Genomic DNA, 135077 nt, shown 5'->3' with positions numbered 1-135077 from the left:
GGGGAGGGGGAGGGGGGGAGGGATGGATTGGGAGTTTGGGATTAGCAGATGCAGACTATTATATATAGGATGGATAAACAACAAGGTCCTACTGTACAGCACAGGGAACTATATTCAATATCCTGTGATAAACCATAATGGAAAAGAATATGAAAAAGAATGTATATATGTATAACTGAATCACTGTGTTGTACAGTAGAAATTAATACATTATAAATCAACTATACGTCAATAAAATATAAAAAATTTTAAAGACTTAAAATGGCATAAAGATCTGATTACAATGCAATTGACAAAGAAATTTGGTTATTTCTGTGACATACATTTTAAGGTAATAACTAGAATTATGACTGATAATATTATACTAAGACATATCAGATTTTTAGGATTTCCATATAATTTCTAGAATATCTATATGAATGACATTTACCCACACAATATAACCTAAGAAGGTTTATCACCACTTACTTGACAATGTTTCTCAGTAATTTAACATACCAAATAAACATAATCAGTTTAATATCTCTTTGGGATGTTTCAGGGGCCCTCAAAAGCATCCCAAGTTAGCTAGAGGTCAAAAGAACTTCACTTAGAATTCGACATGGGGAATTTTATCAAGGATATCAAAAGGTTTTAAAACACTTAGTCAAATAGGCTCACAGGTCACTGTGAAACAATACTTATTCACTCAACCAAAGTGACAATAAAAGATTTTAACGGCAAATACAGAAAGTTAAAACAGATTACTTAAAAGGTAAAGAGGGCTTTCCTGGTGGCGCAGTGGTTGAGACTCCGCCTGCCGATGCAGGAAACACGGGCTCGTGCCCTGGTCCAGGAAGATCCCACATGCCGCGGAGCGGCTGGGCCTGTGAGCCATGGCCGCTGAGCCTGCGCGTCCAGAGCCTGTGCTCCGCAACGGGAGAGGCCACAACGGTGAGAGGCCCGCGTACCGCAAAAAAAGAAAAAGGTAAAGAAACTTTACAATTTGTTATCAAAAGCAGATCAATATTCCAAGAAAACTGTGTTCTCTTAAAACGGAAAGAAAAACAAATTCTAGTTTTGCTGAATCACTTTGCTGTACACCTGAAACTAACACAACATTTTATCAATAAATCAACTATACTTCAATTTTTAAAAAATTGTTTTATACCACCTTACTTTTTTTCTTTTTTATTTGATGCATCGGGTCTTAGTTGTGGTATGCGGATCTTTGTTGCAGCGTGCGGGCTTCTCTCTAGCTGTGGCATACGGGTTTTCTCTCTCTAGTTGTGGCGTGCGGGCTCCAGGGAGCATGGGCTCCGTAGTTTGCAGCAGGCGGGCTCTCTAGTTGAGGTGCCCAGACTCAGTAGTTGTGGCACGCAGGCTTAGTTGCCCCATGACATGTGGGATCTTAGTTCCCCAACCAGGGATCGAATCCTCATCCCCTGCATTGGAAGGCAGATTCTTTACCACTGGACCACCAGGGAAGTCCCTATATCAGCTTACTTTTAATATAAAAATCTATTTACTCAAATAAATTTAATTCTAATCTTAGCAAGTCCTAACCATGCACAAAATTCTTTTTTCAGCGTTCGGCCAACTAAAAAATGTCACTCGCGGGGGGCTTCCCTGGTGGCACAGTGGTTAAGAATCCGCCTGCCAACATAGGGGACACGGGTTCGAGCCCTGGTCTGGGAAGATCCCACATGCCGCAGAGCAACTAAGCCCGTGCGCCACAACTACTGAGCCTGTGCTCTAGAGCCCACGAGCTACAACTACTGAGCCCATGTGCCACAACTACTGAAGCCCGTGTGCCTAGAGCCCGTGCTCCACAACAAGTCACCGCAATAAGAAGCCTGCGTACCACAACGAAGAGTAGCCCCTGCTCACTGCAACTAGAGAAAGCCTGTGTGCAGCAACGAAGGCCCAATGCAGTCAAAAATAAATAAATAAATTTATTATTTTTTTAAATGTCACTCGCCATCTGGTTCTACAAGAATTAAGTCACTACAGTCACTGACCTTCAACACACCCTGAAAGTAATTCAGGGTCAAGATCAGGAATAAGGCACTCTGTGCTCTGGGAAAAGTAGCAAAACAGGCCTTCAGATAGATGTTTTCAGGAAAAAAATTTATGAACCCCAATTCTTGCGTCTTCCCATTCTTAGAAAAGCACTAAAACCATTAACTAAGATACCTGTTCCTCATGAACAGCAACAACCTTCTACCAAGATGTGTGCCTGACTGCATGGACCCTTCTCCAAATCACATATATACTGATATCCCCACCTACCCTTTGGAGCAGTTCCTCAGAGCTGGGAGGCTATCTCCCGGGCTGCAGTCCTCAGTAAGTCTCCAAATAAAACTGAAACACAGTTCTCACATTGTGGGGTTTTATTTCAGTCAACAGTTTCTTTCCTACAAACCTTTTATAACTTCCTTTTTTTTTTTTTTTTTTTTTTGGTACGTGGGCCTCTCACTGTTGTGGCCTCTCCCGTTGTGGAGCACAGGCTCCGGACGCACAGGCTCAGTGGCCATGGCTCACGGGCCTAGCCGCTCCGCGGCATGTGGGATCTTCCCGGACCGGAGCACGAACCTGTGACCCCTGCATCGGCAGGCGGACTCTCAAGCACTGCGCCACCAGGGAAGCCCTATAACTTACTTTTTTACCTTCAGATTTTGTTCTGTGCTTTCCCCTTCTTTCTATGTCCCCAGGATAAAATTACTTTCTTTTCCCTTAAGAAAATGTATTTCCACTCCTTATACCTTTTTTTCCTTACAAAGATGTCTTCCTTATTAATTTTAGTAGTTTTAATTATATATATTAACTAGAATTCTTAACCTTTAAAAACCGTAATTTCTAGTCTAAACTAAGAAGTAAACAATTATGAACTTTCTTAATAAATTTATTTTTTTTAATTTTTATTTATTTTTGGCTGTGTTGGGTCTTCGTTGCTGTGCGCGGGCTTTTCTCTAGCTGTGGCGAGTGGGGGCTACTCTTCATTGTGGTGCGCGGGCTTCTCATTGTGGCAGCTTCTCTTGTTGTGGAGCACGGGCTCTAGGCACGTGGGCTTCAGTAGTTGTAGTGCACGGGCTCAGCAGTTGTGGCTCGTGGACTCTAGAGCGCAGGCTTAGTAGTTGTGGCGCATGGGCTTAGTTGCTCCACAGCATGTGGGATCTTCCCGGGCCAGGGCTCGAACCCGTGTCCTCTGCATTGGCAGGCGGATTCTTAACCACTGTGCCACCAGGGAAGCCCTATAAATACTATTTATGATTTCTAAAAACATGTACTTTTGTTAGAAAAATTTTGTGTGACACCAAACATTTTTATTAATAGTCCTAAATATCCTTAGTTTTTCTGTAAAAGGAAGTCTTTGTTCAGTAATTAATGTTTCAGTATCTTATTTGCGAATGACCTAGATATTTAATAAACTTCTGTCACTTAACTTAGCAAAATTCTATGGTTTCAACTTACCAAAAATCTGGAGAAACCATTTTTAAGCAGACATATCATAAAACATATTACTTTAAAGAGTTCACCTAAAAGCTCTTACCCCATTTATATCTCTTTATTTGTTCTCAACAGTTATATTTAGATTACCCAAAAAAACTTCATGAGACAAAGTCAGTCATCTTCCCAAGCTATTTTTATTTTTGCTAATAAATTTTGTAATGGAGATAATATGATCTTATTTGACTTTTAGTAGACCTGGGTGTAATAAACCTAAGAAATGTCTGTATTAAGTAAGCTAAGAAACTTAAACTTTAATGTCAAATATTAATTTGAGTATTTCCTAGATCACATGAACTTGAGATTCATTTGGGTTAGTTTCTATTGCACTTTAGAAATAATTTTTTTTTTTTTCGGTACGTGGGCCGCTCACTGTTGTGGCCTCTCCCGTTGCGGAGCACAGGCTCCGGACGCGCAGGCTCAGTGGCCATGGCTCACAGGCCCAGCCGCTCCACAGCATGTGGGATCTTCCCGGACCGGGGCACGAACCCGTGTCCCCTGCATCGGCAGGCGGACTCTCAACCACTGCGCCACCAGGGAATCCCTCTGCCCTATGATTATCGGGAGTACCTTGCTTAAATTTAGTGTGACTCCCAGATATAACTATAATTTGAGTCCTTGTATTAATTAATTGCATAAGGGTTTGTGAATTAGTGCAGTACAGCAGATGGTAAAGTTAAGTTAAAAACCATGTTGTAGAGGCCTGAGAGCCAAGCAGCACCCCTTCATCTTTTCTGTTGTACAAATTCTTTTAGAATATTTCAGATTTCCAATTGGGTCAAATTGTGGACCTTTGTTTTATTTTTCCTTCTTTTCCTCCCTCTCTTCCTTCCCTATTCTGTTTTCTTCACCACTGGATATGCTTCGGTGGAGGGGGGTGAGCTGTCTACCCTGGTATTTATAAATTTTTTCCTCCAGAGAGCCTCACATTAGTGCCATCAGAGCTAGGGACCTCTCCCGTGAGAGTTGTAGGGTTTAAAGACCTCGGGATTAAATTGGCTTTGCTGTGCTACAGGGATGCCATGGGTGTTTTCCCCTAGAGCCCCAAGAGCCAGAATCTTACCTTAGAGGCGGGTCAGTAGCAGCAGCAGAGGTACTGAAGAGTCCTGATGAGCCCTCTGGTGTTAAGAGTGTAGATTCAGCCTGCCACCTAAGGGCTGCCATTCCCCTTCTCACCTCGGTTTTCCTTTCTCTTTTTAAGGAACTGTTCTTTCAGGAGTGACCGGCCAATGGAGCCAGCTCTTGCCCAGAGTATACCCGACCCCCCCATACCCTGTACTTTGAGGCCAAACAAGCACCACACTCAACAGATTCACTCTAAACACATGGATAGGTTCCCACCAAGACATCGACCCAGGTCCACTTTAAGAAGGGCCCCAATCCCGTACTTGCTCCCAAACAACAAGAAATTACCTGAATCCAGAACTGGTGGGGTCAATAATACAACACAGGGCAGCACAGCTCACAGCACGAGCTCCCCGACACCCAGCAGCCCACGGCACCGGCCACCATCAGACAGCAGAGCAGGTGAGCGAATCAGAGCAGGAGAAGACAGACCCACGGGTGGTGGCCATGTGTGGATGCACTGTCCCCCCCACACACACACACACCAAGGGGGAAGAAAAAGGCTTATGAATCACATAATTGAGGTCTCAGGGAAGGGGCAGCCTCTCAAGAAGCACTGAAATGGCTTCAGAAAGCAAGGAAAGGAGCCTGGCCTGAGTGTTCACTGCAGTTAGGGCTGGGGCAATAGTTCCTGCACTGGCAGGGCTTGTGTGGCTGGAACCTCCTGCTCTAAAGGAGAGACCACTCAGGCTTCCTCATCAGTTTGCCCAGGTGGCGGCACAAGGGGAAGGGAAGGGAGGCTTAAGCTAGGGGCTGTCAAACATCAAAAAAAAAACACCACCAAAAAAAAACCAACAACGACCTACTGTATAGCACAAGGAACTCTACCCAACATTCTGTGCTAACCTATATGAAAAAAGAATCTAAAAAAGAATGAATATAGGTTTAACTGAATCACTTTGCTGTACACCTGAAACTAACACATTGTAAATCAACTGTACTCCAATAAAATTAAAATTTTTTTTTTGAGGTACGCGGGCCTCTCACTGTTGTGGTCTCTCCCATTGCGGAGCACAGGCTCCGGAAGCGCAGGCTCAGCGGCCATGGCTCACGGGCCCAGCCGCTCCGTGGCATGTGGAATCTTCCCAGGCCGGGGCACGAACCCGTGTCCCCTGCATCGGCAGGCGGACTCTCAACCACTGCGCCACCAGGGAAGCCCTAAAATATTTTTAAAATAATAAAAGAATAAGATTTAACAATTCAAAATATATACAAAAACTTTTTTTCAAAATGGGAACGACTCGTCATTACAAGGACAAAGGTGGGTCAAAAGACATGCGTTTGCAACTGTCTCTTTTCATATAAAGAAACACTAACAGGATGCTCAAGAAATGATCGACACTGGTTATTTGGGGGTGGCTGAAGCAAGAGCACTGGAGGGACCAGGATTTTCCGGTGATGAGTCTACTTCAGACCTTCTTATCTTTCAGATTTTTGCTAACCTTCTATGCATTTTTTCTTAAGATTTTTGTTTTGATGGGGACCATCTTAAAAGTGTTTATTGAATTTGTTACAATATTGCTTCTGTTTTGGTTTTTTGGCCACAAGGCATGTGGGATCTTAGCTCGCTGACCAGGGATTGAACCTGCACCCCCTGCACTGGAAGACGAAGTCTTAACCACTGAACAGCCAGGGAAGTCCCCATGCAATTTTTTTTTTTTTTTTTTTTTTTTTGCGGTACGCGGGCCTCTCACTGTTGTGGCCTCTCCCGTTGCGGAGTACAGGCTCCGGACGTGCAGGCTCAACGGCCATGGCTCACGGGTTAAAATAAACTGAGTAATTTATAGAAACCATCTTACCATTAAATAGTTTTTATTTATCTTGCTTTTTAAATTTGATTTTAACTTAATTTAATCTTAACTCTTCCACATAGGAAAACATCCAAAGATTTAATCCTTTACACACTAACAGTTATAAAACTGCAAATCATACAAAATGTTCATGAAATAAAATTTATATTTTAATGCAGGACAAGAAAATTTAAACATATTCTCTCTGCCCATTTGGGCCACTCCCCCCCCCTTTTATGTGCAGTGTGCCTCTACGTTCTACATTAACCAGATCTCCTCAAAGACAGGAATGCCTGCTTGACCATAAAGAACAATTTTCTTCTGATTCCAGTAAGGATATGCCTTAAAAGATAACATTCCTCTCAGTCCTATAAGGGGTCACGCTGACCCATCACCTTGTGCATGCAGATCTGGACTATGTAAAATGTCAATATGTCACTTTGATGTATACTTCTTTGCCTCAAAAACGTAGATAACTGTGCTTTGACTTCTAATAGGCTGAACAGTCCTCTGAGCTTTCTGAAAGATTGTCTCCTGCATATGAATCCTTGGGTTGGCTTGAATAAAATTCTCTATTTCTTTCTTAGATTAAGTATTGATTAATTTTTCACCAACATTTGCTTGGTGTATTACACCAAGCAGGATATCAAAGACATCCACCAGGGGATACCTCGAGTCTACTCCAAACTGGCACCTGGTACCAGCCTGGACCCTTTGAGCCCCGCCAGCTTCTCAGTACTCCTCAGGTGCTCCGGCGAGTTCTGATATCCAGATCTCATTCCTTTAAGTGACAGTCCTAAAATTTTATTTGAGCTGTTTTTACTTGAGACTTGGTATCTTAAGGGGCACTGGTGCATTTTCATAGGTAGGGGTCTAGGGCAGCAGTCCCCAACCTTTTTGGCACCAGGGGCCGGTTTCGTGGAAGACAATTTTTCTGTGGATGGTGGGGGAGATAGTTTGGGGATGATTCAAGCACATTACATTTATTGTGCAGTTTATTTCTATTACTATTACATTGTAACATGTAATGAAATAATTATACAAGTCACCGTAACGCGGACAGGAGGCGGAGCTCAGGCAGTAATGTGAGCGATGGGGAGTGGCTGTAAATACAGATGGAGCTTCAGCTCGCTCGCTCGCTCGCTGGCCCGCCGCTCACCTCCTGCTGTGCGGCCCGGTTCCTAACAGGCCACGGACAGGTACCGGTTCATGACCTGGGGGTTGGGGACCCCTGATCTAGGGGGATCAGGGTAGCAGACACAGGGAAACACAGGTGGCTAGTTTTTGTTAGTTTGGTTAAATTGAAACAACAAACTGATATACGGTTTGAAGAAACTGCTAGTGAAATGAAAGACTGAATTCCTCAGCTCTGAGGAAAAGGGACACTTTCTCCCTCTGGCCAGAAGGTATCCTCAGGCGTCTGAGAACCTAGGGGAAGTGCCTTGAGTATTAATCCTCATGACATGCAGGGGTCCCACAGGGAACCCCTCTACAACCATTAAATAAATTTTGCTTATCCGGGGGACGCAGGATATAAAGGCGGATCGCCTAGTGCTCTAAGCACCTGTGGCAGTTTTAGACTGTTGGAGGGAGAAACCAAGACATGTAAGAGCTGAACCGAGTCAAGGGTAACGCTTTGGGGAGCTGGACTTAGAAGCAGCACACATTTGATTCATCACACTGTCCTCACAGAGTTGTTCAGATCATATCTGAATTAGGCTACCAAATCAAGAATGGGGAACCATGCCTCAAAGGCCAAAGAGCTCCTTGACAGACAGCCACCCGTGGGAACCCCAGATACGTTCATGTATAACACCTATGGAAGTGACACTTGCAAGTATTTAACTAAGCGGCAAGGTCTGACCAGCGATAACTTCTCCCTGAGATGGCCCAAATGGGGCACTTTTGATTTACCTAAACTGGTTTATCTGTGCACTCAATTAGAAAAAGCTAACTATAAGATCAAACAGCCAGAATGGGAGGCATATTTTAATTGGTACCTAGAAACCTCAAAATGAGGGAATGATAGAATGGCTTCATTACAAGACACAAACCAAAAATTACTAGAAACAGCAGCTAAATTAGAAAAGACCACAGCAGCCATTGCTTCTCCTCCTTTCCCTCCTTCCCTTTCAGATTCTTTGTATCCTCTTCTTTCTGAGTTCCTCTGTCCTGACCTCCCTACTCTTCCACCTCCAATTTCAAAGGAAGAGCCTATTGAGTCTAACAAAAAGGATAAAGACAGCCTTAAAATAAGTGCCCGCTTTAAGGAGAAACCCACAGATAGAGGGGAACCTGCTCTTATCCATATCCCTTAGACTAGGACAGAACATAACTAAGGAATTTCCAGATCCTTTATAAGATCCTTTGCTTGGGGGGCTTCCCTGGTGGCACAGTGGTTGAGAATCTGCCTGCTAATGCAGGGGACACGGGTTCGAGCCCTGGTCTGGGAAGATCCCATATGCCGCGGAGCATCTAGGCCCGTGAGCCACAACTACTGAGCCTGCGCGTCTGGAGCCTGTGCTCCGCAACAAGAGAGGCCGAGATAGTGAGAGGCCCGCGCAGCGCGATGAAGAGTGGCCCCCACTTGCCACAACTAGAGAAAGCCCTCGCACAGAAACGAAGACCCAACACAGCCAAAAATAAATAAATAAATATTTTTAAAAAAGATCCTTTGCTTGGGTTTTGCTACAGAATTTGATCTTACAGTAAGAACTTACAAGCCTGAATATTCAAACTTGTACCAGCTTGTACATTTACTAGTCTCTGAAAGTAAAGCAAAAGAATGGCTTCAAGAAATAAACTGGAAAATGCCTGTGGAAGGTCTTCATAAACATGAGGTGACAGATCACCAGAAATGTAGAGAAATTACCCACAATCTGTATCAGGCTACTACGAAAATCTTCCCAAAGAAAATAGGTTGGGCAAAAATCCATCAATGCAAAGGTCAAGAGACACTATTATTTCAAAAGATTTGAAAAGACATTTCAAACAACACTCTGGCATGACTCCAGAGAGTTTTCTGGACCATGAGAATGATCCAGTACTACATTCTATTTTTTTTTTTAAGAAGGATTAGATGAAGAATTGGCGTGACTGTTTAAAAGATATGAACTTTATTGGGCTACTCTGCATTCTAATGCGCTTGTCACCGTTGGTGACAAACTCTCCAAAACCTTACAGAAATGAGAAAAAGAAAGCTGCCAAGGTTATGAACAGCAGTTCAGTGGTCCCCTGAAACCACCTGGACCAAATTTCAGTCAGTTTTGAAAAAAACCGCACCCGTTTTTATTGCCAAAACCTGGGCATTTTAAAAGAAACTGCCACAGGTTTAGATTAGATTTAGAACACGGTAAGATTAATAAGGAACAGGGCTGCTCTAAGGATTATGAGAGGGCATTCCCCCTCCTCCTCACAAACACCTTAGGGGAAACTGAAATAACAATCGGAAGGGAGACTTCTAAGGCCCTTGCAGACACGGGGGGCTACCTTATCCATTCTCAACCCTACCCTCGTTCATTGCCCTCTCTCCCCAGAGTAAGCAGTCAATTCAAATGACAGGTGTTTCCAGTTTACCTGTGCGAGTTTTAAAATCAGAAACCGTAACTTTTCAGTTAGGAACTAATCACAGGAAGACAGGTGTTCCTTTTGGTGAAATGTGCTCCAACTCATTTGATAGGATGAGACCTTTTAGAGGCATATAATGCCCACATTGCCTGAAGGGCAAGATGATTTTAGAGTTAGTAAACTTAGACGCAGACCAGAACATAATTACCGAGAAACTGATGGTTGCAAAAACAAAAGTTCAGACAGATAAGTGGAAATTAACGATTCACTGTTCCAAGTACCTGAGGAATTATGCTCATCCTCCAGACATAGGGAAAATCAAGTCAGCCACTCCCATTAACATAACTACTGACAGGGCTTCCCTGGTGGCGCAGTGGTTGGGAGTCCGCCTGCCGATGCAGGGAACACGGGTTCGTGCCCCGGTCCGGGAAGATCCCACATGCCGCAGAGCGGCTGGGCCCGTGAGCCATGGCCACTGAGCCTGCGCGTCCGGAGCCTGTGCTCCGCAACGGGAGAGACCACAACAGGGAGAGGCCCGCGTACCGCAAAAAAATTAAGTGATTATTGATAATTCCAAGCCTCTGCGCAGTATTTGACAGTACCCATTTAGACCAGAGGCATTCCTGTTATTCAGGAATTCCTTGAGAACGGACTTACGATTCCTCGTACCAGTCCTCTCAATACCCCCATTTTGTTGGTAAGAAAGCCAAATGTAAAAGGCTGAAGGTTTTTCAGGACCTGAGAGCTATAAATAACACCGTGATCCCTCGCCACTCTGTAGTTCCTAATCCTCACGCCCTGCTCTCAGCCATCCAGAAGACACCTATTATTTTTCAGTAATAGACCTATGCAGTGTGTTATTTAATACTGGAAAAGGAAAGCCAAGACCTTTTGCCTTTACATGGGGAGATCGTCAGTATACCTGGACTGTTATGCCACAATCCTATACTAAAAGCCCTACTTATTTTTCTCAAACACTTAAAGCTGATTTGGCTGATGTACCCTTTCCTAACGACTGTTTTAATTCAATATGTAAACGATTTGCTTTTGTGGTCTAGAGCTGGACAGAGACGCTGTTCATCTGTTACAGCAGGTAGCCTCTACGGGGCATAAGGTGTCCAAAGAAGAACTGCTAACTGACCCTGAAAGAATCAAGGGAATCCCTGGCTTTCTTGCTTCCCAGAACAAAGAAACAGCTGAGACAATTTCTAGGTCTGACCGGATATTGTACGAATTGGGTATTTAATTTTTCCTTCATGGCCCAATCCCTCTATGTGTTACTTAAGTCTAACTGACCAGACCCAACTGAATGCACAACAGAAGAAAACGTGATAGATTCCTTAAGATCTGCATTGACGTAGGCTTTGGAATTAGGCCATCCGAATCAAAAGTTACCATTTTTTTCGGTTTGTGCATGAAGACAAAGGAAACGCCCTAGGTGTGTTAACTCAGAGGCATGGTGACAGGCATCAAGCCACAGGATATCACAGTCAGCAGCTAGATTCAGCGGTGAAAGGGCTCCCACCCTTCATGAGGGCTCTTTCAACGACAGCCCTCTTGTGCAAAGCTAGGGAAGAACTCATAATGGGGTCTCCTTTGACTACCCATGTTCCACACTCAGTTGAAATGCTTTTGAATTCTCAACACGCTCAGTACCATGCTGTGAGTCAACTCTCCTCTTACAAGGTATTGTTGCTTTCTTCACCTACTATTACTTTGGCTCAATGTAGTTATCTTAACCCTGCAACTTTACGTCCAGCAACCCAGGAATGATAATGACCATGGCTGCTTTAGGCTAACATTATCTTCTTATGCCTAGGAATGACTTACAAGAAATTCCTGTTGATAATGCTAACCTAATTTGGTTTACAGATGGATTTTACTTAACGGATGTAAAGGGACATTACCTAGCTAGATATGCAGTAATATCCACTGTGGACATAACTGAAAGCTCTTATTTACCAGATGCAAAGTTGGCACAACAAGCTGAATTAATTGCTCTAACCAGAGCTTGCCAGCTAGCTTAGGATCAAGCAGCAAATATTTATACTGATAGCTACTATGCTTTAGGAGTATCTCATGATTTTGGAATGCTCTGGAAGTGAAGGGGATTTCTTACTTCCTCAGGCCAACCCATAAAGAATGGGAAGATACTGTCATAATTATTAGACTCTATACAATCACCCAAACAATTGGCAATTATTAAAATACCTGGACATTTCAAATTTCGTTCAATAAAGGCAAAAGGGAATTAATTCACTGACATAGCAGCTAAATGAGGTACTTTAAGTTCTATTTCTGTCCAACTTCAAGGATGTCTGCTGCTCAAACCCAATGTAACTGTTAAGAAACAACTTCTACAGACTCAAAAATCAGTACCAGAAGACGAGAAACAAAAACGGAAAAAGAAAGGAGGATTCTTTGATCCCACCTCACAAATATGGTTCGGACCAAATAAGAGACCTATAGTGCCTACAGGGGCTCAGTTACCCTTACTCCAGCATGTGCATTCCCTGACCCATTTGGCTCCTGAAAAAATAATTTTATGGCGGAACATAAAATTATTCCACGCCTAGAGGCCATGCTCCACAACAAGAGAAGTCACCACAATGAGAAGCCCGCTCACTGCAACCAAGAGTAGCCCCCGCTAGCGGCAACTAGAGAAGGCCCGCGCACAGCAACGAAGACCCAATGCAGCCAAAAATAAATTAATTAATTTTAAAAAAACACTAAGTGGGATCCTCTTACATGGCCAATTAGTAACACCTGTTCTGAACCCAGCCATAAATATTCATTTTCACTAGATGTTACTCAGTCCCAACCAGAACAACGTGCTAGAGTTAAACCTAAAAATGTAACTACCCATCTCTTTGGTGGTGTTATCCCCCAGTTAGGGGATGGATTTATTTGCCAATCCCAGGATACGGCCACATAAATATGAGGGCCCCTCTTTGCTGGGAGCAAGCCAAGTATACCAAAGATAATCAACCTAACGGCATTCATTCATTCATTCACCCTAATTTAGGGTGAATACCACCTGAAAATTATCAACATACTATAACTTTAAGAACCAGTAATTCAGGGGGGAGGAGAAGGGGGGATGAATTGGGAGACTGGGATTGATATATACACACTATCAATACTACGTATAAAATAGATAACTAATGAGAACCTACTGTACAGCACAGGGAACTCTACTCAGTACTCTGTGGTGACCTAAATGGGAAGGAAATCTAAAAAAGAGGGGATATATGTATACGTATAGCTGATTCACTTTGCTGTATAGTATAAACTAATACAATATTGTAAAGCAACTATACTCCAATAAAAATTAATTTAAAAAAAAAGAACCAGTGATTTGGGACTTCCCTGGTGGTCCAGCAGTTGGGACTCCGAGCTTCCACTGCAAGGGGCGCAGGTTCGATCCCTGGTCGGGAACTAAGATCCTGCATGTTGCATGGCGTGGCCAAAAAAAAAACAGTGGTTGGTTTGGAACTGACTGGTTCAGACAGCCTAGAATATATTGGGTGGCTCCTAATGAAACCCAGTGGATCTGTGGAACAAATTTATGGTCTTGGCTTCCCCCAGGTTGGCTAGAGAAATGCATAATTGGTTTCCCTTGGGCCCAGGGTCAACTACAGGTAACCTTGGAAACAGCCCCTGCCAATCTGCCTTTAATGTGAGCACGCTGGATTCAATCAGTTTTCCATTGGTATGATCACTTGGCTGAGATATTTGTTCCTTCACTTGGAGAAGAAAATGTTATTACTTATTACATAAAGGCTTTAACAAAATTTACCCAGCAAGCCTTGAATAATAGTAATCAAGCTATTAGTGTGCTCAATTCAGAAGTTTCCACGATGAAAAAAGTCCTACAGAATCGTATGCCTCTCAATATTTTAACTGCTTCCAAATGGGAAACTTGTGCTATAATACATCCTGAATGTTGTGTTTTTATACCTGACGAGTTTTCTAACATAACCCATCTTATAATACATATGAAGAATCAAATTTCTGCTCTGAATGATCCGCTTCCCAGTTTAGGGGAAATACTAGGAAATGGTTTGGTTCTGGAGGATCTTGGCTTAAATCTTTACTGATGACATTGTTACTCCTATTGGCGATTTTGATTACCGTTTGTGTAACTTAGAAAGTGATTGTTGCTTGCCTTTTGTGCTGTGTTATCACCTACTCCTACTAAGATAATGATATCTAAACAACTTGAAACTACTGATCACATCTTTAGGTCTCTATAAAATAATGGACGTGCAACAATGCACATGCATGATAAAATAGCCCAAGTCCTCCTGGACAACTTTTCAGTGTGACACAACCAGGGAGGGGAAGTGCTGACAGGACAGATTAGCCATGAAAGTTTCCCAAGAGGAACTTAAAACCACAGGACTTCCCATAGGGAAGATCTCAGAGGGAGGGCACAAGGATTTCATGTAATGTAGTTCCACGTGGTTACTCTCAGCTTTCTCTCATGTAAAATATCCACAGACAAGAAATAAATCTTTTAAAAAGCTGTCCTTGTCTCTGTGGTAAAATGATAATTAAAACGCTGCATCTATGGGACTTCCCTGGTGGTGCAGTGGTTAGGAATTCACCTGCCAATGCAGGGGACACGGGTTTGATCCCCGGTCCAGGAAGATCCCACGTGCTGCAGAGCAACTAAGCCCGTGCGCCACAACTACTGAAGCCCGCGCACTCTAGGGCCCATGTGCCGCAACTACTGAAGACCACGCGCCTAGAGTCCAGCTCCGAAAACTGGACTCCAGAAAACTCAGGAGAAAACGGGACTGGGGACCCCTCTCCCAGACCTCAGCTCCTCCCACGCACGAACCACGAAGGCTGAGTCAGGATTGTCCCTTGTTGACCACCCTCGTGGTCACCGCACAATCTGGGGCAAACGACGGGCTGTGGGCGCAGAGCTGCCCAGAAAGGCTCCGGTCCTGGAACCGAAGATGCCGCCCGCAGTGACGGGACCAGACGCCCGGGGTCCCGACTGCCGGCCCCGCCTCCAGGCTGCGAGCCAGAGGAGACTGAGGTCTGAGCTGCGCCGGAGGCGGACTCGGCTCCGCAAACTCTGGGGTTGACCGACGGGAAGCCCAGGTTCCGCCAGGGCCAGTTTCGTCCAGCTCTTGTCTCTGGACGCCCAGTCTCTCGCACTCACCATTTCCCGGCTTCCGGCGTCCCCCGGAGTCGCCACTACGGCTTCCATGGAGGCTCCCGCGTCTGGTGAAGGTAACAACGCGACAGGCGGCACGGCAGAGCCACACGGAGCCCTCCGGGGTAAAGCAGACGCCAAGCCATAACATGCACGATCTGAGAGAGTAAGAACGTCCACGCCGTTTACGGAGCGTCGCACCACCCACCTTCCCCAGCGGCGTCCCTGATTGGACAGTTCTTAAGGCTCCGCCCCTACGTGCCGAAGTATCTGTGGGCTTGTTTGTTGCCACCAGAGATATTGGTATTTAACCAGAACTGGTCCTGGACCCCTGGTCGGACACTGCAGCTCCTTCTCAAAGCGAGAAACAAGTGTGCACAGGGACTTCAGTGTCAGTTTCCAGATGGAGAAACGCCCTTGGCCAGGGCAAGAGGAGCCCCCAGGCCAGGTAGACTAGAACAGGAGCACCTGATAGCCTACCAGAGTCAGGGTCTTGGGATAATGCTTCGAGGCCATTCATGGAACTGTGACCCCTGTTTACAAGCACACTTAAAATTTACCTGACGAGGGACTTCCCTCGTGGCGCACTGGTTAAGAATCCGCCTGCCAGTGCAGGGGACACGGTTTCCATCCCTGGTCCAGGAAGATCCCACATGCTGCGGAGCAACTAAGCCCATGCACTACAAGTACCTAAGCTCTAGAGTCCATGCGCCACAACTACCAAGCCTGTGCACCACAATACTGAAGCCCGCACACCTAGAGCCGGAGCTCCGCAACAAGAGAAGCCACCGCAATGAGAAGCCCGCGCACCGCAATGAAGGGTAGCCCCTGATTGCTGCAACTAGAGAAAACCCACACGCAGCGACGAAGACCCAAAGCATCCAAAAATAAATAAATTAAAAAAAAAATAGTCAAGAAAGTTTGTTTTTTTAAATTACCTGACCATATGTAATAGAGTCTGGCTCCATTTGCATCCTTGACTGTTGACAGCGCTGAGGCATCCACTCATTCCTTCCCCACTCCCACACATTTGTTACTTTAAAGATCCCGAGGTCTCGAGAGAAGGTGGCTCTGGTGGGAAGTTTGAATACACAGCCCTAGCCTGAGCATAGGGACTCCTCTCAGACCAACCACAAGCTATGAGATGTGCTCAATAAAACTTTCAAGAGTACATTTTACACTGGAAGGAAATGTGTATCTGTTTTTTAGTGTTTCTCTAGAGAACCTTGAAATGCAAACAGGTATAATATCCATAAGGCAATCGAATTCTTATTTTTACTGATATAAAAACATAAATAAATAAAAGGTTATTTAAATTGGGATGTAGCTGGAAACTTTTTTTTTTAATTCATGTTTGGCTGTGTGGGGTCTTAGTTGCAGCGGGCTCTCTAGTTGAGGCGCCTGGGCTTAGTTGCCCCATGGCATGTGGATCTTAGTTCCCCAACGAGGAATCAAACCCATGTCCCCTGCAATGGAAGGCAGATTCTTAACCACTGGACCACCAGGGAAGTCCCCTGGAAAGTCTTAATATGCTTAGCAGATTGGATCAAAACTAATGCATGAATGCATTTGTTTATTTATTTATACAGCTTTACTGAGATATAATACACATATTATACAATGGACTCCCTTAAAGTGTAAATTCAATGGTTTCAGGGGAATTCCCTGGGGGTCCAGTGGTTATGACTCGTGGCTTTTACTGAGGTGGGTCAGGGTTCAATCCCTGGTCAGGGAACTAAGATCCCGCAAGCCACATGGCGCACCAAAAAAAACAGAAACAAAAAAACACCCTGTGGTTTCAGTATATTCACAGATATATGCAATCATCACCACAGTCAATTTTAGAACATTTTCATCACCTCAAAAGAAATTCCTCTCCCCTTTAGCTATCAGTTTCCTAACTTCCCATCTTCCTCCTCCAAGCCCCAGCCCTAGGCAATTGCTAATCTATCAATACTTTCTGTTTCTGTAGATTTCCCTATTCTGGACTTTCATGTGAATGGAATTATATAATATGCGGTCTATGGGATCAACTTAAGTCACTTAGCATAATTTTTAAGGGACATCCATGCTGTAGCATGTATCAATAACTGATTCTTTTTTTAAATTTTATTATGGTAAAATACACCTGTAATATTTAGTCTTAAGCATTTTAAGTATACACTTCAGTGATACGAAGTACATTTACACTGCTGTGCAGCCATCACCACCTATCCATGTACAGACCTCTTCATCTTGCAAAACTGAAATTCTGTATCCATTAACCAGCAACTCCCCATTTCCCTCTTCCTCCACCTCTGGCAATCCCCATTCTACCTTTTGTCTTTATGATTTTGACTACTCTAAGTACTGCATACAAGTGAAGTCACACAGTATTTGTTCTTTTGTTACTGGCTTATTTCATCTTGAGCATGATATCCTCAAGGTTGATGCACGGTGTAGCATATGTCAGAATTTCCTTACTTGTTAAAGGCTTACTAATAAGGAAGGACTTAACTGCTGTCATTTTGCTAATTGGTTTGTTTTGTTTTTTTATTTTAACATCTTTATTGGAGTATAACTGCTTTACAATGGTGTGTTAGTTTCTGCTTTATAACAAAGTGAATCAATTATACACTGCTATTTGTTTTTTATATGCCTTATAGGTTTCCCGTGCCACATTTACTGCATTACTCTCTTCTTTGTGTTTGTTTGTTTTGTTTTGTTTTGGTAGTGAAATCTCATTGGTAGTTCCTCTCTCATTGCCTTTTGTGTATATTCTATAGCTATTTTCATTGTAGTTACCGTAGAGATTACGTTTAAAATCCTAAAGTTATGGGAATTCCCTGGTGGTCCAGTGGTTAGGGCTCAGCACTTTCACTGCCAGGCCCGGGTTCAATCCCTGGTTGAGGAACTAAGACCCCACAAGCTGTGCAGTGTGGACAAAAAAAAAAAAGTTCTTTGAAATCCGGAAGTTATAATAACACTCTAATTTGAATTTATACCAGTTTAATAACGTACAAACACTCTTATCCTTTACATTTCCATCCCCAATCCTTTCAGTTGTTGATGTCCCAAAATTATATCTTTATACATTTTGTGTCTAAAAACATAAACTAATAATTTTTAAAACTCATTAGTTTCTTAGATTATGTAGAAACTAACACGTGGAGTTACAAACCAAAGCTACAATAACATTAGCTTTAATTTTTTTTCAAAAAAATTATTTATTCATGGTTTCACCAGCTATTTGCTAAAAACAAAAGTTAATCTCAGTGAATTCTCCTTGTTGTTTATTGAACTACTCCCCTCTAGATGTCTTATGTCTACCAGATATATTAACCCCCTTCTCTAGACACTGCCAGGTATATATCAAAACGTTATTACTATTCAATTATTTATTTTTGTGTTCTTCATGCAGGTCAACTCCCTAGTTTATTTTATTTTATTATTTTTTAAAATAAATTTATTTATGTATTTATTTTTGGCTGTGCTGGGTCTTAGTTGCTGGCTTTCTTTAGTTGCAGCAAGTGGGGGCTACTCTTCGTCTGGTGTGCGGGCTTCTCATTGCAGTGGCTTTTCTTGTTGTGGAGCCCAAGCTCTAGGCACATGATCTTCAGTAGTTGTGGCACATGGGCTCAGTAGTTGTGGTACATGGGCTTAGTTGCTCTGTGGCATGTGGGATCTTCCCAGACCCGTGCCTTCTGCATTGGCAGGCGGATTCTTAACCCCTGCGCCACCAGGGAAGTCCCTTAACTCCCTACTCTAACTCATCGTCATATTAAGCAGGTAACAATACAGCTTCCTTCTCCCAGGGTTAAATTGTAGCCTTGAGACATTTTGGTCACCTTAACTAGATTGAGGCACTCTAGTCTTTATTAAACATAAGAGATGACTTGCTGGTTTTGCAAAAGGCTTTCTGAGTGTCTCATTAATATCCCTCTCAGATACTAACTGAAAGGCAGCTTGGTGGGGAAGCTTCCACCCCTATGCCCAAGAGATCTGAATGTCTCATGATGAGGAAAAGTATTTTAAAATCAAAACACACAAACGCAGTTTCTCATTCTGCCCATCTGGATGGCACCAAAGGTTTGCATTTCTGTCAAGCTCCCATATGATGCTGATGCTGCTGATATAAGCACCACATTCTAAGAACCACTGCTCTAGTCTAAAGGTTAAAAGTAATTAAATATGATCATCTACCAGTGCTGTAAGGATTTAAAGGAAATACTATATATTAAAGTGCTTGATAATCTTAAACATGCAACTTTTTAAATGTTGGTTGTTACTACTCATTTGTTATGTGAATCTCAAGGTGAATAATTATATTAATCTTTGTTGAGGTTTCAAGAGAAAAATATAAAGAAAGGATGGAATATAAGTCTGATTAGTTTAAATGTTAACTTCACTGACTTCACAAATTTCCTAATGATCATCTAGGTTTTTGCTAATGACTGTTGTTGATTCTTACTAGAGCTTCCAGAAAGACTGTGTAATCATATATTTAACTCAGTGACAAGGTTGTATCAGAAAGCTCACTCGTTGAAATATAACCTAATAAAATCAATGTAAAATGGATAGGTTCAGCCATCTATAAGATGGCACGTTAATTTTTTAATGTATTAGTCTCATAAATCATGTAGAAAATAAAAAGTGGATTTACAAAGTGTTGTTACAATAATACCAGCTTTTATCATTGTCCCTGTATTTACGTTTACTGAGATCCTTATTTCTTCATATGGCTTTAAGTTATGCTCTCGTGTCCTTTCATTTCAACCTGTAGGACTCCTTTTAGCATTTCTTGCAGGGCAGGTCTAGTAATAATAAAGTCCCTCCACTTTTGTTTATCTGAGAATGTCAATCTCTCCCTCACGTTTGAAAGACAGTTTTGCTGGGTATAGGATTCTCGGTTGACAAGTTTTTTTCTTTTAGCACTTTGAGTATATCAGCCCACTGACTCCTGGCCATAGTTTCTAATGAGAATCTGCTGATTATCTCATTGATGATCCCTTGTATATGATGTGTTGCTTTTCTCTTGCTGCTTTCAACATCCTTGCTTTCTCTTTGGCTTTTGACCATTGGATTATGTGTCTTAATGTGGGTCTCTTTGAGTTCATCCTACTTGGAGTTAATTGAGCTTCTTGGATGTTTATATACACAGGTTTCATCAAATTTGGGAAGTTTTCAATTATTTCATTATTTCTTCAAATATTCTCTGCCCCTTTTTCTTTCACTTTTCCTTTTCTGGGTCTTCCAAAATGTGTACATTTGTCCACTTGATAGTTTTGCACAAGTTCCTTCCACTCTGTTTACTTTGCTTTAATCTTTATTCTTACCCTTCTTCAGCCTCAATAATTTCCAACGTCCTATCCTACAACCCTGCTGAACTTGATGAAAAAACATTCTAGGGCTTCCCTGGTGGCGCAGTGGTTAAGAATCCACCTGCCAATGCAGGGAACATGGGTTCGAGCCCTGGTCTGGGAAGATCCCACATGCCGTGGAGCAACTAAGCCCGTGCACCACAACTACTGAGCCTGCGCTCTAGAGCCTGTGAGCCACAACTGCTGAGCTCATGTGCCACAACTACTGAAGCCCACGTGCCTAGAGCCCATGCTCCACAACAAGAAAAGCCACAGCAGTGAGAAGCCCACACACCACAATGAAGAGTAGCCCCTGCTTGCCGCAACTAGAGAAATCTCACACGCAGCAACGAAGACCCAACACAGCCAAAAAATAATTAATTAATTATTTTTAAAAACCATTCTAGTAGGGTTTTTTAGTGGATTCCTTAGGGTTTTATTTATACAATACATGTTATCTGTGTGTAGAGATAGGGTCACTTCTTACTATCCAATCTAGATGCATTTTACTTCCTTCCTTAATTGTTCTGGCTAAAACCTCTAGTACATCATTGAACAGAAGTGGCAAGAATAGACATCCTTATTTCACTTTTGATATTTGAAGGGAAAGCATCCAGTCTTTCACCATTAAATATAATGTTATGGGCTTCCCTGGTGGCGCAGTGGTTGAGGGTCCGCCTGCTGATGCAGGGGACGCGGGTTCGTGCCACGGAGCGGCTGGGCCCGTGAGCCGTGGCCGCTGGGCCTGTGCGTCCGGAGCCAGCCTGTGCTCCGCAACGGGAGAGGCCACAACAGTAAGAGGACCGCGTACCGCAAAAAAAAAAAAAAAAAAAAAAACAACTACATAGGGACTTCCCTAGTGATGCAGTGGTTAAGAATCCGCCTGCCAATGCAGGGGACATGGGTTAGAGCCCTAGTCCCGGAAGAACCCACATGCTGCAGAGAAGCGAAGCCCGTGAACCACAACTACTGAGCCTGAGCTCTAGAGCCCACGAGCCACAACTACTGAAGCCCACGTGCCTAGAGTCCATGCTCCACAGCAAGAGAAGCCAACACGAAGAGAAGCCCGTGCACTGCAACGAAGCGTAGCCCCCACTCGCCACAACTAGAGAAAGCCTGCGTGCAGCAATGAAGACTCAACGCAGCCAAAAATAAATAAATAAATTTTTAAATAAATAAGTAAAAACAGCCATGTAGAACGGGAGAAAATATTTACAAATGAAGCAACTGACAAGGGATTAATCTCCAAAATATACAAACAGCTCATGCGGCTCAATATCAAAGAAACGAACAACACAATCAAAAAAACGGAGTGAAGACCTAAACAGACATTTCTCCAAAGAAGATATACAGATAGCCAAAAAGCACATGAAAAGATGTTCAATACCACTAATTATTAGAGAAATGCAAATGAAAACTATCAATACAATGAGGTATCAGCTCACACCAGTGAGAACGGCCATCATCAAAAAATCTACAAACAATAAATGCTGGAGAGGGTGTGGAGAAAAGGGAACCCTCCTACACTGTTGGTGGGAATGTAAATTTGTACAACCATTACACTGTTGGTGGGAATGTATATTTGTACAATCATTATGGAGAACAGTATGGAAGTTCCTTAAAAAACAAAAATAGAGTTACCATATCATCCTGCAATCCCACTCCTGGGCATATACCCAGAGAAAGCTGTAATTCAAAAAGATACATGCACCCCAATGTTCACTGCTGCGCTGTTTACGATAGCTAGGACATGGAAGCAACCTAAATGTCCATCAACAGGTGAATGGATAAAGATATGGTACATATATACAATGAAATATTACTCAGCCACAAAAAAGAACGAAGTAATGTCATTTGCAGCAACGTGGATGGATCTAGAGATCGTCATACTGAGTGAAATAAGTCAGACAAAGACAAATATGATATCACTTATATGTGGAATCTAAAAAAATGGTACAAATGAACTTATTTACAAAACAGAAATAGAGTCACAGATGTAGAAAACAAACTTATGGTTACCAGGGGGAAGGCAGGGGGAGGGATAAGTTGGGAGATTGGGATTGCCATATACACACGACTACATATAAAATAGATAACTAATAAGGACCTACTGTATAGGACAGGGAACTCTTCTCAGTACTCTGTAATGACCTATATGGGAAAAGAATCTAAAAAAGAGTGGATATATTGGGTTGGCCAAAAGGTCCATTTGTGGTTTTTTCCCATAAGATGGCTCTAGTAGCACTTAGTTTTCTTTAACTTCATTAGAAACAATTTTGTTAGATGGTATGTGACAGCTATCATATTAGCGTGCATTAAAAAAAAAGACATCAAAGTTGGTGAATTTTTGTGTAGCCATTTTAATATTGAAGATGGAAGGATAAAAGCAACATTTTCGGCATATTATGCTTTATTATTTCAAGAAAGGTAAAAACGCAACCGAAACGCAAAAAACGATTTGTGTAGTATATAGAGAAGGTGCTGTGACTGATTGAACGTGTCAAAAGTGGTTTGCGAAGTTTCGTGCTGGAGATTTCTCGCTGGATGTTGCTCCACAGTCGGGTAGACCAGATGAAGTTGATAGTGATCAAATTGAGACATTAACTGAGAACAATCAACATTATACCATGCGGGAGATAGCCGACATACTCAAAATATACAAATCAAGCATTGAAAATCATTTGCACCAGCTTGGTTATGTTAATCACTTTGATGTTTGGGTTCCACATAAGTTAAGCCAAAAACACCTTCTTGACCGTATTTCTGCATGCGATTCTCTACTTTAAAGTAATGAGGACTTCCCTGGTGGTGCAGTGGTTAAGAATCCACCTGCCACTGTGAGGGGACATGAGTTCAATCCCTGGTCTGGGAAGATCCCACATGTCGCGGAGCAACTAAGCCCGTGCGCCACAACTACTGAGCCTGCGCTCTAGAGCCCGTGTGCCACAACTACTGAAGCCCGCGCGCCTAGAGCCCGGGCTCCAAAACAAGAGAAGCCACCGCAATGAGAAGCCCGTGCACCGAAACAAAGAGTAGCCCCCGCTCGCCGCAACTAGAGAAAGCCCGCGCACAGCAACGAAGACCCAACGCAGCCAAAAATAAATAAATATAATTAATTAGTTTTTTTTAAAAAGTAATGAAAATGTTCCGTTTTTAAAACAAATTGTGACAGGCAGTGAAAAGTGGATACTGTAAAATAACGTGGAACGGAAGAGATCGTGGGGCAAGCGAAATGAACCACCACCAACCACACCAAAGGCCGGTCTTCATCCAAAGAAGGTGATGTTGTGTATATGGTGAGATTGGAAGGGAGTTCTCTATTATGAGCTCTTTCCAGAAAAAGCAAATGATTAATTGCAACAACTACTGCTCCCAGTTAGACCAACTGAAAGCAGCACTCGACAAAAAGCATCTGGAATTAGTCAACAGAAAACGCATCATCTTCCATCAGGATAACGCAAGACCACATGTATCCTTGACGACCAGGCAAAAACCGTTACAGCTTGGCTGGGAAGTTCTGATCATCCACCGTACTCATCAGACATTGCACCTTTGGATTTCCATTTATTTCGGTCTTTACAAACTTCTCTTAATGGAATAAAATTCGATTCCCTGGAAGACTGTAAAAGGCACCTGGAACAGTTCTTTGCTCAAAAAGATAAAACGTTTTGGGAAGATGGAATTATGAAGTTGCCTGAAAAATAGCAGAAGGTAGTGGAACAAAAGGGTGAATATGTTGTTCAATAAAGTTCTTGGTTGAAAATGAAAAGTGTCTTTTATTTTTACTTAAAAACCTAAGGCACTTTTTGGCCAACCCAATATATATATGTATAACATTCACTTTGCTGTACACCTAAAAGTAACACAACACTTTAAATCAACTATACTCCAATAAAAATTTTTCTAAAAAACAAACAGCAATGTATACAGGGTAATTGTAATTGAGAAAAAGCACACACACAGAAGTCTCATGCTCCAGAGTCTGATCCAGTTTAATTCCTGCCCCTTTGTAGAGGTAGTTTTGGGGCAAGCGTTTGAGGTTTGTTTTGATCCCACGAGGGCTTTCCTTATCTCTTTCCCTAGTTCTCTGGTAAACTAGCTGACCTGTTTCCTTTATTGTTCTCATTAAGCTACTAGCCTCCTCTTCATTGCTTACAACCAAAATCTCCATTGTTTTTGAGAATACCCTCAGTCTTGAACTTTCACATATGTCTCAAATAGTTAGCTACCTTAGAGTTTGGAGCTATCTCTTCTTAGGAATTGCCTCTATGAGCAAAATCTTTGAGCCACAGCTCTGGAATTGTGGGTGAGGACATTGACCTGCATCTCTCTGAGTTACGCTTTGCTTTATGAGCAGGACATTGGTGTGGTTGGCAGCCTCTCATCTTCCTAGCTTTCCTCTCATAGCATAGAACCTCCACCCTATGAACAAGCTAGGGCAAGGGCAATTGGGGTTGTATTCTCAACATGGCATGCCTGAGGTAGAGTCTCTATCAATGGCAGCCAGGTGGAAAAGATGAGCCTCTGAATTTCTTGCTTCACTCACCTGGAAGGAGCCTCCGCAACACGTTGCTGGAAGGGATAAGAAATGCTGTTGGACTGCCCCTCCCAGAGAGATACCACAGTCCTCCACCGAGCAGAGGGTAGAAGAAGACTTGTGCTTTGGCTTGGCTGCCCCTGCCTGGAGTGGAGTTTCTATCACACTGAACTGGGAGGGGCAGAGAGCAAGTTGTGGTTCAGATGCCCTAGACTCTCACTTAGTAGATTTTATTGAATCAATGTTTCTTCATTTGTAGTATGCCATTATGACACTCCTAGAGACTTTAAATAACTGGGTTTTAAAAAATAATTTATACCACTTATACTCATTTTTCTAGAAAGAGCGTCCATTGAGCTCCTCCTGCTGCCATTTCTGGAATAGCATTGTTTCTTTTGATGCTACGGTGAATGGAATTTTCTTAATTTGTTTTGGATTTCTCACTGCTAATATATAGCAATGCACTGGATTCTTGTATATTGATCTTGCATTCTATGACCTTGCTATTAGTTCTAGTAGTCTTTTTTTTCCTTTTTGATTCAACAGGAATTTCTACAAATAAGATCATGTCATCTGCAAATAAATATAGTTTTACTTTTTTCTTTCCAATCTTTATGCCTTTTTCTTTCTTGTCCTGAATTAAGTTAGGTATTCTAGGACAAATTTCTAATAGAAGTGGTGAAAGGGGACATGTGCTCTATTTCCAGTTTGAGGGAGAATGCATTCAGCCTTACACCACTAGGTAAAATGTTACCTGTAGGTTTTCCATATGTTTCATCAGATTGAGGTTGTTTCCTTCTATATATAATTTGATGAGAATTTTTATCATGAATGCATGTTGGTTTTTTCTCACGTTTTTTCTGCATATGGAGAGATTATCCCATGCTTTTTCTTAAGCTTTTTAATATTGTGCCTTACACTGATTTTCAGATGTAAAGTCCACCCTTCCATTTTTTAATACTATGCTTCATTATAGTATACAAACCTTTTGTGTATTTGCTGTATTTCATTTCCAAATATTTTGTTAAAAGTTTTTATATTTGTGTCATTCATCTGGTGGTTGTTTTTTTGTTTTCTCACAGTCTACCCAAACCCAATACTGTTCCAGCGTTGTTGTTGGGTTTTTTTCAGCTTTATTTAAGTATAGTTGACAAATAAAATTGTAAAATATTTAAAATGTACAGTTGACCCTTGAACAACACATGTTTGAACTGCGTGGGTCCACTTACAGATTTTTTTCAATAAATATAGTACCTGTATTTTCATTTTACATATCTTTAAGTGTGGGGAAAAGTTTGTGTTCAATTAGAGATCAGAATGTGTGGAATCAAAAGAACTAGGTTTTGAGTCCTGATTCTGTCCAATTCTATCCTGTTTCAGCTTCCTGTCCTTGGGTGAGTCATTTATCAATTCCTTTGTTTTTGAGGCAGAGATAGCAGTACGTGGATTTTTTACTGCATTGGGGGTTGGGGCCCCTAACCACCGTGTTGTTCAAGGGTCAACTGTACATCATGGTGATTTGACACAAGTATACAATGTGAAAGGATTCCTGCCATTTTTTTTTCCTTGTGATGTCTTTGTCTAGCTTTGATAAAATAATTTATGATGCAGTTCCTCCTCTTTTATTGGCGGTTTTTTTGGTATTATTTCTTCTTTGAATGTATGTTAGAATTCCAGGAGTGAAGCTATCTGGTCCATGGCTTTTCTTTGTGGGAAGATTTTGAACTACAAATTCAATTTCTTTTCTTGATATAGGCCTATTCAGATTTTCTGTCACTATTTCTACTTGAGTCTAGGTGTGTGTATTGCTAGGAATTGTCCATTTCAAATAAATTATTCAATATGTTGGCATAATATAGTTCATATGATTCCCTTATAGCTTTTAAAATCTCAGGTATGTGTGTAGTGATGGCTTTTTTTTTTTTTTCCTTTTTTGGTAATTTGTGTATTCTGTTTTTCTTGGTTGGCCCTGCTTTGATTTTATCCATTTTCCTGATTTGTCAGAGAACAAACTTTCGGTTTTATTAATTTTTCTCTATTGGTTTTCTGGCTTTCTAGTTCATTGATTTCTGCTTTTTCTTAATATTTATTTTTTTCCTTTGATTTGATATGCTTTTCCTTTTCTAGCTTCCTGAAGTTGGAACTTAGTGATTTTAGATCTTCTTTTCTAATGTATTTAAAACTATAAATTTGACCCTAAAACTTCTTTGTGTGTATTCCATAAACTTTGATGTTCTATGTTTGTATTTATTTACTTTGAGATATTTTTACAATTTTTCTTCTGATTACTTCGATTTTTTCAAACTTCTTTTTTGTGATTTGAATTATGTGATTCCTTCTAGGATCCAAGGCAATTTTTTACGGTTAAATTCTTGAATTCCTATATAGTTAACATCTTTTCCCATTAAAATGACTTAGTATCCATTCATATTAGTAAAAACTTATATCTTTTTTTTTTTTTTTTTTAAACTTATATCTTGCTTTCATTGATACCCTGCAGCCAAAGATCACTAAGCACACAGTTGTAGTGGAACAGAGTTGAGTTACTGACTCATTGTAATGATGGAAACCACACGCCATGAGGAACCATGATGCATCTCAGTATAGGGTGACTTACTGTATGATTTGAAGCTTGCACTGGATGTTTGGGGGGGAAGTTCAGGAATCAGAGCTTTGGATTAATAGTATCAGGAAATAAATATAATTCTATGATTGGAATCATTTCTGGAATCATTCTTATCCAGAAAGCAGAAAGAATGGAATGGGGCTTAAAGGAGATCAAGAAGCAACCGTCAGTCATCTGTGGCAGAATACTGAGAGATTTGGTCATTTTTGTGGTTTGGATAATTTTCTTATATAATCCAGGTACAGACATAGAGTGGCCTCGGATTAGTCTTGTTGCATCACAGTCAGCAAGTAAACCTGTGTGATGCTGATTGTCTGTAAAATAGTTTATGTTCAGGAATTCCCTGGTGATCCAGTGTTTAGGACTCCATGCTTTCACTGCCAACGGCGCGGGTTCAATCCCTGGACAGGGAACTAAGATCCTGCAAGCCGTGTGGCATGGCCAAAATAATAATCATAATCATTTATGTTCAACAGTAGAACAACACAGCCTTGCTGTGAGTGCCAGGCCAGCAGCTAGACACACCAAGGCCTATCTGGGACTATCCGTTCAGCTACCACTTTGCAGAGTGTGATTACTCTCTATGAGATACCATTTCCAATGTTTTATGGAAGTGAACTCAGTACACATAGATTAATTCAGTAAACCCTCAGCAAATTCTATAAAGTAGATTTTTTTTCATATCTTTATAAAACAGAAGTGAGGCAATAAATTTCAGTAAACTTCCAGAGGTCACAAAAGCTAGTAAATGACAAAAGATTGAATTCAAACCCATACCATTTGATCATTTGGCTCAGAGATCGTGCTTTTTTTTTGGCCATGCAGCTTACGGAATCCTGGTTCCCTGACCGGGGATCAAACCCGTGCCCCCTGCAGTGGAAGCACAGAGTCTTAACCACTGGACGGCCAGGCAAGTCCCTCAGAGTTCATGCTCTTAATGCAGCTCTAATTTAGGCGCATCTTCTCTGTGCCAGGTGTTCTAAGTCAGAAGTTGGCAAAATTTTTCTGCAAAAGAGCCAGAGAGTAAATTTTCTCATCTTGGCAGTCTATATGGTCTCTGTCACAACTACTCAATTTTGCCTTTGTTCCCCTAATAGGCAACTATAAATATAATGTAAACACACCTGTGAACAAATATATGTGTTCCAATTAAATTTGACATACAAATACTGGTGGAGGGCTAGATTTGGCATGTGGGTCACATGGGATGCTGACCCTTGCTATAGTCTATAAACTAATTGTACTCAAAAGTAACCAAAGCACCCTAGGGTTTTGGTGTAGAGGCATGAAAGAGGAGGTCTAAGTGTCTTCTTCCTCCTGCTTGAGATCAATGTGTTGTCTGTCTCCGTGAATAAGACACAGGACAAAGAAAGTAACAAAATATTATGCACAGAATGATGTCAGCAAAAAGGTGGGCTAGAAAGCTCCAAGTTCTTGCTCCCCCACAGAAATATTGGCAGGGGGAGCAGGAACTGTCTGGGCCAACTTTGCAAAGCTCTGGAAAACAATCAAAGGTTTAGAGCAACCAAGTGAATGCCCAATCAAGAAAAAAACATCTTCACAAATGAACCTATCTACAAAACAGAAACAGACTCACAGACATAGAGAACAGACTTGTGGTTTGCTGAGGGGGAGAGGGGTGGGGGAAGGATGGAGTGGGAGTTTGGGGTTAGTAGATGCAAACTATTACATATAGAATGGATAAACAACAAGGTTCTACTGTATAGCACAGCGAACTATACCCAATCTCCTGGGATAAACCATAATGGAAAAGAATATTTTTTTTAAAAAGAATGTATATATGTGTTAAAAAAATAAATGAAAAAGAAAAGAAAGAAAGAAAGAAGAGGCCATCTTCAAATAGTAGGAACATTTTATGCCTCTTTTATTCATCCTTTCCTGACCCTCTCCCTGGCATGGTGGTGCCCGTAGTATGGAAGCAATGGCAGCCTGGTTCCCAGTTCCCTCCCTGGAACCCAAAGGAGCAGAGCAGACCTTAACTGCAAATTATTATGCAACTCTGCTCTAACCTGTCTGGAGGACCCCTGAAGGACTGACACAGGCACTTGTCTCTGTTTCACCTAACTAGGAACCCCAGTGGGAAAAGCAGCCTGAATGGCTTATAAAGGTGACCACAGACCTGCAGATGACTGGGGCAAGAGAATGTGGGTAGAGACATACGACATACCATCTGAGGCCTGAGAAGATGGAGTGAAACTCTTCAGGAAATTAGGACATTTAAAAGCAGCTGTGGGGCTTCCCTCGTGGCACAGTGGTTAAGAATCCACCTGCTAAGGTGGGGAACACAGGTTCAAGCCCTGGTCCAGGAAGATCCCACATGCTGCGGAGCAACTAAGCCCCTTGCACCACAACTACTGAGCCTGCGCTCTACAGCCCGCGAGCCACAACTACTGAAGCCCACGCACCTAGAGCCCGTGCTCTGCAACAAGAGAAGCCACCACAATGAGAAGCCCGCTCAACGCAACGAAAACCCAACACAGCCAAAAAATAAAAACAAATAAATAAATAAATTTATAAAAAAATAAATGAAAGCAGCTGTGGGCGGGGTGGTAGGGATAAATTGGGAGACTGGGACTGACATATACACACTACTATATATAAAATAGATAACTAATAAAGACCTACTGCATAACACAGGGAACTCTACTCAATACTCTGTAACGACCTATAAGGGAAAAGAATCTAAAACAGAGTGGATATTGGGCTTCCCTGGTGGCGCAGTGGTTGAGAATCTGCCTGCTAATGCAGGGGACACCGGTTCGAGCCCTGGTCTGGGAGGATCCCACATGCCGCGGAGCAACTAGGCCCGTGAGCCGCAACTACTGAGCCTGCGCATCCGGAGCCTGTGCTCCGCAACAAGAGAGGCCGCGATAGTGAGAGGCCCGCGCACCATGATGAAGAGTGGCCCCCGCTTGCCACAACTAGAGAAAGCCCTCGCACAGAAACGAAGACCCAACACAGCAAAAGTAAATAAATAAATAAACTCCTACCCCCAACATCTAATAAATAAATAAGAGTGGATATATGTATATGTATAACTGATTCACTTTGTTGTACAGCAGAAACTGACATATTATAAATCAACTATGCTCCGGGACTTCCCTGGCAGTCCAGTGGTTGAGACTCCACACTTCTACTGCAGGGGTCATGGGTTCGATCCCTGGTTGGGGAACTAAGATCCCACCTGCTGCGCGGTGTGGCAAAAAGTAATAAATAAATAAAGTAAATCAACCATACGCCAATAAAAAATTAATTTAAAAAAAAGCAGCGATGTACAGGGGAATTTAGAAGGCCATGTGCACACCCAGACAAGATGCACACTCTGAAAAAAGCTAAGACCTCAAAGTTCTCACCCCAGGTTCAGAGCAAGTCCAGCTAAGTGTTGAACGAGTGGCCCAGAGCAGATCCAAACTGCAAAGACCAGGAGTGCTCCTGACAGTCATGAAATACTGTCAAATGATCATACTAAGGGAGGTAAGTCAGACAGAGAAAGACAAATACAATATGCTATCACTTACATGTGGAATCTAAAAAAAAAAAAGTACAAATGAACTTATTTGCAAAACAAATAGACTCACTGATATAGAAAACAAACTTATGGGTACCAAAGGGGAAAGCAGGAGAAGGGATAAACTAGGAGTTTGGGATTGACATATACACACTACCATATACAAAATAGATAAACAACAAGGACCTACTGTATAGCACAGGGAACTATATTCAATATCTTGTAATGACCTATAACAAAAAAGAATCTGAAAAAGAATATATATATATATATGTGTATATCTGAATCCCTTTTCTGTACACTTGAAACTAACACAACATTGTAAATCAACTATACTTCAATTTTTAAAAATAAAAATTTTAAATAAATTAAAAAAATTTTTTTTAATTTTAAAAAAGAAACACTGTCAAAACATTAAACACAAGCTAAAGAAACACAGACTTCAGTAATCACAGACAAGGAATGGTGTTTGCAACAATAGTCTGGAAAAGTCTCAAAACAGGCTACTGCAGATTCCTACAATTAAAAAAAAAACAAAACTACAAACCCTAGGTAAGGGAAAGAATTTAACTTCCAGAGTTATCACATTAAAACAGTCAAATCGGCACTTCCCTGGTGGCTCAGTGGTTAACAATCCGCCTGCCAATGCAGGGGACATGGGTTCGAGCCCTGGTCCAGGAAGATCCTACATGCCGCAGAGCAACTAAGCCCGCGAGCCACAACTACTGAGCCCCCGTGCCACAACTACTGAAGCCTGAGCACCTAGAGCCTGTGCTCTGCAACAAGAGAAGCCACCACAGTGAGAAGCCCGCACACCACAACGAAGAGTAGCCCCCACTTGCCATAACTAGAGAAAGCCCGCGTGCAGCAACAAAGACCCAATGCAGCCAAAAATAAATAAATAAATAAATTTTAAAAAATAAAATAAGTCAAATCCCCAATTTTTAACAACAAAAGAAAGAGGACATGCAAAGAAACCAAAAAACATGGCCCACTCAAGGAAACAAAATAAATTGACAGAAACTGTCCCTGAAGAAGTCAAGACATCAGACTTACTAGACAAAGAGTTTTTTTTTAACAGAGGAAAGAAAAACGATGGAGAAAATCAATGACACCAAGTTTGGTTCTTTCAAAAGATCAACAAAACTGACAAACATTTAGCTAGATTGAGAGACGATGCAGACTACTAAAATTAAAAAATGGAAGAGGGAATGTTACTACTTATCGTACATTAAAAGGATTACAAGAGAATATCACGAATAATTTTACACAAGTAAATTGGGTAATTTAGATGAAATGGACAAATTCCTAGAAGTACACTATACACCAAAACTGAATCATGAAGAAATAGAAAAACTGAATAGACTTACAACTAGTAAGGAGAACAAATCATTAATCAAAAATCTCCCAACATAGAAAAGACCAGGACGAGATGGTTTGACTGGTAAATTCTAGCAAACATTTAAAGAAGAATTAACACCAATACTTCTCAAATTCTTCAAAAGAAATTTAGGAGAGAATACTTCCTAACTTATTCACTGAGGCCAGCATTGCCCAGATTCCAAAGTCAGATAAAGACACCACAAGAAAAGAAAACTACAGACTGATATCTCTGATGAATATTGATTCAAAAATCCTCAAAAAAATTAGCAAACCAGGGACTGGTAGCACAGTGGTTAAGAATCTGCCTGCCAATGCAGGGCACATGGGTTCCATCCCTGGTCTGGGAAGATCCCACAAGCTGTGGAACAACTAAGCCCGTGAGCCACAACTACTGAGCCTTCATGCCACAACTACTGAAGCCCATGCACCTAGAGCCCATGGTCTGCAACAAGAGAAGCCACCGCAATGAGAAGCCTGCACACCTGAAACTAACACATTTTAAATCAACTATACTCCAATAAAAATTAATAAAATAAAATAAAAATTTGGTAAGGCATATTTGTCAAGGCTCCATATGTGACTACAGCCAGGCCCAGGCATGCTCTTCAGGTGTCCCTCACCAGCCCACACTGGTGACCCCTTCTTGAGGGGAACTTGGAAACATTTTCAAGGGACGAATATGACAACTGGGGCTATGTGAGCCCACGACCAAGACAGGGATGCTCTCTCCAGACTCCAGGTCCAGCCAGGGCTGGTCACAGCCTGGGTGGGGGAACTTAGAAATGTTTTGGGGGACACCTCCAAGTACCAGGCCTGATCTGGGCTGTGGACAGGACCCGGGCATCCTCCCACAGCAGCTGGAGGGCCTCTCTGGCTGGTTCACTGGTGACTACAGAGAGACTTAGAAAATGTTTCAGGTGGTGGATTCAGCGAACAGGACCCACATGTGACTGTAGTTCTCCTGGTATAGGGACCTGACCTGGGGCCTTCCTCCCCTCAGGAAACATTTTCAGGAGGTACAGGTGGTGACTGGGTCCCACTGAGGACAGCTGACTCCAAGAGCAACCTCCTCAGGCCTCGCTTGCAGCCCCCTAAGGATTCAGCCATCTGAGGAAGACAGAAACTTTTTGGAGATTGGGATTGACATATATACACTAATATGCATAAAATAGATAACTAATGAGAACCTGCTGTGTAGCACAGGGGACTCTACTTAATGCTCTGTGGTAACCTAAATGGGAAGGAAGTCCAAAAAAGAGGGGATATATGTATACATATAGCTGATTCACTTCGTTGTACAGCAGAAATTAACACAACATTGTAAAGTAACTATACCCCAATAAAAAAGAAAAAAAAAAGAAACTCTTTGGAAGGCCTACATGGGAATGAAGCCCCGACGGCATCTAACTGGAACCTCCTTCACCTGCCAGGGCCAGTACCACACCCTCACCCCAGGCAGAATTGGAACCAATTCCAGCAGCTACTTCAGATGACCAAGCATCTCCTGGGGACCCTGTCCATGATACCTACCCCTGCACCCCACTGGTTGGCCTGGGATGGTCCCTGCCACTGGAGGGAGGCTTGCAAAGGTTCGGGGACGGGGGGAGTGTCCAAGAACAGGCCCCCAGTGTAACTGCAGTTGGACATTGGGTGCCCTCTCTCGGCCTCCCTGTCCCCTCTTCAGAAGGGAAAATTTTCTGGACGCACATCATGCAACAGTGCACCGCGCGATCCTGGCCCCAAGAGGGGGACCTAGAAAAATTCTCAGGAGGCCCTCCAGACAAGCGGGCACGAGGTGGGAATGCAGCCGAGTCCGGGGCTCCCTACCCAGGTCACCTGCAACACCTCGTCAGTCCTCGCTGGTGGAGGGGACTTCCATGCGCCAGCCATGCAGTTCCCAGATGCCCCTCTCCTTTATACAGCAGAGACAACCTCAGAGGAGCCCGTGTTCGGAGGCAGAGAGTGTCGTATCCCAGAAGACGGCGCTGCCGGCCTTACGGAACTCGCCCTTGGGCTCGGCAGTCGGATCCCACTTCAGTGGAGCTCCGGGGACTATATTTTTTTTAAAAAAAAAGGCCACCAGGTGGCGCCCGACAACCAGCGCGACCTGGACGGACCTGGACTCCTAGACACCACCTCTCCTGGGTCTCACTCAAACAGTGTACCTCAGCTCAGCATCCGGGGTTGGCCTGGTGAGCCCGGGACACCGTCCACGGAACTCCCTGGACGACCGGGGCTAATCTCAGCCTCGAAAGGGGGACTTAGCCATTTTTTAGGAGGCACCCCCAATGACCCGGCCCCACTTGGGACTGTGGCGGGACTGGGGACTGTAACGGGGCTGGGGGCTGTGACTCAGCCTTCTCCACAAGCCTCCAGGGCCATCTCAGTTCAGTCTCCCCCTCCCAAGAGGGCTTAAAAATATTTTGGGGGGGGCTTCCCTGGTGGCGCAGTGGTTGAGAGTCCGCCTTCCGCCTGCCGATGCAGGGGACACAGGTTCGTGCCCCGGTCCGGGAAGATCCCACATGTCGCGGAGCGGCTGGGCCCGTGAGCCATGGCCGTTGAGCCTGCGCATCTGGAGCCTGTGCTCCGCAACGGGAGAGGCCACAACAGTGAGAGGCCTGCGTACCGCAAAAAAAAAAAAAAAAAAAAAAAAAAAATATATATATATATATATATATATATATATATATTTGGGGGAAGCACATCTGGTGACCCATCCCCACGTGGGATTTCCCCCAAGCCCTGGACAACCTTGGAAGTGGTCCTTTACCCTCCTGGTCACTGCCTCTCTGCAGAGGAGGAGTTAAAAACATTTTCCAGAAGCATAGGTGATGAATAGGGCCCACCTGTGACTATGGCTAGGCCCAGAACATCCTCCCTGGGGCCTCCCTGGATGGCTAGGACCAGTTGTCTCCTCCAAAGAGAGATTTAGAAAAATGAAGGGGGGGAGAAGCGCATCCACCAACTGGACCACACAGGTGTCTGCAGGTAGAAGTGGGGAGCCCTCTAAGCACAGACCACTGGCCCTCATCCAGAGGGGGACTTGGAAACTCTTTTGAGAGGCACGATGCCAACACATGACCACAGTCATGTCTGGGTACCTGCCCCCTTGGCTGACTTCCTGGCTCCAACTAGTTCCCACCAACAAAGGGGGAACCTCTGAAAATGGGACCCTTAAGCAGGACCATATAGCAGGCCTCTAGCCGCCCCCCTCAGCCTCCATGGCTGGCACAGCTGGTCCAGTATTCTAAAGGGGACTTATGTTTTTAGGGATTGTCTCCAGTGACCAGGCCTTAAGTGGGTCATTGGGTGCACCTGGGACACCCTCCCTGGTTGGCCCAGGCACATCCTCAATCCAGGCCCCAGACAGGCCATGGGCATTCCCACCCAGCCTGGGTTGGCCCTAGCCTAGTGAAGAGGACATAGAGATCTTTTCAGAAGGTGATCTTAAAAGTTGGCACCCAAGCAGGACCACTATGGGCCAGTGTGCCCTGACCCAGCCTCTCTGCCAGCCTGGACCTGTGCCCCTGCTCAGGACAGGAGAATGCAATGATCTGGGCACAACAGAATGACAGCCAGGCCATGGTCACACTCCCCAGGACACACTGGTCCATCCAGTCCTGTCTATACCACCAGAGGGGACTAGACATGTTTTCAGTCATGCCACACAAGACCACTGGCATGCTAAGGTCCCCACACAGAACTCCCTGACTATCCCGGAGCCTGTCCACACTGGATCAGGACTTAGAAATGTATTAGGGGCATGTTTCTGCCAACAGGGACCCACACTGGATAGTAAGTGGGTTGCCATGCCCTCGGGCCTCCATGTCCGGCCCAGACCAGTCCTCCCCTCCACAAAAGGTCACATAAACTTTTCAGAAGGGGCTCTCAATGACCATGACCAAAGAGTGATAGCACCTGAGCCCGTGGCACTCACAATGGGCCAGTTGGTCCAGCCCAGGTCATTGCCTCTTTGAATGGGGATGTGGGTGTGTTTTCAGGAGGCACCACCAGGTGCCATGGGTCCGATACCAGGACCTGTGCAGAACCACAGGCTGGCTCAGGCACCCACCCTGAGTCTTTCTGGCTAGGCTGTGCCTGTGTCCACTACCAAGGACACCTTAGAGAGGTTTACAGGATGCATCGGTGATTGGGCTCCATGCACAACTGAGGGAGGACCCGGGGCAACCTCCATGGGTCTCCTGGGATAATGCCCTGGATTTGGATACATTTTCAGAAGGCACATGGATGACCGGACACGAGATGCCACTCCTGGGGCACACTGCCTGGCCCAGCCTGATCCCTACCACCAGAGGAATATTTACAAGCAGTTTTGGTGGGCACTTCCTACGACAGGACCCGATGCAGGACAGCAGGCAGCCCTGGGGCACATGCCCCAGACTATCCTAGTCAGCTCTGCTGCCTTTCCCTTCTGGAATAAAATTTTTAAAAGTCTGGGGATGGTAGTTCCCTGGTGGTGCAGTGGTTAGGACTTGGCACATTCACTGCCCTGGCCCCGGGTTCAGTCCCTGGTCAGGAGAACTAAAATCCTGTAAGCCACACAGCATGGGTGATTGGACCCCATGCAGGATGGCAAATAGACTACGGTGCCCTCCTTGGGCCTCTCTGGTCTATCTCTCTAGGGGGAGACTTAGAAAACTTTTCAGGAGGCACATCTGCCACCTAGACCCCATCTGTGTTCTGCCCGGGGGTTGTGTCCAAGCCAGCCCAGGCTCATGCCTGTTCTCCCACCAAGGGGGATGTAGAAATATTTTCTGGAGGCACATCTGAGAATCAGGGGCCCGAGCATCCAAACACTGTTCTCTACATGGCCTACAGGTGGGCTTGACATGCCCTCCCAGACTTCAGACGCCTTCAAGGGAACCACACAAGACTGTATCAACTGGAGGGCAAGTTACTTCCTTTCAACTCTAAATCTCAGGTTTCATCCCAAGGTCTCCTTTCTCTGTAACAGACTCCAGAACACACCAGAACCAGGGTATACCAGCCTCTCTACCTGTCTCCTGGGAGGCCCAAAGCTCCAGCCCACCTGTCCAAGGCCCCACTTTGGGATCTGCCTCTAAGTCTTCCTCCACCCCAAGACATCCCAGATTCCCCACCTTCAGGGCCCCAAAGTAGAGTATGGGAGGCCCTGGGGTATGTCTTGCTTCCAGGACCCAGGACAAGCCAGCACAAGCCTGCCCTTAGTGGCTTCTCAAAACAGCTGTGTCAGGGACTTCCCTGGCGGTCCAGTGGTTAGGACCCGGCGCTTTCACTACCGTGGCCCCGGGTTCAATCCCTGGTCTGGGAACTAAGATCTCACAAGCCGCAGGGCACGGCAAAAAACAAAACAAAACAAAACAAAAATACAGCTGTGTCACAGCCCTAGTGGACGGAGGAGTGAAGCAGGAGTGGAGGACAGAGTGGTAGGTGAGGTGGGGTGTGAATCGTGTAGACTCTGGCGAGAGGATTCAAACCAGCAAGTGGTCTTCCTGCAAGGCCTTGGGTCAAGGGTTTGCTGACCTTTCTGGGTCATAAATTCCACCGCCTTCAAAAAAAAAAACAAAAAACCCACGCTCAGTTACACCTTGACCTGAGTCTTTTCTTGGTAGTGGCATTTTAATGGCTTTCCTTGGTGGTAGCAGCAGCAGCAATAAGAGAAGGGGGAGAGTTTGCCCTGCCCCTGGAGGACCCGGCTCAGGCTCTGGGGGAATCTTGCCTCCACCAGGTCTAGCTGTCCTCTTCCCATTGGACTGAGGCCAAGAAGGTACGGATTTCCATGGGCTGTAGCGTGATGGTGGTGGAGAGCAGCCGGAAAGGAGAAGGATGGGGTGTGGGGCCTGGAGGTGGAGGGGAGAAGGAGTGAGGGACGTAGACTTCCTTTGCCTTAACACCCATATGCCACCCCACACCACTCCTGTGCTCCCTGTCCTGAACACAGACATACCACCTTAAATCCATCCCCAGGGCCTCACTCACAGACCCTTCAACTGCTTCCCAGGGCCTAGATACCACCCCCAGATCCCCAAATCCCTCCCCAGTGTCTGGTCACCATCCTCACACCCACAAGCCCCACCCCAAGGACCGTCAAGCCAACGCCTGCCTCTGGAACTAGACACCGACGGAGATTCTCAAATCTTGTTCTTGGGGCTGCACTCCATTCTCAAACCCTCAAGAACTACCACTAATTTGCTGGACCCACCTCAGTCCCTTAAACCCCTAACCTAGCTCTGAACACCGACCGACTCAGGCCCTCGAGCTCTATACCTGGACCTGGTCAACATCCCCACACCTCCCACCCGGCCCCCAGCTCCGGGCAGGCCCCCACCCGTGTTTGGTGTCCACTGGAGCCTGGAGGCGTGGGCCTGGAGCTGGTTGGCCGCCAGCGTGGTCTCCCGCAGGTCGGTGATGGTGAAGGCGGAGAACAGGTCCTGCGGGCAGTGGATGGGCCGGGCTGTGTTGGGACAAAGCTGGGGTTTCCCCTCCCGCCTCTCTCCCGTCTCCTTCCCACCTCTGCCCTCCTCACCGTCAAGTCCAAGGTCACCGGCGAGCTCAGGTTGCGGCCCGAGTCCTCCCCTACGGCGAACTGGTGCTCTAAGCGCAGCAGCAGCGTCTCCGGTCCCCAGCGGGCTAATGTTAGTAGATGCACGGAAGGCGGCAGCTCTCGGCGCAGCCCCGAAAACTGCGGGAAAGTGGCGCGGGGCTAAGCCACGAGGGGCGGGACTGAATGGCGGTCAGGAGGCGGAGACCCGGCGTGGAGGGACTGGCCTTGGCCGCGGTGAGGGGGCGGGGCTTACCAGGGAGTGGCGGGGCTAACCCAGGACTGAGCCAATGAGGGAACGGGGCGGTGTCAGGTTGGGGGCACAAAGGATTTGGTCTGAGACTGAGTTAGGACGGGGAGGAAGAGTGGAGAGACCCGGCTGGAGGAGGTGAGTAGACGAGAGGGCCGGGCTGAGGCTGCCGGGGTGACGGGGCTGACCTAAGGGGACTGGACTAGCATACGTCCTCCCCAGGACGGGTAGGGGCAGGCGAGGTGGGTCCCAGTTAAGCCTAGGTAAATCCGCCCTCAACCCCGCCCCTTCCCCGCAGGCTTCCTTCGGGTCCTCTTTCTGCCGGCCCCACCGCCCCTCACCTGCGTGCGAGGGGCGACCTCGAGGCGGTAGGGGGAGCCGCCACCTCGGGCCAGCACCACCTGTGGGGCCAGGACCTCCTTCTCCGCCTGTAACCGGTGCCCGGCGGCCGCGGTCCGGGCCTTGTCCAGCAGCACGAGGTGGCGCCCTCGCACCCAAAGCCCCGACCCCTCCTCCAGCAACGGCTCCCCTACTCCGCGTGCATCGTCTCTCAGCAGCCTTCTGTGCACCTGCGGGGAGAGTGGCCAGGAGAGGGTGAGGGTCCTTCTAGCCAATTTCTGGGCCAGAAATTGGGCAAAAGCAAGTGGGAATTTCAAGAAAAATTGAAGATTGGGGTGGAACGGATGAGGACGAATGTCTGGCAGGGGGTCCCCAGTAGAAGTGGGGATCCGACCTAACAAGGTACTAGGACAGCGGGAGGTAAGGATCTAATGGGGGCGTGGATAGGGCAAATCAGGGCCTGGAGGGGAGGCTTGGGTAAGGGTTGGATAAAAGCACGGAGTAAATGTCTCACATAGGAATGGAGGGCTCCGCTTAGCGGGGACCACAAACGGAGGGGTGCACCTAGCAACAGAAACTGGCTTCAAGGTCCTGCAGGGGGCCAGGGAGGGAACTGGTAGGAGGACCCTGACTTAGATGGGGCTCGGACCACTCACCATGAGCTCTAAGGAGCCATCACTCAGGCTACTGCCCCCCTGGGAGCGGTCAGTCAACACAGTCAGCTGCATGTTCCCATCCTGGGGGGCAAGGGGTGAGTGAGGGGCTGCACTGCCGGCCAGCCCTGGCCCCCAGGCAGGCCCCACAAGGATGGTGGAGACTGCTGAGAACAGTTGGGAGATGTTAAGAATGAGAGATAACCCCTGCTCTGTAAAGGGGTGTCAGGAAGATGTGGGGAGCAGGATGGGGGATGGGTACCGTGATGTAAATGCGACTGTTAACTGGATAGTAGTTTCCCGCCACTGGCTCAGTCTGGTTCAGCTTCCAGGTGAGTCGATAATCCCGCCTGGGGTGGGGTGGGATTTGATCAGGCCCGGGTCTGGCTCCCCTTCCCCGCTCACCCACTCCTCACTCCCCCTTCACCCTCTCCCTCCCACACTCATTAGGATCAGCAGGTGCCCCCACTGGCCCTGGGCCCCAAAAGACCACAGACCACCCCTCAGTGCCCCCAATCACCCCACCTCCTCTCCAGGATCTCCCGGCCATTGCTGTCAGTGTAGAAGAGTCCGTCTGTCTCCAGCACAGTGTCAAAGCGACTGATGACCTCCTTCCCCCAGCCATCACTATACCCAATGGGATGGCAAGGTGGTGAGCCTCACTTTAACTCCACTCTGCCCTTCGCTCAGCCCCCACTCCCAGCCTCCACCACTCACCCCACAGGTATTGGCCCCACCGTCCACTCCAGCTCCAGGTGCCGCTGTCCCGGGTACAGACGAACCACCTGAGAACACCAGGCTGAGAAGTTCTGGTGCACTTCCTGCACCAAGGCTGTCTGCAAGCACATGGGGGTGAAGGGCAGGTGTAAGCGTGCAGCTGAGCAGAGGTAAGCCCTGCAAATGTCCACCCCTGCTGTGAAGCTCATAAAGGCCTACATCAGGGTCAACCCCACTGATAGCTTGGGAGCCCCACCCACCTCCCCCACCTGCCTAGGTGTGATGCCCACACTTTGTACCGCAGTCATAGCCATGTAAATTTTGAGTTTGGCATACATGCTTGCTGCCCATCATTACCCTATCTCCCCTCCTTAGAACAGGATTCTAGCTTAGCACATGGCTACTGGGAATAGACTGTACTGTTTCGTCTTCCCTGAGGTTCTGAGTAGCTGTGTGACCATGTTTGGCTCAGTCAAAGTGGTGTGAACAATGTTCCTTGCCCCTTTCCCTCTTCCACTGGCTCAAATGCAAATGTGATGGCTGGAGCTTGAGCAGCCATCTTGGGCCATGAGGTGGAAGCTGAATGCTAAGGAGGGTAGAGCAATAAGATAGAAGACTAGGGCTTCCCTGGTGGCACAGTGGTTAAGAATCTGCCTGCCAATTCAGGGGACATGGGTTCGAGCCCTGGTCCAGGAAGATCCCACATGCCACAGAGCAACTATGCCCGTGTGCCACAACTACTGAGCCTGTGTTCTAGAGCCCGCAAGCCACAACTACTGAGCCCGAGTGCCACAACTACTGAAGCCCGTGCGCCTAGAGTCCATGCTCCACAACAAGAGAAGCCGCCACAATGAGAAGCCTGCGCGCCGTAATGAAGAGTAGCCCCCCCCTCCGCAACTAGAGAAAAAGCCCGCACGCAGCAATGAAGACCCAAAGCAGCCAAAAATTTTTAAAAATTAAAAAATAAAAAACAATAGAAGACTAGATGACTACTGAACCATCCCACCTGCCCGGACTTTCCGTTAGATGGAAAGAAACTTCCATCTTGTTTTAGGCGTGGTTAATTTGGGTAACCCTGTTACAGGAAGCAAAACTATATCCTCATACAGTGACCCAGGTATGCAGGTGTTCACCTCAAGGAGAATCATGTCAAATGTGAGGCTTTCCATTACCTGCCCCATTCCCACCCTAAGAGGAAACCTCAACGAGAGGCCCCAAGAAACCCCACAAGCCTGAGCCCCTGTTCCCAGCCAGATGCACCCTCAAATATCCACCCTAAGTCAGAATCACCCAAGCCCTATCCAAGTGTGAACCTTTAAATGTCCACCCCAGATAAAATCCCCTCCTACCACAGATCCTTGGTGAAATCTGCAAGCAGTTACCCCTGGCTCTCCCTATCTGTTGGCCAAATGGGAGCATCCCACCCCCAATTTCAAAAGCTAAGTATAATCTTGACATTCACAACAGATGTGAATGCCTTTCTGTGTGCTTCCATGGCGTGACTGTCACACAACCAGCCATGAATATCAACCCTGTGGGAGGATCCTCAAGCATTCCCCTCGGGTCTTAGCCTTCTTATTTGTTGGAGATGTAAATCCTCCCCTCACTGCACACATGGCACACCACCCTCCACACACACACCCCTCACATGCCCCATCCCCAAGTGCCCACTCATCAGTCTTAACCCCTTACCTTCACAAGGCGGGTTTGAGCCCAGTGGCTCACAAGCAGTGGTTGCTGTCGGTTGGGTCTGAAGATGTAGGCACCTGAGACCTGGGAGCTTAGACTGTTGCCTGTACTGGCGTTGTACCTGGGGCCAGGGCAGGTGAGAGTCAGGCAAGGGACCCCAGCTCTGCTCACACCTGTTCCCTGACCTGGTGGTCCTCCCTCACCAGTAGAAGGCTTGGCGAACAGGCAGCTGGAGGTTCTGGTCCAGGTTCTCCAACTCCATCAAGAGCCCTGAGTCAGGGTCAAACCTAGCCCGGATGTACTGGGGAGAAATGGGTGGACAGACATTAATGACCATCGCTTCAGCCAACGGCAGCTTCATCCTTCCTGGGGCTCAGGAGGAAACCCTGGAGTCACCCACCCTTCCCTCCTCTCTCTCTCACTCCTCACCTCTGACTCTTTTAGCAAATCTGAACAGCTCCACTTTCTACCTTACCCTCAATCTGACCACTTCTCACCACCTCAATGGCATTCCTGGGCTGCAGCCAACCCCTTCCTGATCTCCCACCTTCCGTGCTCGCTCCCCAGTCTTTTCCCCCCATAACTGCCAAAAGGTGCCTGTAACACCAGAAGTGAGATCACAGCCCATCTGCTCGGGACCCAGGCTGCTTATGCAACTGACAGAGGAACCACAGTGCCAGGACCCACAAGATTTTTAGGGCCCATGGAAAGGTATAAATCTCTATTTCTTTTAGGTTCAGAAGAAAACCTGAATGAAATAATAATGAATATATTATATTGAATTCTGCATGGTTAATATTCATGTTAATATCCATACTATCATGAAATATAATTAACATATTTTTATGGAAGGAGGGACCCACAAAGGCCAAAGTGCTAGGACCCACAAGAGTCTTAATGCAACCCTGTTTCTCCCATGGTTCCTTCACAGTAAAAGCCAGAGTCCTCCCCTCAGCCTTCCCTTAAGGCTCACATGATCTGACCTATCACCTCCACCCCAACACCCTGTTTCAGCCACACTGAGTGTTCTTTGAGCACCCAACACCTGCCTACTTGAGGGCTTTTGTGTCTGCTGCTCCCTACCTGACTGGATCCCTCTTCCCCCAAATGGCCACACAGCTCCCTCCCCCAAGTCTCTGACATGCCTCACTTAATTTGCAAAACCCTACCTCCATCAGCTCTGACATTTCTGTCAAGTGTCACCCATGATTACATTGGGTCCTCATAACAGCCCCAGGAGAGGACACTGAGGCTCAAAGGAAGACAGTCACTCACTTGAGGACACACAATGGGGGGCTGATGATGCTAGACCATGAACCTAAGACCCACTGACCCAGGGTCCATGTGGCTTACTGCCACATCTCAGATTTGTCACCCAGGAATGGAAGGGGATATGAATAGGGTCTCACCTCATTCTGGATGACCAAGACACGAGACCAGGGCTTCTGGGATCTGGGATGGTGGATGTGGGCCTGGGGGCTTTGGCCAGGCACCTGGGTTACTGAGTAGATGCTGAAGCCCAAGGCAGGCACTGAGGCTGAGAAAAGCAGCTCTTGACTGTCTGAGCTGGGAATCATCACCACCTCGGGTAAGGGAGGATGGAAACCAAGTCAAGAAGCTGTCGAGTACACATACAAAGCCACACCACACATACAGGGAGGGGTCAAACTTGAGGAAGGGAAAGAGTTCCAGGATGGGGAGAGGAAATTTAGGAGTTGGGCAGAAGGGATGCGAGTGTCAGAAATGCTGAGTTAAAGATTGCAAAGAGGGAATTTCCTGGCAGTCTAGTGGTTAGGACTCTGTGCTTCCACTGCAGAGGGCACATGGGTTTGATCTGTGATTGGGGAACGAAGATCCTGCAAGCTGCATGGCCAAAAAAAAAAAACGATTGCAAAGATTCATAAGGTGGGAAAAATCCACTAGGAGGGTGGAGCTACTGTGGGAAGTGGGAGAAATGAGGGAGTAAATTCAGGAAGAGATCCTTGACACAGGGGAGGGAGGGAAAGACAGATTCTTGGGGGAGGAAGAGGTTAGTGGGAAGAGGCCTTCCAGGGTGAGGGGACTATTCATAAACAGGAAATTTTTTCACGGGGAGATATTTAAAAGGGGAAGAGGGCTTCCCTGTGGCGCAGTGGTTAAGAATCTGCCTGCCAATGCAGGGGACACGGGTTCAAGCCCTGGTCCGGGAAGATCCCACATGCTGCGGAGCAACTAAGCCCGTGCGCCACAACTACTGAGCCCGCGTGCCACGACTACTTTAGCCCACGCGCCTAGAGCCTGTGCTCCGCAACGAGAAAACCACCGCAATGAGAAGCCCCCAGACCACAACAAAGAATAGCCCCCGCTCGCCGCAACTAGAGAAAGCCCACGTGCAGCAACAAAGACCCAACGCAGCGAAAAATAAATAAATAAAATACATTTTTTAAAAGGGGGGGGAAGATACTCATGAGAGGGGGTAATGTTCCCAAGGGGGTGTGATATTAAGGGGTAGAGGAGGAAGATATTCAGAAGAAGAGACAGTAATGGGCAGAAGGTATCCATGGAGGGGGAGGTATCCAAGAGAGGGAGGTGTCCATGGAAGGAGAGATCCATGGAGGGAAATAAACCTGGGGGAAGTGTCCATGGGGCGAAGGGAGAAATGCCCATGGCGGGAGGTTTCCAAGGGGTTAGGTATTCATGGGTTGTGGTATTCAGGGAAAAATATTTGTCGAGTGGCCTTACATCGCTGGGCACAACTGTGCCACTGGGGTCCCTCACGAGAAAAACGTGTTTGCTGACAGGCAGCCGCACCATCCAATCCACCTTCCGCCCCAAGGGGTTATAAATGGTCACCTGGAACTGGGGTGGGAGGATCAGAGCAGGCATGGGTCACAATACGCCTTCTGCAAACCCACTCACCATGTGCAGCAACGTCCCTGGGTGATTCAAACCCCCAAGTGGTGCACTGGTCTCTGTCCTGCCGCAGCTTCACTGAGCCCCCAGTGATCTCGCCCCAGAGTGATTAGCAACCCGCTGAGGCCTCGAGAGCCCATCAGCCCCGCCTCCTTTCCGCGCTGCCGTCCCACCCACCACCCACCGGACGGTCCCCCGGCCCCGCCCCTCCCCGTCCAGGCCGCCTCACGCTCTCTGAGGTCTGGGTGAGCGGACAAACGCTGATGTTGAGCTTGCGACAGAACATGAAGTCCTCCTTGGAGCCACTGAGCCGCGCCAGCGCATTGCTCAAGAGAACCTGGGGAGGCGCGTAAAGTGGAAGGTATGCTCCGGCCTCCAAGCGCGTCTCCTCCTCGCCGCCCCGCCCCCAGCCTCACCCCTGCCTTCTCCGCCCCTCCCATCCCAGGACCCGCCCCTCCTTCCACAAGCCCCGCCCCACGAGCCCTTCCAGACACCACTCAGCTGTTTTCGACCACGCCCCGTACTGGCCCCGCCCCTTCTGCTCCAGGGCCTGCCCCTTCCTGTCTCCGCCTCTCCCAGGCTCCGCCCCCGCACCTCGCAAGGCCCCCAGCCTTCGGCAAGTTGGCGAGCGTAGTCATTGGCCACGTGCTGGCGGGAGGTGCCGCTGACCGCATCGTGGTGCTGGAGGACGGCCATCGCCTCATCTGCAGGCAGATGGTGAGCCGGGTGGGGTCTCCGCAGGACTCTCGGCCCCCGACCCCAAGGAGACGTGAAAAGTCATGTGCTGGCAGGCTGGGTTCTTAGGGGCTTTAAGAAGGGACTCGAAAAAAAAAACCAGAAGGGACTCGAGGGGGCAGTGGAGGTCTGGAGTCCAGCTTCAGCCTCGCCCCCCTCCCCTCACCCGCTGGACACCTACTGAGGGGTGCACTGTCTCCGGAACCATAGGGTCCCACGTTGGCTGCCGGACCTGCCAGCGCCTCCAGCTGGTTGCACACCTGTAGAGCAGGGGGTATGTTGGGGCACCAGGTCTGTCAGGACCCCTGAGCCACCCCCTTGAGCCTGGCGCCCACCTACCTGCAGGAAGTTGTAGCTGAGGCGCTCATAGCGTTTGAGGGCAGGCCGGCTGGAAAAGTAACCGGTCCAGAACATGTGGGGGCCGTCGGCGTAAGGGAAGAAGTCATCCTCTTTCAGCGACCTGCAACGGCAGCAGCATTGAGGGAAGGGTCATGACCCACAGGGCATGCCACCCATCCCCAGGCTCCCCAGTCCCCCCAAATACCAGGTGAGGTTGGCCTTGTTCAGCTGCCAGAGATAACAGGCTGGAGTGGAGTAGAGAACATTGACGCGGCTCCCATTGGCCTGTTGCTGCGGGGAGGTGTCAGTGTGTGAGCTCAGGAGCCCGGGGAGGGGGGGACCCACAAGTGTGCACAAACTTACACACACACGTGCACACATTCATGCATCCAGTCGGTTTAGATTCTCTTTCTTAATACACAGTTTGAGTGCAAACCAATGGCCAAGTGTGAAAATGAATGTTGGACGAAGCTAAATATTACCAGCCTGGAAAGAATTTCAGGGATGCAAGAATAAACCTGAGATCTTACTAAACTTTAAATAATTCCAATTTTATTATTTAAAACTTTCATGGAAAAACTAAATATGACATTATAGGACAGGAATAACAACTCCTCAGCACTGTAAGGTTATTGCCAGATGACACAACTGTTATAATGAATGGAGGCTCACTTTCAACTGAGGGAGGTGGAGGAACAAGAAGGTGACCTCCGTGAGTTAAAGGATGTTTGTTCTGCTCGAGTTGTGTCCCCAGTGCCTCGTACACAGTAGGTGCTCAATAGACACTTGAATGACCTAGAGAATATTATACTTAGTGAAGTCAGAGAAAGACAGATACTATATGATATCACTTATACGTGGAATCTGAAAAATAATACAAAGGAATCTATGTACAAAACAGAAACAGACTCACGGACATAGAGAACAAACTTATGGTTACCTAAGGGGAAAGGGAGGGGAGGAGAGATAAATTAGGAGTATAGGATTGACAGATATAATCTACTACACATAAAGTACATAAGCAACAAGGATTTACTGTATAACACAGGGAATTATATTCGACATCTTATAATAACCTATAATAGAAAATAACCTGAAAAATTATATATAACTGAATCACTTTGCTGTACACCTGAAACTAATACAATATTTGTAATACAATACGATATTGTAAATCAACTATACTTTAATTTTAAAAATAAAACAAACACTTGAGTGAATGAAGAGAAGTGCATAGGACTACATGCCTTTATGTGCAAACACACATTTACACCCCTGAACACACACTCATGTACAGATTTACATACACACACACTGCGTTCACTGAGCAAACGATCACTTGATTCTGCAGCATGCTCAGGACTGTGGACACAATTTACAACCAAAGGCTCGCCCTGCTCTCACGGTATTCACAGCCAAGTGCAGAGGAGAGAAACTGCACAGATAGTCAGCTGGTTACAGTCAGCCTAGATGTATCATCACAGGTATTTGTGGGGACTTCTGTGAGCACAGAGGAAAGAGCAAGAGCTCGGCTGGGGCCCGGTGAAGGCTTCCTAGAGAAGCAACACCAGTTGCAACTGGTGTCTTAAGCAGCAGAAGATTTTCAGCCCCAAATAATAATAATAAACAACCGTAATACTTATTATTTACCTGGCACTGGTCTACTGGTCTATGCAAATGAACTCATTAAACTTTCATCAATAGCCCTGTCAGCTGGGAACCACCATTATGCCCATTTCCTAGATAAGAAAATTGAGGCACTGACTGCTTAAGAACATTCCTCAAGGTCACAGAGCCAGTAAGTGGCAAAACCAGGATTTGAACCAAGGAACTCCATTTCCAGTAAAATGGAGTGTGTGAAGGAGCAGGCAGGAGAAAAACCAAAAGAGTGTGATCTTCTGGCAGCCCAGGAACATGGTAGTCAAGGTGTTGAAGCCTCCTCAGGGACCAGGGGCTTGGGGAGGAGTGGGAAATGTCTTCTGGAAGGCCCTTGATTACGTTACTGAGAGCTGTTTTTGGTGAAACAGCGATGCAGGGAGCGCGTGGAAGGTGAGGACATTAAAGACTGTGCCAGGGCTTCCCTGGTGGCACAGTGGTTTAGAATCTGCCTGCCAATGCAGGGGACACAGGTTTGATCCCTGGTCTGGGAAGATCCCACATGCCATGGAGTAGCTAAGCCCATGCGCCACAACTACTGAGCCTGAGCTCTAGAGCCTGCAAGCCACAACTACTGAGCCCATGTGCCACAACTACTGAAGCCTGTGCGCCTAGAGCCCATGCTCCGCAGCAAGAGAAGCCACGACAATGAGAAGCCCGCGCACTGCAACGAGGAGTAGCCCCCACTCGCCGCAACTAGAGAAAGTCCGCGCACGGCAACGAAGACGCAACATAGCCAAAAATAAATTAATAAATAAATAAATTTTTTTTAAAAATAAAAATAAAAAAGACTGTGCCAGTAGACAACTCCGGGGATGAAATGATGGGGGAGGGGAGAGGAGGTTCTGTGCTGATGGGAGAGTGAATGCCTGCCCACACAGCCACAGACCATTTACAGAGGCCACATCGATAAATCCACGGTAGACAGAATAATGGCCACCAAAAGATGTCCATGTCCTAATCCCCAGAACCTGTAACTATGTTAGGTTACATGGCAAAAGGGAATTAAGCCTGCAGAATTAAGGCTGTTAATCAGCTGACCTTAAACTAGAGAGATTATCCTGGATTATCTAGTGTGTCCAATGTAATCACAAGGGTCTCTAAAAGTTGAAGAGGGAGGAGAAAGAAGTGAGAGTGAGAAAAAGAGATGTAACACCAGAGGCAGGGTCAGAGAGCTGCTGTGTTGCTGGCTTTGAAGATGGAGGAGGGGGCCATGAGCCAAGGAAAGTGGGCAGCCTCTAGAAGCTGGACAAGGCAAGGAGACTTTTCCCTAGAGCTTCCAGAAGGAACGCAGCCTGCTGACATCTTGATTTTAGCCCAGTGAGACCCATGTCAGACTTGTGACCTACAGAACTGTAAGATAACATGATTTCTGTTGTTTTAAGCCACTAAGTTTGTGGTAATTTGTTAAAGCAGCCATAGAAAACTAAGATAGCACCCATAGATAATGTACGTGACCCAAGGCCCAGGGATACAAGCACAGGTGCCCATGGGGTAGGCACACTCACCTGGGCATTGACCAGCTGGATGAGCTTGTCAAGGTTCTTGAACCACATGTTGGCATTCTCATACTGGAAGTCTGAGCCCATGGTCATCACAGTGTGGTTGGTGCGGTAGTGCTGGCCCTATAGGTGGGATGGGGGGGTGTCCTCAGGCCAGGGTGTCCTGGGCCACCCCTGTGGACAGCTGTGTCTCGATATATACGTGGTCAAGAATGTGGGCGCAGAGGCATGGGGGGGGCAGGGGTGGAAGTGTGTCACGTGAGAGCAGAGGGACATAACAGAAAAATAGCCACAAGCTGTTGGGTAATTCTCTTGGGCTCACCACCCAGACGTGGGTACTGAGGCACCGTGCCATGCTGTCTCATGATCATGGTGGAGGTGTGCAGTGGTGAAGGGGTCCGCATTTCTAGTCAGGAACACACACAAATCCAGGAGGAGGGCATAGTGGTGGTGAAAGGAACACTACCTTCCTCCGAGGATGGTGAGGAGGCGCTAGGGATTGCCTGGGCCGGTGGAAGGGCCCCGTGCATGTACACCAGAGGAACAGGTTCTGGGTACCAGGTTACCTGGGCAGTGGCCAACTGCAGGAAGTAATGGACCAGGTCCTTGGCGTTGTACTCAGGGCTGAGTGGGTCCTCCACAAAGGGCCTGTCGGCACACAGCGTGTCCCAGCACAGACCATCCGGTGGGTTGTAAATGTTGGGGAGCACACCTGTGGGCCGCACCAGGCTCAGGGGTGGCCCCACCCCCTAGACCTGCCAGGCCCCACAGGGGACGGACTTCAGAATTTGCAGGGCCCAGTGCAAAGTGCAAATGCTGGGCCCTTGTTCCTAAATTATTAAGAATTTCAAGACAATGACAGCTGGCTATAAAATCAAGCCCAGGGCCCTTCTGAGCGTGTGGGCGGCCCTCTCCCCACTCTATCCCCTTACTGGTGAAGAGGTCCGCGGCGGGGGGCTTCAGGCTGGCGCTGGCCCGCCACACCTGCTCCATTTCCATCTTCTCCTTCCGCGCGCTCTTGTCTTGATAATCCAGGCGTCCAAAGAAGAAGCCGTCAAAACCCATCTGGAGGTGGGGCAGGATGAAGAGCGGGATGGGAGAGCAGGAGAGGGCAGGATAAATAAGGGCCTAGCCCTCTCCTCACCAACCGCCACCCCTTCAGAGCACGGATAGAAAAACCAGGTCTAAAACCAGGGAGGCCCTCCAATTCATTTTGAACTTGGGGAGGGTCGGAAGTCCTGCGGGAGCGCCGGGAGGGAGCTGGTCCAACGCTAGAACCCACCTCCACCTTCCGCAGCCTAAGCACGGGAAGGAGGCGGGGTCATGGCACAGGTAATGAAGCCGGCTGCAAAACAGCAGGCCTTCGCCTGCCACCCCACTTGGGGAGGAGCCAGGATCAGAGCAGACGGGGTGGGGTCGGGGAGGGGGGGAGGAGCCAGCTGGACATGAGGGTGCGGTGGTGGTGGGGGGCGGTCAGCCTAGGCTGGGGCAGAGAAGGGTCAAGGTCAGAGCAGAAAAGGAATGGGATTCACAGGTCACCCAAGAGGCAGGGTCTCAAGGGGCCAGAGGGCCAGGGGCAGGGCCTGGTCTGAGTGAACTTTCAGGGAAGGGAGGGGCGGGCTCGAGTGACCGGGGGAGGAGTCAGAGGGAATGAAGGGGCTGGCCCAAGAGGCCAGGAAAAGACCTGCGCAAACAGCGAGGCCTGCTCCCTAGAGTGGCCGAAGGGGTCGATGTGCCAGGCCACACGGGGGCGCCCGTCGCTGCCAAACGTGTCCTCCAGGAAGCGCAGCCCGAGTGTCATCTGGTCGATGATGGCTCCATAGTGGGTGGCCGCCTCATCGTTCATCACCCAGCCACCATTGGCAAACTCTAGGCGTCCTGTGCCGGGAGGGGCAAAGTCCAAGTCAGCTGTCAGGGCCAGGAGTGGGGCCGGGGTTGGTGATGCCGGGGACGAGAAGACCTGCCTGCATGCCCAGGCCTGAGAGGCGAAGAGGGGTCACTCCCAGGCCAGTGTAGAGAGATACTGAACAGAAGCCCTCCTGGCATGGCAGGCTTTCCAGAGGATTCACTGGAGGTGGGGCCTGAGAGGACGCACAGGAGTTCTCCAAATACAGAGAAATTCCAGGCAGGTGCAGCCACATACAGGCAGCACTTGGTATGATAAAAATCTCAGAAGCCAGAGTAGTAGAAACAGAAGCTGGGCTGGGTTTCCTCTTTTCACTTCCTTAGGGCAGCCTCACCCTGTCGCACCAGGTCCCGCACGATTTCCTTCGTTGCATTTGTCTGCTGTCGCCACCAACGGGAGAAGAAAGCGATTTCCACATAGATGAAGCGGCGGGTGGGCTCCGCCAGCAGGGAAGAGATGACCGAGTCTAGGATGTACTGCACGCCCGCGTGCTGGACATCATTCTTGACTATGGGAATAGGGATCAGGCAGTCAGGGACCAGCAAGCCAAGGGGCATAATCCTAGACACAGGAGCCCAAGCTGGGTATTGCCCCCACCCTAATGTCCAGGGCTGAAAAAGAATTCGAGGGGCTCCGAGGGGCCATGGGAGTCCTGGGGGTCAGTCCCCACCCTCTACTCACTGCCGTAGAAGTACTGGTCCACCGTCTTGAGCCAGCCCACGTCATCATGTGTGTGGGCCACCAGGTGCACATTCAGCATGTCCGGCTCCACCTTGGGGCATGTCTGCCCAGGGACCCCAAACACAACACACATACCCTGTCAGTAACCCCAAGGTTAAGAGGCAGGCTGCAGTGGGGCGTTGGGGAGGACATAAGGTGAGCCTTGATTTAGAGGCAAGTGACTCAGGTGGGGCCAGGCCCTCCCAGGGAGGACACACATAGTTGTGTCACAGATGCAACTCCCACCTGACACAACTTCTCAGAGCACCTCTCATTCACACCCTGTGGAAATAATAGTAGTAGCTAATGTTTATTAAGCATTTGGAAATACCAAGCAGTCAGCCTGCAGGGTGGGGGCGATATTATCTCCAGTTTTCAGATGAGAACACTGAGGATCAGAGAGGTGAAGTGACTTGGCCAAGATCACACAGCCAGGAAGTGGAGGAGCCAAGCTAGAACTTCAGGCAGCTGACTCCCAGCTCTCCACCAGTCTTCGCCACACATACAGCTGCTCGCCCGCTCACGTCCAGCTACACAGGTAAATGCGTGCAAAGTCCAGAAGCAAGGGAAGCAGCCACAGACAGCCCCATTCTCAGACACGCACAGCCAGACTTCTCAATGACACAAAGCATGCACTCAGACCACACTGCCATACTAGCAACCATCCACTAGGCGCCCACAAAACAGACCCACCCACACCTCCGGACCCTACTGGAGGCTTCACTCTGGCTCTTGTACATTTCCGCTCGCTGGCCGCGCTCACCTGGTATCCCGCGGCCCAAGCGCTGGGCGTCGCCAGCAACAACAAAAAGAGAAAGGAGAGAGGCGGGAGCGGTGGCCACAGCGCCCAAGAGGTTGTCCGGGACCCCGCCGCGCCCCGGCCGCCGCCAGCGCGGACCCCCGAAGACTGCGCGTCAGCGGCCATGGCTCTAATACCGCCGCCGCAGGCGCCGCAGGCGCCGCCGCCGCCTCCGCCTCCGCCTCCGCCTCCGCCTCCGCCTCCGCCTCCGCCTCCGCCTCCGCCTCCGCCTCCGCCTCCCGGGGGTTCCCGGGCCTGGCTGGGGCCGGGTAAACGCCCCGCCTCCAGAACCCGGCTTGGCCAATGGGCACCGGAGGGGCGGGGCTAGGGAGTGGCCCGGCGCGTCACGAGACCAAGGAAGTAGCTCTGGGTACCGCTGGGGACAATGCGGGCGCAAGGAGGCGATGGGCGCGTCCGACTCTCGGGGTGCTTGTTCGGCCAGACGAGCCTTTAGCCTCTCGTGGCCTCTGTGTGGCCTCCATGTAGACTTCGAGTGCCCTTTTGTTCCCCCTGGGCGCAGAGGTCTCAGATTTTCCTACGGATGCTGTGTTTGCCTTGGAGGTAGAGTATATGCCTAGGATCCTAGGGTATTCCCTTGACTTTCTGGGCTAGGGTCCGCGAGGGACCTAGCTTGGCTAGGAACAGAGGTTAATGGGGGCTCTGTTCTGTCCCATGCATGGAGATGTAAAGTAACCGCCGTTACGGTGCTGGGGAGGGGAGGCATCCAACCTTGTTCGAGAGATACTGGTGTCCTCTGATGAGGAGTGAGAACATGGCAGGTGGGGGAGAACTCAGTCTTTCATGCCTTCCCCCAGTCCCTACCAGTCCATCCGATTTGCTGACAGTACCCCCATTCCTCTGATAAGAAAACCAAAGCACAGATTCCTTAGATCAGCAGGGCTGTCTGCTGAGTTGCCAGAGGGCAGGGATCACTGTTCAGTCTCTGGCAGCTGACTTAAGGCTCCAGTCTTGTGAAATAAGCAAGTGAACTAACCAAAAGGCTCCAGACTGGGGACCCCACCCCCAGCCTGACTTGAGTGGAGGAACTGGAGCCCTTCCCCCTGTTACGACAATGCACAGAAGGAGAGAGAGGTCTCAGAGAACAACCAGAATGCAAAAATTTATTAACTGGTTTCAACAAGAAAATGAGTGGATACACCTAGAAACACGGATAGTATCTCCCCCAACAGCAGGCAGGGTGGGGAAGGAAGGCAGCAGGGGTAGACCCAGGAGATTCCCCTCTCTGCTCCAGCAAAGTGGGATCCCAAGGACAGGGCCAGGTTCCCTCCATCCAGCTGCAGGCCCCAAGACTACCTCACCCAGGGAAGCCCAGGACTGCAGCTGAGGGCAGGAGGCTGAGCAGCCACGGGCCAGGTCTAGGGCGTAAGGTAGATAGAGGGGTCCAGGATGTGACCCCTCTAGGCTGACATCACCAGGGGGGCGTCATGGGCTGAGGGTTCTGCAGATATGACATCACCACGGCAGAGATGGACAGCCTGAGATGGGAGAGAGGTGTCAGTCCAGGATGGATAGGCTTGGGGTCCCCTTCCCCTCACCCAGGAGTCCCTCCCTCTCCAGATCCAGCCTCACATGAAGCTACTCATCATCTGCTTAGTGTCCTCAGAGCTCCGGGAGTTGGCAAAGCTGATGAAGGAGCAGTAGACAGCGACCCAAGCGCACCACTTCAGCTGGAAGAGGTAGGTGGGTGGGTGGGCTAGGTCGGTGAGAGGCACCCCAATGAGCCCCCACAAGGGCCATTCCCAGGCACCGGTTCCAACCCCAGTTCCACCTGATACAGCTCAAACCCTGAGCCCCAGGAGTCTCTCAGTTCCAGACCCCCATAGTTAACTCCAGGTACCCGAGTTCTGGTCCTACTCCCTGTCCTGCATCTCTGACCCCACCATGTCCCCTCAGGCCTAAGGAGCCTGGCCTTTGACATCCCCCATCGTGCTACGGACCCCACATTTTCTCCACCAGTCCCCACCAAGTTGCATTAAAGCCTGGCCCCACCCTCAGACTGACGTCCTATGTGCCACCCTGACCCGGACACCTGGCTTCCCCGACAGCTCTAGCCTTCTTCACCCAGCATCACCACAGCCCTGCCCCCTCGGCACTGGTCCTGCTTCATTCTGAATCCATGCCTTCCCCACTGTCAGGCAGAGCTACGGGAAGGAAACTCAGCCCTGCCCACCTTGAGCATGAGGCCACACATGCTGAAGATCATGCCGAGCAGGTTCATGTAGTCTGGTGTTGGGTCGTCCAAGGCTGGGTTACACTCGCTCGGCGGGGGCTTGTACCTGCAGCAGGGTCAGGGGTGCTCAAGCTCTGCCCCCAGGATGGGCAGGTGCTCCCCTGGGCCTCCAACCCACAACGCGAGGCCCATTCCCATTGTTAAAAATAAAACCACAGGCCCAAAATGGAGTCACTTATGCTAGGCCATGCCACTAAACTGGGGCTTAGTACCTCACCTAATTGGAGCTTCAGCCTCCCCCAGAAATGTAGTCTTAACCAGTCAGTCAGGAATTTTCTGGTCAGTACCAATGAGGTAGTCTGTCACATGGGCCCCTCTCCCCTCTCCATCCGCCAAAGGAAGAGGTAACCCACCTAATAAGACCCTTTTTTCCCCAAAAGGAGGTGACTTAATCTGAAATAATCCTTTTTTCTGTTTATGACTTCCTTGTCCTGTCTTTAAAAACCTTTCCCTTTCTGTAGCCTTTAGAGCTCCCCTCTACTTGCTAGATGAGATGTTGCCTGATCCATGACGCCTTCAATAAGGTCAATTAGATCTTTAAAATTTACTCAGTTGAATTTTGTTTTTTCAACAGATCTGGTGGCAGCGACAGGATCCAAAGTGAACCTCTGACAGCATTCGGGGACAACGAGAAACATAAGCATGGTACCCATGAACCCCTTTTTGAGTCCACTGTCTTTCTTGCCATTTCTGGGGGCCATGGATAAGTTCCTCTCATTTCTGACCTCTGCTCTCTTTGTGTCACTCCCAATCTAATTGGCTTTCCAGCCAGTTCCCCATTTGTCTGGAATCACTAGTTCCACGTTGGGAGCTGCTGGTAGTTCGGACCACAGTTCCTCATTTGGTTGGAAACCCCCAGCCTTGGTTCTGTTCCCAGATTCCATGTTAGGAACTGCTGGCGGTATGGTCTGCTGTTCCCCATTTATTTGGGATCCTTTCCCAGATTCCACGGTGGGCACTGCTGGTGGCAGCTGTGGTTCCCCATTCGTTTGGAATCAGCCCACAATCCCCATTTGGGGTCTGCTGGTTCAATCCTTTCCCCCAGCCCCAGGTTCTGTGTAGGCAGTTGGTGGTGGTGCACACAGGGCCTTTTTCTTGGCCAGGCCGCAGTAACTGGTTACAGGTGGAATGTTAAGGTATTCATGTTTGTCTGTCTTGCTTTGTGTAGATAAAGCCAGCTAAGAGGCTAAGGGAGATGGGAGCTTTCACCTTTAATGAATCAAGCATGCCACCCATCAGCACACCTGCCTTTTTTATGTCTAAGAACTATAATCCCAAAGGCTGTAAATATCTACAAAAATGGCAAAATATTACTAAAAACAACCTAGAATTACAGTGGCCACTGTGGGGAATGTGTCAGTGAGACAAGATTGTTTATTTCAGGGGCTTCCCTGGTGGCGCAGTGGTTGAGAATCTGCCTGCCAATGCAGGGGACACGGGTTCGAGCCCTGGTCCGGGAAGATCCCACATGCCGCGGAGCGGCTGGGCCCGTGAGGCACAGCTACTGAGCCTGCGTGTCTGGAGCTTGTGCTCTGCAACAAGAGAGGCCGCGACAGTGAGAGGCCTGTGCACCGCGATGAAGAGTGGCCCCTGCTCGCCACAACTAGAGAAAGCCCACGCACAGAAACGAAGACCCAACACAGCCAAAAATAAATAAATAAAATTTAAAAAAAAAAAAAAAAAAAAAAAAGATTGTTTATTTCAGAAGTGCTCTTGAGGGACTTCCCTGGTGGCACAATGGTTAAGAATCCGCCTGCCAATGCAGGGGACACAGGTTTGAGCCCTGGTCCGGGAAGATCCCACATGCCGCAGAGCAACTAAGCCTGTGCACCACAACTAGTGAGCCTGAGCTCTAGAGCCCGCGAGCCACAACTACTGAGCCCACGCACTGCAACTACTGAAGCCCGGGGGCCTAGAGCCCATGCTCCACAACAGGAGAAGCCACTGCAATGAGAAGCCCACACACTGCAATGAAGCGCAGCCCCCTGTCCACAATTAGAGAAAGCACGCACGCAGCAACGAAGATCCAACACAGCCAAAAAACAAATAAATTTATTTTTTTAAAAAAAAGTGGGCTTCCCTGGTGGTGCAATGGTTGAGAGTCCGCCTGCCGATGCAGGGGACACGGGTTCGTGCCCCGGTCCGGGAAGATCCCGCATGCAGCGGAGTGGCTGGGACCGTGAGCCATGGCTGCTGAGCCTGTGCGTCCGGAGGCTGCGCTCCGCTACGGGAGAGGCCGCGGCAGTGAGAGGCCCGCATACCGCAAAGGAAAAAAAAAAAAAATTGAGGTTCAGACCAAAAGGACTGAACCTGAGTTCCAGGAATGCCCTAGCTGACTTTCATGCAGACAGCAGCAACAGAGTCTATAAATATTATGGCACTGGGAATTCCCTGGTGGTCCAATGGTTAAGACTGGGTGCTTTCACTGTGGTGGCCCAGGTTCAGTCCCTGGTAGGGGAACTAACATCTCGCAAGCTGCACGGAGCAGCCAGTAAATAAATAAGGCACATATGGATGAAGACCATTCTGCTTCAGCAAAAAATGACCCCTCATTGCCTGACTGGCCATCCTGATGTCCTTGTAACATGGCACCAGTCTGCTCCTGAACAGAGACTTTTTTTTTTTCTTTTCTGGCAACACCATGGGCGGCTTGTGAGATCTCAGTTCCCCCGCCAGGGATTGAATCCTGGCCCTCGGCAATGAAAGCACAGAGTCCCAACCACTGGTCTGCCGGGGAATTCCCTGAACAGAGAAATTAAGGTGCACAAACAATGGTTGTAAATTAAATGAACAATTGGGGCTATGGAAAACCCAGGATGACCACTTCCCAGCTCCACGGCAAACCCCATTTTTCAGTTTTTGCATCCCTTCACCCATCACAGTGCAGTTTTTTGTTGTTGTTTTTTGGGGGTTTTTTTGCGATACGCAGGCCTCTCACTGTTGTGGCCTCTCCCGCTGCGGACCACAGGCTCCGGACGCGCAGGCTCAGCAGCCATGGCTCACGGGCCCAGCCGCTCCGCGACATGTGGGATCTCCGCGGACCGGGGCACGAACCCGTGTCCCCTGCATCGGCAGGCGGACTCTCCACCACTGAGCCACCAGGGAAGCCCCACAGTGCATTTAAGATGACTCAAATGATGAATAGACATTGGTGGGGAGACACAAAATTACAAAAACAGTTTACCACCAATGTTTGACCTGTCAGGTCCCTAACCCTGGAAGAATTATTTTTGTTCCCAGAGGCCTCAGACCTCCTCCCTCTGGACCCTCTGAGCACCTACAGCTGGATTTCATTCAACTGCCACCTAGTATGGGTTATCAGTAAGTTCTTGTTATTGTATGTATATTTTCAGGATGGGTTGAAGCCTTCCCTTGCCACAAGGCTGATGCCCTCACAATGGCAAAGAAGCTGTTAGAAAATGTGTTTACCAGGTGAGGTATACCTTCCACAATCTCCAGTGATTGAGGCACGGACTTCACTGGGCAAACCAGACAAGGCTTAATGAAAACCGTGCAAACTTCTTGGAATTATCACTTTCCCTATCACCCTCAATCATCAGGCAAGGTAGAGAGAACTAATGGGATCCTCAAAAATCTCTAAACTTGCTAAAACTAGTGGACTCCCTTGGCCTAAGGTATTGCCTCTGGCCATGCCAACTGTTCCCAGTACCCCCTGTGGAAAACATAGACTCACTGCACATGGAATAGTCACCAGGAGACCAGTGTCCATTGGTATACACCTTTCTGCTGAGTCCTTATTATATCATGTTAGTATGACCACCTACTATAAGTCTTTCATGTCTTATGCCTATCATCGACAGGTTAAAGAAGCCTTCCAAGATCGCAGTTCGAAGGATTCTGTTGGTCACAGTCTGGAGCCTGGTGACTGGGTATTATGGAAACGTCATCAGAGGAAGACAGCCCTCAAGCCCATTGGAAGAGACCACACCAAGTGCTCCTAACCACTGACACTGCTGCAAAACTAGAAGGCATTGAGCCTTGGGTACACATCTCACAGCTAAGGAAGGCTCCACCAGACATCTAGTCCTGTACAGACGTTGGAGACCTCTGAATGTAACTGATAAGGAAGAGAAGCAGCTGACATCAAGGTGGACTGCTTCTGTCCCAGACGCCAGCTATAGACCATACTTGAACTAAACGTGAAACCCTTCCTCCTTTTTCTTTTCTTTACTCTGGTATTGACCTGGAAAGATGTTTTCATCCTTCTCTCCCAGGCCATTGCTAAGGGAGGTAAGCTTTCAGACTGCTGGATTTGTCAACAAAGATTCCAATCTATCCATGATGCCAGAGACCCCCTGGTCCTTCCTGTGACCAATTTCTCTTCTATTCTCAAAGTCACAGAAAACTGCAATCGAACCCCCTAAAAATTTCTTATGTGGTTCAACTTGTACAGCCAGAACAACCTATGCCTTGTTGTTTCCTTTCTCCCATCATAACTTACTCAGTTAGACACAATTACCTAGTAAATCTTAGTGCATTTGCACCCCCATGTTCCCATGATAATCTAGATCAGATTTGCCCCCAATCACTAAGAGATCTCACCAGCAGCAACCATCTTTGCAAGGCATTTAGAACAACACTTTATTTCAGGATGGGAGATTCTCTTCCCATACGTGCTGAAAACCTAACTGACACCTGGTTGGAATGGGTAAACGCAGTAATTCCTGTGACTGAATCCATTAACAGTACCTCCTTAACGGGAATGGTTTGTGTCCCCACAGGATCTGTCTTTGTCCATCGTGGTTATCATTCTCTTTGGGCCTCTGATAGCCAGTGCACAGGGGGCAATACCTCTTAGGTTATGTAACTGGGCCCCTAACTATTCCACAGGGGAACTAAGACACCTCATTAGTCAAATCCCCTGGATTTACATCATCAAGTTAAAAATAACGATGAGCGGGACTTCCCTGGTGGTCCAGTCGCTAAGACTCCACGCTGCCAAGGCAGGAGGCCCAGGTTCGATCCCTGGTCAGGGAACTGGGAACTAGATCCCACATGCTACATGCTACAAGGAAGATCCCACATGCCGCAACTAAGACCCACCACAGCCAAATAAGTAAATAAATAAATATCTTTTTAAAAATAACGATGAGGATTTCATGACTCAGGATTCATTTCCTTCGGCAGGGCCATCAGCCCAAGAAAGATCCTTAGATTCTCTGGCCAAAGTTGTTCTTTATAATAGAATAGCCCTTGATTATCTTTTAGCTGAGCAAGGAGTGTCTATGCTGTGGTCAATATCACCTGCTGCACCTGGATTAACCCTTCTGGATTAGCTGAAACTCTATTATATAAAATCACTGAGCAAGCCAGTTGGCTTAAGAAGGTGACTCCTTCAACGGGAACTTTCTTTTTTTAGGAGGGATCGAACCCGTGCCCACTGCATTGGAAGCGTGGAGTCCTAACCACTGGACCCCAAGGGAATTCCCAATGGGAACTTTCTTTGACGTATTTGATTTTGCCTGGTTTGGATCCTGGGGACCATGGCTCCGAAGTGCACTCCAAACATTGTGAATTATCCTGTTTATTATAATAATCTCCCTGGTGCACTTAATCTCTCAAAAGCTTTAAATGCATACTCACTGCCACTAACCACCAAGCAAAAGATCTCCTTAAGACTCGAACATCAGAAAAGTAACCAAAAAATGACCAACTTAAAAACTGTGAACCTGAACCCAGTCAGGACCTGTGACTATCACAGGGGTTAAGCAAAAATATCATAACTTCTGGTTAGCACACAAAGGAACAAGAAAAATTGCAAGAACCTCAGAGCAGTAGCTGAGAGTGGCCCTCATGCCTTAAGTTTTGCTCACATCTCTCAGTTAAGCTGAGAGTCTGATTAAGGTGGGGAGGGTGGAAGGAGGGGGCATTGTTAAAGAGAAAACCACAGGCCAAAAATGGAGTCCCTTATGCTAGGTCAAGCAACCAAAGCAGGGCTCAATACCTAACCTAACCGAAGCTTCAACCTCCTCCAGAAATGTAGTCTTAACCGGTCAGTCAGGAATTTTCTGGTCAGCACCAATGAGGTATTCGGTCACATGGGTCCTCTCCCCTTTCCATTCTCCAAAAGGAAGACGAGGTAACCCCACCTAATAAGACCCTTTTTCCCCCAAAAGGGAAATGACCTAATCTGAAATCACCCTTTTTTTCTGATTATGACTTCCTCGCCTTGCCTTTAAAAAACCTTTCCCTTTCTGTAGCCCTTTGGCGCTCCCCTCTACTTGCTAGATGGGATGCTGCCCAATTCATGAATCATTTGATAAATCCAATCATATCTTTAAATTCTACAGATGAATTTTGTTTTTTTTGCTTTTTAACACCATGACAACTAGGATCCTCACCTCAGCACTTTGTTGGGCCTCCGTGGGTCCGACATATTGTTCGCGGACATAGCGAGTCGCGCCTCTTCCGCTGCGGGAGTCTCAGCTTCCGGCGGCTTCCAGCAGGGAAACGGAGGATGGCTTTTAGAGTAACACCCTCTGCCCTCGCGCTTCCGTTCCTGCCGGCGGAAGCTGGAACTCCCCCCATCCAGGGGACAGAGAATTCGAAGAAGCCAAAAATGTTCCAAGAAAACAGAACGTGGGGAAAGAAACCGAGACGCTGGAAACAAGCTTCAGTGTTTCCAGCGCTTTCTCCAAAAAGCCTAAACGTTGAACCCGGAAGTGAGAAATAGGAAGTAGACTATGGAGGACAATAATAAGGTTACACCAAAGCGTGGGTTCCCAGGGCAGAAAGCCCCGGTGCAGGCTACTGTAGGGTGGCGAGGAAGGGAGGGCGGAGCAATGGCTTTCCCGCAGCCAAAACCGCGGGGCCCGGAGCTGCCTCGGAAGCTGTTGAAGACGTTGGACTGCGGGCAGAGGGCGGTGCGAGCCGTGCGATTTAATGGTGAGCGCCCTTATCGTCATTCCGGGTCCTACCTCCGCCTCCTGAAGTCGGCGGCCCAGTAACCCCCTCGTGGTGTTCCCCAGTGGATGGCAATTACTGTCTGACTTGCGGCAGCGACAAGACCCTGAAGCTGTGGAGCCCGCTGCGAGGGACGCTACTGCGGACGTACAGCGGCCACGGCTACGAGGTGCTGGACGCGGCAGGGTGAGCCGGGGGCCAGAGCGGGATCGAGGCGCTGAGGCCGGGATCAGAGGTAGACGCTGATCTTCCCTGCTTTGCTCTCTAGCTCCTTTGACAACAGCAGTCTCTGCTCCGGCGGCGGGGACAAGGCAGTGGTGCTGTGGGATGTGGCATCGGGGCAGGTCGTGCGTAAATTCCGGGGCCACGCCGGGGTGAGTGCAAGCAAGAAAAGGCCTCGTTAGAACGGACCGGAACTGCGTGTAGGTGGTGACAGGCACCCACCCCTCCCCACACCATTACAGCGCAAGGATCCTTCCCCACGGCCCCGCCTTCACCAAGCCCTGTCCTTGCAGATCCTCCAAAAACTTTCACCTTCCCTACCCCTAGCCTTTTCCCTTGCTTTAACTTGCACTGGGAGCCCTGCTTTTATCCCCATCCTCCAAAGTCCAGCCTTCTCTAAGCTGCTGTTCCTGTTTTACAGAAGGTGAACACAGTGCAGTTTAATGAAGAGGCCACAGTTATCCTGTCTGGTGAGTCCGGGGCCTAGGCAGGTGGGCGCAGGGGGCTGCCCCGGCCCCCCCAAACCTGATCCACTTTCATGCTGACCTCACAGGCTCTATCGATTCCACCATCCGCTGCTGGGACTGCCGCTCACGGAGACCTGAGCCCATACAGACGCTGGACGAAGCCAAGGATGGCATATCCAGCGTGAAGGTGTCAGACCATGAGGTCCTCGCAGGGTGAGTGGGACCAGGACCTTGCCCCTCCCCAGGTGCCACTGGGGATCATAGCTGTCTCTGTACTTAGATTAAAATCTACTCTCAAAAAAAAAAAAAAAAAAATCTACTCTCCTCACTGCACTCACAAGGCCTTGCATGGTCTGGTCTCTGTTGTGCTCTCAGTTTTTATTCATTCCCAGGCTCATTTCTGTTAAATATGCCACACATGCTCCCACCCCAGGACCGACTTTTGCAATTGCTCTTCCTCTGCCTGGGCTACCCTTCTACTACTTATTCCGAGTGTGTTTGAGCACCACCTGCAGGTCACGTTTTCAGTCAATGAGCATACAGGAGTTAAAAGATAGGAAAACAAGGAAGAACCCAGCTTACCTAGAGTTGATGTTCTACCTGCAGGAGACAATTAAAAAAATATACATTCCCATGCAGGGCTGCCCAAATGTTGCCACAACCTGAGGGAGTGCCGATACCACCACTGGGGGCATTTGGGCTGCATGGCCTGGTGGCCTACCCAGTTCCCACACATCCCCCCTTGGACTGCACATGGCTGGCTCCTTCTCATCTTCAAGTACCAAGTCAAACATCACCTCCTTGGGGACCTGATTACCCTCAGTCAGCAAGGCTCCACGTTGGCAGCTAGTGCTCCTGGCTTGGTAGCAGCTGTGTCCCAAGCTCCCACACAGGGTGTAGCCCAGAGAAGGAGCTCAGTATAAATCAGAAACAGATGCAGTGGGACCTGATTGGCCCCTGGGGCTGAGTCTCAAAGCCAGTGCCTCAGAATTCCACTCGTGAATTCACTTCAATGCATGTTTTCTGTGGCCAGGACTGACATGTCCATGACATGACAGTGAAGGGTGCCCAGGAAGGGCAGGCACCCAGCCTTGCTCTCAGGGCCCTGGCCAGGTGAGAGGGTACAGGAACACCAAAGCTGGAGCCCTGGACCTACTGGCCCCTGTGATGCTTCAGCTGGATCCATCCTCTCTTGCAGCTCCGTAGATGGCCGGGTAAGGCGCTATGACCTGAGGATGGGGCAACTCTTCTCAGACTACGTGGGCAGTGAGTGTGGCTGGGGCTGTAAGGCAGGCAGGGAAGGTGGGGGCAGCACGGGAGACCCCAGCCTGACCTGCTTTCCCACCCCTCCCCTTACCCCAGGCCCCATCACCTGCACCTGCTTCAGCCGGGACGGGCAGTGCACCCTGGTGTCCAGCCTGGACTCCACGTTGCGGCTTCTAGACAAGGACACAGGGGAGCTGCTGGGCGAGTGAGTCCTCAGGGCTATGGGGCCCCTCCCCCACTCCCAGTAAGGCCCCAAACCCCCACTGATGCCACTCACACCCAGGTACACGGGCCATAAGAACCAGGAGTACAAGCTGGACTGCTGCCTGAGCGAGCGCGACACGCACGTGGTCAGCTGCTCCGAGGACGGGAAGGTGTTCTTCTGGGACCTGGTGGAGGTGAGCCTCTGCGTGGGGGGGCCTGCCCGGTCCTTACTTGAGTCACTCCCAGGCCTTTATAAGGGAGTGCTGTTGGAACTGGGGGCTGGAAGGAGGAGTGAGTGAGGGGATGAGGTGAGAACATTCCTGGCAAAGGGCACAGCATGTGCTAAGGCTCGGGGTTGTGGCACACACGCACTGGTCAGGAGATAGAAGCACTTTGGATGGCACTGGCGGCAGCAGAATCCAGGTCAGGCAGGGCCACTGGGACTGACCCTGGGGTAGGAGGAGCAGATAGTGGCATCTGACCTCAGGGGAGACAGGGCTGTAGTTGTTCAGGAAATCTGAGCTACCCCTGAGCATCCCTGTGGTATCCAGCCCCCAAGCCCTGTGGGCCCTGTCGGCCCTGTCCTGATGTGTCTCAGCCTGTTGGGGGTGTCAGGATGCGAACTGACCAGCCAGGCGTAGTGGGGTCAGAGCTGGGGCTTGGCCAGAGAAGTAAGCCTCCTAAGAGGATGGAGGGAACCAGGGGGCCCTGGAGAGTCCAGGGGCCAGCTCTCCCTCTGGGAACTAAGAAGGTGCCAACGTTCTGCCTACTTCTCGAGGTTCCTGTAGACCGGAAGTCACCCTGAAGGGGAGGGCACATGAAGGGACACTTTCCAGGTGGAAAGAGGAATGGTGGCCTCCTTGAAGAACTGTGTTTGTTAAGCTGTGTCTGCAGGGTGATGAAGGGAGCGGGCATTGAGGCTATCAGGTGGGCGGGTGAAGCCCAGATGGCGGCAGAGGGGGAGGGAAGCTGGGACCCACATGTGACCGGCCGCGGAGGAGGGTGGTGGCTGTGAAGGTGGAGAGAATCAGCATCTCTGGGCATGGTCTAAAGGTAGAACCAAGAGGATTTACCGACAAAGGGATGTGAGATGTAAGAGAAAGATTCCAGATGTTTGACCTGAGCACCCAGAAGGACGGAGTGACTGAGGGGCTCAGTTTGTGGCTGGTTAAATTTACAGTGTCTCGGAAGCACTTAGACGCATGTGGCTGAGAGCGGGGGAGAAGCAGCTGAGGGGAGGGAGACACACTGGTGACACTCCCAACTCCCTCACTCCACAGGGTGCCCTGGCGCTGGCCCTGCCTGTAGGTCCCAGTGTGGTACAGTCGCTGGCCTACCACCCCACGGAGCCCTGCCTGCTGACCACCATGGGGGGCAGCATCCAATGCTGGCGGGAGGAGACCTACAAGGCTGAGGATGGCACAGGCTGAAGCCAGGGAACCCACGACCAAGGACAGAGAGAGAGAGACAGCCTGAGAAGGACCACTGAGACCATGTATTCTAGACACGCTGCTGATCAAGGAGTTGGGAGGAGCTGGGTCTGCAAACTAATAAATAGAGGAGGTGGTGAGGCCTCCCTGGGGCTGCACCGTCCAGTGTTCAGTCCTCATTCTTCTCGGGCGTGAAGGCATCTACCTTCTGGGCAAAGGTTTCAGCCACGAGCAGCGGAAAGACCAGGGAGGCATCAGCATAGACCTGTGGAGGGGACTCAGGTGAGCCATGGGACCCAAGGCCGTACCCCGAGAGACCCTCTGCCCCAGCTGGCTGGCCGGCCCTCACCTTGACAGGCTGTGCGTCCACCCGGATCTTGCCCCAAGAGACAGCTTCATCTGGCCGAGCGCCTGAGTCAGAGCCATCAAATTCCTGGGCTGTGTTGATGTAGACAGCGTAGTCAGCCCCATTCCGCTGTAGGGAGGGGCAGAGTGGGATGTCAGCCACACAGACTCCAAGGCAGGGCACTGTAGCTAGAGGCTGAGGGACGTGTTCCAGATGAAGGAAGCCCTTGGCGGCCCCTCATTCCAAGGGAAGGGCCCCACGTCAACATCTGGGCAGAGTGAGGGGTCACGGGATGCTGGGCAGACAGTGGGCAGCGTTGCTCCAGACTCGCCTGCTTGGTAGCAAGAGGTCTCCCACATCTGCCACCAGCTCTATAGAAGACCTCCAAATCCAACTTACCTCTCCCCTCTCTATGGCCCCCACCCTGGGCCCCTCATTTGTTCCCCCCAGAGCAGCCAGAGAGCGCCTGAGAGCACCTGAGTGGCTCTCAAGGCCCTGCACTTTCTGCCTGTCACCTCCTGCCTCACCTCCTCCTGCCACTCTCGCCTTCGCCAGCCTCCTAGCTGTTCCCTGACCTACATCAGGCGCCTCAGAACCTTTGCACTGACTGGTTCCTCTGCTGGGAATTCTATCTCGCCCCCACCCTCCAAGACAACCACATGGCTCATGGGACCATCCCCTGAAAAACCTCTGCTGGCAGGTCACATTTCCCAGGAAGCTTTCCCTTTTATGAACAGCACCCCTTTCACTTGCCATCTCGTCATCCTCCCTTATTTTTCTCCATAGCAGTTACTACCACCTGATACACATGTCACCTGTTTGCTGTCTCCCCCCACTAGAACATCAGTGCCAGGAGGGCAGGGATTTTGGCCTGTCTAGTCCACAGCTGTCTACCCAGCACATGGCATAGGCCTAGTACACAGGCCTGTCTGCATGACAGGCCTGAGTGCCACCTCCTACTAGGGAGCACACACACTCCATCCCTGCTCACCATGAGGTTGGCGTTGGCAATGTGGTGCTTGACCATGCCACCGCCCAGGATGATCATCCCAGTGCGCCTGGCGAAGATGGCCTGTGTGTTGATGAGCCTGAGGTCTGGGAAAGAGGGCTGTGTCAGGCCGTGGGCCCAGGCAGCCCTCCTCCCCCGCTCCTCTGGAGCCCCAGCACCTTACCTTCAACGATGTCCAGGACCAGGCCTGGGTTCTTATAGGAATGGAAGAAGATCATGTCACCCAGCGAGCCATCTGTGAGTGCCGGGCTCAACACAGGGATGTGGTTCTGGGAAAGAGCAAGACAGGAGAGCGGTTAGAGCTCAGAGCCCTGCAGGGGCAGTCTGGGAGCACTCCCTCCTCTTTGCCTGATTCTGGGCAGGGAGCTTAACTTCACTTGTGCCTGGCACATAAAGAATGGTAGCTCTTGTTTTTCTGATTGCTGGGCCCCATAGTCTCTGAGGAGCATGGGACCCTACGCCAGGCCCCATGGGGGCTGCTAAGCACGGCCCCCAACTGCTTCCCAGTAGTCTAGGAGTAGAGCCAGAATACAAGGACCACACTCAACAGCTGTGGGACCTCAGGCAAATTGCCTAACCTCTCTGTTTCTGAGGTTCCTCACCTAGGAGTGGGAATAAGAATAGTACCAACTCCCCAGGTGGCTGTAAAGATGAAACAACACATGCCAAAGCCTGGCAACTTTGCCCCCACCCAGCCCCTCACCTTCTGGGCCCAGTAGTACACTGACTCTGGGTTGTTTATCTCCTTGCCAAGCCGGGCGATCATCTTGGAAGGCGTCCACTTCACACCCTAGGAGGAGACATCAGCTTCAGCCAGCGGCACCTCCCCTGACACCCACCGTGCCACCCGCCCCCCCCCCCCCCAGGTTCCTCCAGCCTCACCTCCGTGTTCTGCTCCAGCACCATCTGGTCCAAAATGGGCATCAGCCAGTCCTCAAACTTGCAGTAATTGTCATTGGGCACCAGCAGGTTTCCGATCCTGGGGACAGGAGGCATGTGGGCATCAGGGCCCAGGACCCTCAGCCTGGCTCCCCTACCCAGCACCACTCAAGGCCCCCCCACCTGTTGATCCCGTTCTCACGTAGCTCCTTCCCCCTGAGGCTGAACTCGCCCAGGTATGTGGGCGCCAGACACTTGATGAGATCCTCCTCCACACCCCCAGCCGTGGTCACCAAGACGTCCACCTGCAGTCACAAGGCAGTGAGGTTGGCCAAGGAAGGGAGGCCCTGCTTTCGTACCAGGCAGGACTCCTAACTCCCAACTCTCATCCAGTGACCCTTGTGGGGAGCTCTGCTGCAAAACAAAACTGACCCATTGTTCCCTATCTCATTTCAATGACCAGTAATCTTATTGCCCATTAAGACCCAGAGAGGCCAAGGCCACAACCCCACCAGGTCCCCACCATGTTGTGCTGCACGAGGTAACGGATGGTCTCACGGATGCCCGAACTGATGAGGTTGGATGTGTAGCCCAGAAAAATGGTGCAGCCGGTGAGTGGGCGGCAGCTCTGGGTCAGGTCTGCATGTTGGTCTTCATCCTGAGCCAGCGGCTCTAGTTTCTTCTCTATCTAGGTGTATAAGGGCAGCGTCGAGTTAACCTCTGGCCCCAAACTCCAGCCCAAGGACCCCAGGTGGGTTTCAGAGACAGACTCCGCGCCCAGGCCCTGCCCACTGAGGGATATGGGACCACTTCTACCTGGAACCAGGGAATGAACGCCCCTGTGCAGGCTCCGCCCTTTCCACAGCCCAAGTCTCAGGTGACACACTCAGGCTTTGCCTCTTTTCAGGAATCACTTTTGCAGTCCCGAACCCTCTCCCCACTGGGAAAAGCAAATCCAACCTCAGGTCCCGCCCTGCCTTAGGCTCCTCCTTCAATCCCTCCCTCAACTGCGCGGTCTGGCCTCAGACTCCGCCCATTCCAGAATACCTGCACACGTTGCCTATAACGCGCCCCCTACCTAGAATCAGTCCCGACCCACTCCCCGGCACAAAAACTCGCGCCCGGGAGGGGGTGCCCGTCTCTCTCCAACTATCGGACGAAAAACACACCTCCTCCCAAGGAAGTCCCGCCCCCAAGTACCCCACAATGCTACTGGAGGCCACGCCCCCTCAACCCAGGAAGTCCCACCCAGGCCTCACCATGGCGTTGACTTGCTGTACCGCGCGCCCGAAGTTGGTGGCCTGGAAACCAGTGGTGCCGAAGGCCTCCAGCAGCGCGCGGTAGTTCACGCCACGGTCGAAGTCGTAGCCCCGGACCTGGGCGCTCTCGGACGGCAGTGCCGAGCTGTGCTTTAACACGGCGGCCAGCGCCGCCGCGGGCGCCTCCCTCTCCAGGGGACCCTCCATGCTCCTGCGGCCGCACTGTCAAATCAGAGCCGCCCCAGGCCAGGCCTCCGGCGGCCTCGAACACCTCTAAGCCTCAGCACGCACAACCTGCGGAGGGCCGGAAGTTGTGTATGTCACGTGAACCGCCAACGCCGGGAGTCCAGGGTGCAGCCGTCTTTGCTTGTGCATTCCGTATTACGGAAGCCTCAAGGAGCCATTATTTCCTGTTTCTCGTGTTCTCAGTCTCAAATGAATGAGGAGCCCGCTGGAGACCTACCGCGTTGCGTGGCGCTTGCCCATTCGTTTCTGTCCTCTCAGAGAGAGAGGATGGCTTCTTAGACGTCGCCCTTGGACAGAATTCGAATCACCAGGAAGTATCAGATAGTTTCTGCCGCTGAGCGTCTCTCGTCAAATGGGATAGTGATCCCTGTTCGTGTCTTGCAAGTCTCCAGAGCCTCCACGTGCTGCATAACCTTCTGGTCTTCCTTCCCCTGGCAGCTGCAGCTGTCACCTCCTCTGGGAAGCCTTCCCTGACCTTTTTCTGGGTAAAAGACCTCCTCTGAGATCCAGGGCTGACATCTATTTCCCTCCAGCAAGACTGAGATCCTGGAGGTGGTGTCTGTATCTCATGGGTCCTCCAGACCATGCATAGGGTCTGGTCCAGAGGGACCCCTTTAATCACTCTCACTCTGCAGTTTATGGAGTCTACACTATACACTGGGCTTTGTGCTGGGTGCTGCAGATTTATCAGTGAACAAAATGCAGACCCTGCCCTTCTGGAGCCCACAGTTTGGGGAGCTAGAAGGGTAACAACAGTGGTAAGTGCTATGTAGAATTAAACGGGCTGATGTGAGAGTCCATGGGGTTGGGGGTGGGTGGAAGAGTTGGTGGTTTTATTTGGAGGGAGAGGTGGTTGGGGAAGGATGCCAAGGAGGTGATATTTCAGCCAAGGTCAGAAGAGGCCCCATATGTGAAGATCTGGGTGGGGGGGGGGCCATTCCCACTGGGAGAGAGAACAGCCAGTGCAAAGGCCCTGAGGTTAAAAAGGAGCCTATTTAATTAGAGGAACAGAACATCCTCCTTGACAGCCCCCACTTGGATCTCAAACTCCTGGCCTCAGTTCCCTCGCCACCTAACCTTGATCTTCCTGCAGTCTGCCACATCTCTGCAAACAGCCCTACCTTCCACTCATCTAGCAGGCTGAAAACTGGGGAGTTGAGCCTGATGTTTCCCCTTTTTCACACCCCACATCCATCCCTTCACACGTCTGCCAAATTCTACCTACAATTCTACCTACAAAATAGGTGCTTTTCTTTGTTATTTATTTATTTTGGGTCTTCGTTGCTGCACATAGGCTTTCTCTAGTTGCGGCGAGCGGGGGCTACTCTTCGTTGCAGTGCGTGGGCTTCTCACTGCGGTGGCTTCTCTTGTTTTGGAGCACGGGTTCTAGGCCTGTGGCCTTAAGTAGCTGTGGCTCGCGGGGTCTAGAGCGCAGGCTCGGTAGTTGGGGCGCCTGGGCTTAGTCACTCCGCAGCACATGGAGCCAGATCCCTGGACCAGGGATCAAACCTGTGTCCCCTGCATTGGCAGGCGGATTCTTAACCACTGCGCCACCAGGGAAGCCCTATTTTTCTCCAATTTTTAAAATTGTGGTAAAATACACATAAAGTTCACCATTGTAACCATTTTTAAGTGCATTGTTCAGAAGCATTAAGTACATTCACATTGTTGTTCAACCGTCACCACCATTCATCTTCAGAACTTACCCATCAAACACTAACTCCCCATTCCCTCTCTCTCCTCAGCCCCCAGCAACCCCCATTCTGCTTTCTGTCGCTATGGATTTGGCTACTTTAGGGACCTCACATAAGTGGAATCATACATTGTCTGTCATTTTGTGACTAGCTTATTTCACTTAGCATAATGTCCTCAAGGTGCATCCGTGTTGTAGTGTGATTTATTTAACGGATCCCACTGGCTGACTTGAGGAGAACGGGGTCGGGGCTGTGCAGGGCAGGGGAGACCAGGCAACTGCGCTGGTCCAGGCACACTGAGCTGGGGGCACCAGGACCCAGATGCTACCAACAGGGTGGAGAGAAGTGACCAGTTTGACAACTTGGAAGTTGATCTGTGAATAGCACAGGGAACCCTATTCAGTACTCTGTAATGACCTATATGGGAATAGAATCTTAAAAAGAGTGGATATATGTGTATGTATAACTGACTCACTTTGCTGTACAGCAGAAACTAACACAACATTGTAAATCAACTACAGCCGATTAAAAAAAATTAATTAAAACAAAAGAAGGTTGATCTGATGGCTCTTGAGGAAGGATCAAATGTGGGAATACTGGAAGAAAGGAATGAAGGAGTTAAAGATTTGAGCCAGAGAAGTTGGATGGATGGTGGTGAATTTGGGGGCTGGAGGTTTTGGGGGAAGATGATCCAGAGTCCAGCTTTGGCCAAGTTAAGTGGGAGACAACCGAGAGATGGGTGTGATGGACCGAGGAGGCAGGAGGGTCCTCAGGTGGGCCTGAGGTCAGGGAAGGGGCTGGGATGAGGCAGGGGAAGCCATCAGCATGAGTGAGTGGACTGAGTCATCTGTGGATCCCTGGGCCATGAGTGCAGTTAGAGAGAGGAGAGACGGGGCTGCACCTGAACCAGGTTACACTTTGCACCTCCGCCCATCGGAGTAGGGCAGGAGCCTGGCAAAGAAGGTCTGTAGGGGCCAGTTAGGGGATCAAACAGGTCAGTGAGAGCCCAGGGCCCCTACACTCCCCCGGCCAAGGTGACACATGACACCAGGGCAGCCACTGGGCCTCTTGGAGCAGGGACCGCCCCACCTCAGCTGCCGCTGGTGACATTACACTCCATGAGTGTCCTGGCTTCAAAGTCTCTGCAGGGGTTGGGGAGGGAGAGGAGGGGGTTGGAGAGGCCAGGGTGGTGGGGGCGGGAGCCAGAGCGGGGCTGCAGGAGGAGGACTGAGCAGCCAGGAGTCAGCCGGAGTCCTCAGCTGAGGTATGTGGTCCTGACAGGCGTTGGGGAGCAGCCAATCCCATCCCTCAGTCCCCAGAGGACACAGGAGGATGTGTGGGAGCTCAGGGTTTGGGGTTCAGCCTGCTGTCTGTGGCTCTGCTCACGACTCCCCCAGATGCCCGGCAAGGTGACCACTGGCAGCGACATCGGGCAGGCCCGCTGGGCCGTGGAGCAGATGCAGATGGAGGTGGGCATTAACTGTGTAAAGGTGAGGCCAGGGCAAGGCGGGTGCATCTGAGCAAGGGGGCAGGTGGACAGCCCAGCCCAGGTCTGGCTAACCGGGCTGGCCTGCAGGTATCCAAGGCGGCCGCTGACCTGCTACAGTTCTGCACGGAGCAGGCCGAGAGTGACCCCTTCCTCGTGGGCATCCCAGCTGCCACCAACCCCTTCAAGGAGAAGAAGCCCTGCACCATCCTATGACCCTGTAGCCTGGACCACCCAGGGGGCCTCAATAAACATAAAGTGAATGCTCCTCAGGGCATGGCTTGGCCAGGTTGCGATGGGGGGGCGAAGGGGGACTTCGGGCTTGCAGGGACCAGTGTGGTGTGCAACTGGCCCAGCCTCCCTCCCCGCCCACTCCAGGGTCATGGCCACAGGGGCCCACACACACCCTGGACCCTGGACAGAAAAGCACGCCCCTCCCTCACCCCTACCTGCTACCCACCCTCCAGCCTATGGGGTAGCATTAGCAGATCCCCTGTCCCACTGCACAAACACACCCAGGATTAGAGTCCCAATCTACATGCCAGCGCGTGCCACACACATACACGCCCACATGGCGCACACACACACACACAGGTGCCATCATACAGGTGCCACGTTCTCAAGTGTCTCCCTCTTCCACACAGACATACACGGACAGGAATACTATAACAACACACACAGTCAGACCGGCCTCCCCGGGGACACTCAGACGCACATGATCCCTGAAATGCACCGGGGCGGGCACAGATGCACACCCCCACACACACACACACACACACAGCAGTGGCTGTCGCTGAGGCTTTCATACACCAACTCACAGACACACGCACATCCCTGGCATCCCAGCGCCAAGCAGCCTCGGGCGGATCCCTCAGGTGACACCAAGCTCACAGTCCAGGCCGGAGCACCAGTACATCAGGTTTATTTCTCCTTTGCTCTCCAGGGAGAGCAGGCATCCAAATCATAACAAAATCAAGGGCCCGAGGGTGGGGAGCAGCCCCCTGGGTTGGCCGAAACACAAACCTCACCTCCCCTGGCATGCGGCCCAGCCCAGGGACCCCCACCCACCCACCATGGCCAGGACTCCTTGTGCCCTAGTCCTGTGGGGGCGGGGCAAAGGCAGCACCAGCGTGGGGGAAGGTCCCCCCTGAGAACGGAGGCCCCAGCCCAGCCTGCCAGCCGGCAGATCCACATCCACATCTGCCTGCTCAGGCCTGCAGCCTCCAGACCTCCAGCGACAGGCCCCCAGAGGCGGCCACCACCAGGTTGCCCTCAGCGCAGATCTGCCAGGGCGGGGACATGAGGAGTCAGGGGTGCTCTGAGCAGCCAGGCAGGGCGCATGGGACAGGGCCTTACCCCATTCAGCACGTTGTGGTGGCTTCGAGTGCAGATGGTCCTTGGGGGGTCTGTGGGCACGTGCACCTGGTGAGGGGCAATGGGCAGAGGTCACGAGGTGTGCTCCTGGCAAGTGAGGGTGTGTAGAGAGGGGGGACTGTCGCAGGGCCTCACCCGGATGGTCTTGTCGGTGGATGTGGTGTACAAGGCCCCCAGGGAGTGTTTGATCCCTGTGATCTGAGACCTGTGGCCCACATCAAAGGACTGCGGAAGGGAGGGACAGGTGACACTCAGGTGTGGCTCTCCCAAGGCCAGTCCCCCACTGCCACCCAGGGGTTAAGAGGTAGGGAGGCAGCCCAGGGCAGATCGTGCGGGGGCAAGAGCCTTGGCAGACCCTGACGAGCTGGAAGCAGCCATCCCGGTTGGCGAAGACATGCAGCAGGCCCTGGTTATCGCCGGCCCAGAGCTGAGGATCCTGGTAGGACATGCAGAGCAGGTAGGAGTCCAGCTGTGGGAGGGACACGGGACGGAGCAGCTCAGGCCAGTCCGGGCCCCGCCGCAGCCCTGGTCCCTCCAGCCCCCTGGGGAGCGCCCACCTGCAGCCGCTGCAGGACGCTGTTGGCTCGGCGGTCAAACACCACCAGCGTGTGGTCCTCGCTGCCTGAAATGATGTGCCGGTCGTCCGCCAGCAGCGCCAGCACCGCGCTTGAGTGCAGCCGCCGACTCTTCAGCAGGGCCGGGCCGACTGCATGGGCAATGGGCCAGGGAGGAGGGGGACATCAGAGCCCCTTGGAGGCCCCCTGGCCCGCCCCAGGACCCTGGGTCTCCATCCTTCCTGGCAAAATACTACTCTGTCTGCTCCCCCAGCCCCCATCCCACAGGTAACCCTGTTGTTCCTCTGCCACCCCAGCTGGATCCAGGCCTCACAGGACCACCAGACCCCCCCCACCAACCCATCTCCATCCCGCCTCCTTCCTCCAGTCCCATCTGCTCTCAGTACAGAATGGACCTCAGCAAGTCCCAGCATAAAATGCTTCCCTCCTCCTGCAGGTCAGCCTGAGACTTGCCCCCACCCCATCCCGGCTCTGGCTCTGCCTGGAAAAGTTACACTGGGCCCTTCAATTAAAATAAGAATGAATAAATAAATAAACAATGGAAAAGGCTTATGGGCTGGGCCAAGTTCATTCTAGGCATTTTAATGTAAACATTTAATCTACCAAAGTTCTTATTGTCATCTCCTCCCATTAGCCCTAGGCGGCTGGAGTTATTATTATCTGGATTTGACAAATGGGGAAACTGAGGTTCAAACCTGACTGGGGTCACACAGCTAGGAGGTGGGGGAGCCAGAATTCTCAAGGACTGTCCTGCCTCCTACGGGACTCAGGCTCAGAGGCCCCTCCTCTGGGAGCCCTCCAGTACTTGACCCCACCCCACGTGGAGGCGGGGCTTCCTCTGCCCCCAATACCCACCCCCACCTGTCACCTTTGTGGCCCCCAGCACAACACAGGCCACTCTGAGTGGTCAGCCTCTCGTTATGTGACTGTCACCCCAGTTAGACTGTGAGGCCCAAGTGTCTCCTTCCCCAGGATGACCCTGGAGACACCAGGCAGCCCTGCTCTCCCACCTAGGCTTCAGGGTCCCCAGCCCACCTCTGGGGTCGTAGACGGTCACCTTCTTGTCATAGGTGCCAGTCACCAGGATATCAGGCCGGTAGGACAGGCACAGCACAGCTGCCTTGGCCCTGGGGACACACAGACCACAGGGCTGGGGCTGTGGCCAGACAGACCCCTGCCCACCCAGGCCCCCCTGCCCAGGACCCCTCACACTTTATCTCGCCAAACTGCTGCCCATCAGCCGCCATGTCCCAGAGCTTCACCGTGCTGTCCCAGGAACCAGAGCACACTCGGTGGTCCAGCGCCGCCAGTGACCACACCCAGCCCTGTGGGACCAGACCCGTGTGATCTTCCCCATTTCACGGAACCCAGAGTGAGTCAGCACTGGGTAGAGATTAGAGCCTAGGTCTGTGGGTCTGACCTCAGAGCCCAGGACATGCGCACCCCAACCTAATAATATTCCTAAATCAAGTTCTGCAGAGCCTCAGCTGCAGCGGTGGTTTGAGGCCACATGACAGTGTGATTAAGAATGGGGCCTCCATGGGAATTTCCTGGCAGTCCAGTGGTTAGGACTCCGAGCTCTCACTGCCAAAGGCCCAGGTTCTATCCCTGGTCAGGGAACTAAGATTCGGCAAGCCACGTGGCACACACAAAAATGGGACCTCCAGGGAATTCCCTGGTGGCCTAGTGTTCTGGGCTTTCGTTGTTGTGGCCCGGGTTCAATCCCTGGTCAGGGAACTAATATCCCGCAAGCTGCTTCGTATGGGGAAAAAAAAAAGAATGGGGCCTCTACTCCATGACCTGGGTGAATGAAGTAACATCCCTCAGTTTCTTCATTGGGAAAATGAGCATAAAAAAAAGTCCCTGTGTCAGGAGCTAAAATGCACAGAACGCAGCTAGCTCCCCACTGACTCATTCCTCACCAAACCCTCTGAGGAGAGTACTATGATGTGTCCCGTTCTACAGATAATGAAACTGGTGCACAGAGAGGTTGAGTCCCTCACCCAAGGTCACACAGCCAGGAAGTAGCAGAGTGGGGATTTGAACCCAGCAGCCTGGCTCCGAGACCAAGCTCTTGGCCACCAGCCTAGACCACCTCAATGGCTGGTGGAGGTGCCCCTCCATGACCACCTCTCATGAGATGACAGTCAGGCTCAGAGCTGTCTGATCCCCAAGGGTGGCCTCATAACTGCCCTACCTGGGGCCACTCAAGGTATACCTGACACCTCCTAAGCACCTACTGTATATGAGCCTGAACAACGCTCTTAATGCATATTCATTTCATTCGTCCTCATCCTAATTACCTCTGGACAGAAGCAGAAACTAAGGCCCAGATAAGTCATACATCTCACTTAAAGTCACACTGACAACAGCAGAGCAAGATTTAAATCTGTGAGGTCTGGTGCCAAAACCTGTGCCCTTAGCCACGGTACCCTACCCAGGCCGCACGCCTCCTACCTCTGCCTGGCCTCCTACCCCCTCACCTTGTGAGTGCTGTTCTTCTGGGTGCCCAGGGCCTTGACCAGAACCCGGCTAGGCTCCACCCCCAGCTGTTGCAGGTCCCACAGGTTGACATTGCGATCTCGGGAGCCTGACAGGCAGAGTGTCCCACCCTGGGAGAGGAGTGAGGTGATGTTGTTGGGGTCACCCTGGCCCACCACTGCCTGGCCTTCCACCGACCCCCGTCTCACCTGGAGCAGCAGCACTGAGTCAATGGAAGCAAAGTGCCCATCGGCCAGGCAGAAGTACTCAGCCCTGCGCCCATCCTCTGCCCAGCGCGACAGGTGCTGCTCCAGCTCAATGCAGGCTGCTGGCCAGTCAAAGTCCTCCTCTGTGGGACGCAAGAGCAGGGTCCCCAGTGGGCAGGAACCCTGCCACCACCCACACCAGCTGTCCAAGCTCACTGCGCTGGCTTCCGGGGAGCACAACCTGAACCAGACCTGGAGAGAACCCACCTGGATCCCTTACCCCACCCAAGGAGGCCGAGGCTCTAGCTTTGGGACCACCAGCCCACGCACCTGCCAAGCAGGTCTAGGATTGCTCCTTACCCAGTTTCCAGAAATTGGGTAACTGGAGCCTCAGGATCACCTTCCCGGGCCCCATCCCCCAACCCAAGTCTGGGGGATAGCAGCCTCAGGACGTTAAGGCCCTGCCTCACCCCTGGCTAAGGTCCAACCTCAGCCCTCCCAACCCTCAGGCTGGGCACAAGAGCTAGGACTTCATAACTAACACTTCCTGCCTCGGCCATCTGAACCAGACCCATGGAAGTGTTTCCCAAACCAGCATCCCAAACCTGGGAGCTTTGTCAAGATGCAGAATCCAAGCCCTTGACCCAACCAAACATCTATGTTTTATCAAGCTGTTCAGTAAAGTCCCATCAATTCAAGATCACCAAGCTGCCTTATCCTCTAGGGACCAAAGACCTTGGAGGCAGGAGAAATTACCACCAGCCCCTGCCTAAGATCCCAGGTTAGAACCTGGACTCGAGGGTCTGTGATTGCTAGTATCAGGGATCCCAACCTCTAAACCCTAGCTTAATAAGTTCAAGGGTTGCAGGCTCTGGACCTGAGTCCTGCCGCACCCTCACCTAGGCCAAGTCTCTAGAGGTAAGGGGATTTGGCATCACCAGTTACTGCCTTAGCACCTAGACCCAGAACCTGGGGATTCTTGGGCTTACTCTGAGCCCCAAGGAGATTCTGACAGCCTATGACTTCAAGTCCCTGTGTCAACCCCAAGCCTGAGGATCGTTGGATTCCGAGTTCAGGGACCCCAGCTACGCAAGTAGATTTCCACAGCCTCAGGACCCCAAGTATCTGTCTCATAGTCCACCCAGAGGTCAGGGGCTTTGGTACCACCAGTAGGTACCTCAGCCACCGCTGAGCCAGGACAGCCAGGTAGTCTGCTCCAGTGACTGTACTTACAGCACCCTGGACCCTCCCCCCCGCCTCAAGCTTGACCTGGGCGGGCCACCCTGGCCCCCGGGCGCGCGCACCTTCCACCACTGGGTAGGGCGCGCGTACGCGGCGCTGCGCGCGTAGCCTCCAGGTGACATGGTCACGCACGAGGTCGCGCAGCGCGTGGCACACGCGCGGCAGGACGTGGAGCACGAGGCGCGCGTCCAGGTAGGCGCATATCTCGAGCAGCAGCTCCGGAGGAAGGCTCAGCAGGCCCGGAACCGCCACCGCCGGGCCCTTGGACGCGGCCCGCGGCTCCAGAGCGCCAAGGGACACAGCGGGCGCGGGCAGCGGAGGGGCGCGCGGGGGTGCCAGCCCGAGTTTCGGAGGACTGAGCACGCGGGCCACGTAAGCCTCGGCCTGTGCGTCGGGGTCAGGCTCCGGCTCCGGCTCCGGCTCCGAGTCATCGTCCCAGGCGCAGGGATCATCGCGCGGCCCTGGAGGCAGCTCCATAGCGACCGGGTGGGCGCGGCCGGCCCGGCCCTGTCAGCAGCCGAGCCCGCGTCCTGTCTCCTAGGCAGCGCGAGGGTACTTCCGGCGCTGCCTGATGACGTTAGGGCGCCAACCGGAAGCGAGCGGGTCGTGGGGAAACTGGCCGCAGACTGATCAGACAGCTCCCTGGAAGCATCTCGTTCTTCAGCCGCGTCGGCCCCGAGCTGGAAAATGCAGATTCCTGGTTCCCGCGTTTTTTAAACTAGCATCTCTGATGGTGCTGATGCAGAGGGCCAGCGGACTCTGGTTTGAAAAACACGGCCCTGTCGAAGGCACTTCTCACAGGTGACACTGACCTTACAGATAGAAAACCCCTTTTTCCTGGTTCGCAGTCTGGGCACGCTAGTGACTCGAACTCCTGTTCTTTTCTTCCGGAGCCAGAAACAAGCAGTTACACTGCAGAGACCTCGGTGAAAGTTAACTCTGAGTTACCCAAAATCCTACTGATAAAAACAGCATCTCATTTACCGACAGCCTCTTTTGAGCCAGGCAGTGTTAACGCACAAATTCTAAGCAGCACTAGCTGTTCCCTCCCCCTTTTTTCTTTTTTAATTTAATTTTATTTATTTTTGGCTGTGTTGGGTTTTCATTGCCGCGCACAGGCTTCCTCTAGTTGCAGCAAGCGGGGGCTACTCTTCGTTGCAGTGCGCGGGCTTCTCCTTGCAGTGGTTTCTCTTGTTGCAGAGCACAGGCTCTAGGCGCGCGGGTTTTAGTAGTTGCGGCTCACAGGCTCTACAGACCAGGCTCAGTAGTTGTGGCGCACGGGCTTAGTTGCTCCGCGGCATGTGGGATCTTCCCGGACCAGGGCTCGAATGTGTGTCCCTTGCATTGGCAGGCAGATTCTTATCCACTGCGCCACCAGGGAAGTCCCAGAGTACCCTACTGTCAAGACTGTGACCATTTTCCATAACGTTTTTTCTCCTCTCCCCGCTGTATTTTTCTCTATGGGACATATCGCTGTTTCACTGATTAGCTTTCCTCTCACTAAAATGCACACACTTGTTAAACGAAAGTTGGTTGTGTGTCAGCGTTTCAAAAAATTTTCCCAGTTTGATGCAGGTGATGCTTGGGCTGTACTGAGGTTGCAACAAAATTTTATCCTGAGGCCTGTGCGTCCCCAGATGAGCAGTTTCTCATTTGCCTTTAACTGTTGCACATATTTACCTATGTCCCACAGGCTTGGCGCTGAGCTGAGGATTCTACAAAAATGTCTAACCTGCCCAGCGATCCAGAGTTGTGAAGTCAAAGATTATAAGAATGCTGCAAGGTCTTGCTCCTTGCCACTCAGTTTAGTCTTTAGTAGATGGGGATCTTGAATCTGGGCTGTAACACTAATGGGTCCCCTTTAGTGAGCTCAGGCTCTAGTGAGCTGTAATTATGTCCCAGAGACTGCACTGCATGTGTTACGTTACCACATTTAATCTTTAACCTTACTTACTTCCCCACTCTCACAATTATTTCCTGACCTGATTCCTGTGCATCCCTATTTCTAAAACTTCCCAGGCCCCCCTCCACATCTCTTCTCTACTGCCAAAGCCCAGGACACAAGAGGCCAGATGGAGACCAAGGGTTTCACAAGAAACTGATCTTTACTCAACAAAGTTCTACACAAGTGGAATCTCACGCCACCTTGGCGCCAGTCCCCAGCACAGCACGGTAACAAATGGACAGACCCTGGGAGCCCGCAGGAAGAAGAGGATGAGGGGGAAGGAGGGATGTGGGAACGAGAGGGACTGCAGATCGAGGCCAGTCAGGGTCTGCAGCCCTGCGCAGGGGAAAAGGTTGAGAAGCTGAAACTTCGTTGTGCAAAAATCAACAAAAAAATAAATTAAAAAATTAAATAGTTTCCTTAATTAAAAAAAAGAAAAGAAAAAGAAAAAAGAAAACTAGAACCAGGCTCCCCTTCCCTGAAGGTGGTTGGAGGCCCCCCATCCTGGATGGAGAAGGGGTTACCAATCCCATCAGACAGCCAATCCACACACCCCAAGACCCAGCAGAGGATGCTCCAAAGAACTGGAATTACCAGAAAATTAAATGGTATTTAATTTTTTTTCTTTTCTTTTTTTTACAAATGGCTTCCAGAGACCTGCTGGAGTTTCACAGCGGGGGAACCAGCTGAGTTTATGGAATGTGCACCAAGTGCCCCCTTGGAAGAGAGGTGGGGCCTGACCCTGTCTGATAGGAGACACAGGGCTGTGATGAGGGTGTGATCCAGTGCTCGAGAGGGATGCATGGAGCAGGCCCCAGAATGCAGGAATCCAGTCAAACCCCCAAAACCGCAAAAAGAGGCCCCCAGAGAAGTAGAAAGCAGGGAAGAGGAAAACAACATTAAGGGGGCTTCAAGGCTTGGTTTCAGTTTTGAGGCCAATTGGGAAGCAACCACACCTCCTCTCTCTAGGGGAGCCTCTCCCACTGTGCCTGCATCCCCAACCAATCCCAGAAGTTTCCCTAGGATCGCTACCCCAATCTGGTGGGGTCTTGGGGCCTACTGGGAGCTGTGATGATCAGGAAGTCCCAGGGTCAGAGTGGGGTAAGGGAATACAGCACCCTTCCCTTCCTCCAAGCCTTCGGTTTCCCTCTTGCTGGCAAAGCATAAGCCTTGGTTTTCTATCACCATCAATTAAATGCCTCAGCCTCGGCCCTTGTGTTAAAACCCAGGCCTGGAAGAGGGCTCTCGGAAGCAGAGAAACGGACTGCCTTTGAAACAGACTTGCTTATGGAGAGACACAGGGGTAGATGTCAGCAGCTCTGGCTGCCCCCAACTCTCCTCGGGGAAAAAGTTCCAGCCCAGCATCTTCGAAAGTCACTGGAGCACAGGGGAGGGAGAAAAGGGCGACCTCTGGCCAGCCCCGGCCACTTGGGTGGTCCCCACTCTTCTGGCTGGGACGGGACAAGGAGGGAGACACACTGGCTGAGGCTGCCACAGAGCTGGCAAGAAGTGTGCGGAGCAGGTCCAAAGCGTGTGCGTGCTGACTGGGCGGCCCCAAGGTGGCCGTCCTCTTCCCCCCCCACCCGCCCCAGGGTCCCAGCGGAGGTCCCCAACCCACCCAGCCCTCCCTAATCACCGCCAATTCCGGCAAAACAGCAGAAGCTTCTTAAACTCTAGATGCAGGTTACACGGAAGGCCTTACGAGTTAACTCAGGGGTTCACTAATTCTACTGTCTCCATGCAGTCGGGGAAATGGTGGGGCAGCTGGCCCAGCCTGGCTGGCTGCAGCGCCCGCACATGCGTGTAGCCACGTGTGTACGTGTGAGTGTACGTGTCTCTACAAGGACCCCCCTCCCCACCTGCTTTTCCCTTGCCTCATCCTAAGCCGGATTTGGTCGGCCGTGTTGATTCTTCCCTCCCACACGTGGCTGGCCCAAGTAGGCTGCCTGAGGTGACCCCAATTAGAGCAAGGGGCCCTTGCTGCCAAGAAGTCCCACCCCCCTCCCATTTATAGGATGAACGTGGAGGCCCCACCCACCTGCCCACCCGCTGACCGGCCTATGGCCGGGTATGGCAGGTAGATGGACGGGGAGGGCGTCTGGATTTGGGTCCCACTCACTCCTCCCTAACCCCCCTCGACCAGGGCACGGCGACTTCTGGACGCAGCGCGCTCCCCAGCAACCCCTCTGACGACGACGCAGACAGAAACCTGTGAGGAGAGGAGAGGGTCAGGGCCTGCGCCCCTTTGGCTCCCACAACAGTGCCAGCCCTCTCTGCACACGGCCTCCTTACCTGGCAGTCGCAGTACTCATCTAGACCCCGTAGAAGGCAGCTAGCCTCTCCTTAAGCAGCGGCGGGAACTGCTCTGAGAACTGCTGCCAGTTTTCCTCCCCAACTTGGTCTTTGAAGCCATGGAGAATCTGCAGCGAGGGAGGGGGTGAGGGGCGCCCCGGAGCGGAGCAAGATGAAGATGAACTCGGTCTCTCCCCACCCTGCCGCCTTCCGAGACTAGATCAGGGCCAAGCGGGAGCCCTACCTTATAAAACATGTCCCGAAGGTCATCCTTCGGGCTCACCCAGGAGGCTACAGCGTCGCAGAAGAAAATAAAGTCCTGAAACGTGACGGATCCCACGTGAGGGGCCGTCCAAGCCCAGCCCCAGCAACTTCCCTCAGAGCCCAGCTGCCCCAACCTGCACAACACCCCCGGGGTTGACGCCTATCATCATGCAGATGCCTCGGAAGGCCGAGTCCTTCTCCTCATTGTCCCTGATGTTCCTGAGGGATGTGCACCTGTGGGGAAGGTAAGCAGTGGGGAATCAGCCAGTGGGCCTGGGGCAGGATGGACATCTGTGGGGGACAGCAGGGAGCGGCGGGCCAGTGGGTGGTGGGGCTGGGATGGGACATGTATCTGTGAGGCGTGGGGGAAGCAGGAGATCAGGGCTCAGTGGGGCTGGGTCGGGCATCCACGGGTGGGCAGGGTAGGGCTGGGTGGGCACAGGTGAGGGACTGGGTCGGGCCTGTCCCACCCTCCCCCCACCACCCAGCCCACCGTACGGCAGGCCCCACACAGGTGGGCACACACCAAGGCCGGATGAACTGCTGCAGCATGGGTGCCACCTCCTGTGGGCACACGTAGCCCAGGCGGCCGATGGTGATGGCTGGAATGGCAGAGGGACTCGTCAGGCGACCTGCAACCCCGAGCGGCCCCGGTACGTGGCAGGGCCTCTAGCACGAGGCACCAGCCCCGCCCCACGGGCCCCAAGAGAATAGCTCCTGCCAGCTCCCTGGGCCCCCAAGCTTGGCCCGGTCAGGGTCTCCTCCCCACCCCACTTGGGTCTCTCCCAGGTCTCCCCCGAGGCCAACATCTTTCTTAGGCCTCCTCCCATAGCCCCATTCCAGGTCCCTCCAGTCACCCTCCCTGGTTCTTTCCCAAGGCCTCTTGTCAGCTACCCTCCCAGCCAGGATACCCCACCTCCAGGAGGCGGGCAAGGGGGCGGCAAGGGCCCAGGCCTGGGGCCCACCTGTGTTTTCCAGCAACGTCTTGGGCGTGTTGGGCCGGTTAATGATCTCCACCAGGTTGTTGAGGACCATCTGCACGTAGGGCTGCATCTCTGCCCCTGGGGGACAGGCCAGTCAGAGCCCCACACAGCCCACGCCACCCACACTGACCTGAGTTGTATCCAGACACTGGCCAACCAGTGAGGGAGCAAGCAACCTTCTCTGGCTATCTGCTGCCCAGGCTCCATGGCCAACCAGAGACAGACCCACACCCTCCCAACACCAGAAGCTTCCCTGGCGTCACTGCTGGACACCAGGGTGAGACCACACCACCCAGCCTCCCTGTGGGGTTAGGTAGAGAGCAGAGAAGCAGTGACAGTCTCCCAACCAATCCCAGGGGGCCTTTCAGCCAATTGCTTGGAGGGGAGGGAGGTGACAAGTAGTCCAATAAGTACAGGCCTCCTGTCCTGTGCCTCTTTGGAAAAGCCAATTACAGATGGCCTTTCAGCCATGTGTCCCCATCTCGGATGAAAATGCGCAGAGGTGTCCCCTTGTCCCTGGCCAATCGGAGCCTTCCTCAAGGAGCACCAGGGCCCTCTAGAGGGAACCTGTCAGTTAGAGCCAGACTCCTGGCCCCAGGCTGGGAACAAGCCAATGGGGAGGGACAGGGCCTGCCTAGCTGTGGGGCACTTACCCATCTGCATGCAGATCTCGCCAATGGCCCAGGTGGCATTGTTGCAGACAGAGATGAACTCGGGGTTCAGGTTGGTGCCCAGGATGGGCATGAACTCAGCTGGCAGGGAGAAAGAAGGGTGCTGAGCAGGAGGGCCAGCCAGGGTAAGCTTCTGACACTTGCGGGGCAGGCCCCGTCAGACAGTACGAATACATCCCAGTGCGGTCACAGTCCTCCCAGGTCATCTCGCCATCACTTGAGGCCAGGGCTGGGGTCATGGGGTAAGGACGAAATGGGGGTCGTACCGATACAGGGCTTGACATGGATGAAGCAGGCTTTGGTGAGGTCTCCCAGGAGGGCGAAGGAGCTCTGCCGGACCTCAGGCATCGAGTCCTGGGGGTTGGAGCAGGGTCAGCGTGGCCGGGCTCCCCTTCCCCCAACCAGCCGGGATCCCAACTAACCCCTCAGAGCAGGGCAGCTAAGGGAACAGGTCCTGGAGCATGACCTGACCCTGCCACTTCCCAGTGCCAAGGCTACAGGCCCCATCTGTACATCTGGGACTCAGGGCATGTGAACGAGAATGCCCAGCTCGGTACCACTACAGAAGAGAGCACCTGGAACTGCTGCCCATCCTCAATACGCTGCGGGGTAGGGGCGTGATACTGGAGGGGCTTGTGCTTTCACATTTCCTATTTTCTACTTTTTAATTTTCTACATTGTTAGGTTTTTCAATGAGATTTTACATGTCTTACTTGAATCACTTTTAAAAATAATTACAAGCTTTTTTTTTTTAATGGGTCCTTTCTCCCTGATGTCCTCAGGGCATAACCAAGGCCCTGAGTCCACCCAAGGCAGCCCACAAAGGCTGCTGGGTGTCACCATTGTCCACTTAGAGGCCCGCGAGGGGCCCACCCACCTGCATGCACTGAAAGAGCAGTGTCATGATGTTGCTGCGGGCTACCAGCTGCTCCACGTGCCCGCCCAGGCCCTCAGCCAGGCCGCTGAGCAGGTCCAGCGCCACGATCATGAAGTCCTTGTCAGGGGCCTCGTACTGCTCAGGGTGCTGGGTGTACATCTGGGCACAGAAGGGGGCAGGCAGGTGAGGGGAGTGGGCCCAGTCTGGGGCAGCAGCAGAGGAGGGGTGGTGCTGGAGGGATGCTCACCATGGCCTGGGCCAGCGTCTTCTGCACCAGGGTAACACAGCGCTGGTAGACGGGCTCACAGTAGGGCAGGAAGCCACTCTGCAGGGCAGTGGCCACTGATGACAGGCACTGGCAAGGAGGAGGGCAGGAGAGGTGAGCTCAGGTGGGTGGGACGGGGCCTCAGGAGAGGGCCTGGAGCTCACCCACCTCCAGCAGAGGGAAGAGGTCCTTGTCTTCATCCTTGAGCTCGTTCCACTTCTGGATCAGCGGAGGCATCAGCTTCTGGATGTATTCCTGGAAGGGGAGCAGGAAGTTGGGGCTCCCTGGGTGTGGGTGGTGGCCTGGGAACCAGCAGGGTTCCCTGTGACTCAGAGGTGCCCGTCATCTGAGCAATGAGGTCTAGGCTCCTCGCTTTGGTTCATGGGGCCCTGCGAGGCCTCGCCATCCAGCCAGACCTCCAGGCCCTTCAAATTTACTCCCTTCTCACCCATCCCGAGCCCCACCCCCACCCCCCTCCTGCCCCTTGGAGCCTGAGTCAGCTCTTCCTGCTTCCTGCAGGCCCCTGAGCTCCCCCGGCACAGCACTTACCACGCTGTCTCATAACTGTCTGTCTCCCCCACTAGACTGGGAACAGGGCGAGGGCTGGGGCCGGGTCTGTCTGTCTGCCTGTCGAGGTCATGGCCACGTCCCTGGCGTGCGACACGGGTCGCCGCCAGGTCACCGGATGCCAAGGGGCACAGGGATCAGGAGGAGGGAGCCGCTGTAGGGTCTCACCGGCTGGTTGAGGTGGTGGCCCACAGAGTCGGCCAGGGTGCCGATGGCATCGTAGAGGATGAGCAGGTTCTTGTGCTGGTACTTGCCAAAGGCAAAAACGAGGGTGTCCAGGATATAGCTGAGGTAAGGGACCAGCTCCGTGCAGGCCTCCTCCTCCAGGGTGGCGAAGGCACTGGAAGGGGGAAGGGGTTTAGCAGGCAGCCACAGGCAGGGCTGGGCTCAGTCGGGTCAGGGAGGGTGCACTCGGGATCAGCCAGTACGAATACGTGAGAAATCAGTACAATGTCAGGGGTCATGAGTATCATCACTTCCCAGAGAGCAGCCAGTGGGGCCAGGTGAGGTGAGGGCTGTGGGGCCAGGGGTCGAGGTTCACCTGCAGGCCGCCTCCTGTACCCTCTTGTTGCCATCCAGGATGCGCTTGAGCAGCTCTGTCATCAGAGGCTTGAGGTGCATGTCAGGGGGCTGGCTGACCACCCAGTGGGCATAGCGGCTCAGGGTCCAGCAGGCGATGGAGCGGACCAGGGCCTTCTTGTCTGATAAGCACTGGATGAGGTGCGGGATCAGCTCTGGCAGGTAGGGCACCATGCCCTGCATGCAGCCTGCAAGGAGCCGGCACAGAGGCAGGGCTGAGCCCAACTGGGCCGGGTCACATCCACCCTCCTGGGGAGAGGATCAGCCGCACCTGACAGATGGGGAAACTGAGGCTTGGAAGTTAAATAACTGGCTCAGAGTCACAGAGCCAGTGAAAGGCAGGATGGGGATGGGAAACGGCATCAGAGCAAGACTTTCCTCTCCATCAGCTCCACCCCATTCCAGGGCTTGTGATGTTTTTATCTGGTCACTAGTTCATTCATAGATGGCCAAGCTGCACACTGACTTGGGCTTTATGGGCAGTAACAACGCAGAAAGGACCTTTCCTTTGAAACCTTTCTTGGATGTTTGTGATTTTTCTTTTTCTACTTTACATCTTCTCTTTTTAAAAACCCTTAACTGTGTCTCTCTTTTCATTACAGAACACAGGTAATAAATAGCACACCCTCTGATAATCCCAAGCCATGAGATCTATTTTTACCAGTTTAGGGTCAGTTCCTTGAGATCTTTTCCCATTATATATGCAGAACACTTCACATAAGTCTATTAAAATACATATGTGCATTGTGTAACGTGTTATGTGTCCTGTTAACATAAGACCCATTACTTATTATATGAGGAAACATTTCCTTAGACAACTTTGAAAAGCTCTCCAGGGTGAGGGCTCCTGCTGCCCTCTCTGCTTGTTCTAGCAGGCCTGGATGCTGAGGGGGTCGTGTGTGCTGCCTGTAACAGTTCTGCAAAGCCCTCTGGTAGTTCACGCTGTACACCCCATCCATCGGGACAAGGGGAACCTGGAAACCATGTCAATACAGCACAAGCACACCGTGTGAAGTTTAAGGAAACACCACTGCACACTTCTGATTCTGGCAGGCCAGCCTCGCAGCCAGAGCAGGTTTGAGGCCCAGCTTCACTCTGGGTGGCGAGGGAAGTGCCGTTGATTATCTCTGCACCTTAGTTCCCCCATCTAAGAAACCCACCTCCTCAGGTGGTAGTGAGCCCGCAGGACAGGGCTGCCTGCTGTGGGGCAAGCACTGCAGAAGTGCCTGTTTTATTGTTGCTGTTATTATGCTTATGGCCTGTCCATGAGAATTAAGGAGAGAGCTTGCTTTCGGGGGTCCCTTTCAGGCCCACGGGCTGAAGGGAAGATTCAAATCCCAGAGCTGTTTGGAGTGGGGTGAGCAGGCCTCTGGAGAGAACCTGGGGATGGCGTCGCCCCCCACAAGCCTGCCTGGGCCAGCCCCAGTCTCGCACCAGCGTGGGGATCAGAGGTCAGGCGCAGCCAGGCTGGCAGGTCACTTACCCTCAGCAATGGCGCCCAGCACCAGGATGCCCGACTCCTTGACCACCCACTCGGGGTGGAAGAGGAGGCCCTTGAGCAGGGGGAGTAGGTGGGGCAGCAGTTCCTCCCGGAAGACGTTAGCCAGGACGTCCAGTGCAGCCGCCGAGCACTTCCCTGGGGTGGGAGGGGAGATGGGGGGGGCAGGGGTGGCGGGCTCAGGGAGGCACATCGGGCAGGCCACCAGCCCTCCTCTCTGTGCCCCCCGGGATGAGAGATCATGATTAGAATCTTCATGATTCGCTCCATATAGGCTTCTGATTCCCTCCTGAGCGGGGAGCCCAGGGCTTGCTGCCCCCTACTTCCCCCTTCTCACCCCAGGCCCGGCCACTTACTCAGATTCCAGTCGGACAAAGCATCGTCGTCGTCATCATCCTCTGCATCCTCAGAGCCATCAGGCCGCTCGGCCTCATGGGGCAGCGTCACTGTGCGTGACTTGTGGAAACGCGGCTTGATATCCTGCTCGCTGTCAGGGACGGCCTCGTCCTCCTCCACATCCCCCTGTGGAGCCAGGCAGATGGCTAAGCACCACAGAGGCCCCCATCCCCAGTGCCCCCGCCTTCATCCCCCTGCCTGTGCCTGGTGGTCAGCCCTAACTTACCTTGAGCAGGATGATGTCAATTTCTGAGTACTTCATCCCGTTTACCAGGATAGGGATCAACCTGTTGGAAGAGAGGCTGTTAATCAGGATGCAGGGGCCCCAGAGGGGGCTTACAGCCTGGGGAAGAGAGAAGAAGGGGGGAGGGGAGGAGGTCAGGGAGCCAAGGGGCCGACTGCACATGCTGATCCTGGTTATGCTACACCCACTCATTTCCCTTAGTGGGTACGATCTCAGCCAAGTCTCAGCCACTGTGACTGGGTCAGAGCTGACACTACTCCTAGCTCCACAGGAAGGTTCTGGACCCAGACCCCTGGCCACTCAGTGAATTCCCGACCCCTGAATACACTGAGAAACTTGGAATAGTGCCTGACCCCTAGCACACCATAAAGCAGGGACATGTGGCCCTGTCACCAGGCACTTCCCTAGGATGGGGCCTGGTTAGGGGACCAAACAGGCAGGGCAGCCTGCCCCCTCAGCTGGAGCCCATGCACCTCGGGATCGGAGATTTTGGTTAGAGCCCTCACTGACTCGGGGATAGAAAAGTAATCCAAGTTGGTCAAGGAGGATCAGCCCTAGGACTTTTGCGGAGATACTGGTTGAGAGAGAATTTCTTTACTCTGAGGCTCCTGAGCTGGAAGGCTGCAGAAGGCCACAGTACTACCACGAGGGAAGGCTGTGCCTGAGAACAAAGCCAACATAGAGGAAGTAGATCTGAGACCAGACAGGCGCCTTTCACATCCTTTGAGCACCTGGATCCAGCTATGCCTAAAGCCTCTGTTGAGTCTTCACTTTTTTCCACCTATAACTTAACCTAATTTTTAAGTCATTAAAGCTACATACTTACCGTTTGCAAAATAAACGTGCACAGGAATAAAAGTAAGCCGAGATACAAGATGTGGACTGAGGCTAGCGCAGGAGCTGACCAGAAGGAAAGGCACAGGCATGGCAAGGGGTGGAGGCTGGGGTGCGACAGAGGGCAGAAGCAGCACTCACTGGACCAGGTGGGAGGCCAGGACTTCCTTGCAGATGGGCTGCTCGGCCAGTGTCAGCCAGAACTCGCAGGCCTCAAGGGCCACGTTCTCATCATGGTCCTGGGTCCTCTGCAGCATGTACTGGGGTGGGATGGGAGAAAGGCTAAGGCTTGGCCCGGCCAGGGGTGGCTCCCCACCTGCCTCCCACCCCTCAGCGCACACGCGGGCTGGCCCTGGCCAGGCACACCTGGATAATGCTGTGCATGTGGGGGATGAGCCTGTCGATCCGCACTTCCAGCAGCATCACCAGTGCACGGCACACGTTCTTCCGCACCTCAGGGTCATCATCCACGGCCAGGGCGAACAGATGCTGCAGGGAAGCCGGGGTCAGCTGTGGCTGGGCCCTCGGCCCTCCCCCTGCTCCCCTCCCCAGCCCAGTGGCCCACCTCGATGAAGGTGTCGATGTTGTCCATCAGTGCCTGGGCCCGGTCCATGATAAACTGATTCACACAGGCGATGGCATGGGACCTGGCAGGGGGCAGGCGCACATGGGTCACTCCTGACCCCACCCGTCCCCCCTGCTCCAGGCCCCCTGCAGACCCCTGGGGAGCCGCACCCACCGGATCTTGGGGCTGCAGTGCTTGAAGAACTGTAGGAACTTGGGAATCATGATGTTGAGGGGCCTGTTGAGGGCATCGCTGTCCAGAAGTTCGGATGAGTCTTCGCAGATCTTCTGCAGGGCTCCGAAGGCTCCCTGAGTGGAGGGGAGCAGGCACGTGGGTGTGGGTCCCGGTCTGCCCCAGCTCCCGCTTAGGCAGGCAGACCATGGCTCGTCCCCTACCTCACAAGTGTTGTAATCCTCCGAGTTGAGTAGGTTGCACAGCTGGGGCAGCAGCTCGGGCCACATCTGCAGCTCGCCCTTGGAAGCGATGGTGGTGATGAGAATGCCTGGGGCGGCCAGGAAAGGACGCTGCCTCAGGCTGGGTGCGGGCCTGCCTGGCGCCCCAGCCCTCCTTGCTGCGCACTCACTCCAGACACACGCTTTCTGTGCGCTACCGCCTGTAACCCTACACAGTCTTTGAGATCCTCTTGAGTCTTACTGTGAGCCAGCCCTGTTTCAGGCCCTGGGATGCAGCACAGAACTAAACACAAAATCCCTGCCCTTAGGACCTGACTATCTAGTGAGGGAGGCTGTGAGGTAAAGATAAATCAGCAAAAGACCTGGGTGGCTAGATGCCAAGAGATAAGGGAGGAAATAAAGCAGAGAAGATGGCTAGCAAGTGCTGAGGATGAGGGTAGCAATTTTTAATTGAGTGGCTAGAGAAGGCCTTACTAGGTGACACCTTGATATCTGAGCAAAGACCTGAGGAGGTGAGGGAGAAGCCATCTAGGTTCTGTTCTCAGAAGTGAGAACAGCTGTTTCAGGAGGGAATGGTTCAGAGCATGGACCTGACCTAGTCACTTCTGAGCTCTGCTACTTGCCAGGCAAATCCCTTAACATCTATGTGCCTCAGTTTTCTCATCTGTAAAATGGCAGTAATAACAGTACTACACTACCATCCACGGTGCTGGAACATTCTGTGAATCAATATCCTTAACACACTGAGAAGTTTCTTGGCCAGGAGTGACAGCTCAGGGCATCATCACAGGCTGACTCCCGCTGCACCCTCTTACCTATGGTGGCCCGGATAAGCGAGGAGGCATCGCCGATGTTGTTGAGACATTCCTGTTTGATGAAGTCGGCCACAGGTGGTGGAAAGCTCTGGTAGTGTGCCTTCACGTTGTTCTTGAGGATGAGGCCACTGAGAGAGCGAGTTGGCTCATCTGGGGGAAGAGGGCTGAGGCTCAGGGAACCACAAGGGAGAAAGTGGGGTCAGGCTTGTGTGGAGGGACACCAAGGGCATACCTTCCGACTTGAGTCTGGTCAGGACGAATATCAGGTAGTTGTTGAAGTCGGGAAACTGGTTCAGTTGTTTGAGTTTCTGCTAGGTTGTTAAGGGTCTTGGGTGACAGAGGTCTTCCCCAGGCAGAGCCCCCTTACTGCCATATAGCTGATACTACTTCTGACTATGGGGACGAGGCAACCAGCTCCTGGAACCCCACCTGTCAACCCCCATGCCCAGAATAACACAGCATTTCAGGCACATGAGATTCATACAGCGGGTGGGGGAGCATGCCTGAGCTTCCCACCACTCCTGAAGATCTGGCCAGAGCAGGAGAGGGTTAGCAAACTCAGCTCTCTCTGAAGTTGGCAGCTCCACTCACTAGCAATCCAATGTGGCATGGTTTTTTTTTTTTTTAAAAAAAAGAAGGGAACTCACACTTTCAAGTGAAACTTGCTAATGGTTTAAATCATTTAAAAGTTTAACTTACAGCATTTTAAATGACCAATTGAAAAAAGGAAATTTTACCCATGAAACTCAACTAAAGCCAAGCACCACCTAAAAGTGCTCCCTTCTCCTGGCAGGCCACATTTCCTCTGGGAATGGGAGCCAATAATCCTAATCCTTAATTCTCTGCCAAGGCCTGCTCCTGCTCCTGCCACAGCAGAAAGAGTCTAAGAATTAGGGAGTAGACCCCTTCCTCTCTGGCCTTCAGGAGCTGCAGATGTCTGCCCCGTCCCCCCAGACCCGGAAGGAAGGAAGGATACATCCTGCACGATGCGCTGCGTGGCTGTGTTGGGCGACTGCGAGTCTTTGAGCAGCTGCAGGACCTGCTGCAGGCCCTGCTCGTCTGGCTGCCAGTCCATGGTGCAAGGTGAACTGCGGGGGTAGGGGCCAGGATCAGCGCTGGATCCCAGGGACTCCGTGTGAGTCCCGGGCTGAGCCCCCGCAGAGGTGGTGGCGGCGGTAGCAGGGCGGGAGCGTCCTCGGCGGACAGAGGGAGGCCGCCGATCCACGCCCGCCCAAGTGCGGGGTCCCCGCCAGCTGCGCCATCCACGGCCGCGCAGTCGCGGGCTCGGGAGCGCGGGCGCGGGTATGTGGAAGCGGGCCATGCGAGGTGGCGACGGGACCCGGCGGATCCTCATCCCACCGAACACTGGGCCTTCAGCCCACCGCGGCCCATGCCGCCGCCCTCGGCTCCGGGCCCTAAGACTTCCACTTCCCTCGAAGCTGCTAGGCGAGGGCCCAGCCACCTCCCCATCCAGGGGCCCTGCCCCAGAACACGACAGCGCCCCAGCCCCCGTGGTCTCTCCCGTGCCGGCACGCAGTCCAGCGATTCCCCTTAATCAGACCCAAAGCAGCCTCCAGACAGGTCCCTGATGCCTCTCCGCAGGAGAGTCAACCAAGCCCACCTATCCGGCGACAGAAGGCCCCTGGACGGGTCCCTGTCGCTTCCTCAATCAGGTCTGGCAAAGCCTCCCCCCACAGCGCTCCAACCCCCCGCCCCAGTCAGCATTAACTCCTGCTAACGGGTCACTGCTGCTTCCCCCAATCAAGTTCGACCAAGCCTCCCACCACCTCGAACCGAAAACCCTCTTCGTCCGATCCCTGCGGCTACCCCCAATTAGACCTGGCCGAACACTCCCCGGGGCATTTCCTCCAACTGATCCCAGCGACGCCTCGCATTCAGACCCAGAAAAGCCCTCTAGGCCGAAGTCTGAAGCCCTTTCCCTATCAGGGTCCAACAAGCACCCCCCCAACTTTTCAATGCGGCCTCCCCCAACCAGACCCAACCATGCCCCACCGAAACAGCCCCCTACACACACCCGATCCTCGCGACGTCCCCCAATCAGTCCCTAAGCAGTCCCCATACGATTTCCCCAATCAGAGCCCCTCCAGCCCGATCCCAGACGCCCCACTGGCCCGATTCTCGCGGCACCGGGACCTGGCCCGGTTCCGAGGCCCCACCCCCTAAGCCCGGCTCGGTTCCCCCCTCCCCCGCCCCGGCCCATTCTCGCTGCCTCCTCAATCGGGCCCAACCGGGTTCTCGGCCTTTCTCGGTCAGGCGCGGCCCCGACGTCCGGGCCGCGCGCCGCGCAGGCCTGAAGCCCTGCGGGGGTCGACGCAAGCCGGGGCCCAGCCGGTTAGGGTCCGGGTGAGGCTCACTTACCCGGCCTCGGGCAGCAGCAGCGGGGCCTTAAGCCGCGGCTTCTCCTGAGACTCGCGAGGAAGGAGGGAGCCAAAGACAGGGAGCAAAAAAAAAAAAAAAAAAAAAAACAAAAAAAAAAAACGCGGCCGTATATGAACTGCGGAGGCTTCCGTACGCCGTTCAAACTGGCCTAGAAGAACCAATCAGGAGAAACAGCCGTCGCACGTGGCCTGGCACCGGGAGACCTAGGCCCAGCGGAGGCCGGGTCACGTGACCGAAGAGATGAAGGCTCTCTAGGCCTCTCTGGCCGGCCGGTCCTCCCACCATCTCGTTTTCTCAGCCCGCCTCAACGCCGGCCTGACAGGAGCTCTTTTCTGGAACTAGGAGTTTGGTGGCGCGTGGGACTTTTTGGTGTATGGTGGACCTGGAATCCCTTCAGTCAGAGCCACCTGCGCCTTTGTCACCCCCCCTCCTCTAAGAATTTAACTGTGCCTTCCTCCCTCCATCCAGACGGTACTTGGGAGGAGTACATGTGCGTGCAGAGAAAGAGTGGAGGGGACTGAGCCTGGGGTGGACTTTATACCCGAGACAAAGGAGGGAAAGTCAGACAAAGGGAGTGCCTGAGACGGGCTGGGTTCCTGAAGAAGCCTCTGCCATATTTTGCGTTATTTATTTTCCAGTACTGTTTGACAACTTTTAAAAGGATATAAAAAAATAAACCCACGAGGATATAAAATTTTAAACGAAATGAACTAATAAAATAAACGCTAGAGCAAAAGGCCTATCTCCTTTCGTTCCCTGAGGCTGAATGAAGTGAAACAGTTAAGGAAATTTAGGTAAGGGAAGGAAGATGAAAAAAGACATTCCGTGATTCTTGTGCCGTCTGAGGACAAAGTAGGGCACCCCTTTTCTTTCTCTTAAGAGTAAAGCGGAGTAGGGAGGAGCATGAGCGTCCCCGTTCCCCCCTCCCCACGTCTCCGCCCTCCTGACAAAAAGTTGGGCGACCTTATGCCCCTCGGAGCTTTAGTTTCCCCATTTGTCGAATGGGTATAAGAATAGTTTGCTGGGTTTGAGATAATCCAAGTTAAGCATTACAAGACCTGCAGTAAATTGTTCTTCAAAAACGTGGCTTTTACTCCGAGGTTCAAGGCCGTCCTTTTACCGTATTTGGCTCCTCCCTAAACCAATATTTACTGAATTCACTGAATCAACTAGGGCTCTAATCCCAAAGAACAACCCAGCCCTGACCTGAGGGACGTTTTGGCCTCGGGAGAGGCACAGGTCAATTCTTGCCCCAGCCTGGAGGAGGGGGACAATTTTCTCAGTCCACTTGCCATTGGCAAAGTCAGTCCTGGCTCCGTTCATTCATGAAAAACAGGTACCTAAGCCCTCTCTTGCCGAATACTGGGGCCGCCAGGGTTTTGGGAAGGGTCAGCTGACGCCAAACTCCACTTCAGGAGTTGGGATCCCTAAAGTAGCGGACTGGATTCCCACCTCAGCCGGCTCCGCTAGACAGGAAACCGGTTTGAGGGACACGTGCGGAAAGCCGCCGCCTTCGGATGCGCAATGGTCTTCCCTCGCGCATCGTGAGGGCCTAGAACTACAAATCCCATCTTGCCGTGCGCCCGCGTCGCCGCGCTTACGGTCTCTGGCTGAGACTCGAATCTGAGGGGTTGGAGAGCTCCCCAGAGTTGGGCGTTGAGCGGAAGGAACAGTGAGGCTGAGGGTCTGGGACGAGATCTAGGGGTTTCAAGAGAGGATGCGAACCGTAGTTTTCTGCTCACGGTTGGGGGTTGCCTCAGACAAGGGTCAGGTGGGGAGCGAGTTGGAGATGCAGGAGAAAATTAATGCTCACCCCCTACTTTTAATATGTCTAGTGTCCAACGGCCCCGAGCAGGCCTCGGGGGAGAGAGGAGTTAGGGCAGAATAATGTGACCCCTGCTGCCTGTATAGTCCACAGTATTGGCCCTCGTGTGATCACAGATCTTTCTTCCTCTCCCCTGATGGTGAATTTCAGTACTGAATCGAAAATCAAAAAAAAAATTTTTTTCCCCGTATTTATTATGCACCTACTGCCTTTCAGTGTACAGATGGTATTCTCACAACAGCGCTGTGCACGGCAAACTTACTTCAACTAGAAGCGCTCAGTGCAAAAAAGAAACTCAAAGAACTGATGCCCAACCGTGAATCTGAGATGGGAGACAAACACCTCTCAATTTACAACAGCCTCCCTGCCTGAGCATCTCATCACACTGCACCTTCCTATCAAGGTATTTCTCAAACACGGTCCCCAAACACAAGCCAGTTGCTTCACCTAGAGAAGCAATAACAGCCACTTTGTCAGAGTTAACGATGGCTGTATGAACAGTGCCCTTACTTTAGAACTTCACTCTACAAGGAGCTTCAGTATTTTATCCCTACTTTATAGATGAAGAACCTGAACCACAGAAAGGCTAAATGACTTGCCCAAGATCACACAGCAAACAGACACCAGAATAGTTTGAAGCTGGGACTGTGTGACTCACCAAAACCTGAATTTGATTCTCCTCCCTCTTCAGACTTTCCCCAGATCAGGGCAGGTGAGCTCAGTGAAAGGAGGTGCTGGGACGCCATCAGCTCCCTCTGCCTCCTGATACTCCAGAATAGAGGCTAAGCTGCTGCAGGGGCGACCTACTTCTCCCACTTATGTTTCTTTTTAAAGATCCAGAGGCTGTGGGTGGCTTTGAGGGAGGAGGAGGTAGAGTTGGCTCCATTGGCTTCCTATGTCCTCTCCCCCACACTACATCCCCAAGGTTAAAGTCACACTTGGGCCAGCTCAGTATCCTGAAAGTAGGAGGGAGACCATTGAGGTGATATGGAAAATAAACCAGACAAGCCTTACAGTGTGTTAGCAGGAAGTGAGGGGGGACATGTTGCCTGTTCCAAAGGCTGTTTGCTCACTCTTCAAGCCGGGCGTGGTTTCAGCTCAGGGTCTTTGCACCTGCTGTTCCTTTAGCCTGAACACTCTTCCAAGAACCATCTTCACTGCCTGCCCCACCTCCTTCGGGACTTGGAACAAATGGTGTGGCTATTCCCGACCAACTTAAAAGTTGCCATCTCTCCCACTCTGATCACAGTCCCCCTTTCATGCTTTTTTCCCCCGCCACAGAATGTATAACCATGTGGTGTTCTGTATTTTGTTTCTTGTCTGTTTCCCCCAACCAGAATGTTCGCTCCACTAGGACAGAGAGTTTGGTGTTTTTGTGCCCAGTATTTGGAATGCCCCACGCTCCACAGGCTGACTCTGGCAGTGTGAGGCTGGGTAGGTGCTTCCTCAACCCTCCTCCCCCTGCCTCCACGGGTGGTGGAGGGCCAAGCACATGGTTACCACCTGATCCTCAGAGTCATGATGCTCTCCTGTTGCAAGAGGGTTGGGAGCCTGGCCCTAGGATGGGCAGGAGTGCCGAGCTGCTCAGCATTCGTGCCTGGGAAGGCCTGGGAGATGGGCCCACAGCTGGGGGGCCTAGATGTTGCTCCAGGTCTAATAGGTTTGAAAAGAGGTCAGGAGGCAAGGGCATCTTAAAATTTTTGTGGGCTCCAGGGAAAGCAGGCAGCCAGGCAGCCTTCAGCTCCAGCAGGATGAGCAGTGAGGCCAGGAAGACACAGAAGTACAAGGAGTACTAGAGGGGCACTAGGGGCATCAGGTTTCCTTTAGGGTACCTTGTCCCCTGATATATCAACTGTCATGTTCTGCAAGGTGGGACAAACAAGCCCCTTCCCTGGAAGGGCTACAGGTAGCTGGCAGGACAGAGCAGCCCCATGGGAATCCAGATCCTAGCCCTCCTTACTTCCTCCACTGCCAGCACCCCATCACCTCCCCTTGCCTGATCATGGCCTGGCCTCCTCCATCTCCCAGGTTCTGCCCAGACCCCTTCAGCCAGAGGGATCCTGTTAAGACAGACTGAATGAAACACATCATGTTGCTCCTTACCTCACAACCCCCCCAAAGGTTTCTCACCCAAATTCTCACCCTGGCACACAAGGCTCTGCATATAATCCACCCATGCTCCTCACTCAGCCAGCTCCAGTCATAGGGGCCTCCTCAAAGCTGCCCATAAGGGCCAGGCACTCTCCCTGTCTTTATGCTGGCTGTTCACTACCCCAGGACAGGCTTTCTCACCTCCCTCAGGACTCTGGTCAGATGTGTCAACTAAAATAGACCCCTCCCTGCAGCCTCTATCCTGTCCTTCGCAGTCACCTCCCAGAATGGCTTCCCCTTCATCTGTGTCTGTTTCTTTCCACAATGGCAGGGAGCATGCATAGTCTGTTCTGTTCACTGCAGCAGCCGCAGGGCCCAGAAAAACCCAAGCACACCAGAGGTGCTCAGTGTCTTCTGATTTGAACAAACTGACAGCTTTGGCCCAGCCCAAATGGGACTCTGAAGAGACACTGAACAAGAACACCCAACAGTGGGGGGGAAAGCCAGGGGTGAGACCTGAGGAGAGTTCAGGCCTACAGGAGGTGATGCACCCTCGTTCTCCCCCCACATCCTCCCATATCCCTCCCTCACTGGGCCAGATCCAGGCTTTGGTGGGTGCAGTGCCAGCCATGAGGGGAGGGCTTAGGTTGGAGAACAGCAAAGAAGGCAAACCAAGCACACAGCTCCAGCACTAGGTCAAGTTCTTTACTTCCCAGAAGTGATGGCTAAAGGGAGGGAGGAGAGGATGAGAAGAGGAAGACAGAAAGAGCCAGAGAGAGGGAGGAGCTGGGAAGACAGGGGACAGTAAACCACTGTTCTATGAAGTCTCAGGAGGCAAGTGCTCAAGGTAAAAAAGAGTCCTGGAGAATCGTCCGCAGCTGCAGCAGCTGCGGGAAGCATCTCGGTTTCCTTCTGTATATAAGTCCTTGGGGGAAAAAGGCTGCCGCGCTGCCGCTGCATTAAATAGTTATGTACATCGCAGAGTCCCAGGCCGTGGGCAGGCAGGGAGGGGGGTCATTTCACCAGGGGCCGAGTTTTATCATCATCACCGCACTGGTGGGCTTTGTACTTTTTCACCTCTGCCATGTACTTGGCCCATGCATCACCTTTACTTGTTAATACCTGTTGGGGGGAGGGGAGGGACACACGGGGGTTGGGAAGGAGATGCCAAGGAGGCCAGGAACCAGGGTCAGGACTGTCCTGAGACAGCTGACCCACCCACAGAGTCACCGCAAAGGTCTTGGGTGTGAGGTAAAGATATGGAGAATCAAGTTATCTGGGAACTTTGTTGAAAGCCCTCCTCCCCCACCCAGTACATCCATCCAAGGGCTAGATACTGAGGAGGGAGGGACAGGGCACCTGGGCCAGGAACTGAGGCTGGAAGGAAAAGGCAACGTGGGCGGCCCCCCACACCCAGCCTGCTCACCTCATCCTCCGTCTTCTGCTTCTTGGCTACTATTCCCGTCTTGAGGGCTAGTTTGTTCCCGCCTCTGCGCTTGCCCACCTGGGTGAAGGGACAGAAGACTGCAACGGTTACAGGAGCCGGGGCCCGCCCTTGGCGGCGCTGAGGCCCACTACACCTTCCTAGCCCGGCCCGGTGGCCCGTCCCGACGCCGCGCCCAGCTCCACCAGCCGGCCGACCTGCGCAGCAATCAGAGAGGAGCACACGCGACTCAGCGCCTGCCCTGGGCCCATGATGCCCAGGCAGTCCTGGGCCCCCGGGCTGCCCTCCCAGGGAGAGAAAAGAATTCCCACATCGGTGGGGACGAGCACTGTCCTCACCCTCCCCTAGTAGAAACCACACAGACAGCAACAGCTCCCTTTATTGAGCACTTACTGTATGCTAAGCCCTGTGCCAAGTGCTTTGGATATACTATCTCCTTCCACTTTCACAGTCACCTTACGATGAAGGTTACCATCCCCATTGTAAACATGAGGAAACATCTCTGAAAAGGAGAAGCCTGTACCATGGATCATGCCAAGAGCAAACAGTGGAGCTGGATTCAGGGTCAGGTGTGTCTAGGCCACAGAGCAGCATTCTTAACCACCAAGCGACACTGTTCACCTCCACGTAACCGGGCCTGGCCTCTTTGCGGGTGCTCCTGCAAACGGTCCCTTGATGAACAAATGAAACAGGCAGCGACAACTACTGCTATTCTCACTCACAGAGGGGCACTCGGCCTCCACCCAGTTCTCACACCAGCCCAGGTCCTGCCACTTCCCCTTCCTCAAACATAAGTCTTACTCTGAACTTTCATCCTGGTCCTCTGTTTTCTCCCACACACTTGAGGGTTTCTTGTGCCCCAGGGGCTGCAACAGGCTTTACAGACATCCCATCCCTATCCCTCAGCCAGGCATTAAGTGACCTGCGCTGCTGGGACTATTCTCACACTCATTTTTGACGGATGAAGAAACTTGACCCCCAGTTCGTTACTCTCACACCACACTTTTTTCTCCATACCACAGGAATTGCTCTCAACACCAGAGACAAAGCAAGCTCAGAGTTGACAATCAATGTAGGTACCATTTCTGTGGCCTAGAGTTTCTCAATCGCATGTACTAGTGACATTTTGAACTGGATCATTTTTGTTTGGGAGGGGGAGACGGTTGTTCTGCGCATTGTAGGATGTTGAGCACCATTCCTGCCCTCTACTCATAAATGTCAATAGCACTCCCTCCCCCAGTTCTGACAACCAAAATATCTCCAGACTTTGGCAAATGTGGGGATGAGGTGAGGGGAATCGTCCCCAGTTGAGAACCACTGGTTTAGCCCTTCCTATAAGAAAGGCCCAGTGCTAATCACATCAGAAGATGCGATGATGCCCATTTTTACAAGCAGGGAAAATGAGGTTAGACCAGATCAGATGCCCCAGGAAAGCAGAGATGCCTGTCATAATCAACACATCATACCCATCACCTAGCACACTACCCAGCACAAGGTAAGGTGCTCAATAAATGGACACTGGACGAATGAGACTCAGGGAACTCAAGCAAATCTCCTAGGGTCACACAGTAAGCAGTCTGAGTCTCTCATCCACACAGCTCAGAGTCCAGACTTGACTATGCCCCCCATCCCCATAGTGGGAGATGGTCCCAGTATCCAAAGTTCGGGATTCCACTCAAACAGGAATCCTGGTATCCTGGTTTCCCCATCCTCGGAGCGCTGTTTCCAATGGAATTCCCCCCAGCTCCCAGTTCTTGCGGGCATACTGCGGGGGTCCCCACCTCCGCCCCCAGACCTCTCTCGTCGAGAATCCAGTTTCCGAATCCTCAGCGGGTGACCCGGACGGCTCCCTCATCGGGGTCGGAGGGTGGACCTGGATCCCGCTCCCCTTTCTCGAGCCCGATTCCCCCTGCCAAGGAAGGCCCTGGTGCCCGCCCCCACCCCCGCGGCTCCTTACGAAGCTGAGCGTGGGGCCCGGGCCGCCCTTCCTCTTCGGATCCCCGGGACCCGTGGCGGCGGCGGTGGCCGGCTGGTCGGGTCGCTGCGGGCCCGGGGGCGGCTCTTCCTGCCGCTGCCGCTGCTCCTCCTCCATCTTCCGCTTGAACAGCTCCAGGAAGCTGCCGTCGTTGGCGAACAAGTTCACGCCGCCCGACACCGGGCTCGAACCCGCGCCCGACACTTCATCATCCCCGCTCTCGGGCGACGTCCCGGGCCCGGACTCAGCCCATCGGCTCCCGCCGCCGCCGCCGCCCGCGGGGCCCGGCGCCTCCCGGCCCGGAGGTTCCGCCCGTCTCCCTCGGGCAGCCATTTTGTCGCCAGGTACCTCGCAAAGGATTCCGGGAAGGCCGCTCCGGGCCCGCGCTTGGCGCCAGACTTGCCTCGTCCCGGGCAATGCATGCCGGGAAGACCGGTCTGGCCCTCAGGCATCCGCAGTGGAGGCGGGGCATGAGGGGCGGGGTGAATGAGGAGTAAGGTTTGACGCTACGCGCCGGCGGGCAGACGCCCCGCCCCGCTCCGCCCCCGCCCTGCGGATCATTAAAGCCCTGCTAGACTCCCGCAGGCGTTACGCAGAGATGGTCTCTTCCGGAATGAGACTATTGTCTGCGCCTGGGGCTGTAGCGGGCTCTCGGAGTGAGGTTCCCGCTTGGGACTTAGGGGCGTATTAGCTTTTCGGGGCTAGAATCCACTTCTGGCACCAGGGATAATCTCAGTGAGGGGTGGGACCTCGCCTGAGGCTGTGTGCTCAGCTGACACCTCGGAAGCTGGGTCCCTAACTAGGATTAACTAGAGGGCATATCTAGCCTGGGCCCCCAGAATAGAAATGGTAGTGTCTCTGGATTGGGTACCTGTCTCTGGGGTGGAGCTTTTATTTGGGAATAGAGACACAGCTGACTCCAAGGAGCGGGGGTCCCCATTTGAAAGTCAGGGTATTATTTTATGTGCTAGAGTACTCATGAAACCGCGGATATTTCTAGGCTGGAGTCTCCAAGAGTGTCCGCTAAGGGCCTGGGACCCAGCCTGTATTCCTGCCCAGGGCAGAGTTTCAGAGAATTGGCTGAACTGGAGTTTCCCCTCGGACAGAGAGCAAACTGGAAGGAGGTTTTCGGGAACAGGGTCCCTTCTACGACAAGGAGCGCAGTTGCAAGTGTTGTCCCTGCCCTGTCCTGTCCTGCATGGGGGCTCAGGGCTCACTGGACAAGGATCTGCGGACCTCGCCCACAGCAGCCCCGGGACCGTCTCTAGCCAACTAATCGGTTCGTTTATGATTGGTTTGCGTCAGGAGCCCGGTGGTTCCCAGCCAATTGAATAACAGAAGAGACGGGACTGAGGCGGTGTTGGAACCCAGGTTGGAGAATAGGGGGGGAATGATCGACATGAAATTGAGCCTATGGGGTCAGGTCAGGGTGGACCTCGGATCTAACTTCTTGAAAAAGGTATGCAGCGGGTGTTTGGCCGGTTGCTAAGGAGAGGTTGGCGGCTACCGGGACCTGAGAGTGATTGGTAAAAGTAAGAAAAGATGTAGCCAATGAAAGGAGCGCTGCAAGACTTAGGGGCCAATCAGTAAAGGGGAGTAACCTGGGAGGTACCAATATGTTAATTAGGAAGGGGGAGTCTTTGAAGAAAATATAGACAAGAGGCTGACAAACTGAACCTTGGAAGGGGAAGACGTTGGAAATATAGCTTCTATTAGCTCCTAAAAGTTAGGCCATGAGAAAATTGGTTCAATCTTCTAGCCTTGATGGGGTTGTGATTGGAAATTTCCCCTGTAGGTGCTTTGCATGGTGCGCTCCGCTTGATCACGTGAGCCGTTTCCAAGATGGCGGCAGGGGTGGCCGGGTGGGGGGTTGAGGCAGAGGAGTTTGAAGATGCCCCTGATGTGGAGCCGCTGGAGCCCACGCTTAGCAACATTATCGAGCAGCGCAGCCTTAAGTGGATCTTCGTCGGGGGCAAGGGTGGTGTTGGAAAGACCACCTGCAGGTAAGGAGGCTGCGGTGGTGGCCGGGAAAACGGGTGGGATGTACCACAGGGCGAAGGGGAGGCCAAGGACCGGGTCTTCCACCACCAGCCGGGCAGGAGGGCTGGGCTGGGGCCTTCTGGGTTGTACTCTTCGGAAGTTATCGAGAGCAAATGGAAGCTACCTCCTGAATGCAGGCCTGTTCAAGGGCTGAACCACATTGGATCCAGCGCACGGGAGCCTGGAGAGCGTTTAAATGTCCCAAATCAGCTGGACTGTACCAGAGTGAGCCCAGAGTAGGGGGAGGGGCACCGGGGCGAACTATCCTAGTCTGGTGAACCTTGCCATTCTATGCCCACGTGGGGGTGGGGGTGGAAGGCGGGAGAGAGGGCACATGATCAGACTACCCATTCAGCTGGGAAGAGGGGGAGAGGTCCCCGGAGCAAATTACCCTGGACAAGTGGACTGAACTATCGAATTTAGCAGGAGGTGCAAAGGACCCCTTAGCTTAGAGTTAAAGGAGGGGACACAGGGTCAGGTTGGCTGGATAGCTGGACCATGTTACTTTGTGCCAGCAAGGAAGCAGGCATCAGGCAGGACGGACACATTCATCTGAACCTTACCACTATATAGCCAGCTGGAGGGCTTAGTAGGTGAGGTCTGATAGGGTCCCTCTGCAGGGATTGAGGCTTGATCCCAGTCATCCGTACTCTTCTCTCAAGGCCCTTGCTGATCCAGGTCCCCTGCTCCTGGGACCCTTCTTCTCCCCATGCAGACCTAAGGAGCAGAGCCTAACCCTTCACTTCCCACCTTTTGGCCTTTCCCTTGCCCAGCTGCAGCTTAGCAGTCCAGCTATCCAAGGGGCGGGAGAGTGTTCTGATCATCTCCACTGACCCAGCCCACAATATCTCCGATGCATTTGACCAGAAGTTCTCCAAGGTGCCTACCAAGGTCAAAGGCTATGACAACCTCTTCGCCATGGTGAGTGCAGCAGGGCTCAGCCCCGCCCCCACCCCCACCCCCGCCCCAACTCTGGCAAAGTCACCTTCAGGCCTTTCCTGTGAACACCCACCATCAGTTACCATGTCCTGCCCATTCTCCTCTGTCTCTCCACTTTCACTCCTTCTTCAGCATACCCACAGGGGAACGAGTGAGGAACGTTTGTGGAGCAGAAAGGAAGCCAGAGTGACTGGCGCTTAGTGAGCAAGGGAAGGGAGGGAGACATCAATCAGGACCACATGGTATAGGACCTTGCAGCCCACTGAGATCAGTTTAGCTTTGTTTCCAAGTTAATGGGAAGCTGTTTGTTTTTTTTTTTTTTTTTCTGTACGCGGGCCTCTCACTGTTGTGGCCTCTCCCGTTGCGGAGCACAGGCTCCGGATGCACAGGCCCAGTGGCCATGGCTCACGGGCCCAGCTGCTCCGTGGAATGTGGGATCTTCCTGGACCGGGGCACGAACCCGTGTTCCCTGCATCGGCAGGCGGACTCTCAACCACTGCGCCACCAGGGAAGCCCAAGGTGTTTGTTTTAAGCAGAGTAATGTCATGGCCAAATTTGTTTTCCAGAAAGTTCCCTGTAGCTCTCATGCAGAAATTGGATTGTAAGTCAAGGATGGAAACAAGGAGACTGGGACAGTGACCAGGCTAGGAATGATGGCAGCCCAAAATTGGGAGGAGGGGTGAGAAGTGGTCAAATTTGGGATGTATTTTGGAATTAAAGCAATTTAACTGCTTTTTTGTAATGGGTGAGAGAAAAAAATGAATTAAGCATAAGTACATGTCTTGGTTATCTCCCTGGGCAGCTGAGGTGGGGAAGACTGGGAGAGGAGCAGGTTTAGAAGACCAAACCTCAGGAATTTTATTTGGCCACAGTGAGACCAAGGTGCCCACTGGTCATCCAAGTGGAGACATCAGGACAGCAGCTTAGGTATGTGAACCTAGAGCTCAGAGGAGGTTGGCGTTGATTTGAGAGTCATTGTCCCCAAGGGTGGTATTTAATGCTGTGTGAGTGGAGGAGCACGTGAAAGAATAGAGAGGCCCAGAAACAACCCCGGGGGCACATCAGCATTTAGGGCCCAGCAGAGGAGGAGGAAGAACCATTGAAAGAGGCCGAGAAGGAGCCACAGGTGAGGTGGGAGGAAAGCCAGAGAGTGTGGGCTCCTAAGCTCCAGGAGGACAAAGGGACTAGGGCAGAAAGGTTGTCGGCTCTAGCAGGCACATCAGTTTTAAGCAGATCACCCTGGGAATGGGGGCAGAAGCCTGCCTGGAATGGGTGAGCTGAGGTAGACACAATGATCACCATGATGGGAGCAGAGAAATGAGCATGGCCATCCCTGGAGGGGAAGGGAATGAGGGTTAAGGAATGCTTTTCTGAGGAAGGAGATGCTAGAGCATGTTTGTTTGCTGCTGCACATGCTTCAAGGAATTCCTTGGTGGGTCCAGTGGTTAGGACCTTGGGCTCTCACTGCCAAGGGCCCAGGTTCAACCCCCGGTCAGGGAACTTAAGATCCCACAAGCTGCGCGGTGCAGCCGAGGGGGTGGAGGGAAGCTTCAACTGGGAGGGACAAGTGATATTGCAGGAAGGAGTAAGGATGCTGGCTGAGGACAGGCCTCAGGCAGGTGTGAGCTCACTCCAGCACACAGACCCAGGACTTGGGCTCTGCCAGGACCAGGGGCTTAGAAGGAATGTGGGGGGACTGGGGAGTTTCCTGGGAGGAAATGAGGGTGTTGGCAGCCAGTGGCTTCGCTTTCTCATTGAGACACAGGCGAGGCACAGGCCTCAGCAGAGGGTGAGGACACACGGGCCAGAAGGGGTTTGAGGAAGAAGATATGGCATTAACATTCCCATGGGTGGATTTTCTGGCTCGTCGAGTGCCTGTTAGAGATTTGTGATCAGGAATGGGGAGCAAGGTTGAGTTCTTCGTCTGGGATGTTCCCCTGATGTTCACCTCGGTGTAGCCATGCCAGCGAGCTGTGAATAAACAGGATGGGGCTTTTGCCAACCACAGAGGGAGAAGGGAGTGTTTGCAGAGGCATCTTGTGGAGACTGGGCTGGATAAGAGTGCCGCCCAAGAGGGACACTGACGGTGAACACGCGGGCAGAGGTGCGGGGATGAAGTGGCCCAGGAAGGTCTAGAATAACAGGAAGTGAGAAGGCTGGGGTCAGAGAGTGGCCTGGTGACTAGGAACAACCCATCAAGGGTGTTGACTGTGGGGGGGTCGATGTGTGGACAAGCTCCCTGCAGGGAAATGACCTCTGAGGCCAGGGAGTGGAGGGCTTCGCCACAGGAAACATGAATTCAAGTAGAAGAGGTGACACAGGCGGGAGATAGAGAGGCAATGAGTGCAGGACGGGCCGGGGACCCCAGGCTTGGTCATCCCCTTCATGGAATCTGCATCCATGTTGAGGACCTGCTCTGTGCCAGACACTTCCAGGCACTGGGGACACAGCAGTGAACAAGACAGAAAAACCCCTGCCCTTGTGGGGCCAGCATTCTGGTTGGGGAGACAGGCGAAAAACATGCTAAGTAAACCATGTGAGGAGAGGCCAGATGTTAAGAGAAAGGAAGGCAGGGCAGAGGGGGCTAGGGCTGCACTGTTAGATTGGGCGGTCAGGGATGACTCATGTTAGAGGAATGATCTGGAAGAGGTCACAGGCCCGGGTGGGGGAACAGCCCATGAGAAGGCACTGCAACGCACTCTGGCTTCCCTCTGGGACACTGAGCACAGTTGGCGATTTTCCATCTGCTTGTGAAAGACTTTAACAATCTGTGCCACCACCCGAGACCTTAAGCGCCTAAGGGAAGGGCCAGGGCACCTCAGAGGTCTCCCCAGCTGTGACCTGGTGAAGGGCTGTGCTCAGGGCACCCACAGGCTCCCTCGGGCTCCGTGCCCAGGTGGGAAGGCTCCAGCAACAGCAGCCTGAGTCTTGACCCTCTCGGCCCCCAGGAGATTGACCCCAGCCTGGTGTGGCGGAGCTGCCGGACGAGTTCTTTGAGGAGGAACAACATGCTGAGCATGGGCAAGAAGATGATGCAGGAAGCCATGAGCGCCTTCCCAGGCATCGATGAGGCCATGAGCTACGCAGAGGTCATGAGGTCAGGCCCGGCGGGGGACTCTGGGTGCCCGGTGCTGCCTGGGGCTAGGGTGGAAGAAGGGGCAGAGCGGGCCTGATCCTCATCTCCCCGCAGGCTGGTGAAGGGCATGAACTTCTCGGTGGTGGTGTTCGACACAGCGCCCACAGGCCACACGCTAAGACTGCTCAACTTCCCCACCATCGTCGAGCGGGGACTAGGCCGCCTCATGCAGATCAAGAACCAGATCAGCCCTTCATCTCACAGGCAGGCAGAGCCCCAGGGCAGCCAGGAGTCCCCTGAATCAGAGTGGGTCCCCCGGACCCCAAGATGTGCAGAAACAAAGGCATTTCCCACATACGCTCTCAGTCAGCGCTTCCCAATGGATGGGACGGATCTTCACCGCGGGGGAACTGTCCCCCTACTCCACAGCACTCAGTGTCCCTGCCTCCACCCGCTGAGTGCCCCAGACAGAGCTTGAAAAGCACATATCCCAGAGCCAGATGGCCCGGGTTCGAATGCTTTGCACTCTGGTGTGACACAGCTCTGTGACCTCAAGTCACTTCCCCTCTCGGGGCCTTATCTGTCAAATGGAGAGGATGCGAATCCCCCCATGGGTTATTATTAGCACGACATGACAACCCTGATGCCTTCACACTTTTGCACACCACTGACACCTCCTTGTTGTGTGTGGTCCCCCGGCGGGACCCTGTGCCTCAGTCACATTTGTGGGGCACTTACTGTGTGCCAGACACTGTTCCAAGCACGTGACATGTCATATAGCACAACAGCTCTACACATGAGGAAACTGAGGCTCTGGGAGGTCAAGCTAACCTGGCCACAGTCCCGCAGAAATGGCAGAGCTAGGGTTGGACCCCTGCGATCTGCTCAAGGGCCCACACCTTTAACCACTGGGAGGTGTCAGGAGTCGTCCCCCGGGTGTCTAGTGAGCCCAACCCAGGGAGTATAATGTGCCCCAGGTAAACCATGAGCCCTCTCACATCGTCCCCACAGATGTGCAACATGCTGGGCCTCGGGGACATGAACGCAGACCAGCTGGCCTCCAAGCTGGAGGAGACGCTGCTGTCATCCGCTCCGTCAGTGAGCAGTTCAAGGATCCTGTGAGTTGCGGTCCAGGCGGGCGGCGAGAAGCTCAGGGGAAAGAGACAGGGCTGAAATCTGCCCCTCCCTGTCCTGTCTTGGATCCTGCAGGAGCAAAACCACCTTCATCTGTGTGTGCATTGCTGAGTTCCTGTCCCTGTATGAAACGGAGCGGCTGATCCAGGAGCTGGCAAGTGCAAGATCGACACGCACAACATCATTGTCAACCAACTCGTCTTCCCTGATCCCGAGAAGCCCTGCAAGATGTGTGAGGCCCGCCACAAGATCCAGGCCAAGTACCTGGACCAGGTGCGCACACCCACCCTCCCGCCCAGCCCTCATATCTCTGACCCTGGAAGCTGGGGTCCGTCCCAGCCAGCCAAGGGCACTGCTGACCTTTTACTGTATTCTCTGACCTTTGCTCCAACCCACCTTCTGTTCCTCGCCCCAAACCCCCTGCCCTTCACCCACTGCTTCAGACCTGATTCTGGCCTTCATAGACTGGCTGGCCTGGCCTAGATACCTCTCACCCTGGGGAGTGGGAGGTCCAGCCCAGTGGTCTCTGACCTCACTGGCACCACTCCCACCTATGTCCTGTGAAGCCCTTGCTCATATTCTCTCCCTGACTCTGGGAGACCCTAGCCTGACCCTTTACGTTAATCACATTCTGTCCCTGCCCTGTGCCCTGCTGCCTTCTGCCCTCTACCCCTGCCGCAGATGGAGGACCTATATGAAGACTTCCACATTGTGAAGCTGCCACTGCTGCCCCATGAGGTTCGGGGGGGCGGACAAGGTCAACACCTTCTCTGCTCTTCTCCTGGAGCCCTACAAGCCCCCCAGTGCCCAGTAGCACCACCACCAGCCCCAGCTGCTGCCATTTCACACTCAGGCCGCCACCCACCGGGGCAGAGTTTGCACAAAGTTCCCCCATAATACAGGGGAACCACTTGGGGGAAGGGAGGCAGGGAGGGGGTCTTTTTCCCCCTGGTGGGGCTGGGGGAGCTGTAGCTGCCCCCACACCTCTCCCCGCCTCTCCTCCCTCAATAAAATGATCTTAAACTACTGTGGATGTTGACATGGGGGGTTGGGGCCTAGTACCTCCATGTACAGTTGCAAAGGTTGTACACTGCACAAAGATGTCACATCCAGAGAGGCATAGATGTATGTTTAGGTCTCTCACAACAGAGACCTAATAGAGATGTGTGTTTATTGTGGTAATTTTGGAAGGAGGGTTCTTCTGTAAAGGGGTGCCTTTTTCTAGCTTTGTATGGGTAGGGTGTCCTCTGGGGCTGTAAAGCTGGAGTAGAAGAAAGGGGCATCTGCCCTCTTCCTTCAAGGCTCAGAGCGTGGGAACGGGGAGGCCCCTTGGCCAGCCCCAGGCTGGTGGGGAGCGGATTAGGTCGGCAGCGGGCCCAGCACTAGCCTGCTGTTGGGTTGGGAATTAGTGGGCACCCTGGGCAGAGGCTGGGCCTGCCAGACTGCGGATTAACAGTTTCCACCCCCACCTCCCAATTCCTGTTACAGGGAATGGCATCAGCCCCTCCCAGCACAGGGCTGCAACAGGGAGGCCGATTAAGGGGCAGGATGACAAAGGACTCAGGCTGGATGGGCCCCTGAAGTCCTGTCCTGCCCCCAGAGCAGCCTCACTGAGTGGCCTGCCACCTATTTCCTGCAGTTTGAACTTCAGTCCCCATATTCCTAAAATGGAGACAGAAGCGTGGCCATTCATAGGGCCATGGCACAATTCACCTGACCCTGGAGAGGGTTAGCAAACCAGCCTGAAAGGCATAAAGCAGCACCCCTTCTCTCCTTCACTCCTCCTTCTGCCACTGCCTGGACAGTCAGGGTCATCCCAAGACCCAGGACTGGCATGACCTTGGGCATTTGCAAGTTCCAAGCTGGAGCTGGATGGGGATGGCGGGAGAAAGGGGGTGACGAAGGATATACATGAGTCAGGAAGTGGTGTTCAGACAGTGCACACCCAGGGTCTAGGCGTGCCAGGGTGTGTGTGTGAGGGGAATGCAACCACGAGCCTAGACGTGTCCCCCCAGTTCAGTCAGGTGTACACAAGCCCACGTGGGCACGCCCACATTGAGGAGGTGCTTGTAAACGAACATGGCAGTGCAGCCCATGGCAGGACCCCAGGCTCTGAACCAAACTGCCTGGGTTCAGACCCTAGCTGTGCCATGCACAGACTGTGCGTCCTCTGAGCCTGTTTCCCTACCTTGATAGCGGGAATAAGGAGCACAAACTTCACATTTCCTGCTTTTGAGGACACAATGAAATGAAATAGGTAACGCCTTTACAGTGGCCCCAGGCGTGTGCCTGCCAAGGTCTGTTTGCTACTATTCATTGTAACAATTAGTAAGCATGTGAACTAGCCTGGGCAAACCCGCCTCTGCCCCAGCCCGGGTTCAGCAGTCAGAAGTATGCGGGGACAGTGAGCCGGAGTAGGGGAGATGCGCACGGGGGTCGATGGGGGCTGTGGAGGGGAGGGCTGGCTGCAGTATGTGAGGATACATCCAAGGGAATAGGGGCCTCTGGTCAGGTATGGAGCCCATCAACCTGAAGCCTGTCCCCTCCCCAGTTCCCGTAGCTAGCAGCATCACCCTCATTCTCTTTTATGTGCTGTCCAGCAGCTGGACGGCAGAGGCGTGGGTCCGAGTACAGCCAGTCCGAGCTGGTTCCTAACTACCCCGGGCTGGGCAGACACCTGCCAGGTTAGGAACACTGCGTCCTGGCTGGCCAGACCTTTGGGGGCAGGTCGAGTGGAGCCATGTGCACTCCTGGTGCTGGGGTCGACTTGAGAGGCTCAGGGGCGCCCCAGGGCGCCCCTCTTGGAGCTGAAAACCCTGAGCACCTGCCCCTCCCACACTGGGCTATGCATTCAATGGTGAAGATGGAGGGTTGTTTCTGCCAGGCTAGAGTGCCCCTTTGTAGGTGTGTCTGTAAAGGAGAACATCTGTCCTGTATCCATGCCAAATGTGGAGACAAGGTTTTGTGTCCCTAAGCTTGTGTGTTCATGACAACGCCCAAAGTGTTTGAGACCCAGGGGTGTGTGTGTGCCTGCCCGTCGCCGCCCGCAGTGAGGGGGTGTTGGGGAGCGTGTGTCTTACACGTATTGATGTACAAATGAATGCAGGTGAGTTTCATGAGGGGTTGTGGCCTGACTCCATCTGGATGTGACCCTCTGGGTCTGTGGGACTGTTGGGAGGGGTCGATGTTGTATGAGTGTGTCTTGCTACATTGGCATATCGAAGGGACTCCCTAGGACCCGGCTCTGACCCCGGGACTGTGTGCTGCTGTGCTCCTGCATCTGGTGTGTGGCCATGGTGTGTTTTTGTGCAGGGGAGATCAGGAATAAATGTCTGCTACCTCCCTCTGTGTGATGGCTCACGTGTGAAGGCATTCTGGGTCGGGCTGGGGTCTGCACTTGGCTGGTTGTGTGACCTTGCGTGTGTCTTTATTACGTAGTATGATCATGAAGGAATTCAGGGTGCCTGGGTCCCTGCCCCTGGGTTCCTGGGTGGCTGTTTGGAGCACCGTGTGGGTGCCTGAGAGCCGAGAGCCTGGTGGGTTAGGGTCCATCTGCTTTATATCTGCGTATGGGGGTGGGGGGGGCTAAGTGTTGTCTCTTTGGTGACTCTGGAAGTCTTTGTGACAGTGCGTACTGCTTTCTGGGTCACCGTGGTCGTGGGAGGCTGTGTTGAGGAAAGCTGAATTTGTGTCTGGGTCTATGGTGTGTGTTTCTAGGTGCATCTTTGTGTGTGATTACAGGTGAGTGTGGAGCGACCCAGACTCACTGAGCAGTGTGTGTATATGTCTGGGTCTGGTAAAGACAGGGTTCCTGCCCCCTCCCCCAGGTCTAGGTCCAAGATTTCTTGGATCTGCCAGTGACTGACTGGGAGACTGGACAGGAAGGAGCTACGGAGGACAAGGTGAATTCCCCACCCCCTGCCCCAGGTAACAAACTGATGAGACTTCAAAGTTCTGAGGCTGCAACTGAGGGGGGAGGGCCAGGGAGGGGCCACCCACGCCCACTCCCCAGCCCCCTCCCTCACAGAATCTGGCTTCAGCCCCACCCAACCCTGAAGCCTGTCCTTTCCCTGTCCCTGAGTGTCCCTGAACCAGCCACCAGGTGAGAAGGACCCAGGCCTGGGGGAATAGGGAACCTTGAGGACGAGTTGGTCTGCGGGCAAGAATCTGAGTCCTCAGGGTACGGTTGGCGGGCTCAGAAGGCTAGAGGGGAATGGACAGAGGAAAGGTCTAGGTGGATCCAGAATCGGGAGGGGGCAGAGCCAGTTCGATTAAGTGGGAGGGGGATAGGCTGGGGCAGCTGTGCAGGAGACGGAGCCAGCCTGAGGCTGAGGGGCTGTGGGGGAGGACCTGGGGCCTGGAAGCTTGGGGATCCGGCTTTGGAGGGCTTCAAAAGGAAGTGCAGGGGAGAGAATGGGCCGAGACTGGGTTAGCGGAGTAGGGGGAGGGAAAGCAGAAGTGGGACTTGAGGGAAGGAAGTCAGTTGGAGCCCTGGGAACATAGAAACTGAGGCGCTAGGGACTCGGGGAGCGGGGGGGAGGCTGTAGAGGGCGTCCAGGTAAGGGGTATGGGATCAGAGAGGGCAGCTCGGGTTAACTCGGTGGACCAAGGGCCTTGGCGGTGGGGGATGAACGGAGAGGGCCTGGGGAGGTCGGCGCAGGACGCTGGGACCTGGAGTCCAAGGAAGGGAGTGGCCTGCCAGAGGGCCTTGGGGAGGAGGGCTGGGGGCTAGGGCAGGACTGAACAGGTGGGAGGGGACGGGAAGCTGAGCCAGAGCCGGTACCGAGGAGGTGGCCGGGCGTGGAAAGTGACGCGGAGCTGAGTCGTCCCCGCACCTTTCCACCCTCTCCAGCAGCCTTCCAGCCCGGCCCGGCCCCCCATTCCTCGGCCCCCAATCCCGGGTCCGGTCCAGCCCCCTCTCCTTGGGCTTGACCGGCCCGGGCGCCGCGATGACTGTCACGTACACAGCTTGCGTGGCGAACGCGCGCTTCGGCGGCTTCTCGAAGCTGCTGCTGCTGTGGCGCGGGAGCATCTACAAACTTCTGTGGCGCGAGCTGCTGTGTTTCCTTGGGCTCTACATGGCGCTGAGTGCCGCCTATCGGTGAGGCGGCCCCGGGAGAGGGGGGAGGGCCGGCCGGAGTGGGGGCGTCTGGGGAGGGGCTCCGGGCCGGCCCCGGAGGAGGCGCTGGAAGGGAGACCTGCAACTGGGGACCGGGGCTCGCCCGTGATTCCGCGCCCCCTCCCTCGCAGCTTCGTGCTGACCGAAGAGCAGAAGCGCTACTTTGAGAAGCTCGTTCTTTACTGCGACCAGTACGCCAGTCTCATCCCGGTCTCTTTTGTGCTCGGTGCGTTCGCTCTCCTGAGTTCCCCATTCCCTTCATCCTGAGAAACCCATTGCCATTCATGCCTTTTGGAGACTCCCATTCCTGCCTTTCCGAGACGCCCCCCCCATCAAAGCCACCCCCCACAAATCCCCATTTCTGCGTCCTTTAGGCCAAGTATGGCCCCAATTCCTGAGACCTTGTATGTCATCTGATCAGAGGGTCCCCTGAGGTTCCCCCAATGAGAATTCCGTGTCATGCACAGGCTCATCCCTGGTCAACTCAGGGACTCCCATCTGCGTCTGCATGGGATTACTAGTGCCTCCCCTCACATGTACTGAGCCCCAGGGACCCCCATCCAAGAGCCCCACATGACTGCATCCTTTCAAGTCCAGCCTGAGGGGCATCTCTTGACAAGTCCCAGCTCCCTGTCCTCAGTGACTTCACTTGACCTCAGCCTTCCTCCCACCATTCTGGGCCCACAAGGATGGGGTGACCAGCCTGCCCCAGGTTCCCTGACTTAGACACCATGCCCAACCCCTTCACACATCCCTGGCTCCGGGGCTCCCTGTGGCTTTGGTGACAACCTGCCTGTGGGCCCTCTGTCTCCACCTCTATACGGAGATCCTAATCGCCCATCCCAGGTGACATCCAAGTAGCCAGGGTGATCCAGCCTGCACCAACCTCTCTGTACCTCAGGGCTGAATCTCCAGGTTCCCAGCTCAGGTGGCCCCACATGGTCTGGGTATCCAGCCTACCGCATGTTCCTGGTGAAGACCCTATGTCACTCCTCTTCCCATGACCTGGGACCCCAAACCCCTGGCCCTAGTGTCCCAACTGAGTCTCCCATTCCCGGCTCTCCCGCAGGCTTCTACGTAACGCTGGTGGTGCACCGCTGGTGGAACCAGTACCTATGTATGCCCCTGCCCGACGCGCTCATGTGCGTGGTGGTCGGCACAGTGCACGGGCGCGACGAGCGCGGCCGCCTCTACCGACGCACGCTCATGCGCTATGCAGGACTCTCTGCTGTGCTTATCCTGCGCTCTGTCAGCACCGCTGTCTTCAAGCGCTTCCCCACCATAGACCATGTGGTGGAAGCAGGTGAGGCTCCGGCCAAAAGGAACGCGGCGGGGGGGTGGGGGGGTGGGCGGGGGGGCGCAAAGACTGAGGGTGGGGCAAATAACCCCCGACCTCGCCCCTCCAGGGTTTATGACCCGCGAGGAGCGCAAGAAGTTCGAGAACCTGAACTCATCCTACAACAAGTACTGGGTGCCTTGCGTCTGGTTCTCCAACCTGGCGGCGCAGGCTCAGCGCGAGGGCCGCATCCGCAACAACGGCGCCCTTAAGCTGCTGCTGGAGGTGGGCTCTCCAGGTGGTCACTCATATCAAATGCCAGGGAAATTGTACCCCACGCACCCTGAGGTTGTGTGTCTGCCGTGCGCCTCCCACAAGGCAGATGCCAACCACCCTTATCTAGCAGCCCCCAGGTGTACGCTTAATCTCTATGGGGCGGCTCCTAGGTGCATAGTGCTCCTAGGCGTACACTCACCACTAGATACTCCCCCTGAAGTCCCTAGAAGAACACGCCCACCTCCCACCACGTGACCACTCGCCTCCATCCCAGGTACACCCCCCCCCACTTAATCCCCATGTGTGAGCTCACTATTCAGGCCCCCTCATAACGTGTATCTGCCTCCAGGAGCTGACTGTGTTTCGGGCCAAGTGTGGGATGCTCTTTCACTACGACTGGATTAGCATACCCCTTGTCTACACCCAGGTAACCCCGCCGTGCCTCTTTATATCCCGCGTCAGAGGCCCTGGAGCGTTGGTCTCAAGGAGAAACTGAGGGCCAGCTAAGACCCCCATCACAGTGACTCGCGATCCTGGCTCTGGTCTCTCCATGACACCCCAAGGCCCAGAGAACCCTGAATTGGCACTCCGTCCTGCCCCTCCCCCAGGTGGTGACCATCGCTGTGTACAGCTACTTCCTGGCCTGCCTCATCGGTCGCCAGTTCCTGGACCCGGCGCAGGGCTACAAAGACCACGACCTGGACCTGTGCGTACCCATCTTCACCCTGATGCAGTTCTTCTTCTACGCGGGCTGGCTCAAGGTGGGTGGGGCCCCAAGGCCAGGACTCCAGGGGTGGAGCGGGCAGGGGTTTTCAGTTCTCCACCTACCTCTCCTCTTACCCACTCAGGTAGCTGAGCAGCTCATCAACCCCTTCGGAGAGGACGACGATGACTTTGAGACCAACTTTCTGATCGACCGCAACTTCCAAGTGAGACTCTCTCGGTTAAGACCACCCCTGGGCTCCCAAAGCGGCCCTGGCCCCACCCCTGCTAAGACTCGCTCAGACATCGCCCCTGATCCATCCTTCTCTTTGGTCACCACACTCCTACCCATCCAGAGGGGTCCACCCTTCGGTGCCGGCGCTGTTCCATGCCCACTCTTCCCGCGTATCCTCGCCCGCAGGTGTCAATGCTGGCCGTGGACGAGATGTACGACGACCTGGCCATGCTGGAGAAGGACCTATACTGGGACGCAGCTGAGGCTCGCGCTCCCTACACCGCTGCCACCGCCTTCCTGTTGCAGCAGCCCTCCTTCCAGGGCTCCACCTTCGACATCACGTGAGCCAGGGGGGATGGGCGGGGCCTCTTGGGGGCGGGTCTCATGACTGCGGGGTGTATCTGATTGAAGGGGCTGTGGGTGACCAGGTCGGGGCTAAAGGCTACACCCTGGAGATTCGGGGCTAAGAGCTAAAGTCATGAGGACTAGGACGGGTCAGGGGTCAGGGATCCGGGTCAAGGTCTGGGACCCGGCCACTAACTGGGGGCAGAGCTAAGGGCTACAGTCTATGAGGACTGGATGGGCCAGAAGCGATACCAAAGGACAGGCGGCAGGGCCCCAACTTAGCCTTTTGAGGCCTAAGTTTGAGCATAGCCAGAGCCAGAGGATAAGGCCAGGCTCTCGGGTGAGGAGCCAAGGTCTTTTGGGATAAGTGGGACAATGGGGTGGAAAAGCAGCGTTCCTCGGTCCCAACTCTGTTGATGAAGAAGGGAGAGGCCGCAGCGCTGACCCATTCATTGTCTCTTCCGCAGGCTGGCCAAGGAGGACATGCAGTTCCAGCGGCAGGACGGCGTGGATGCACCGCTGAGCGATGCACACGGCGACTTCCTGCAGCGCCTCCTGCCGGTGGGCGCCGGCATGGCCGCTGGAGGCCTGCTGGGCCGGCGCCTGTCTTTACTGCGCCGCAAGAACAGCTGCGTGTCGGAGGAATCCACAGCCGGCAGCTGCGCATGCGCGGGCGCCCCTGATGGCGCGGCCCCAGAGTGCAGTTGCAGTGACGCGCTGCTACCCTTAGGCCTGCCAGAGCCGGAGTCTGAGCCCCACGCCGGCCGCGAGCCGCCAGCCCCCGGGCCACCCGCCGAGCCCTTCACCGTTGTGCCAATGCCCGGGCCCCGGGGGCCGGCTCCACCCTGGCTGCCCAGCCCCATTGGCGAGGAGGAGGAGAGTCTAACCTGAGACCCTTGGACCCTGGATCCCCAAGGATAGAGAAAATGCCCCAACACCGCCCGCAAGCAGTGGTTTGGGCTTTATAAGCTGCCTGTGGACTCCGCCTGCCCGCTTCTTACCTGCCTGCGTCCCGCCTTTACGTTTGGCACAGAGGCTTGGAGCGCCTCCCGTGGGCCAGGCACTGCACTGAGGGCAGGGTATTCTTCCAGCATCTTTGAACTGTCGGTCCTTACCACCAGCTCTACTTCCTACCCGCCACTGCGTGAGAGTTTTTATCAGTGTGCCTTGCCTTTCTTCTTTCCTCAAATTGGACATATGAGTGCCCACCTCAATGCGCTGTGAGGATGAAATGAAATGTGGCTTTAAAGTGTTTGGTACATAATAGGTGCTCAATAAACTTTTAGTGTTTTCTGGTTTGTTTGTTTTTACTCAACTCCTGCCAGGCATTTATGCTAAGTAAGCTTTAAGGAATCCTCCAGATTATTTGATGATGCCCTGCCCACTTCTTCCCAAATTCTCTCTGAAATGGCCCCATTAGTGCCCAGGGCTTTACTCATTCATCAATGTAGGACCCACGGTCCAAGGACCATAGCTTTCTCCTGCCAGCGTTTTTCTTTTTCTTTTGTTTTTTTGCCGCGCGGCTTGCGGGATCCTAGCTCCCCGACCAGGGATCGAACCCGGGCCCAAGGCAGTGAAAGCGTGGAGTCCTAACCACGAGACCTCCAGGGAATTCCCCTGCCAGCCTCGATTTATGCTTCTGCAAGTGACCCCTCTGCCTCAAGCTCCTGCACTCTCAGATACCCCTTCAGTGCTCTAGGTCTGACATCAATCGTATGTAGGTGACCCCTGAATTTAGAAGTCCAGCCAGGATCCCTCCCCTGACTCGAGACTCAGAAAGCCAACTTCCTGCTTGACATCTGCACGTGGGGATCTTACGGGCACCTCGAACATAACATGCCCCCAAACCAGCTCCCTATCAGCTCCCCACCTGTCCCAACCTCTGTCAGCTTTGTCCTTCCAGATGATGAGGACAAAACCTGGGAGTCACCTTCAACTCCTCTCTTTCTTTCATCCCCTCTCCTTATCAACCCAGTAGCAAACCCCATCAGCTTAGTCTTCAGACTGTATCCAGAATCCAACCATTTCCCATTCCTCCAGGGTCCACACCCTGGCCAGAGCCCTATCACCCAACCACCCACCTGGACGAGTGACCTGGTCTCTCAGCTCTGGCCCTGACACCCCCGCAGTCTGTTCCTCCCATAGGAGCCAAAGGGAGCCTGTGAAACTTGAATCAGGTCATGTCGCTCCTTTGCTTAGAACACTCTGTGGCTCCCACTTCACTTAGAATGAAAGCTAAAGTAATCCACACACCCTACAAGGCCCCTGGACAGTCTGCCTGGTCTTGACTCCTCCACTCTTCCCCTCACTCACTCCACTCCAGCCACACTGGCCTCCTCACTGTTCCTCTAACCCACCGAGCAAGGTCTCGTCCAGGGCCTTTACACGTGCTATTCCCTCTGCCTGGATCACTCTTCCCCAGATACCTACATGGTCCCTCCCTCACCTCCTGCAGGTCTCTGCTTAAATTATGTCACTTCAGGGCTTCCCTGGTGGCGCAGTGGTTGAGAGTCCGCCTGCCGATGCAGGGACGTGGGTTTGTGCCCCGGCCCGGGAGGATCCCACGTGCCGCGGAGCGGCTGGGCCCGTGAGCCATGGCTGCTGAGCCTGCGCGTGCGGAGCCTGTGCTCCGCAACGGGAGAGGCCGCAGCGTTGAGAGGCCCGCGTACCGCAAAAAATTAAAAATTAAAAAATTAAAAAAAATTATGTCACTTCCTTGGTGAGGCCTCCTTTCCTGGCCTTTTATTAAAAATCACCACCTGGGCTTCCCTGGTGGCGCAGTGGTTGAGAGTCTGCCTGCCAATGCAGGCGACACGGTTCGTGCCCCGGTCCGGGAAGATCCCACGTGCCGCGGAGCAGCTGGGCCTGTGAGCCATGACCGCTGAGCCTGCGTGTCCAGAGCCTGTGCTCCGCAACGGGAGAGGCCACAACGGTGAGAAGCCCACGTACCGCAAAGAAAAAAAAATCACCATCTCCCAAATCCACTTCCTGCATCCCATGACTTTTGTCTGCTTTATTTTTCTCTGTAGCACTTCTCACATCAAATATTTTATCTATTTTGTTTATTATCTGTCTCCATTGGAATTGACAGCTTCCTGAGGTAGGGATTTTTGTCTGAAGCTTCTTCAAAACCCACCACACACACAATACAGTTACACAGATACAACATGATTCAAACTTCCTACTGGGTGCTATCGGTCACTCACACTTTAGTAAGGAACACAAGCTAGGATTTTCTTAAAAGCACTGACCTGAGCCCCTGGCCTACCTTCTCTCTCTCCCCTCAGAGCCCAGAGTCCAGCCAAGTCAGATTGAAAGTCTTTATTATCTTTCTTCTCAAATATAAAATCACTCTCTCCCCTGGCAGCTCACTAAAATCAAGAATAAGAATCACATTGCTAAAAAGAATAGGCCCATTCCTGCCTCCCACCTCATCCTGCACTCTCGTCCCACCTGGGAGAGAAAAGGGCAGAGATTATGACTTCAAGGCTCTCAAGCAACTGGCTGAGGCATAATGCCGGGCCCCATGTGAGTCAGGGGAATCCAGGGTGGATTAAGCCCTGATTGGCTGGACAGGTGGCAGGATCCTGAGATCCATCAATGCTTGTCAGTGGGGCGCATGTTCGGGGGTGCTAGGCGTCCCAGGGGTCCGCGGCGAGCGTTGGTGGCCAGCCGCTGCTGTGCCAGGAATGACTGGGCATGGGCAGGTGCCCGCTCTTCCCCGGCTCGCTGCTGCAGAGCCATGCCCTGGAGGGAGGGGCATAGATGGGGTCAGGTGAGCCCACAGGACCCCCATGCCCACCCAATACTTCAGCCATGGCAACGGTGCACTCACCATATTATACCAGGCACTGATGAGCAGCTTTTCTTCCTGCTCTCGCTGACTTCGACTCTTCTCAAAGTCCATCTGCTAAGGAGGCAACAGTCAAGGACCTGGATATGCTGAGGACAGTGAGAAGGGACAAGGACACCCACCTCCAGGTGCCGGATGCGGACATCCCGCTCTCGGAGCTGTGTCCTCAGGGTGTGGAGTTTCCGGAGGAGCCCCGCCAGGTGGCCGCTGCTTGGGTTCCAGGGTCTGTATGACCTAGGGGTTGGGGAAGACACAGCCAGGGTGACCTTGGCCTCACGGGCCGTGGTGTAAAAGTCTGTGAGATGATTAGATATGACAGGTGTGGGGGCAGGAGGCATGAACCAATGGGAGGCAGCAGCCTCGGCAGAAGGCGTGTAGGGCACCCAGCGCCCGTCCCTCACTGTGCGCGCCTTGTCCACGTAGCGGCGGTACGCTCCTCCATGGCCCGCAAGTCCGCGTCCTTCTTCTGCAGGTTGTGCTGCAGCTCCTCGATACGCCGGGCTGCTGGGGGGGGGAACAAGGTGGCCCCTCAGCTCTGTGCCAAGCTTGGGGCTCCCTGCACCCAGCCGGCCACCACAGTCCCACTCACTGCTGCTATCGGCAGGGGGCTCTAGCTCCTCGATGTACTCGCGCTTCCGCTGCAGCTCCAGATCTGCCTCATGCAGCTTCTGCCTGCGGGCAGGGGGACCGGCAGCAGCAGCTGAGCTCTGGGCCCATTTCTTTTCTCCTAGTGGTGGCCACAGCCTTCCCAGCCAGCCAGAAGTGTCCCTGCAGACCTCTCTGCCTGACCCCAGCCTGGGGGTTATGTGCGCTGGCCCCACCATCTCCTCAGCCATCAGAGTCCCAACCCTCTACACCCTCATCAGGTGGCCCTGGACCAGCCCTCCCATTTGTCCACCTCTCCCCATTCCACAGCCCACTCGCTGGTCCAGGCACCATCATCCTTGCCAGCCCTCTCTACTCTCAACCCCTCAGTTCCATTCTCTACCCAGCAGCCAGGCATCTTTCTGGAATGCAAATCTCTTATAAAACAAAAGGACATATGGGACTTCCCTGGTGGCACAGTGGCTAAGAGTCCGCCTGCCAATGCAGGGGACACGGGTTCGATCCCTGGTCCGGGAAGATCCCACATGCTGTGGAGTAACTAAGCCCGTGCGCCACAACTACTGAGCCTGTGCTCTAGAGCCCCCGAGCCACAACTACTGAGCCCGGTGCTCCACAACAAGAGAAGCCAGCGCAATGAGAAGCCCACGCACTGCAACAAAGAGTAGCCCCCACTTGCTGCAACTAGAGGAAGCCCGCGTGCAGCAACAAAGAACCAACGCAGCCAAAAATAAATTAAAAATTTTAAACATTTTTAAAACAGGAAAGGAAATGCAAGCTAATAGTTGACAGTTCTGCCACCTGTGGCAAAACCCCAAATATTCCTGTAGGTGAGACTATTATCATGTGTTGGACATGGAACATGGTGTAACATCTAATAGTGAACCTCTGGCTATTTCTGCTAAAATTACAAAGGCATGTACCCTGGGAGCCACCCATTGCATTTTTGTGTATATTTGTACACAAGCAAAATGATGCCTATATAAGGTTTACTTTGTTACATTGCTTGAAATTGCAAATACCTAGAAAGAATGAGTTAAACACATTACGATATTACAAAAAATGCTATAGGCCAGACCTTCTGGACCAGAACTCTACAGGAGAATTAAGCCCTAATGCCTCCAGGTATCCATCCTCTGTAAGGAAATAACTTTCTGTGTTCCAGGTCGGCCTTAGCTTCATTGCATCCTTGGCAGAACTGAGAAAATAGTCACGAAAATAATTTTCTGTAAGGCCTAGTTCCCCTATGGAAACGCAGTTGACAAAGGCTGCTATATTTGAAAAAAAAAAAATAAGAAGGACTCCTTTATTTATTCTTAAGGAGAAATTCTCCAGTTAACTTGTTAAGTAGGGAAAGCAAAGTGCACATATTACACTACTTTTTGTGTAAATAAGGAATGATAGTAAAAATCTATATTCATATTCATTTGGATCTGCTTTAAAAATTCTGGAAGGATTTCCATAATAAACTAATAGAAATGAGGGTGGAATGGGGTGGAAACTGAGTCAATGAGGAGGACTCAGAGGTATACCCTTTATTTCTGTATAGCTCGGTATACATTTGGCTTTTAAACGATAAATGTGATAGCTATTTAAAATAGTTTCTTTCTTTCTTTTTTTTTAATAGTTCCTTTTTTTGGAATTCCCTGGCAGTCCAGGGGTTAGGACTCGGAGCTTTCACTGATGTGGGCCCGGGTTCAATCCCCGGTTGGGGAACTAAGATTCCACAAGCCACACAGTGTGGCCAAAAATGAAAAACACAAAAAAAACAACTTTCCTTTTAACAATGCAAAAGTAAAAGGTGACTATTACTTTGTCACACACCCTTGTTGCAATTTCCTCTGTGGCACCCCATTGTTCCCCCAAAACATTCCATATGCCTTCCCTTAGTCTATAAGGCCCACTTGAGCTGACCCTTCAGACTCCCTTTCCTCCTCAAGAACTCCCCATCGACACCGGATCCACCTCCCACACCTTTGCCTCAGCCTTTCCCCCACCAAGAGTACCCCCACTCTGGGACTCACAGATGCTCCTCCAGCTTCCTCTTCAGCAGGGTGACTGGAGGAGAGAAGAGGCACTGGGTGAGTGAGGGCTCCAGAGGTCCCAACCTCTTTCCAGACTGAGGGTAGGGGGTGCCACCCTGGGCTCAAGGTACTTACAATGGACTTCACGGGGCATCGGGCAGCAGGGGGGAGAGAGAGAAGGGTTATTGGGGGACACAAAGGAGGGCCAGGCAGGGAGGAGGTGGGCACTCACATCTTCAGTCTTGCCCCCCTGCTCCTGCAGGGCCTTCTGCAGGTCCTCCACCTGGGCCCGCAGCTCCGACAGCTGCTGCTGGTTCAGCCTGCAGGGTTGGGGGGCCCACTTAGTGCCTGCGCCCGCCCTCAGCCCCCCTCCAAGCGTGTGAGAGGCCCCCCTCCGCCAGGTGGGTCCTCACCGGTGCTGCATCTCCAGGCCGTGGCGCGCGCGGTTGGCCTCCTCCAGGTGGCGCTGCAGCTCCTCCTGCCGTTCCCGGTCGGCCGCCTCCTGCTGGCACAGGCGCTTGTTCTCCAGCTGAAGCTGTAGGAGCGTCTCCCTGCGGACCGGGAAGGAGTGAGCAGGGCGGGAGATGGGTCACCACTCAGGCCTACCAAGGCTCCAGCAGGGAAACCGGGCAGACGCGGCCAGGAGAGGAATAGAGCCTTGGGGGAAGAGCCCAGCCAGACCCTGGGGTAGGGTTAGAGTACAGGGAAAAGCGCCTAGGCATGGGTTGGCGGAGCGCCGGTGGGGCTGGGGGGCAAAGTGGGCGGAGCCATGAGCTGGGTCTAGGGGTGGCGCCAGGGAAGGGTGGGGCTACAGGAGAGGGTTAGAACACTGAGATGCGGCTGCCGGTAAAGTAAGACACTGAAAAGTGAAAAGCTGGGGTGGGAGTTCTTACAGGCAGCGCACAGGGCAGTGAACCTAGCAGGGAATATACTGAGGACGGGGCTGTATCCTGGGGGGCAGAACCCAATGTGGGCAGGGCTGGAGCAAAGGATTTTAGCCTGGGGAGTGGAGACAGATGGGTTGGATCTAATTTGTGCACTGAGGACGGATCCTGAAGAGGTGAGCCACCAATAGGGCTAGAGCCCTGGCCAGGTAAGAGCAGAATTAGGAGTGAGTGGGCCTAGAAGCCCGCTAGGACTTGGGAACCAAGTTGAGCAGGCCTGGCTAGCGGTAAATACCTGTACTGGGGACGGGGTTGAGGGTGGGCACTGGCAGGCCCCAGTGGAGCCAGAGCTCTGAGTGACCCCAGGATACCTGAGCTCCGCAGGTAGGATCTCGGCTGCTAAGTTTTCCACAGCCGGTGAGGTGGGATCCAGTGAGGGGTCTGGAGAATGTGTGAAAAGTCTTCAGGTGGCTGCACAGTTTCTGTCCCCATCCCTAGGATCCTCTTTCCGAGAAGCATCTTTGGGGGCTCAACTTCGGCCAAAAGCCTGACTTGACCCAAACCCCACCCCTGGCATGACAAGGAGCCATGATCCTTGGCCTGGGTTTGCCTTTGCCCCACCCAGAGCCCCGATAGACAGTCCCTGCCTTCTGTTGGCCCATGTCACCTCTTTCCACTCTAGCCTCCCTCCAATGTGGCCTAGCTCTGCCCCCAACCTAGACAAGCCCTGGGACACTGCCTTTTCTGCCTGCCCTAACAGCACACCAGACCAGGTAAGGCCAGGCCAGCCATCTCCCAGGCCCTGGGATGGGCCTCCAACTCACCGGCTTGGGTCAGCCCGCGAGGCTGCAACTGGGCGCAGCGCAGCTCCTCATTGGCCTCCCGCAGGGAGTCCCGCTCTGCCAGCAGCCGCTGGAGGGACGGGATGCAACAGGCTACTTGAGGGCTGGATCAGTCTCCTAGGATAGGGGTCCCCAACCCCTGGGCCGCAGACCGGTACCGGTCCACGGCCTGTTAGGAACCGGGCCACACAGCAGGAGGTGAGCGATGGGCAAGAAAGTGAAGTTTCGTCTGCCATTCCCTATAGCTCCCCATTGCTCGCATTACTGCCCCCAACCCCCAGTCCGTGGAAAAAATGTCCACGAAACCGGTCCCTGGTGCCAAAAAGGTTGGGGACTGCTGGGCTTCCCTGGTGGCGCAGTGGTTAAGAATCCAGGGTACACAGGTTGGAGCCCTGGTCCGGGAAGATCCCACATGCTGCGGAGCAACTAAGCGCGTGAGCTACAACTACTGAGCCCACGTGCCACAACTACTGAAGTCCGTGCTCTTGCAACAGGAAAAGCCACCTCAGTGAGAAGCCCACGCACCGCAATGAAGAGTAGCCCCCGCTCACCGCAACTAGAGAAAGCCCGCGTGCAGCAACGAAGACCCAACGCAGCCAAAAAATAAATAAATAAAAATAATAAAGTTCCCTTAAAAAAAAAATCTTATAAAGGTTGGGGACTGCTGTCCTAGGGAATGGGCTCTGCCACGATGGGCAGGGTGGGGCTTGGGTGGAGGGACCTCAGCCTCACCTCCTTCTCCTTTGACACCAACTCATACTTTTCCTCCAGATTGCGGCACTCGAATAGCCATTTCTCGGCCTTCATGGCCTCCTCCTGCCGCTGGCCCTGCAGTTCCTGAACCTAAACAGAGGAGAGGGGAGAGGACAGCAGGGTGGGAAGGAGGGGCAGGGACTGAGTACAAGGTGAAAGGGCGGAGCCAGAGGGACCAGCTGAGGGAACTTGGAGGAGGAGGCTTAAGGGGTGGGGCTTACAAGCCTAGGGAGGAGCTGGCTGGCCTAAAGGGCGTGGCCTCTATATAAAAATGGGAGCAGACTCTGGGTGGAAGGACTGAGCACCACGCTGAGGGTGAGCTAAAGTCAGCGGCCGGCCAAGAGAAGCCCCCACCCCAGTCCAGGTCCAGGCCCCCGCCCGTACCTGCCGCCGCTGCGCCTCTAGCTGGGCGCGCAGGGAGCCGGCCCGGCGCAGCTCTTCCTCCAGCTGCCGCGTGCGCTCTGCGTGGCCGGCGTTGCGCTCCTCCAGCTGCCGCACCTGCCGCCGCAGCTCCCGCAGCTCGCCCAGGCGGCGCCGGCAGCTGCTCAGCGTGGCCTCCAGCTGCCCTGCGCGCTCTGACGACTGCCTGCGGGCGGGGGCAATGGGAAGAGGACGCGGGGTCTGAGGTCAAGGGTTCAGCCTGGATGCGAGGCCCTCAGGGCAGGGGAAGGTGTCAGGTCAGCCTTGGGGCATTTGGGTTCAAGGTGATGGGTCATGAGGGTCAGGGGTCAGCGGAGCCTGGTGGCGTCGGGGGAATCATTAGGGAGCATAAAGGGAGCCCTAAACATCAATGGTTAGCCCAGGGTCAAAATCAGAATCTGGGGGACACAAAAATGACTGTGGGGTTACAGGGGAAATGATGGGGCCCAGAGGTTCTGAGGAGCCCCCATGGACACTTCGGGGGCATGATGTAGCTGTGGGCCTAACAAGGCTATTGTGGGTGCAGGGGCCGTGGTGGGGTCATGGGGGATCTTTGAGGCAGAGCACTGTGGGGCTCTTGAAGGTATGGTAGGGGCTCATTAGGCACTTTAACATTACAGGAATGCCATGGGGGTCACAGGGATCCTATAAGGCATTGGTCCCCAAACTTTCTGGCACCAGGGACTGGTTTCATGGAAGACAATATTTCCACGGACCGGCGGGGGGTAGGGGGATAGTCCAGGCAGTAATGCGAGTGATGGAGAGCGGTGGGGAGTGATGGGGAGCGGCAGATGAAGCTTCGCTCTCTCACCCTCTGCTCACCTCCTGCTGTGTGGCCCAGTTCCTAACAGGCTGCGGACCGGAACCAGTCCGCGGCCCAGGGGTTTGTGACCCCTGCTCTAAGGTATGTGGGATACAATGTGGGATAACAGGGGGACACTGTGGGGTCCTGGGGGGCACCATGGATCCAGGGAGCTTGGTGTTGTCCAGAGGACAAGGTGGATTCCAGGATAGTGCGGTGGGGTTCAGGATGGTATTGTGGAGTCAACAGGGCATTGTGGGTGCCCACTAGGAATTTGGGGGTTACAGGGGTACTGTGGCATCAGAGGGGCACTCTGGCAGTGGGGGTGTGTGGTGGGGACCTGCCACTCACCGAAGTTCATCCATTTCATCCTTCAGGGCCTGTGCCTCCTGGGCCAGGCTGGTCAGCTCCTGGTTCCGCTGCTGCAGCTCGGCGACCTCCCGTTCCAGCTCAGCACAGCGCACGCGCTCGTCCTCCCTGCCGCTCTCCAGCCTGGGGGAGGGGGAAGCATCACATGAAGGGACTGTGCCTGCCCCAGTCCCCTGGCCTGCTGGCCCTGTCCCCAACCGACCATACCTGAAGTTCTCTTCCTGCAGCTGCTCCAGCTGGGACTGCAGCAGCAGCAGCTTCTTGGAGGTGAGGCCGGTGGCACCCTCACCCTCGGACCGGCCCACCCGCTCCCTCAGCACCTCATTTTCCTGAACCAGGCTCTGCTTCTCCTCTGACAGGAGTACCAGCTGTGGGCAGGGCATACAGACGAGCCGGAGCTGGGAGAGGGGCTATGCGGGCGGCCCTGCCCTGGGAGAACCTGTGGACCCCCACCTCGGCCCCACCTGCCGCTCCAGGTCCAGACAGCGCTGCCGCAGCTCGTCACCCTCATCAGCCTCCTCACTCAGGAAGTAGTACCTGCGGGACTGATGAGAGGAGTTGAGGGGGGAGGGTGGGGAGAAACAAGAAACTCAGGGATCCAGGGGAGGAGAATGGGGAAACAGAGGATGGGATCTTCAGGGACAGAGAGGAGGGAGCCAAGAAACCCTCAAGATCTAAGAAGAGAGGGCTGGGACCTGAGGGGACTGGAGAAAAGGCAATTCAGGAACCCTGGGGACCTGGCAAGGGAAGAGGATAGGACCCTGGAGGATGGGAGTGGTTTACAGGCTTAAGGTCAAGCCCTTGCTCCTTAGGTAGCCCTGAAAATCAGTAATGGGGTCGGACCTTTAACAAGGTCCCCACCCCTTACCTGGCTATCAAAGTTCCCATATGTTTCCGGTGACAGGGAGTCAGAGGTGTCTTTGGTCATGAGCTGGAGGGGAGGGGGGTGCAGTGGGAGGACATTGAGATGAACTGGGCCCTCTGAGGGCAGCCTCCAAGGCTTCTACAATCCAGCCTAAGGACTACTCCATCCTCCTGTCCCCAAAGCCAGTCCTCCCCAATAACCCCAGTCCAGAGGCTGCCTCATGTGTCCAGCATGCAGGGAGTCCTGGTCCTTCCCCACTCCCCGGCCACCTGGCCACACTGCGTGCCTTGTGGGATCCTAGTTCTTTAAACAGGGATTGAACCCGGGCCATAGCAGTGAAAGCGCTGAGTCCTAACCACTGGACCACCAGGGAATTCTGAGGCCTGGCCCTTTTAGTGTGCTAGGTTGTGACTTAGAGCTGGGGGGCGCTGGCAGACACATGGGACAGGGAAATGTGGCCAGCTGAGTTCCAGACAGAGCCCAGACCTTACCAGGGCAGAGCCTGTGCCCAGCTGCCTTGGAGATGTCCCCTCCCCTGAAGCTCCTCGCTACAGTGGGCATACCCACCTACCTCCTGGATGGCTTCCATCACCACATGCTGAACTGATTCCTCTAGCGTCATGATTCGCTGGATGTGCTCTGGGGGTCAAGGCGGGGGAGACTGAGATGGAGGGTGGAAGGGCAAGAAGCGTTTCCTCAGGTCTTCCCCTAGGGACCCCCTAACCTCCCATACCCTGCTTCTTCTCGCAACTGATAGCACAGCCCAGCACCAGCTGAAGCAGCTTGCCAAGCTCTTCTGGGTCGGAGAACTCGCCAATAAGGCTCACATCTGGAAGGTGCTGCTCCAAAATGGGATGCCCCAGGACCTGAGGATGGGAGGAGGAAGGGGTATCAGGGGCTGACGGATCCCCCCCTCCTCCCAACCCAACCCCCTAAATCCCTTTACAGTTACTCACATCCTGGGAGTACTCCACCAGGCTCTGTAAGATTGTCTTCAGATTGTTGACCTGGGGAGGGGCAAGGAGTTGTGTCCAGGGTCCCAAATCCCCCCAGAAGGGGCCAAGCAGCCCCCACCCTGAATCTGTCTAGCCCATTCTTTTTTTCTCTGTCTCGCCTCCCAATCCCTGGTCATCTCATCCTGTTTAGCCCCATTCTCTGTCTGTATGTCCCCTCTCCTAGGAGTGACCTGTCTGGCTGCCTGCCCTTCTTACCCACCTGCCCATCTTGTTCACGTGTCCCCAGAATCCAGTCACTTCTCACCACCTGCCCCACTACACTTTGACCCTAGCCATCATCATCTCTCACCTGAATTATTGCACCAGCTTCCACTCTTGCTGCCCACCCCTCCGTTTCTCTACAAGCATCCAGAGGGAGCTTTTTAAAGCCCAAGCCAGGTTTGTGTCTTTCCTCTACTAAAATCCTTCCTTGACTTTACACAGCACTTAAAATAGAATCTATCTTCCCTGCTCCAGCCTGCCAGGCCCTTGATGATCTCATCTACCATTCCTGCCCCCTTGCTTTCTGTTCTGACCCCCCTGCCCTTCCTCGATCACACCAAGCTTATTTCCAACTCAGGGCCTTTGCATTTGCTGCTCCCTGTGTCTGGAATGCTATTCCTCCAAATCTTACATGGAGATCAGCCCATCTGGAGTAACAACCCACCCACTCTCAGTTGCTCTCTCTCGTGGCCCAGCTTTTATTGTCTTCATAGAGCTAATTGCCATTGGAAGTCAATGTTAATGTTTGTGTATGCAGGGTTTTGTCTGTGTTATTCCTTGCTGCACACCCAGGCCTGCTTAATAGAAGAATGAAGGAATAAATACATAGTTCGCTGGTCACCATACATCTGTCCCTCTTCCTGTCCAGATCTGTTTGTCCATCACCCAGGACATGTCTAACTGACCCTTCCCTGATCAACTCTTCACCAGTCTGTCCCCCATTCATGAGTCCACCTGTCACCTTCAACCTCCGGTTGGGACCTGGGTCGTCTGAGATGCCCTGGAGCCATGCCTCGTTGAACCAGGAAGGGTCTCTGGGGGTGAGAAGGTGGGATGAGCTGCTGGGGGACCCTTTTGGGACCCTCCCCCTCAGCCCCACTCACATCTGGTTCAGCACATAGGCTACTGCGAGGCCACTGCTCAGTTCCTGGGGGCTGGTACAGGGGGGCGGGACATGGAACGTCTGCAACTGGTGGGGGAGAGGAAAGTGCAACAGGCATTATCAGGGCCTGGGACCACGGAACAAAACCCCTTTTACAGACTTTTCCGGTCAGCAGGACCCTCACATGCTGGGTGGGGGCTGGCCTGTTGCTCCAGCAAGCCAGCTCCGTGGGGGAGTGGCTTCTGCTCACCTGGACGGACCGGAGGGGGCGTGGCCTCATTATACCTCTGCCCAACAAACCCCGCGCGACCAGGCGAGGTTAGACCACGAGTCACTTGGTCCCCATAGGCACCACGTGACCAGGCCAGCTCACCTGTGCCCTCGCCCCACATGACCCAGCCACTAAGGGGCGTGGCCTCACCTGCTCTTTACACGCAAATCTGCCACTTGACGGGTCAGGTGCTCAGGCCAGAGTGCAACGGCCTGGCAGGCCGACGCACCCCTTCCTCCTCCCTGCCCCAGGACGGAAGGGTGCACAGAGCCAAGGTCGGGGCTACCGGGCGAGAAGAGAGGGCGTACACCTGTCCCTGGCCCCGCCCCCGACCTACCCAGGTGAGCAGAGACCCGCATAGCTCGGCCTTGTCCACGCTCATGGCTCCCGATTGGATTCGACCCCGGCCGCGGAGCCCTGCCACCGCAGCGGCGTCCAGATCCGCCACCAGCGAGCGCCCGCAGCCCCGACCTCCCGCTCGGCCTAGAGCGCCGCCCCGCCCCCTAAGCGCAGGCCCCGCCCTGGGCACGTGATCTCCTCCCGGCACCAGCTCAGGGCTTCAGACCCTCCATCTTAGATCCGGGAAGCTTTTGGGCGCCAGCCTGCCGCTAGGGGTCAGTCTGGACCAGCCTTGCGCATCCCAAGGGTGGCTTCGCCTCCCCTCCTCCCCGAGCTCTTTTTGGGGTAACGGAGACTTCACCGTCGTTCCTCTTCATCAGAGGCGGAGCTGCCCCAGCCTGTTGTACAGGCGCATTCTCGTCCCTTCCCTTCGGCTGAAAGAAATTCTGCTGTCTAGCCACATTATGATCAGAGCCTTTGCGCAGGAGAGGGGCAGGTCTTAATATATTCTATGGACTTGGAGGGGGAACAACACTGAAGGGTTCTTCCCAGTGTAGGTGACTTGATAGTCTTGCCTAGGGGTAGACAAGGGGATTTGGGTCCTAAGTCGACGGCAGGATGGGTCAGACACATGTCCTAGGTAACGGACAGACTTATTTGCCTAGCCTGGATCCGTCCTCCACTGAGCTTTCCCTGCCCTTTCCCCTCCCTGAGCCCCGCGCCTGGGCCCTCCTCACTCAGAACCCAGGACGGGGCCGCCCTGATCGCCACGGCCCACCCGGGGCGCCCAGACAGCAGGAACGCGGCCTACGGGGAAAAGGATGGGCCCACTCTGAGACCCCGTCTGGGCAGTGAAGGGGGCTTAAAGGAAAGTGCTAACAGTACTAGTTAACAATAAAATCGCAGCCACCATTTATGGGGTGCCTACAAAATGCAGTCTCTGCGCTAAGCGATTTAAATATATAGATGGTTGAAATCTCCACGATTCTAGGTGGCAAGTGCCCTTTAAATTCCCGGTTCGCAGGCGAGGAAACAGAGGTTCTGGGTGGATCCGGCTTTAAGGGAGGGGTTAAAGCACCGGACCTCTGACGCCTGAGTTCCCCGGCAGTCCCTCCCCTGCGGAGCGGGCGAGGTAATGAGCAGTAATTAGAGGTTATTAGCTGTACCCAGAGAGAGGGGCGGACTCTGCTTGGGGGGTGGGTATTGGTCTGTGGGGCGGGGAGCTGCTCCCTCCAACCCAGAGTCTGGCTTCGGCGACCCTGCCCCCGAATGGGTTGAGCAGGATGACTACAGCTCCCCTCTGCCCCCCGCACTCCGCTCCCCGCACCGTCGCAGGAACACAATCACTCTAGCACCAGACTCCAGGTTACAGCCCACTCAGACGCACAACTGCACGCACGCAGGGGCCTTGGAGGCTCGTCTACACACCCACATCCCCTTCCGAGTTGTTTTCAGCCTCCATCCCCTGGGAGTAGAGTGGAGTGGGGGGGAGTAGGGAGGAAGGGGACAAGGGCCAACAGTGCCGGCTTCCGGACAAGGCTGCCTTACGGCGGCGGGCGTGAGAACAGCCGCCGCTGATTCCCTTATCCCGCACCCACTAGGGAGAGGGTGCTGCCAGTAAGGGGAAGCGGGGCCCCCCTGCCACCAGGCAGAAGTGGAAGGTGAGCTGGAGCTATGGCTGTTACAAGGAGAGGAGGCTGGGATTATTTGTGAGAGGACCTGGTTGCCCAATGTTGGGAGACATGCTAGGACTGCCAAATATTTGGGAGTGGGGTCCCCAATACTTGCAAAACCCGCAAGGGATCTTGATGTTTAGGAGGAATCTAAATATTCGGAGCATGGACTTGAATTGTTTTAACGTTGCCATGATATTATAGGCGTTATAGATGTTCAGGGAGCCAAAAGTCCCCAGATTGAAAGGAAGGTCTGGGTGCCCTCACGTTGGGGGAGGAGTCACAACCCTCCATTTGGGGCGGCAAGGAATCTCATGTTTGGGGGGAAAGGGAGCTCCCTACGTTGGCAGGGAAGAGCAGCAATCCCTATTATGTGACGCAGGGAACCCCACTGTTGGGGGCATCAGTGTGCCTTCAATCCAAAGAGAGGGGTCACAAACCCTCATTTTGAAGCAGGGATCCTTTATTTGGGGGAAGGATTCAAACCCCCCACTTTCGGTGGAGAGAGCCCCAAAGTTTGGGGAATGATCTGGAGGCCTCCATTAAGGACAGGGTGCCGGTCTGGACCAGCAGCCCCCAGCTGGTTTGGGGACCCCACCCCCTCCTCTCTGTTTCCAGGAACAGCTGGGCCCAGCCTGGGCTGTACTGCTGGGAAGCGGGTGACTCAACCCCTCCCTGCGGCCACAGCTGGACCCCCGCCCGCCCCCTCCGGCCTTCACATCTGGGCAGAGACCCAGTCATGAGAGCTGGGATGGAGACCCTAGGTTCACACATTTGGAGATGGTGCCCCTCCCCCACCCCCGGGGCTGACCACAAGCTCAGGGTGGACACCATGCCCCATACCATGAGGGACTCTGGCAGGCTTTCTGCTCTCCAGACACTGACATTCCACCAGGACTCCCATCCTGACCCCCTCCCCGGGTCTGTACATGTCTCTGAGTCCATGTGAAGTGTGTTCACATCTATGTAGGTGTGAGATGGTGGGTCTGTGATTGTGTGTGCACAGGCCTATGTGTCTGCATCTGCCTGTGTCTTGGGGCCCTGGGAATTTACCCAACAGGCTATGTGTGTGTGATTTGGTGGTTTTGGGGGGTGCTGTCAGGGACTAGGGCACATGCTTCTCTTTATGGGACCTTGCTGTGTGTCCATATCCCTAGGTCATTCTTTGTGTGAGAAGTGAATGTATGACAATCAGTACTTCAGTATGGATTTAGGTTGTGTTTCTGTGACCGTGTCTTACTTTCTCTCCATCATGTGTTTTTCTGTGATAGCATGAGCCTGTCATGTTTGTCCTTGGTTTATCCATGTCCCCGAGACAATCTGGTGTCCCTGTGTGTGGCCTTGTGGGTTTGTGTCTGTGACCCTACTTTACTTCATGTGCCCTACTTGTGATGTCTGCGTGACAGCATGACCGTCGTGTGTCCGTCCCCAGCATGTGTCTCTGTGCCTCTGCAATCTCCATGTGAGAGGAGTGGCTGTGTGACAACTGGACTCCTGAGGTGCAAGACTTTTATCTGTGTCTTACTTTGTCTCGATGGTGTGGCTTTATCGGAGTGTCTGTATATGCCACCTATCTGTGTATGAAAATGGCCCTACCACAAACGATGTGTGACAGTGTGACCCTGCCCACATTCGCCGCGGAGCTGGCTGGACTAGTTAATGTTTGTGCCAACGTGTGGCAGGTGTATCCTGTGTCCGTGTGACACTGTGGATCTGAGAGTTTGTGACCTTGCGTGGGGGGGTGTCAAAGTCACACAAGACAGCGTGAGGAGGCGGTGATGTGCTGGGGGGGTGCGTCAAGCGCCCGGAGTCCTGCCGCTCTCGGCCCCTCCCGGCGCTGCGGGGGCGCGTGCGTCGTGCGTGACGTGAGGCACGACGGGGGTCGCTGCGTGCGTGGAGCCAGACGCGATCGTGCGTGCGAGCGCGGGGGGATGGACTAGCTGCGTGCGTGCGTGCGTGGGCGGCCGCGGGGGTTAGGCGCGCGGAGGCGCGCGGGGGAGCGCGGGGCACAGCCCCACCCTGGCGGGGACTTTGGGCGCGGGTGAAACCCGGGAGGGGGCTGCCGTTAACCCCTTCCTGCCCGACCTGAAACTTGTGGCCCCTCGATAGAGCGCGCGGGGGCTTCCCCAGCGCGCGGGGACCGTCCCTGACGAGGGAGGAACCCCGCCATCGAGCTGAGAGACCCCTCGGTTACCATGGGAACCGGAGCTTCCCGCGCGGCCGGGCTCGTGCTTCCTCCCCCCTCCCGCTCTTCCTCCAGCTCCGTATTCCACCGACAATGCGCTGCCCGCTCCTGGCCTCCTGGTCTCCGGGGAAGGGGCTGGGGTCAGCGAGGCCCTG

General features: G+C 52.7%; 11 protein-coding genes, 2 long non-coding RNA genes and 1 other non-coding gene across 27 annotated transcripts; 6 read left to right on the top strand and 8 right to left on the bottom strand.

The window, feature by feature from the left end:
• Positions 1 to 38148: 38148 nt before the first annotated feature.
• On the bottom strand, positions 38149 to 53491 carry MAN2B1 (mannosidase alpha class 2B member 1). The gene is made up of 24 exons (XM_032627215.1): positions 53258 to 53491; positions 52456 to 52558; positions 52109 to 52282; positions 51553 to 51746; positions 50801 to 50933; positions 50435 to 50580; positions 49875 to 49991; positions 46916 to 47001; positions 46711 to 46831; positions 46553 to 46631; positions 46231 to 46340; positions 45866 to 45973; positions 45466 to 45582; positions 44154 to 44327; positions 42948 to 43045; positions 42748 to 42865; positions 41056 to 41174; positions 40864 to 40965; positions 40601 to 40688; positions 40342 to 40422; positions 39688 to 39915; positions 39082 to 39237; positions 38884 to 38986; positions 38149 to 38395 (listed from the first exon to the last, which is right to left on the bottom strand). Exons 1-24 carry the CDS (start codon positions 53417 to 53419, stop codon positions 38286 to 38288), a joined length of 3027 nt encoding a protein of 1008 aa, XP_032483106.1. The 5' UTR covers positions 53420 to 53491; the 3' UTR covers positions 38149 to 38285.
• Positions 53492 to 54386: 895 nt separating this feature from the next.
• Positions 54387 to 64843, bottom strand: WDR83OS (WD repeat domain 83 opposite strand). 2 transcript variants are annotated; one of them, XM_032627046.1, is made up of 6 exons: positions 64701 to 64843; positions 64530 to 64617; positions 61907 to 64386; positions 55485 to 55590; positions 54884 to 54981; positions 54387 to 54789 (listed from the first exon to the last, which is right to left on the bottom strand). In XM_032627046.1, exons 3-6 carry the CDS (start codon positions 61954 to 61956, stop codon positions 54723 to 54725), a joined length of 321 nt encoding a protein of 106 aa, XP_032482937.1. In that variant the 5' UTR covers positions 61957 to 64386; positions 64530 to 64617; positions 64701 to 64843; the 3' UTR covers positions 54387 to 54722. The 2 variants fall into 2 exon arrangements, with proteins under 2 accessions (XP_032482937.1, XP_032482938.1); XM_032627047.1 differs by having other exon boundaries at positions 64536 to 64617.
• Positions 54872 to 61510, top strand: LOC116751311. Of its 2 annotated transcripts, XR_004349229.1 has the most exons (4): positions 54872 to 54990; positions 56119 to 56189; positions 58785 to 58865; positions 59366 to 61510. It is a non-coding gene; the product is annotated as an uncharacterized LOC116751311 (long non-coding RNA). The 2 variants fall into 2 exon arrangements; XR_004349228.1 differs by lacking the exon at positions 58785 to 58865.
• WDR83 (WD repeat domain 83) lies at positions 62128 to 66215 on the top strand. The gene is made up of 9 exons (XM_032627045.1): positions 62128 to 62450; positions 62534 to 62654; positions 62737 to 62842; positions 63112 to 63160; positions 63244 to 63370; positions 64356 to 64423; positions 64520 to 64628; positions 64707 to 64821; positions 65908 to 66215. Exons 1-9 carry the CDS (start codon positions 62249 to 62251, stop codon positions 66055 to 66057), a joined length of 1047 nt encoding a protein of 348 aa, XP_032482936.1. The 5' UTR covers positions 62128 to 62248; the 3' UTR covers positions 66058 to 66215.
• Positions 66101 to 72011, bottom strand: DHPS (deoxyhypusine synthase). 3 transcript variants are annotated; one of them, XM_032627043.1, is made up of 10 exons: positions 69551 to 69666; positions 69108 to 69231; positions 68815 to 68979; positions 68475 to 68596; positions 68295 to 68391; positions 68116 to 68202; positions 67576 to 67681; positions 67395 to 67498; positions 66407 to 66532; positions 66104 to 66322 (listed from the first exon to the last, which is right to left on the bottom strand). In XM_032627043.1, the coding sequence occupies exons 3-10, from the start codon at positions 68815 to 68817 to the stop codon at positions 66227 to 66229; spliced, it is 741 nt and encodes a 246-aa protein (XP_032482934.1). In that variant the 5' UTR covers positions 68818 to 68979; positions 69108 to 69231; positions 69551 to 69666; the 3' UTR covers positions 66104 to 66226. The 3 variants fall into 3 exon arrangements, with proteins under 3 accessions (XP_032482932.1, XP_032482934.1, XP_032482933.1); XM_032627041.1 differs by lacking the exon at positions 69108 to 69231 and having other exon boundaries at positions 66101 to 66322; positions 69551 to 72011; XM_032627042.1 differs by lacking the exons at positions 69108 to 69231; positions 69551 to 69666 and adding an exon at positions 69370 to 69471.
• Positions 72012 to 72887: 876 nt separating this feature from the next.
• On the top strand, positions 72888 to 73192 carry GNG14 (G protein subunit gamma 14). Its single transcript, XM_032625582.1, is given in 2 exon segments — positions 72888 to 73074; positions 73077 to 73192. Coding segments are annotated over 2 exon segments (303 nt in total).
• A 689-nt stretch (positions 73193 to 73881) lies between these two features.
• Positions 73882 to 79413, bottom strand: FBXW9 (F-box and WD repeat domain containing 9). 2 transcript variants are annotated; one of them, XM_032625810.1, is made up of 10 exons: positions 78917 to 79412; positions 77616 to 77755; positions 77409 to 77537; positions 76138 to 76250; positions 75961 to 76052; positions 74908 to 75056; positions 74706 to 74819; positions 74486 to 74575; positions 74333 to 74398; positions 73882 to 74259 (listed from the first exon to the last, which is right to left on the bottom strand). In XM_032625810.1, the coding sequence occupies exons 1-10, from the start codon at positions 79329 to 79331 to the stop codon at positions 74185 to 74187; spliced, it is 1383 nt and encodes a 460-aa protein (XP_032481701.1). In that variant the 5' UTR covers positions 79332 to 79412; the 3' UTR covers positions 73882 to 74184. The 2 variants fall into 2 exon arrangements, with proteins under 2 accessions (XP_032481701.1, XP_032481700.1); XM_032625809.1 differs by having other exon boundaries at positions 73882 to 74398; positions 78917 to 79413.
• Positions 79414 to 79451: 38 nt separating this feature from the next.
• Positions 79452 to 81211, top strand: LOC116750754. Its single transcript, XR_004349084.1, has 2 exons — positions 79452 to 79655; positions 80874 to 81211. It is a non-coding gene; the product is annotated as an uncharacterized LOC116750754 (long non-coding RNA).
• On the bottom strand, positions 80941 to 95393 carry TNPO2 (transportin 2). 6 transcript variants are annotated; one of them, XM_032625805.1, is made up of 25 exons: positions 94442 to 95393; positions 93039 to 93150; positions 92295 to 92370; positions 92063 to 92212; positions 91230 to 91336; positions 91009 to 91142; positions 90835 to 90916; positions 90636 to 90758; positions 90411 to 90529; positions 89418 to 89478; positions 89152 to 89317; positions 88781 to 88933; positions 87260 to 87485; positions 86887 to 87058; positions 86320 to 86406; positions 86134 to 86241; positions 85887 to 86045; positions 85276 to 85363; positions 84992 to 85090; positions 84321 to 84416; positions 83882 to 83987; positions 83490 to 83589; positions 83336 to 83410; positions 83092 to 83219; positions 80941 to 83008 (listed from the first exon to the last, which is right to left on the bottom strand). In XM_032625805.1, exons 2-24 carry the CDS (start codon positions 93135 to 93137, stop codon positions 83112 to 83114), a joined length of 2694 nt encoding a protein of 897 aa, XP_032481696.1. In that variant the 5' UTR covers positions 93138 to 93150; positions 94442 to 95393; the 3' UTR covers positions 80941 to 83008; positions 83092 to 83111. The 6 variants fall into 6 exon arrangements, with proteins under 6 accessions (XP_032481696.1, XP_032481697.1, XP_032481698.1 ...); XM_032625806.1 differs by having other exon boundaries at positions 83882 to 83957; positions 94442 to 95392; XM_032625807.1 differs by lacking the exon at positions 94442 to 95393 and adding an exon at positions 94098 to 94217 and having other exon boundaries at positions 83882 to 83957.
• On the bottom strand, positions 87131 to 87200 carry LOC116752432. The gene has a single exon (XR_004349502.1). It is a non-coding gene; the product is annotated as a small nucleolar RNA SNORD41 (small nucleolar RNA).
• A 3669-nt stretch (positions 95394 to 99062) lies between the features above and the next one.
• TRIR (telomerase RNA component interacting RNase) lies at positions 99063 to 102207 on the bottom strand. Of its 2 annotated transcripts, XM_032625812.1 has the most exons (3): positions 101780 to 102194; positions 99805 to 99882; positions 99063 to 99500 (listed from the first exon to the last, which is right to left on the bottom strand). In XM_032625812.1, exons 1-3 carry the CDS (start codon positions 102128 to 102130, stop codon positions 99393 to 99395), a joined length of 537 nt encoding a protein of 178 aa, XP_032481703.1. In that variant the 5' UTR covers positions 102131 to 102194; the 3' UTR covers positions 99063 to 99392. The 2 variants fall into 2 exon arrangements, with proteins under 2 accessions (XP_032481703.1, XP_032481704.1); XM_032625813.1 differs by lacking the exon at positions 99063 to 99500 and having other exon boundaries at positions 99806 to 99882; positions 101803 to 102207.
• A 195-nt stretch (positions 102208 to 102402) lies between these two features.
• Positions 102403 to 110013, top strand: GET3 (guided entry of tail-anchored proteins factor 3, ATPase). The gene is given in 12 exon segments (XM_032629059.1): positions 102403 to 103800; positions 104611 to 104758; positions 107725 to 107737; positions 107740 to 107780; positions 107782 to 107873; positions 107967 to 108107; positions 108851 to 108930; positions 108933 to 108969; positions 109062 to 109138; positions 109141 to 109259; positions 109668 to 109730; positions 109732 to 110013. Coding segments are annotated over 12 exon segments (1041 nt in total). The 5' UTR covers positions 102403 to 103639; the 3' UTR covers positions 109801 to 110013.
• Positions 110014 to 113486: 3473 nt separating this feature from the next.
• Positions 113487 to 118233, top strand: BEST2 (bestrophin 2). Of its 3 annotated transcripts, none has more exons than XM_032627093.1 (10): positions 113487 to 113544; positions 113839 to 114087; positions 114237 to 114331; positions 115175 to 115408; positions 115512 to 115666; positions 116007 to 116084; positions 116266 to 116418; positions 116506 to 116586; positions 116781 to 116935; positions 117407 to 118233. In XM_032627093.1, the coding sequence occupies exons 2-10, from the start codon at positions 113936 to 113938 to the stop codon at positions 117828 to 117830; spliced, it is 1527 nt and encodes a 508-aa protein (XP_032482984.1). In that variant the 5' UTR covers positions 113487 to 113544; positions 113839 to 113935; the 3' UTR covers positions 117831 to 118233. The 3 variants fall into 3 exon arrangements, with proteins under 3 accessions (XP_032482984.1, XP_032482986.1, XP_032482985.1); XM_032627094.1 differs by having other exon boundaries at positions 113510 to 113544; positions 113842 to 114087; XM_032627095.1 differs by lacking the exon at positions 116007 to 116084 and having other exon boundaries at positions 117407 to 118214.
• Positions 118234 to 120245: 2012 nt separating this feature from the next.
• Positions 120246 to 131318, bottom strand: HOOK2 (hook microtubule tethering protein 2). The gene is given in 24 exon segments (XM_032628896.1): positions 120246 to 120686; positions 120775 to 120846; positions 120915 to 120971; positions 120973 to 121026; positions 121194 to 121225; positions 121228 to 121296; positions 121382 to 121464; positions 123420 to 123453; positions 123648 to 123739; positions 123833 to 123970; positions 124675 to 124744; positions 125128 to 125215; positions 125878 to 125988; positions 126283 to 126484; positions 127472 to 127612; positions 127697 to 127857; positions 127954 to 128034; positions 128358 to 128420; positions 128926 to 128993; positions 129088 to 129220; positions 129311 to 129361; positions 130314 to 130386; positions 130456 to 130541; positions 131063 to 131318. Coding segments are annotated over 24 exon segments (2154 nt in total). The 5' UTR covers positions 131108 to 131318; the 3' UTR covers positions 120246 to 120536.
• Between the last annotated feature and the right edge of the window lie 3759 nt (positions 131319 to 135077).

This window comes from Phocoena sinus, chromosome 3 (genome assembly GCF_008692025.1).
Source record: "Phocoena sinus isolate mPhoSin1 chromosome 3, mPhoSin1.pri, whole genome shotgun sequence".
Lineage (NCBI taxonomy): Eukaryota > Metazoa > Chordata > Mammalia > Artiodactyla > Phocoenidae > Phocoena > Phocoena sinus.
This window is presented reverse-complemented; position numbering and strand designations above follow the sequence as displayed.

Excerpts from the sequence above, each read along its gene's own strand:
- MAN2B1 (XM_032627215.1), bottom strand. The coding sequence starts at position 53,419 with ATGGCCGCTGACGCGCAGTCTTCGGGGGTCCGCGCTGGCGGCGGCCGG. Across the intron at positions 52,559-53,257 it reads CTTGGGCCGCGGGATACCAG|ACATGCCCCAAGGTGGAGCC; the intron begins GTGAGCGCGGCC and ends GTCCCTGGGCAG. Across the intron at positions 50,581-50,800 it reads CGCCGCGGACCTCTTCACCA|GTGTGCTCCCCAACATTTAC; the intron begins GTAAGGGGATAG and ends TGCGGCCCACAG.
- WDR83OS (XM_032627046.1), bottom strand. The coding sequence starts at position 61,956 with ATGTCCGCGAACAATATGTCGGACCCACGGAGGCCCAACAAAGTGCTG. Across the intron at positions 55,591-61,906 it reads AGGCCCAACAAAGTGCTGAG|GTACAAGCCCCCGCCGAGCG; the intron begins GTGAGGATCCTA and ends ACCCTGCTGCAG. Across the intron at positions 54,982-55,484 it reads TGTGTGGCCTCATGCTCAAG|CTGAAGTGGTGCGCTTGGGT; the intron begins GTGGGCAGGGCT and ends TACCTCTTCCAG.
- WDR83 (XM_032627045.1), top strand. The coding sequence starts at position 62,249 with ATGGAGGACAATAATAAGGTTACACCAAAGCGTGGGTTCCCAGGGCAG. Across the intron at positions 64,424-64,519 it reads CTTCTCAGACTACGTGGGCA|GCCCCATCACCTGCACCTGC; the intron begins GTGAGTGTGGCT and ends CCCTTACCCCAG. Across the intron at positions 64,629-64,706 it reads ACAGGGGAGCTGCTGGGCGA|GTACACGGGCCATAAGAACC; the intron begins GTGAGTCCTCAG and ends ACTCACACCCAG.
- DHPS (XM_032627041.1), bottom strand. The coding sequence starts at position 69,757 with ATGGAGGGTCCCCTGGAGAGGGAGGCGCCCGCGGCGGCGCTGGCCGCC. Across the intron at positions 67,499-67,575 it reads GGTCCTGGACATCGTTGAAG|ACCTCAGGCTCATCAACACA; the intron begins GTAAGGTGCTGG and ends CCTCTTTCCCAG. Across the intron at positions 66,323-66,406 it reads TGGACGCACAGCCTGTCAAG|GTCTATGCTGATGCCTCCCT; the intron begins GTGAGGGCCGGC and ends TCCCCTCCACAG.
- FBXW9 (XM_032625809.1), bottom strand. The coding sequence starts at position 79,331 with ATGGAGCTGCCTCCAGGGCCGCGCGATGATCCCTGCGCCTGGGACGAT. Across the intron at positions 76,053-76,137 it reads CAGCAGTTTGGCGAGATAAA|GGCCAAGGCAGCTGTGCTGT; the intron begins GTGTGAGGGGTC and ends GTGTGTCCCCAG. Across the intron at positions 74,399-74,485 it reads CCACCGACAAGACCATCCGG|GTGCACGTGCCCACAGACCC; the intron begins GTGAGGCCCTGC and ends GCCCCTCACCAG.
- TNPO2 (XM_032625808.1), bottom strand. The coding sequence starts at position 93,416 with ATGAGGATCCGCCGGGTCCCGTCGCCACCTCGCATGGCCCGCTTCCAC. Across the intron at positions 92,371-93,038 it reads CGCAGCGCATCGTGCAGGAT|AAACTCAAACAACTGAACCA; the intron begins GTATCCTTCCTT and ends ACAACCTAGCAG. Across the intron at positions 85,364-85,886 it reads TGCTCTTTCAGTGCATGCAG|GACTCGATGCCTGAGGTCCG; the intron begins GTGGGTGGGCCC and ends TCCAACCCCCAG.
- TRIR (XM_032625812.1), bottom strand. The coding sequence starts at position 102,130 with ATGGCTGCCCGAGGGAGACGGGCGGAACCTCCGGGCCGGGAGGCGCCG. Across the intron at positions 99,883-101,779 it reads CGGGCCCCACGCTCAGCTTC|GTGGGCAAGCGCAGAGGCGG; the intron begins GTAAGGAGCCGC and ends CCCTTCACCCAG. Across the intron at positions 99,501-99,804 it reads AGCAGAAGACGGAGGATGAG|GTATTAACAAGTAAAGGTGA; the intron begins GTGAGCAGGCTG and ends TCCCCCCAACAG.
- BEST2 (XM_032627093.1), top strand. The coding sequence starts at position 113,936 with ATGACTGTCACGTACACAGCTTGCGTGGCGAACGCGCGCTTCGGCGGC. Across the intron at positions 114,088-114,236 it reads GCGCTGAGTGCCGCCTATCG|CTTCGTGCTGACCGAAGAGC; the intron begins GTGAGGCGGCCC and ends CCTCCCTCGCAG. Across the intron at positions 115,409-115,511 it reads AGACCATGTGGTGGAAGCAG|GGTTTATGACCCGCGAGGAG; the intron begins GTGAGGCTCCGG and ends TCGCCCCTCCAG.